Genomic DNA, 100,976 nt, shown 5'->3' with positions numbered 1-100,976 from the left:
ACAAACTAAAATTAGAGGCAAATTTTGGTGGAGAACACATTTGGTTGGGAGGAGAAAAAAAATTAATGAAAAAAATAAAAAATATATTTTAATTAATACTGTACCACAAAAAAGAGAAGGTAGCTTTTTTTTTTTAATAAAATTTTTATAATTTATGCATAAGAAAAATCTATATGAGAATAGTCAGCAACTTTGCATATTTGGAGTTTCCTCTCAAGCTTTTGTTGCATTGGAGAGCTTCAAAGTTGAGTTTGAGCCTTAAAGTGGAAGGATTCATAGAAGCTCTTAATAGAAATCAGCATACCTCATACTTTGAACATCCATAGAAGTGTCGTTTGGGGTTTGCCACCGTACACAATGTCCTGAGAGAAGACTTTCTTCCACAATGGTAGAACCGGACCAAAGAGAAGAGTGGGAGATGCGGCTTGAAGGGGAATCCAAGCTTGAATCGCACGCTACTAAAGAGAAGAAGCGTATTGCCAAATAAATAACACCATTAGGGAGTGCCGCCAATATAAGAGTTACTTAATCGTAAAGGTCTCACTTGATCATCATATGACGAAATCCCATGAGCTTAGACGAACATAATGGTTGGAAGGATCACTTTGAACAGCATACCAAATTTCGAAGACGGCTTCAAAACTTTTAAAGCAAGAGTTATAGGGTGAAACTGGCCCTGGTAATTTTTCTTTTTATTAAAAATAAGGTGTTTAAACCAAGTTTACCCTGTTTAAGTGTATTTATCCCGGTTTGTGTAAAAGATGAGAAGTTGACCGGCTTGGGTCTAAACTAACCCACCCACGCACCCAGTCAAATAAGATTAAGGCTCGATGGCGATGGGGAGATCGACCGAATAAGATTCCGCTCCCCAGTTCCAGCTCTTCCTACTGTTCCTCCTCTCCACGCTGCGAGCGGCCGCCTGGCGGACGGCGGACGCTCCGACACTCGACAACAGCGTCCAGGTCTCAAAAATTGCCGTTAGAATGGAATCGAGTAAGGGCACGGAAGGGTTAGCAGGGGAGATTGAGGTGGAGGCCTACCGGCGTCTCTTCCCCCTCCCCTTCTACGAGCGCCATCTTCTCGAGTCGGTGCGCCCGGATGCCCGGCCTCTCAACCGCGCTAGAGATACCACCGTCGCCCTTGGTACTCTTCTTGTCTTTGTTGTCTCCCGTAATGCCAACTTTTCCTTTCTCTAAAACAAACCCTCTCTTCCTCTCTTTCTCCAGGTCCTGTTGCTTCTGCCGATGGTTCTGCTTTGGTTAAGATCGGTGATACAGTGCGTTTTCTTCGGTTTTAGTTTCTCCTTTTGTAACTTGGAAATGCTTTTCTGAACATGTGCCTCGACTGCTTGATGAAATGCTTCTGATGCACAGACCATGCTTGCCGCTATCAAGCTTGAAGTCATGATCCCTTCGGCAGATGCGCCCGATGAGGGATCCCTAGGTCTGCATTCGATTTTATATGATATTTACCGCTTCTTTATTTTTGCCAGAAATGCTTATTTTTTTGGGGACTGCCATCTGGGTTCTGTTATTTTCTGCAGCAATCGAATTCCACATGCCACCAATTTGTTCTCCAAGCGTTAGGTCTGGAAGGCCCGCTGAGGTGGCACCTGTCATCTCACAGCGGTTGTCAGATGTTATAACGAGGTATGCTCTGATTTGTGTGGGTTCCTCTTTATAGCTTCTGCCCATCTTAGTGTCACAATCCACGACCTCATCCAAAAAGTCTAGCTGGAAGGTATTTTTTTTGGGTTTCTTAGTTCTGTATAAGTACCAAGATCTTTTCAGTGAATCACCGATGTAAGACACAGATCCTCACATACTCCCCATTTAAGCCCTAACGTTCTTATTAGACTAAGGGTCCAAATCCATTCAAATCTAATCACAAGCACTACTATCGGCCTATCGTCAGTCTTAAAGAGCTTGTGTTGCAGCGTCTTCAAGTCTATTTGGGCAGGGTCTGCTTTGATATTATTTATCACAACCTAGGACCTTACCCAAAAAGACTAGCTGGAAGGTATTTTTTTGGGTTTCTTAGTCTTGTATAAGTACTCAAGATCTTTCCAGCGAATAACGGACGTGGGACTTTCCTTGCACCCACATAGGTCTTTACAGGATCACTAATTGTCACGCGTCGAACCTATTGTATAGGTCGATCATGTGATACGACCGTATGAACCCTAGAGTGATGCCTTGGATATCATGCAAGGCGTGCCTTTTTCATACACATATCATTCTAACTCAGGTAGTGGTGGAGTTAAATAAACTAAAGCATTTATTCCGAAGAAATAGTCCACAATCACTAACAATAAGAATACATCAAATTATTCCAAGAGACATTGATCAAATATTTTCTAAATCCTAAGTTCCTCATTGCTTGATCCCAAACCTCGTCTACTCGACTGTATTTGTAAAAAAAATAAAAGAGAGATAATAAGCTTCACAACCCAATAAGTTACCAAAACCTCTAGTAAGATCAAGTGTATTGTGCAAGAAACATGAAATTTCAGTTTGCATGAGTTTTCACGAATAATAACATCCTGAAAATACATGAAACATATCATATCTATCAACATAGATTTCAAAATATGTAATGCACTTGGCCAAAAATAAATTTTCCACAACCAGGGATGGACCATCCATTCTCACTTTCCAAGTCCTCGCAATTATGGCTACGATCAACTCGTAACAAGCTTCGAAAGAGATTAGATCTTGACTACAATATGCCGTTGCTAGTTATGAGCCAATGATTGCCCTACTGGAGGCCCGAAAGGAAACTAGCTTCGAAATCATATAGAGATATATGTTTTCATTAGCATGTGTCAACGATCAACCTCAATTGGCTAGGCTTGAAAGAAAACTAGCTCCTGACTACAACATGCTGTCAGCCGGCATGCGCCAGTGATCACCCCATTGGAGGCTTGGAAGGGGACTAGATCCTAAGCCTGTGTGATCATAGTTGGATTGGAGAGTAGCAAAATCAGAACATATACGATATCACAATAAAATACAAATCATGCACAAGTAAAATTAAACATACTCGATTCAATCATTTTCATGCAGCATGCATATGATACTTAATTTCAGCAAAATATAATAGCAATAGATTAACTTTCAAATAATGTAAATTGGATCATAATTAATACTAGGGGTAGAGGTAAGTTACAATTTTTGCTCTAAAATCTCTTGAAATTCATCAATTAGGAAGATCGTCCAAAACCTGAATGCAAAGGAATCGGTCTCGATTATGCCTCCTCACTAGCCGGACTTGGGTTTCCACCTGTTTGGTGAGCTTTACCAGCACCACCACTAGGATAACCAGGCTTTGATATCAATTGTCACAACCCAGGACCTCACCTAAAAAGGCTAGTTGGAAGGTATTTTTTAGGGTTCCTTAGTCCTATATAAGTAGCCAAGATCTTTCCGTCGAATAACCGATGTGGGACTATACACACGCCTCCATGGGTTCTCACAGACCTCCTCTTTGATTGGGAGAAAATGGGGAGGAGGAGAACGTGAGTAGGGAAATTGAGTTTCTCTCATGTGGTTAGGAAAACAAGGGAAGAAGTGGGGAGGAAAGAAGAGAAATGGAAAAAAACCATGTCACCTCAAACCCACAGTTTTTTTTTTCTTTTTGGCACTTAAATTGTAAAGATTTGGAGAGAAACTGTATGCTCAAAATATTATTTTCTATTTCTCTTTTACCCTAGATCCAGACGGTCTAGATAAATTTCCTCTCTCCTGTGCATCCAAACACCTGGAGAAAAATCATCATTTTTCTCATCTTTATCTCCTGTCTCTTCTCTTTTCTCTTCTGTTCTGTTCCTCTATTCCAAACAACCTATCATCTAAATATCATTTGCATTGATTCTAAATATCTTCAAAGAGTTAAAGGATTCCTTTCCCTCCCTCTCTCTCTCTTCCCCGCTCATTCTTTTTACTATTGACAAGAATTTATAGATTTCTGACCTGATTTATAACTCACAGCTGTTAGAAATTATTAGAAGTCTTGCCTTATAATGCATGTGGGGGGAAAGCATGAATGGCCATGATTCTATGAGAAAGTATCAGTACCTATTTGTTTCCCTCTCTGATGAAGACACTCCACTTTTAGCTGGTGCAGTTTGCTTTTCTCTCTTAAAGAACTAAAGTTATCAGGGTATACTTCTGCTAAAGAAGAGAGTGTGTACAAAGCACCTCACAGTCAGAAATTTGGTGGCTGTTAAGCATGAATGGAGATTGAAGGACTTTGGATAAAGGCTCGAAGTTATTTGCATCATAATAGTAGAATTATGATAAACTTTAGTTTATAAGCATATAACCATTACTTGTTAATAACTATTAGTTAGCTTAAATACTTGATTAGTATCAGTTATACAAGTTATATTATTTAATTTGAAAACTTATATAACTTTAACTTACATGATATGTATTATTTAATTTATTGCATATAACTTGTAACATATAACTCTATACTTGTTTGAATTTAGTTTACTTCAGATCCATCAAAATTTTTGGTGAATACGTTATACTTCTTACTAGTTGACCTTCATTCCATTTTGTTGTATTAATAAAGGGGCATATTGCACCCAATTGGTTTGGCTACTCGTATTGTATATTTGTCTTTTGTTGGAAGTGCTATTTCATGCTTTTATGTGAAAAGAAAAGGCCTATTAATGTAATAATGTTGTTTTTGAATATACAGCACATATCATTGTTGTCAAGCAAATTGGGATCAATTTGTGAAACAGAATTGTGAAACGCTTTCTGCAGAAAAGATTGCAGTTTGAAATGGGCAAGAGTGTAAATCGTATTTACCGTTTTCATCTTGTCAAGATGGAGTAGTGGTTACCGCATGCAGAACTATTTGCTTTATTTATTATGTTATTTTTCAAATATCGAAGAGAAAGCAACATGGATGCAAATGCAAAATGAAATTCTGGAAGTAAAGAGCATTGTTAAATGCAAAGTTGGAAGAGCTGGCCTGTAGTGGTCCATACAAAGTGTAATAGATTGGACTGACGGAGAACCAGCTCTTAGGACACTAATGGTACCCTGGTACATAGCAAACCAAGGCATCCTAGTTTGTACAACTTGCACTGAAAGTTGTTTTGCTGCCTTTGCTTTCTCTCTCTTCATTAAAGTTTGAAGTACCACAACATAGTATTGGTCATGTATTAGCTCAAAAAGTAGCATGGTGTTCCCCAGAGTTTGCTTAGGGTTTGTAGATATGGGGGGGCATGGCGTGCAGTACATACCCTTATATGGTCGGTTTGTCAACCTTATTTTTTAGTGTGGTTGAGGTGACTGAACAAAAGAAGAGAGTGAGAAAGGCAGAGAGAACTCTTCTACTCTCTTGATGCTTTGATCCACAACATGAATCCAGCCAAATCCATTAAAAAAAGACCAAAATTCACAAACAAAAATGAATGTTGCCTGATTTTTTCTATTTGGCATGAATTTTGGATATAGTGTAGGCTGGGCATCAACCTGCAATGCCATGTATTAATGTAATAATGTTGTTTTTGAATATACAGCACATATCATTGTTGTCAAGCAAATTGGGATCAATTTGTGAAACAAAATTGTGAAATGCTTTCTGCAGAAAAGACTGCAGTTTGAAATGGGAAAGAGTGTAAATTATATTTACCGTTTTCATCTTGTCAAGATGGAGTAGTGGTTACCGCATGCAGAACTATTTGCTTTATTTATTATGTTATTTTTCAAATATCGAAGAGAAAGCAACATGGATGCACAAAATGAAATTCTGGAAGTAAAGAGCATTGTTAAATGCAAAGTAGGAAGAGCTGGCCTGTAGTGGTCCATACTAAGTGTAATTGATTGGACTGACGGAGAACCAGCTCTTAGGACACTAATGGTACCCTGGTACATAGCAAACCAACGCATCCTAGTTTGTACAACTTGCACTGAAGTTGCTGCCTTTGCTTTCTCTCTCTTCATTAAAGTTTGAAGTACCACAACATAGTATTGGTCATATATTAGCTCAAAAAGTAGCATGGTGTGCCCCAGAGTTTGCTCAGGGTTTGTAGATATGGGGGGGCATGGCGTGCAGTACATACCCTTATATGGTTGGTTTGTCGATCTTATTTTTTAGTGTGGTTGAGGGGATTGAACAAAAGAAGAGAGTGAGGAAGGCAGAGAGAACTCTTCTACTCTCTTGATGCTTTGATCCACAACATGAATCCAGCCAAATCCATGAAAAAAAGACCAAAATTCACAAACAAAAATGAATGTTGCCTGATTTTTTCTATTTGGCGTGAATTTTGGATATAGTGTAGTCTGGGCATCAACCTGCAATGATTTTTTCGATGAATATTCTATTTTTATATGATTTATAGATTGGTATTTGGTATTTGATATGGAGGAAGTTAACCTAGTTCTTTTTTTATTTTGACTGGCTACCACTTTACAATGATGGTCCCACTGAGACCACTGGGCAAAAGACTTTTAGAGCCTAGCATGTTGCTGGGCTCTGTGCCCTTCCCATTATTATAAGTTTATAACTAGTATTCAGTATGTGTAACACACATGAAGGAAAAAATTATAGTCTTCATTCTTGCTTGGATTTGGAGTGTTGGACTTATAATTATTATTTTTTTCTTTCCAAGCTGTTATGTTTCCTAGTTACAGTTCTTGTTAGAAGTATGCCCTAGAAGCCAACGTGGCTGACGCATATTTGTAATCTGGGAACAAATTTGTAATTTGACTCTTATTAATAAATAATATTGGGCAATTTATTTTTCATTCATGTTTGTATGTGTCCATGAATCGTCCAAGAAATTAATAGATGATGACACATATTCTCAAGGAGTTGAGAATTTGAGGCATGTGTCATTAGAGATTAATTTCTAAATGCTCCTGATCGATGGATCCATCACGAGGGACGGTGATCGATCCGCCGAGATTAATACACAAATCACTTAGTCAGATGGACGAGTTTCGAGTCCACGGTGTAGAGACACTGGAGTGATTATGCAAGTACTTGTTAGAGGACAAGGTACTGAGCTTGACCAAAGATAGTGGTCACATGGATGTTTATCCACTCGTCAGTGATTACTTATGCTGTAGTTGTATGACTGGTCTTTTGACCTGCGATGCCTCAGCTATTCACTGTGAGGTTGCTGTAGTTTGACGAGCATGTGAACTTGGGCCATAGCCATTCGGATCCTTGTAGTGCGGATTGGCTGCAGTTGGTTCATTTTGGAATAGGATTGCATCTAGATGGGATCTATCGATCTTGATAGATTAGGAGTGATCCTATGTGATTTATGAGACTGAGTTTGATAAATTTCTGGTCACGTATTTTGGAAAAAGAGTTTCGATATCTCGAATTGGAAGTCGTATAAATTTGACATATGACGGACGATGGGGTTTGATGAGATATCCATAACCTCCGTCACGTCGGGATCCATGATAGAGGGACTGTATCATACGCTAACTGCACCAAGAGGTTCAGATATTCCATTCTGCTGGTTGCCACCACATACTGCTAGGTGTTACTAGTGGATTGTGAGATTCGAAGGCATTTACTTGGTGATCAGTGAACCCTAAGAGTAGAACTGAAATTGTTTCAGTCCACTAAAAGGAGTTTCAGTGATATTGACTTGGAGATCTCAATATGTCTCACTACCAGTCAGAATAGAACCTATGAGGTTACACACATAGAGGATTTAATTAGTCAGCTATCATAATTGTGATTTGGAATCACAATAGAAATCAATCATCAATATGATTGGTGATTGAATTAACCCACTAAGTGTTAGTGAGTTAATGGAAGAAGAATCAAGTGGAATTGATTGCAATTGGATTGCAATTGGGCTGATTTAATGAGCCAAATCAAATTAGGTTCGACCCAAATTGATTTGGGTTCATGATTGGGTCAATTTGATTAAACCAAGGTTTGTGCGGATTTTAAAGACCACATGTCGTCGTAGGATGATATGACTTAAGTCATGTTCACACTATGCGGACTTTAAAGTCCACATGGCGTCGTAGGATGCATGCTCCCAAATCAATTAATTCTCCTAATGAGATTAGAAATCCTAATGTGATTAGAAAATTAATCAATTGATTAAGTGGACACATGTCATGCATCTATGAGCACAAGGATTGGACACTTGGCATTAATCCAAGGGTGGGTTATATTCCCATACTCCTAATAAGATTAGGAGAAGCCCTAAACCCAATCTATAAAAGGGTAGCAAGAGAGACATTATGAATTAATTCTCCTCTTCCTCTCCACGCCTCCTCTTCCTTTCTTCCTCCATCCCACGGCAGCAAGAGGAGCCTTCATCCTCTTCCTGCACGACAGCAAAGGAGTTCCCTTCTTCCTCTTCCAAGGCGTTGGAAGTTTGAGAAGAAAAGAAAGGAAGAAAGACCACACGGCAGCAAGGAAGGAGTTCTTCCTCACGCCACATAACCCTTCTTCTTCCTCCTTCACGGAAGCAAGGGGTCTTCATCCTCCTCTACTTCCACAGTAGCAAGGCAAGGAAGATCCACGTGCAAGCTTCCTCCTTCCTCTTCCTCCATCGCAAGCAAGGTTGAAGAAGAAAGGGTTCTTCTTCAAGGAGGTAAGTTGCAGATTCTTATTCCAACTTATGATAGTCATTAGAGGTCTTTGCAATGAGCTAGCACTCCGATAAGACCTTATCTCAGATGATTAAATCCTCGTGTGGATACCTGTAGAGGCCGGACATGTGTGCGGCTTAACCAGGAACCTAGACAGATCATCAGGCTGCGGTGTTCTACACCTGCAGAAATTTTTGAAGATGAGATCTTCAAATCTAAAACTTTTGATTTTTTGTTTCAGTTTTATAAATCTTTATCAACCCTCCTTAGATCCTAATCTTCCCTCCCTAATGAGTTCAAAGATCTTCTGGATTTGGATCCAGAAAATTTTTTGAATTCTACGATCCAAGGCGCGTTCATACGATGAACGACATCCCGTTCGAATTCCGCTGCGAACGTCGCATCGAACGGGGCATAACTCAGCAGTTCTAACTAGAGAGTTAGGAAATCATTTAACCCCCCCCCCCCCCCCCCCCCCCCCCCCCTCCATTTCTTGTCTTTGTTCTCTTTCTTTGCCTTACATGTGCAGCGATGCAAGATGAGTTGAATGACCATATTTTGGATGGGCTTGAAGATGGCTTCATGAAGCCAGCCTCCAAAGAAACACAAAGAAGCAAAAAGAACATGGTTTCAGTGTTCTTTTTTTCTAAAAAAAAACGATGGGCAAGTTCTTTGTGTTGATTCATATTTTCCAAAAAAAATGTCAGGACCCTCTAGTTCTGTATTTACCTTTATTTCTTGTGCATGTCTAACTGAGGTCCTGAGGGAAAAAACATAGTTCAAAGAAAAATAACATTCATTAAATTTATGGGCATGGATTATTAGTTAACATTTGCACTGTTTACCTGTTTAAGGTAATATTTTATGGAATCACCAAATCTTTGCATGCAGCTGGAAAAACTGTTATTTTTCATGTACAATGGTCTACACATATTTTTTCTGTGTATTATTTTTTAAAAATAGTAAGTATTATAATAATTTTTACATACTTGTAAATAATTCCAGTCCTTTCTCATCTTGGAAAACAACAGAAACTGCAGTGAATTTAATTGTTAAATAGTAGTTTTGGATAATAGATGTTATAATAGGTGATGGCATTATCCAACCTTGGCCTAGAATGGGGGTGTTCATGGAAACACATTTGTCTAGGAGTAGGCTTTTGTTGAGAAACTGTCGAGCAACTTTTGTTGGTGTGGGTATCCAACTAAGCTGGTGAAAGCAATCTTGGCCATCAATTTTTGGTGTGGGTATCCAACTAAGCTGGTGAAAGCAATCTTGGCCATCAATTTTTTGTGAGGTTAATCCATTGGTTCTAGGCCAAAAGGAAAAAATGATTGAAAGTAGAAAAGGTTAAACAATGATCTCTTGGGTTAGTGCTGGTACAAACATGGTGAGCATGGATCTGTGGCTGTGAGGATTTTTCTTTTTCTTTTTCTTTTCTTTTTTTGTAATTTGGTCAGAGCCATAGGTAAGAAATGGATTTGCTTTTCTTTTATTGACCTCACTTGTATGTGATCACATGTGGTTGGTTGAATGAACAGACAATTGGCCATCATGTCCATAGTTTACATTGTATATATAAGAGATATGCAGTGAATGTGGGAATCCAAAGGCAAAATACAGATGCACAAACGGACTGAACTTGAATTTTGTTTCATGATGTGTATATTTTGATCAATTGCATGTATTCATTTCTTATATATATCTTCTCTGCAATTATTTTTCGTAATTCAATGTATAACATCCATTTTGTTGTCACTCACTTGTATACAAGAAATACTTAGTTTTTAAGCACGCTGTAATACTGTAGATCATGATCAACAACATGGTCTCAAAATTTGGATGACTCATCAGGTACTATTTTATAGGAGATTCATCCTTTTTGATATGATTCTTGATCAGCTCTCTCTCTCTCTCTCTCTCTCCCTCCCTCCCTCCCCTCTCTCTGGCTCGCTTGGTTGGTCTCTCCCTCCCTCCCTCGTTCCCATCCTCCTTCTCCCTCTCCCTCCCCCTTCATGTGTGATTTCATGCATTGGTGGTTAGAAACCCTAAACATTGCTGTAGAAAAGGTCTAAAATGCCTCCTCTACTTTAGTTTTAGGTGCCTTGGTCAAGAAATCCTAAACCATCTAGGCTCATTGGGCGCTCGGTTCATTTTCTTTGCTTGTAGGTTCCTCCTAGTTGTTGTTAGGGCTGAGTGAGATGATCAATTTGTTTGCCTATCTATCTGTTTCTCTAAAGGGTGTGGGCATCCCTCTTGGTATACATTTACCTAGTTCCCATCTTGATCTGTTTAGGTTACTATGTACTTTTCTAGCATCTTTTCATATATTGACCTAATTGAGCATAAATTATATAAGATATAGCTACCCAATCTGGTTAGACAATAAAGTAAAATAAGATGTTGACTAATTGGTTTGTCAAAAATTGGTATCTCTTGATTGGCAGAAATTCCTTGCCTAAAACAAATCATGGCTGAAACTTGAAAGTCTGATCTGCAATCCAGATTAGGGCTTAGAAACTTGAAGGACCCCAATTGTGTTTGGATTGGAGCTGGGCTTTATAGATGATTATAAGCCTGATTTTGAACCCCATGACAAAAGAACCTTGTCTAGGGCCCTTTGAAGCCTGATATATGTGGGCTGATTCTGATTCTGGGTCTAATATTGATGTTGGAGGTACTCCAGGGCTGGGCAGCCTAGGCATAAGATCTGCTTGGCTTGTCAACAATGTTAATGTTCAGGAAAGTTGTAAGAAAATTGTGTCTTGAGTCTGGTTGGAGAACATTAAGGTGAATGATAGTAGTGTATTCCAGTTAATAGCCCCTTTGTCTTCTTTAGTACAGAAGCTAACTAGAGAGCATTTTTATTTTGTCCAATATGCTGTTATATTGATGAAAAGCTGAAAAATTTATTATACATTTCTGACATGTTTGGCCATGTGTGAGTGTTCCAGCGCAACAACAGAAGTTATCCCCACACATCCTTCCAGTCTTCCTTAGACATAACATCTTAAACATGATTACTGATTATGGTTTTAATTAAATATAACAACTATATCTCTAGTTCTATTCTTAAGATTTTAGCAAATTCCAACAAGAACAGCATTCCAACTTTTTTTACTTGTTTAGTTTATTGCATAGGTTCCTGCACTGGCCTCCCATTTTCCATTAAGCCTCTTCACAACCAGATAAAGTAACCAATATAATCAATTGTATAATTGGTGGCCTTTATGCTAACATGGTTTAAAGTTAGATGTTGAGTTGCAATTTGGGCTCTCATGGAGGTCCAGAGTATTCTTCCTCAGAAGTGAAAGAGATTCTTTACAAGAACCTTTGGTATTGATCTGGGTTTGACTTTGCTCATATCCTAATTCATAGTGAATGGCTCAAGAGTGGCTCCTTTTGGACTGTTCATCAGAATGAAGGCTTCAGGCAACCTAGTTCCTCAATGGCTTTCCTTACCTAGGCCCTCCTCAATCTCATGCTGGTTTATGCTGCTTGTTCAAAACCTTTGGATGACAATCTATGCTAATGGCATCATTAGTGATGAATTTAGAAGTCTATATTTTATTTCCTGTTGGATTCTGAATGGCAGAGTGGTTGCTATAATCCCATGTGTGGAAACGAGGAGATTCATCAAAACCTGTCTTACTTGGACACCCACATCCAACCTAAAATCTATGTTTGAAATGTATATGAATAATTGATGCATCAGGTTGTTGCTTTTATAAATGGGATGAAAAATATATTCCAACAATGAGTTTGCTCACTACAATAATGTTAAAATCAAGCTTTTTATCTTTTTACAGATTGGTCAAGAATATAGGTGTTACAGTAACATTTTGTAATATCTTTTTTTTTAAAAATCTTAAGCGAATTGAGAAGTTTGAAAGAGAAATGTGCATATTGGAAAACCATAATAAATGATATATCACTGTTTCTTTTATACACTATTTAAATATATCTTCTAGTTATCTTTCTCTATTGATCTTTTCATTTTCTGATGTCAGATACTCGGATATGTGTCTGAATACCATTCTTGTGTTTGCATCCATGTAATACTACTCAAAACTTCTGTATTGCAAAATGATGTGCGGTCCAATTGCAAACTCTTTTCTTTTATAGCTTGAGCAAAATATTTTTCCTTTTAGAACCATTTGATGGCCATTTAAGATCATAAGATATGTTCTTAACATATTTTTTCATTAATGTAATTATTATTTTCTTTTAATTTTGTTTGGAATGCTTCATGACATTTTATGGAAATTACTCTTTGAATTTCTGCAGTTCTGAGATGATAAACTTGAATGAACTGTCCTTAATTAGTGGAAAGGCTGCATGGATGGCCTACTTGGTAAGGCTGCCCTTTTCTCTTAGTTCACTATTCCTGTGCAAAAGTTCGTCCGCCATTTTTCTAAAATTTAGATTGATTTGAATAAAATATAAATACATGCATATGCAAAAATATGTACTAAAATTTATGGGCATGTTGATGTATGAACAGTAGAGCTAGAAAGCATTTAACAGTATTTGGCCCCAAGAGCTTTCCATGTGAAAGAAATGATTGACCTTTTAAAATGGAAACCTATGTTGTTGAGCATAATCTACATTGTTTAAATTGCTTAGGAACAATATTTCATTATCTTGGAGGCATCTTTTGCATCTGGTGTACACATGTACAATGTTCATTGTAGAATGCCAAGCTTTGTTTTGGTTTATGGTTTAGATGCACTGAAATCAGTGGAATTTGTTGTTTTTTATTTGTGTTTTAAGATGTCTAGTGAAGGTCAAGAGCTTGGATTGTGAAATAATATGTCCTGCAGCAATATTTCAGCTCACTAACTATAATTCTATGTCCATTTTATAACTTTTTGATGCATTGGAAAGAGACCTCTGAAACACATGATTTTTTATTCCTAGGAAATTTTAGTCATAGAGAAATCATGATAGATAATATTGTTTTTCATATAGAAGGTTTATTATTGATTCGAATACGAAGAAGCTAAGGCCAAGAACTCTTATAAACATTCCATCCATTATACACATACTAAACATTAATGCATGTTTACGTGCATCTTGTGTGTGCTTTATATATGTTTTTTTTTATTGCATCTGAATCTGTTGAACTTTACTAAATCTAGATCCAAATGTAGAGAGAACTGCCTGATGTTTTGTTCTTTAAACTGCCTGATGTTTTGTTCTTTAACCTGCTATTATCTCCTTTAATAGTGGAAATCCAGATGATCTTTTATTAGAGAATAAGAAAGAACATACAAGAAAAAAAAGGAAAATAAGAATCAAGAAGTGGAGAAAAGATGACTTGTTCAATCACAGATCTGATTAGACACTTTTTTCCTATGTTGTTAAATTAGGGAAACCACTCAAGAGAGGTATATTATGACAAAAATACTGTTGTAGTACACCTGACAACAGAAGTGCAGCAAATAATAGTAGTACATCTAATAACAGAAGCAATTAAGGAAATATTATTTTAGGGCATTTACAATTATATGTGTTTGTGTACTTATGCATGCATGTATGTGCGCGTGTGCTTGTGCATGTAAGTCTATATGTATGTATATTTGTACGTAACTATGTATATATGTATGCATGTATGATGGCCAAACAGATCATTTTCTGTGGAGACCTGTCTTAGCTGGTTTGACCAATTTTGGCTGAGTTTTGGTAGTTTCAGCAGATTTTGACCCAAACTGATATTTTTTTTTATCTTTTTTTTTTTTATCAATAGGTTTTATATGTTCAATACTTTCTAATATTTTTTAAAATTTGTTAATGTTGTTCGATATCACATTTATCTAAAGCTCTAATAATTTATTTATGTTATTTTTGGCTAAGGTTGGTTATTGCCGTGGCTGATGCGATTTTGATGTATATTTACTAATGAGAAAGCAACATGTTGCTGTGGTTCTTTTTCTACTTAAATGAGTTTTCTTTTCTTTTCTTTTGAATGATGGGATACATTAAAATGAAATAATAGAATAAAATGGGTTTTATTTTGGATGGTTCTTTTCTTGTTAGGATGGATTGTTGAATGGAATATGATGAAATATGGTCAAGTGCTTTTTTCATTCTTAGATGAGTTATTATAATGAAATAAAATGAGCAACAATTAGCAGCAAAATTAGTTAAATGTAAAAATTAGAGAAAATATGGGAAATTATATCAAAGAGAATAGTGTAGGAGAGTCTAAAATACAGAGAAAGTGAAGAACAATTATAGAAGCTAGAGAAAATTATGATATATGTAGTACATGAGCTTTGAACAATTTAGTGTCCACCTAAAACTACCTAAACTACACAAATTATGACCCTGAATAACTCTAAACACAATGAAATGATGTGAAATAACTTTTTGCGTTTTTTTTTTATTTTCTAATTTTTTGGATTTTTTCCTAACTTTTTTGACTGAAACTGCAAATCTCATAGTGAAATTGCTGAAACTGAAACTATCAAAACTGAAATTCTAGAGGATTAAAAGCATGTCTGGTTCCGAATTTTAAAACCTTGGTCTGTTCAGAATTGTAGTTATTGAATGATTGACATTCTAGCAACTGAGGGAGCTTGTAGTTTTTGTAGTTGATATTTGACCAAAATGGCTATCGTTTGTGTCTTGAAGGATATTTACTGTCTCAATGCTGATGGATGCCTATTTGATGCTGCTTTACTTTCAGCAGTTGCGGCATTTTCTCATTGTAAGTTCATCCTTGCTCAGCTACAACTTATTACATTCTTTTCCTTTTCTTGTTATGTTGAATTTAAGCCCAACATACTGCAATCATACATTGGGAAATAGGATCATAAGTGATTCCATATTGATGGATTAAGGCTTGTTGTTAGTTTCTGATTATGATGTTTTCCTAGCTTATTCCTATCGTGTAGAATTTAGCAAAACAATCTTTAGAACTATTTGTGGCAAAGAGGTACAAGCCTCCTGCCCCTCCTTACTGCTCAATCAAGATCTAGAGTAAACATAACCATTAGCATTGATGATAAGTAGGATGTATTGGAAGGAAGGCGAGTGTCATCATGAGCCGCTCCAAAGGTGACCACCAAGGAAACTATTGGATATCTTGAAGGAAGTCAATGGGGTGGTGAGATGGTGGATGTAATGGTATCTGAGTCACTCTTGAGACAAAAAGATTGATGGGATGATATAGGCCCCGTTTAGGAGAGCTTTTGGAGGGCCAAAAAGTACTTTCTGCCTTTCTAAAAGCACTTTTAGATGTAATAGGGGTGTTTGGTAAAAATTTCGGAAAGCTGTTTTAGCTTTCTTAAAAAGCTAAAAATAGCTTTTGGGAGAAGCTTCATTTTGGAGCTTTCCGAAAAACCACTTTTAGACTTGGTCGAAAAGCTATTTTTTTGACCAAAATACCCATGATAAAATATAATAATTACACAGAATGTTCCTTTAATAATTGTTTAACTAATTTTATCACTTAGCTAGAAAATGTTATATTATGAGAAATTAATTTACGCCAATAATTATAATATTTTATATCTTTATTATTGTATTATACTATAAATATAATATTATATTACATTATATCATAATACATTGATGTGTTATGTTAAATAATTTAAAATTATATTAAATTATTATGCTACAGTATACAATATTATATTACTATATGATTATAATATTATATTATATTATAGTAATATTATACTATATCATATTTTTATGTGTTAATACATATTATATTTTATTATTCTTTATTGTATAATACTATGCAATATTTTTTATGGTCATTTTGTTATACCAAAAGTACTTTCTCAGTTTGTTTACCAAACATATGTTAAAGTGGCACAATACTTTAGAAATGTAGTTACCAACAACAAGCAACTATTTATGAAAGCTCTACTTCAGAAAGCTCTACTTCCAAAAGCTCTACTGTCAATGGCTCTCCAAAACGGGGCCATATTGATTGCCATCCTAGTTAGTGGTGTGTTCGGCAAGGGCATGAAATATGTAGTGATGTGGTGCACTATGATAGCACTAACTTGATTGCCTCCCTTGCAAATAATCATCTCACTTTTGCTGAGTTAGATTGCAAGTGGATTCCAAACATTTGATGTTGGGAGCATCTAGCGGAATGAAAGAGGAGGGGACCTTCAAAGGGGTAGGTGGGTCACCCCAAAGACCCAAATGTTGGAAAGGTAATCCACTTGTGACTTTCTCAAACACTTAAAGGGCATGTTTGACATTGCTTAAGAAAAGTCCTCGCATGACTCATCTTTAAATACAATAAGCACATTTGTCAAAGGAAGTCTCATTGTTTTGTCATTCATTAGAGGAATTTGGATTGGGCAAAATCTGAACTCTGCCTAATGCCAAGCCAATTTAAGCTTTGAACCAAACTACTAAACATAACCTAAGTTTTATCACTACCTAATTTTGATTAAATAAGCTAATGGCGTAGGTTTGAGATCTAAAACCAACCCAAATTTAGACCAAACTTGATCAAACTAACAATCATAGGGTCAGGCTGGTCCCAAAAAGTCTTCCGTAGAGTTCTTAGGTGAGTGTTTGATGGTTTCTAGCATGGTACGCCGAATCGGCCCGAACCGGAAGGGACGGGGCGTACTATACCGGCCTGAACTGGGCGGTACGGGGTATACTGTACCAGTTCGGTACCGGTACCCGGTACGGATGGCGTACGGACACTCGGTACGTCAAAAAAATTCCGTACTGTACCGTACTGACACTGTGTTAGTATGGCACCGGTACGGGATATAGTACCGAGATAGCGAACTTTGGTTTCTTGGATTGTTGACTAGAGGTTTTGTTATTGTTAAGCCTAACATGCAATATTGACCCATCTTCTCTTGTTTCATAGGCACTTAGGATCTAGTGGTTAGTTTGACATGGTATCCGAGCTAGTTTGTTGAAGGCCATGAGTTCAAATTCCCTCCAAGCCAATTATTTATAAATGTTTACTTGGTTATTATTTTGACTTATCTTATGCTTTTATTCATTTAACTATCCATGTGCATAGTCCAATTTGCACGTAATGGAGGATGGTAAGCTTGCATACATTGTTCACCCATACCCTATAAGCTCTTGCGATATACTGGTTAGTTCAGAGTTACTTGGGTGATGTAAACATGGTTTAAAATTCTAGTATAATTGGTTTCAAAGTCCTCTGTCAAGGCATAATTTATCCTTAAACCTAATGTCACGCATTCGACCTGAAAATACGGGCCAGGTATGCGGTAATCGCTGCATACTCATAGAAATTTTTTTTCATATACATGCAAGACATCTCGTCACAATATCATAAAGCAAGTAGTGGAATCAAATAATTATTTAAATAACTCTAAAATTTAAATAACTAAAATCCAACTTAATGTATCATAAAATTCTAGTAATATCTAATAGTCTTACATCATATTTTTAATAAAATACTAATCAAAAATAAAAAAAAAAGAACTTTGCTTCTAATCACTCTTCCAAAATATGTCCCTATGCCATCTTAACTATCAGTTGTAAAAATAGTAAAATATTGAATAATAAACTAGACAACCCAGTAAGTAATGAACATTTAAACTAAATAAATCAGGTAATAAGATAAACAATAATATACTAAAAATAAGTATATGAAGTACATTAGTTCAAAACTAAATCTAGACGTGCAACATTATCAAAATATTGTGCATGCAAATCCATTTTTTCTCAAAATTCAAATTTCGTTTATAAATCCTAGATCTTTCAAAATTTCATATTCATGTGAACTATGAACTATGACCATACTTATACTTTGTGGCTAGGCCAGATAATGAGCTTAGAAATAGTTGTACTGTCAATACATAACTTCCATTGGTAGGGTATCAAAATGCCAATAGGATATAAGTATCAAAATATATAACTCCCACTGGTAGAGTATCGAAGTGCCAACATATGCCTTCCACTAATAGGGTATCGAAACATAGTCCAACAGCGAGTCCCAATCCATCTCGATTCAATTTTTTTTCTCAAAAAGATGTTTCATGTTCCAAATTGAAGGATACATAAAATATGCAATATCAAAATCAATCTAGCATAATCCATATTGAAATCAACATGTTCAATCATGAATCATATAATATTTTAGAAAAAAAAGCATATCAATAAAACACTATGCGTCAAGTTCATAAATAATGAATAATACGACTTCAAAAATTATGAATATTTTATAAATTGCCGATAAATCTAGAAAAAGGGTTACATTGCTTATATCGCGAGTACAACTAACTAACAGATCCTCTTAGTCTAAAAATCTCTCTCAGAGCTTAATATTCAAAAATTATATTTCTATCAGAAATTTAACCATGATTGTTTTAAAAATAAAAATTCTATATCTTGACACCCCCATAAAGGATCGAGCCTAATAATCGTAAAATATTTTCATGGAAATTAGGTCCCCGAGATGAGGGCTGAGTTCAGGTCGACCTTGATCTTAGGAGAAGGGACCCATTGCGGTCCACTTGTCGTGAGGGAGACAGGAACAATAGAGGAGAAAATAGGGGCTTTAGAGCTTCCTTCCTGACATAAAATAGGGAAGGACAACTGTTGAAGAATTGGGAGGCGGAAGGTCCATCTTCCGACGACAGTGGAACCGATGGCTAAGCGACGCTTGAAAAGGAATAAAAAATAGGGGTGTAAATTGGTGATCAACACAACTTTAGAAGGGCTGAAAACTCCATCTAACCGGCAGCAAAGCCCAGGGTCACTCCTCGACGTAGTGGAAAGAGCTTGGCATGGTCGTGGACTGATGGCTGGAGCCCTTTTTACTTCAGATTTTCCAACGAAGCTTGGAACGGAGGATTCATAATCGAAACAGGGCATCAAAATTCCCGACCAAATCTGGCGACCTCTCCACCAAAAAACATGGTTTAAAGGCTAAGGAGGATGTGGAGGAAAATCAATTTGAGGATTACAAGATTAATACCTTGTTTCGATGATGCTAGCCTATGGCAGTGGCGGACGGTGCTCGAGATGAAGCCGGGAACACCAGCAATATCCACTTGAGGCTAAGACTGCTGGTGGGGGTTGAAGGGATCTGGGATGGTTTAATTAGAGCTGAGATCGAACTCCAGCATCCCTCTCGGCGTCGGATTCCCATCAGGAGTCGAGGAAGAAGATGACTCCATCAGGAGTTTGTCTTCTTCTCTGCATGTGCGGCTGTGCACCTCAAGTAACCACCCCCTCCACCCCCCCGGGGGGATGCCCAAGCACATGCGAGCACATGCTGGGTTTAAGAATTTCAAATGTTTTTCCAAATTCTGTTTTGGGCCAGGTAAATTTTGGGCCAAGCTATTTATGGGTTGATCCAATTTCTGAGTTTGTTTGGGTATTTGGGGATAATCCAAGTCTTCTAAGCTGACCAAGGACCAAGTGGACTAGGCTTAGTTCAAAAGGGGGTCAAGCAAGCAATAACCTATTTAAAAGGTTCTTTGAAGCAAAAACTTAATCCAATTTGTGCTGCCATGACATACAATGTAACCAACACCATTTGAAGTTCAATTTGTTCAGTGTACCTTAAATATTTATCGTTACATTGTAGATCTATGAACTAAGTAGGTTCATAAAAGTTATCCCTGTCAAGTGGAAAAAAACAGGAACCGAGAGTTTTTCCTATTCAGTTTAAGCACTCTATGAATTGGGACGGCCGTATCGGTGCATGACCCAGCTGGGATGGAGGCGGGATGGGGGACGGAAGTGAGTTTAGGAGTCCTGCATCCATCTCGTGTGCCATGATCTCATTGGAACAGGACGGGATGACCGGGACAGTTTTTTTAAGTCATGATTTCTTTATAAGTTTTCATTTTTTTAGCAATTTTTTATAAGCTTGCTGTTTAGAATATGTCAATTATTTCGTGTTGAACACAATGTATTCAAGTGAAGCACATTGTAACATTCTTTTGAATTATTTGAATTGGTTTAGAATAAATGTGCATTAATTCCTTTTTGTTGATTTCCAAATGTGGGTGAATATCACAATGTCAATGACGTAAAGTAAAAGCACCTTGTCACAGTGTCATATATTGATGTCATTGGCACAATTTGTGAAACTGTGACAAGTTAATAATGGTTTTCACTTTAGTTATCCCTGTTAGCTCATATGGCCCTTATGCCATGTGTCACAACTCACAACCATTTCCCCCAAATTTGATATGTAAACCGTCTTATAGGTAGACACATTGTTTCATTTATTATCTCAACTATTTTCTGGGATCGCAGCCCTTTTGCTAATTCATTGGTTCCTTTCCTATCTGCATCATCTTCTTGCTAGTTAGCTGGCCCTTTTTAAGTCCTCGATGTAGCTTTGCTTTTTTCCTTTATAAGATTTACTTACTTTATGTACTTATGCCAGTGAGGTTTCAAGGTTCTTTGAGCTTTTATTTGGCCTCTTCAAGTTTCTTTGAGCTTTCATTTGGCCTCTTCAAGTCCAAGCACTTTGTGGGCATTTGCTGCTGTCTTAGTTTCTTGTTCAACAACTCCAAGTTTGTGTTTGTCTTCTTCCTGGTTGGACCATTGATTTTAGTGCTTTATTGATATCACATAATTTTGGTCAGTATGCAGTTAAAAGGTATAGATCATATCCAACAGCTTGAATCATCAATGTCAGATCCCTATCTTCTGATTTCACCTGACCAAATGTGACTTGAAATCCAGCCAATGGATCCTATTCCACCCCTTCCCCTTTTCTCTCTCTCTCTCTCTCTCTCTATCTGTATATATACATACATACATACAAACACATACACATAAATATACACACATATATTATTCCACCTCTGTGATGGTTGGATGTCCATACTGATGCCCATCTTTGACTGGTAATTTGTTTTTGTTGCAAGGATGACTATTGTTTTATTTACCTTGTTTATCTCATTTAGTTTGTACTTAAATTTAATGACTAAAAATTTTATATTGATCTACAGTGCAGATCCCTCTTGTTTCTGTCAATGATGATGGAAGAGTTGTTGCTGTATCTGGTGAACTCACGGAAGGAAAATCAAAACTAGAATTGGTCAATAAAGAAAAGAGGAAGCTCTCACTTAGGAGCAAGCCATTTTCCTTGACATGCATACTTCATGAAAAATACATCCTTGCAGACCCCAATTCAGAAGAAGAGTCTATCATGGATACCTTTGTGACTGTTGTGTTAGATTCATGGGGCCAGCTTGTGTCAATATACAAACCAGGGGGAGCAGTTCTTGCCAACATGTCAACAATTAAGGTTTGTCACCACGTTCCTCCTATAACTTTACTAGAGTAGAAGTTTGGGGAATTAAAGTTATTAAGATATTTAAAACACTAGCTGTCTCGAATCTTTTATTAACCTCTATGATGTGATTTAGAAGATAATTGAAAAATATGTTGATTTAAATGCACATTTTAAATTTAATAAAAAATTAATTTTTAAATTCATGAAATGCATTTGAACAAATTTTAGAGTATGTAACATCATAGAATTATATATCTTGTTGTTCAATTCTCAACTCAACCAAGCCTTAATCCCACACTAATTAGGGTCAGCTATCTATCTTACTATTCCATGAAAATTTAAATATGCTTCTAGCAACATCTTAAGAAAAACATGAAGTTTGTTTTATGGCCAGTTTTGTGCTTTCTTCATGTGTGCAATATGAATTCTGCATGAGTGTTGGATATCAAGCAGGTAGCTGACATAAATCACTATGATATTCTATAATCCATTAAAACTTATAGACAATAATAAATTGGCTTGTAATATTGGTGACTCACAATTGACCAAAGAATTACATGAAGGCTACTAATGCATTTGATGATTTGTAGGCGTGCATTGCAGTTGCAAAGAGTAGAGTGAAGGAGCTAAACAACATTTTGAACGAATCCCTTTCAGAGATGGAGGTTGACTAGTTTTTGATTAATCTGCTATTTGACATATATATATTTGAATCTGTCAGGTAAAACTGATTTTTAAAATTCTTTAGATCCTTGTTCTTTTGTTCTCACATTTCAGTTCAGTTGGTCACAAAATTCGATGCCTTGGCCCTTTTCCAGTCCAATATAACTGAGTGGATTCCAAATGGAATCAGTTGGTTGGTCTGGTGATATATTTAAATGTTAGCTTGAAACATTAAAAGAGTAGGAAAAATCAAAATTTGTGAAGAATAAGGACTGGATAAGATTTGATCTGCATACTGCTCTTGAGTTAGTTGGAGGTTTGTGGTAAGCGTTGAAGTGGGATAAGAGGGCAAGAAATTGATTGCAAATATGTTTCTAAAATCATTTCATTTCTGCTATAAGTTCATTCAGTAATTTTACAATATTTTTTCAAGTTTCCATTTATGTCTTCTCTGTTTCCCTCATATCCCTCTCATGCCGAGTATTTGGATCATTCTCTTTATCCATCTATATGCCTTTATCTGGAAAAAATTGCCGACACTGGTAAAAAGCTTACCTTTTATAGATTGAGTGGCATTAACTCTGAGGTTGAGTACTAAAATCATGTTCACTATCAATATTTCCTTATACCAGCCCAAGGAGAATATCGGAGTAATGGCACTCTCATGTCTGTAAATTCAGGTCTGCATAATCTGGCAGGGCTGGCCTGAATGAAACACAAACGGAGATTTTGAGCTTCCTTCAATTTAATTTCTAGAAGGGCAAGGAAAGAAAATAACTGATATGGAACTACCAATGGGTTGAAGCTAGTTTTCTGCACGCTGTAATGTGCTTCAACCAAATATGAATTTTTTTTTTCTTTTATATGCTGGAAAACCTAGCTAGCCTCTTAGGATTTTGTTTATCTGATGTGGCTTCCATCTCTTCTGTCTATTTGTGATGCATATACAGCTTCAAACCAAACTGTGGAACGTCAATAAACATACTAGTTGTATCTTGAACATCAGGATGGTTTTGTAGCCATCCAGAAAGTTTTAGCCACCTCAGGCAAGGTTGTCAGCCAATTGGTTGTTTTTTGAAACATAGGGAAATGCTTCATCATCAATTTGAGCTTACCTTTTTGTCGAAAACAAATTTCTACCATTTCACGTTGTTGTGCCAACATGGATAACTGCCTCTTTTAGATGGTCTTTATTGAATATCTTGAAAATAGTGGGGCAGCGCCACCCATCATTTAAAAGAATTGACGGGGAAAAACCTATATCAATCATATGGGGAAATACCATCCAAACTCCTTCAAATATAGTGGTGCGGCCACTGGGCTACAAACCAGTTCATGGTCATTTATGCTCAGCGTTTACGTCCATAAGTCATGCTTTTGTGAGTACCAAAACCTTAAAATCTTGTAGTTTGAGTCATGATGGCAGCTGTGTTTCAGTATTGCACAGATTAAAAGATTTCAATATTGGATCTCATGGCCCTGCTAAAGGGAGTGCAGAAAATTGCAACTATGACCAGATAATATTTAAAGCATCCTGCAATTAAGTTGCAGTTTCATCGTGTCCTTGCATACTGTCTGGAGACTATATATTCTATGTGCCATTAGTCAGATGAGTAGGACATGATCAGAGGCCTGGTCATGCATTTCCATAGTCTATATTGTCTATATGCCATTAATCAGATGAGTTAGATGGATGCCATTGAACTTCCATCCGATCATTACGGAACATCTTTGCGCTTCCATAGCTGGATGTCACTACATTTCCATCCCATCTGGGATAACTGTTGTGTTTCGGACTCTTATTTTGTTCCGTTTGTTGCCATCGCGTTTGTGACAACTAGGCCTGGGCTGCCAGATGGGCCGACCTAGACCCATGTAGGCAGCCCATCTGGAGGCCACCACCTCTTGCTTCGGAGAGGAAGGTGGGCGATCCAGCTGCCAGGCGGACGGGACGACAGATGCCCGACCACAAAGCAGTGCCGCCACCTCCTGCTTCGAAGAGGAAGGTGGGCGGTTCAGCTGCCGAGCGGAAGAGGCCACAGCCGCCAAGCCGCTGGGGGCGATGCCTGGAGGCTTCCACCTCCTACTTCGGGGAGATCTAGCTACCGGGTGGAAGGGGCCACAGCTACCCAGCTAAAGTGGTTACCACCGCTCAAAAATCCTATTTATAGTCATAGCCCTTACAGATCTCCTTCTTCCTTAGGGAATCCTTGAACCAGAGAAGCCGGAGCAAGGGACGTTGCGCCACTCTTCGGAGCAAGGTAGACCCTAATTCCTGTTCCTTTATCTTTTGATAACGAAAGAAAAGAAAAAGGGAGGAAGAAGAAGAGGAAAGGAAGGGAGAAGAGCCTACCTGGTGTTCTCGGCTGCGGATCCGGCACGATGAGCCGTGGCCGCAGCCGTCAATGGCCGGAGGCCCTTCCTCCCCTCCTTTGGGCACGACGAGCCCGACCGCAGCCTTCCCTTGGTCGCAGCGAGTTCGACCGCAACTACGGCCACGGTGGTGGGTTCCTCCCCCACCGCAGTGGGAACGAAGGAGCCGCCGCTCCGACTTTGGGGTCGGCCAGGGATGCCGCAGGCTCGGCCGCGGGCATCGGCGGCCGTGGCTCGGCCCCTCCCGAGTTCACCCTCCTCCCTTCGCCGGAGAAGAAAGGGGGGGGCTGCTCGACCTCTCTCGAGCCTCCTCTTCTTCCTTGAGAGGGGATGGGGAGGAGATTAGAGTGGAAAGAGGGTTCGGGAGAGCCTTCTGGAGGAGGGAATGGGTTAATGGGTTGGGTTCGGATTAACGGGTCGAGTCCGAACCCGAACTAATCCAATCGGATTTAAAGAAATTAAAATAGATTTGGGTTAGCTCGGGTTGGGTCTGATCTAAATCCAACTGGGTTCAATTAGATTGGAATTTAAATTGATTAAGCCGAATAAAGTTTAATTGGGTTGAGTCCAAGTTTAATTGGGCCTGAAACCTAATTAAATTTGGATTGTGCAATGATTGGACTCGAGCTGGCAAATATATGAATTACAAGATTGTTTGGAAAAACATGACCTAGTTTCATAGACACTGTCATCTTTAAGGACATAACCTTATTTTCAGATGTTATTGAAAGATTTTGGTCTCTGTTTCAGTATCTTGAAACTCCACAAATCATGCAACGTGGACAAGCTATTGTGCAATATTGAGCTATACATGACAAATGTATGGTCAAGTCCTTTCCCAGAAATCCTGATATGCTGGGTTTCTTTTATGGTTATCCTGGGACTCAAACCTGTTGTTCATTATTGACAGGTCAACGTTTTATGCAAACACTAGCTTTTAGATAAAGTTTTTTAATTTTATAAGAAGTAAGATTCTTGCAGGAGAGTTTATTTTGGTACTGGTTAAGAACAAGAAGTTAAAATGTATTGGGTTCTATATCAGGCAAAACTGTCATATCGAATCTTGAGATTATGAGTGTATTTATTCAGTGATGTGCAACCTCATCACATGCTTAAACCAATTGTTTCTACTCGTTCAATGTGCCTCGTTATTTTCCTCCATCTTCAAAGTTTTCATCAGATTAGTCCAAGCCAATGGTTCACTTCTTTTTACATTGTAGGTCATTGATTACTACTCCAAGAAGAGTGTTGTGGCGCAGCTTCATGCCGACAAACCCCCAAAAGAAGTCACTTCTGAGGTTCAGAAGTCACTTTCATGAGCGGAACCTCCCCCCTATTATTTGACTTAAATGTAACTTTATCAGAAACTCACCTGGGCATTGGTTAATTAACCTGTGCAATCTGATACATTGTCAGCTGGAGCTTCAATCTCCTGAATTTTTTTCCCTTTCACCAAACCTTTTGCATTTCGGCTTTTTGGCTTGAGAGTTCTTAACAAATGCAGACCAGAATAAAGTTTTTCGCATGCAAGCAAGGGTTCTTGCTGTAAAAGTTGTGATGTGGCATGGAATTGATGAGATCTTTTGTGTGAAAATGTTTCAAAATCTGAAGCTGTGTGTTGTTTTGTTGACTGACGTTTATCTTAGCTTGCAAAGGTCACCCCCCTGTGATTGGACTTTGAGATCCCTATTATAGTTGGTCAAGGATTTTAGATATCTGATGTGTCAACATGCTTGTATTAACACAGGTTCATGGCACAAAGTTATGGAAATCATGCTGTTATGATCCGAATTATGGTGTCAATAGCCATGTTGCATCCAGGTCTGACAAATGGAAGCTGAAGGATCCTGAAGTAATGTTTAATGGTTGTGTTAATAACTAATGTTATTTGCTTCTTCATGCTATGAATGGCGCATCTCCTCACCTTCCTCCTGTTCTTGTGTTTGGTTTCCCCTTCAATCGTGGTTATTTTTTTATTTTTTTTTGGTTAGAAATTGCGGTTCTCACCAATGCTGATGCCACTCTTAAAAAACTTTATGTTTCCATTACTAATCAATTACTTCCAAACAACAGAAAATTATGGGTCTCCATCTTTTTGCTGGTTTGAGTATGTATTTTTTACTGAGAAAATAAATGTGGAGAAATGAGGCAAATACATGGGAATGAATAGAGAACTCATTTATTAGTCTTTAAACAATTTTATTAACATACCTTTTTTGCTTTCTTCTCTTTAATAAACCATACCATCACATTTGCTCACCTTTTCTTCTCAAGTGGACGCCTGCGACAATTAATTGTGGAAGGTTGGAAAATTTGACGACCGCGACAAGTAGTTAGTGGAATATAGGGATCTTTATAAAACCCTAAGGTTTGGCTCCTTGTTGATGAGGATTCTACCTTGGATTTGAAAAATTAGTATCTATCCAAGAGTGGCACTTTTTGCTTTGGTAAGTGGCATGGGATTGTCTCTATTATCACAAAGTGCTGCATCATTTCCTACTTGTGATTACTGCCCGGAGATTGTAAGTGTTTGTTAGCCTCGTTCTCCTTCAATGTTAGAGAGCACATTGGGTGTGGTGTCTGGCTATCAACCCGGGACAATCCTTTATCACTGGATAAGTTAATGAGTCATTTGAAGGGTGAAGTGTATAGAGGTTACGAGATCAATAAGGTCGTTACTATCTGTTATGTTATTTATCATATTTGGTTGGCAAGGAATAGTTAGTTAATATCTGTTATGTCATTTATCATATTTGGTTGGCAAGAAATAATTAAAAAATGTAGATTAGAGCAGCTAGGTTACATTCATGAAAGCTTCATTGCAATCTTCAGAGTTTATCCACACAATTGTCCATCGTTGGTACTTGATAACCAAGGAAAATTAGAAGTCTCCCTCTATAGTTTCTCTGCATTCTAAGGGGATTTATATCGCATGTCAGCCTTGATTCTTTAGCTTTTTCAAGATCAATTTCGGTGGTGGTAAGCTCGGGTGCTGGATGCTTAGAGCTAATGGTGGGGCTGGATTTGTTATATCTCTCCTGGTAGCTGCACCCACTTCTACTGGACCTCTGGAGTATTGTCTCATCATTGATGTCATGGAACATACTCGGACCAGGAATATCTAGCACTGCTGCCTTACTACAAAGGAACAAGTAGAAGGCAAGATAAACTCTTTCTAGTACCAGATCTTGGTGCATCTGCTTGCCCATTGCTCACCACCTTACTTCATTAGCATGGACTTAGGTAGTATGCTATCTGGTATCATTTTGAAGAAATTGAAAACAACTATTGGTGAAGTAATTTTACGCATCGACAAGTGTTCAAAATTTATTTTTTTATATAGCACTAAAAAAAGTCAGGAATGATACTCTAAGGCCAGCAAAATGTGACCTAACCTGTCAACTTATTCTATGTTCGACCTACCATAATCAAATTTAGCTTTGGGCTAAATGGGATTGGGTCATAAATAGATCGATTCATTTAACCTATTTAACATTCAGGTCGGATTCGGATTTTAGATATCTAACCTATTTAACCCATTTAATATTTATGTATGGGGTGGATCAAGTAATCCATGTAACTCATTTGACCCATTTAATCCATTTAAGATCTATTCAACTCATTTGACCCATTTAATTTGTTTAATTCATTTAATCTAACTTGATTTATTTAATAGATAAATTATGTGGTTGCATCAAATTACTTGTTGAACAAAAAAAAATCAATTTTTAATTTAAATTTTTGATCATTTGTAATAAAATAGTTCGGATTTGGATTGAAGAAACTTTTAATTTGATTGCATCCAATCCGAAGAACAGATCCATGATTGCCAACCCTATCCTAAACCCATGGGCAATAGTCAAGTTTGAATTGGGTTTTTACAAAGGAAGACCTCAAGCCAACTCATTTGAAAGAAAGAAGAAAATGGGTTATAACATAGATTACTCCATTTATAAATAAAAAAAATATGGATGATTATCCTGAACAAAGCCTCCGGAAGGGAGCCTCAAAACTCGTGACACGGCGAGCCCTTTTTCAATGCGTCGGCCACGTGTCCAACAAGTGACTCACGTCAAGCTGAGGTAAAATCATACTGAAATAAACAAATAAATAGGTTGCCAAACAAAGCCTCAAATAGGATATAGTTAACACCTTTCTCCAACACGTGCCTCGTGTCAACCTGAGCTAACAGCACGGTGGAGTAAACGAATAAATAAATTGCCAAAGTCCGGAGGATAGAGTTTAAGACCTTTCTCCGTCAATCATCCTCGCTGGAATAGATTTAATATTTCTTGCTCAATATTATTTTCCACTTTCTTCTTTTTTTTCTTTCCATTCCTTTTAATAACATTTAACTACATGGTGCTCTGCAATCATTTATTACAGGCGTCCCCCCTGGTCATCCTCCCAAGCCGACCGTTGCGATCTTCAATTACCAAAATGTCCGCTGCCAACTCAGCAAATAACAAAAACACCCCAGCTCAGCCTCCGATGAACCAAAAATAGAAAAGCTTAGGCATCTGGGACAAACTTTTGTAACCAAAACTAAAATTAGGGGCAAATTTTGGTGGAGAACACATTTGGTTGGGAGGAAAAAAAAAATTAATGAAAAAATAAAAAATATATTTTAATTAAAACTTTACCACAAAAAAAGAGAAGGTAGCTTTTTTTAAAATAAAATTTTTATAATTTATTTATTGTCTTTCTTGTTCCACTAGCAAGGCAAGGACAAAATTCTCACATGTCCGTTTCGTTATTACAACCTTCTTTTTTTATGTCAAAGACAAAAAGCTACGCGCAAATTCTAATTGGATCTCGGTTGTTCTTAACAGCGATGGCTATTCATTTAAGTCTTCGGGTAGCACCACCAGATCTTCAACAAGGTGGAAATTCTCGTATTCCGTATGTACTGAGCTGAGACCGTCCGTGCATCGTTGATCTTCGTGGGCGATGGAATCGTGACCGGTAAGGCAGGCCCACCCTGTACGGTCCCGTTTGCTTTAAATGCATTCATCCCAGCGTCAATGCAGTCAAGCCAGTGAGTAGGGAGGTCCAGCTTTGCATAAAAAAATCTATATGAGAATAGAACAGTATCTTTCTAACCGGTATTTTATATATTTTTTTAAAAAGAATACGCAACCAAATATGAGCTACTTTAGAATATGTTATTTTTTTATGTTTAACTAAATATGCAAAAAAAATCATCTTTCCAAACATCATATTTCTAGATAATAGTTTTTTTAAAAAATATTTCAATGAGAAAATTTTTTTCCACAAATCAAATAAATTCGAAGAGACCAAAATACTTTCTCTCCAACTCATCATTACATTTTTTTTTTTTGTGTTAAAATGCCGGGTATTGCTACATACTTCCTTTTCCAAACTTAGCAATAAAATAGAAAGACTAATTAATCTCTTTCTATGCTTTCCTACTTTATTTCTAAAGATAAAATCAAAATTGAATTCTCGATTTATTATTATTATTATCATTTTGGCAAGAGATGGTATCTATCATTTTAAATGAGGGGGTGGCAGAAGGGCAATCCAGTAATTTACTCTCTTGTCCTCCGTGTCCCGTTGTTTTCCCTGCCCCTTTCGCTGGCTTCCGTCGTAAGCCATCAGTTTCCCACCCTCTTCTCTTCATATCTCGATAGAGCTCTTCTTCGCGTCTTCTCGCTTCTTCTGCCGCCTGAAAAATACTCGCTCGGAGAGCTGGAGAAAGAGGGAGAGACGTCGGAAGGGAAGAAGAAGAAGCCATGTTTTATTCGCAGTCCCTTCTATCAAGGAAGGGGCCTTTGGGCAACATATGGATTGCTGCGTTTTGCTTCAAGAAGCTGAAGAAAGACCAGATTGCCGACACCGATATCTCCTCTTCTGTTGGTACTCTCTCTCTCTCTCACTCACTCAATCTCTGTAAACATGTTTTTTTCTTTAGGTATGTCTTGTCCACAGAGTGACTGGTGACTTCTCAGTATTTCTTGTTGAATTTTATTGCTTTAGTCTCTATAAATCGAAGTATTTGTGCTCCGAGGAAACCACCCATTCATTGCGGTTTTTTTTTTTGCTTTTTCCTTTTATTTTTTCCCTCCTTATAGACCTTGTTTTCTTTATTGATGCATATGTCTCTCGGATTTTGTGGGTGTTTTTGGAAGAGGCGAGTTGATTTGGTTTTCAGAAGTTGCTTTTTTTTTTTTATTGTTCTTAGTGCATTGAAGCTGTAAATGATGCATGGTCGTCAAAGCTGATGTTGCGTTCCTAAAATTGTCAAAACCTAGACGAGGTATTTAGAGAGCTTGTTCATGAATCTTTATGCCTGAGTGCTGGATTTGCTTGTTTTATTTTGTTATCAGAAACAGAGGGTCAGATGAGGGCAGGCCTTGGTGCAACGGTAATGTTTGTGACCTGGGTGTCACGGGTTTGAAACATGGAAATAGCCTCTCCGTACATACATCTGACCCTCTCGACCCTGCAGTGGGTGGAGCGTCATGCACTTAGGATGCTTTTTTTAATATCAGAAACCAGTTGCAAGATTGAGGGCGGGTACACGTTTATACACCCCCCCGCCCCTTCCCTAGCCTCACCCTTTTTTCTTATGAGATATACAGGGATAGTAGAACTGATGAGCAGAAGATTCAGCACTATTTATGTTGAACTAATTGTTTAGTTTGCTATGGTTCTTAGCTTAGAGTTGAGTGTCAAACTCTTCTTTATGGTGTTGTATGCTAGTAGCAACAGTTCGATTCGCGCTCTTTGCAAATGTGGGGCATTTTATCACTGATTGTACATATGACCTATGTGTTTGAGTTTAGTTTGGGGGTATAATTAGTGTATTAGTAATGGATGCAATTTTGAGGCTTTCCCCTTCATATAGACACTTTCAAATTCATAGGGAATCTTGGCAGGTTGCTTCCTGGTCGCATGAGAAGAAACTATGTGATCAAGAAAATTAGTCTGCGAAGTTGGTACAAATACCAGTTTTTCATTTAAAATTTTATGCTGGGCCCCTTTCCTGCCAGATGCCTTAGCAAGAATCTGCAATCAGTGCAGAGGGGTGACATCAAGTTGAAAGAGAGGTGTAACACATTTGTAAACATCAAGTTGAAAGAGAGGTGTAACACATTTGTAAACTTCTACAGGTTGTATATTGATCCTTTCAGGCTGCCCATATAGGGAGGTTAACCCGTGTCTGTTTTAGTCTAATATATTGTGTGTCTAGAAGCTGAATTTTACCTGATCATGTAAAGAAAGGTATATAAGCAAGATAAAATTTATCTTGTAGCTCATGTTCATTCTCGATGCTTTTTTACATTGTGAGGCTAATATAAGCAAGATAGAATTTATCTCATATCTCTTGTTCATTCTCGATGCTTTTTCACATTGTCAAGCTAATTTTTACTTTGGTGTAGCATAAGCATCCATGGAAGCAATCTTATTCATTGCCCTGAGAATTGCCAGCTCGAAAAAGAAACGTATTAAAAGCTTCAATAGCATAAGAATCAATTTTTATTCTTGGACCATCCAAATGTAGATTATTGGTGGTCTGTTTTTGAAATCCCAATGATGGAAGTGGTCCATTGAAAGATTCTGTCTTGTGGGAGTTTTGCCATGGGCTGTCTAAATGGATCACTATCTTAGCCAATGCATGGTAGAGAGAAGGCTTCATAAGTTATCACGCCCTAAACCTAGAGTGTAGCCTCGAACCCAAAGCGTAACAGACGCCGCATATCTGCATGGCGGACTATACAAGTATGCAAGGCTACAAATCATATCAGAATCTCAAAGCAATAATAATTCTTTGATTCTTTGTAAATTAATTTAATCATGATCTAAAGCAAATTATCAAAGTTACTCCAAAGTGACATAAGTCGAAATATTCAAATCAAATAAGATGTTCCAACTAAACTAATATAAATAGAACTCCAATAATTGTGAAAATGTTCAGAAGATCTAGCGAACTTCCTTAAGTCCCGAGCAATCATGATTCAAGATCTGAAATAAAAAATAGAAAAAGAAAGAATAATGAGCTACACTAGCCCATTAAGCAACATAACACCAAAAAGTGTAGTCTAAGAATGCTAAATGAATAAATAATTAAAGAGCATGATACTGATAGGGAATAAATCCATTTTCGAATAATGCATTTATCTCTTTTGAAATTTATTATTATTTTTATAAACTGATACTAGAGGTCCAACATCAGGCTATAGCCACGTAACCTAGTGGCACGGGTCAGATATATAATGCACAAAGTGTCAAATACCACTATTCTAATCACCGATGGTTCGGCATCGAAACTAGTTTCTCAGATTACAAGTCGATAGGGCCAACGAATAATTTCTATTGGTGGGGCCAGATTATAGCAGTGCTAAGAATACATACATATGAAACAAATTTCATAATTTATCCAGTCATATTTTTTAAATTTTATAACATAACGCAACATATTTAAAAGATTTACTATTGTAACAATAGCATGCCCGACCCATTTGACCAAGTATAAAACATATATCATATTTAATAAGCTAATTATTATTTTATCAAAATTCGGAAAACACACTTTGAAGCATTAAGTTATTTCCTTCTTCTCGCTTCAAAACCCTACTTCAGATAGGCGGGTTAGGTTCACCTGTTTTAATACCATTAAAATACAATTAATTTTATCGTCATCTTAGAAGTTAAGCAAAGTCAAAAATTAAAATACTATTGCGGATACAACTTCATGCCACTAAGTCAAATTGGGAAGGTGGCAATGTTCGATTGCCTAGGGCAGTCCGAGCAAGGAGAACTCAACTGGTCAAGCAAAAATCAATAATGGCCAAATTTTAAAAGATCTAGCTAGGGTTGAGGTAATGGGCCGGTCTACTGCCTGGGTACCGAGGCGGTTTAAGGCCTCCATACTAGGGTCAACTTGGATCCGAGCAACAAGAAAAGTAGTTCAGGGCCTCCCTGAGACTATCTAAAGAAAAAGAGGAAGAAGAGAGAGAATCTCAGTCCGGGTTCAATCAAGGGTCGGGGTTTGGTTGTTAATGGCACGGGCCAACCTAGATTAATCATCATGTCTGTCCCACAAGTTAGGAGAAAGAAAAGAGGATTTGAAAAACTAATCCATAGATAAATAAATAAATAAATAAAATGAAAAGAAGTAAAGAATTAGAAGAGGAAGAAGAAGATAGAACGGAGGGAAGAGAAGAGAAGAGGTAGGGGGTGGGTGCTGGGGATCCGACAACGAAGCCTGGAGGAACCGACGGCAGAGGTGGCCTTGGCGGCGGCCTGCAGCGCGGTGGTGCAGTCGGTGGTGGAAAGATGCAGGGGTTCGGACGTGCACAAGAGGAAACAGAGGAAGGGAAAGGGAAGCATCCCAAGCTGCCCAAGGTGGTAGTAGTTCGGCCTAAAGAAGCAATGGGAGGATGCAGACTCACCGGCGAGCTGCAACGACGGTGGACTTCGCGGCGGCGGTGGCTGCTTCCGAAGAAGAGAAGTCTGGGATCTAGAGAGAAATGGTGAGAATTTTGGGGTGGCAGAGCTCGGATTTGGCGACACGATGGATGCTGGAGGTGAGGAAGAAGGAAAAGATGCTTAGTGATGGACCAGGTGGAGGGGAAAGAGGGAATTTATAGAGCTTCAGATGGGGGGATAGGCTTGAGTTCGTTGCACCCGCCCGCGATCCTTGTGGCGGTTGAGTGCGACCCAAACGCCTCGCGGGGTCCACAGCAGCCACAGTTGTTGTAGCTTATCCGCTTAACCGAAGAGGAGAAGAAGAAGTAGAGGATTGTGATTGCGATCCTCTGTTTTAATCCCTTCTTCTCACTGAAATCGGCCCAACCGACTTCAGCCCAAGACGACCCATTCTAGGCCGGATCTCACATAAGTAATATGTGTTGAACTGTTAGCAGAATCAATTTCTTTAAAATTTTCAATTTAGACACCTCTCTAGTCTGACTTTAAGTGTTACTCTTCTACAACATGCATTAGTTATTGATTTTAAAGTGGACCCTGCTGACTTTGGCATTCTCATTTACTTTACTTGGGATACTTTTACTTATTGCCTACATGGCAAAAATAAATAGTACTCTTGCACATTGGAAAATGCCTAGAATCATTGAGCATTATAGCTTGAGTTACTGCCAACTTAAACACGAGTTAAGCACAGGAACGAGAATAAGAACAGGCCATAGGATCCTTATTTTAGCATATTCAGAGTGAATCAATGAATATGTTTGCTGGATATACATTATTTTATCTAAATCTGCTGGATATACATCATTTTATATAAATCCATATTCAGTCTATTCCCTATCTTGCTGTCTAAATAAAATAAAAAGAAAACAGAAATTAGACTGCAATAGTGCCATTTAACAATTGGTGCTTATTTACCAAAAGTTTTGTTACCAGTTCCTTGTTCTTATAGCTGTTTAGTCTAGTTCCCTGGATACATAGCAATGAATAAGACATACAATTGTGCATAGAAAACTGGTTGTAGAACAAAACAGTTGTGTGTAAAATACACATCAGGAACTAAAGATTAAATGAAACATGATTAGATTCTAATTGCTCAATAGCGGTCAAACTAAGGAGCAGGAATTATTTTCCCTTTTCTATATTATTCTTGGGTGTTTTCTTTAATCTAAATCAAATCTCTGTTGGCCATCTGGATATGTTTCCACTTCATCTAATCATCTGATTATCTAGCCATAGATTGCTTGTTTTGATCATATTAAAGTGTTGCCATCCATGGTTTCTTTATGGAAGGAGATAATTGAGAAACACGGCCTGGATGCCACCAATATGGTTTGAACCCTGGACATCTCCCAAGTGGAGAGGGGTGCCAACTAGCTGAGCGAAGCTGCTAAATCAAAGGAGAAACTTCAGCTGATTCATTCATATTCATGGCCGTCACACTTTAATAACTTAATTTTTAAGCATAAAAATGTTTGGTAGGTATATGTTTCTATGAGATTGTGTTTTTATGGTATGTCAAAATGTCAACAAAAGGTTAATGCTCCAAAACTCCATATTCGTTAGCTCAATGGCAGATTCATTTTATTGACTTACGATGACTTGTTTCTTCTGTTATGACTGTTGCAGATAAGATCATGCCTGAGGTTCATATTTCATATAGAATATTGGCTCAGCTACTTCTGGGTATTGTCAGGATATTTTCAAAGAAAGTTGACTATCTTTACCATGACTGCAATGAGGCTTTGACTAATATAAGAAAATCATTTATGCCTAGTCAACGGATTGTACAAAATGAAGCAATTGCCAAACCACGGCATAATGTTATGCAAACAAAAAAAGTGATACATGTACCAGATCAGAGAGTTAATATTGCAAAAGAAGCAACGTCCACAGCACCAATTGAAGCCATGCGTGCATCATATAATCATGTTACTATCACTGTACCAGAAAGATTTGAACTTGATTCCTTTGATCTGGATATCTCAGATGAATGGTAAGAACTAAATAAGCTTATGAAAGCATATAATTCTACCTTTCTTGCATTATTTATTCGGATTAACCAATCATAATTCTGGCTCCTCCAGTGAAACTGCCAAATCCCATGAACAGACCATTGCTCAAGGTATCAATTTTGCACTTGCCCTTGTTTTTTTCAATATACATGAAAATATTTTAGACTTTAGATAATATATGTTAGGCACCGGTCTCCTTTGTGTTCTTCCACTCTCCTAGACTGTAAGAAGTCTTCGTTTAGTAAAAAAACTCCAGAATTTACTAACTTTCTTAATATTTTTTGCTCTATACTAGATGACTGGACAGATGAAAGGGATCAGACCTTTTTTCTAAATGAGGTATCTTCACATTTTTTTGGTTCTACATCTATTGGATTTCTTGGAATCTTTAAGTTGTCAATTAATTTGCATGGGTTTCTTTCATAATAATGTGTGATCTAATTTTAGTTGTATTCATGTGACTGCAGCAATATCACAGGGAAACAGTAATTCATGCTGAGTTCGATTCTGCTTGTTTTACTCCAGTGGATGAGTATGGGAAAGGGTCATTAAATTATTCTAATACAGTTGATTATCCATTAATTTTGTGATACTGATGAATTTTTTTTAACAGTGTTCTTCCATCTCACATGATGGATATTGATTTCACAATTAGTCAAATTTACAACTTGAACAGCATGGGAGTTAGAGGGGGAAAAACTCGGGGACATTCTCAGCATATAGAAGAAAGTGGGAGTTTTGCAGGTTTAGCTGCCATGGAGTCACTAGGCCCTAATGTACACAATGTGGAATCAGATCATCAAGTACATCCTTTAAAGCTGCAAGAGATGACACCATCAGATCCTGACAAAAACATACATGCTAAGGAATTACAGAAACCAGTAGAGCCAATTATGTTGCATCAGATATTATCATCAAATCATGAAAAAACTCAAATCCTTGTTGGGGGAGATTCAAAAGCTACAAGTCCATCCAAAACTCATGATAGAACATACTTACCATGTGATTTAGGTTGGTTGTTATGAGAATGGATTCTGCTATGATTCTAATACTTATTGGAGAAGTCATCATGGACCTTTTTTTCTGTTGTTTTATGCACAAACTTGTGCTATTAGATACTGATAACCTTCTCTTTTTTCTTCTTATTTTAGGGCTTGCTTCACCTAAATTTACAGTCAGAACTCCAGCTAAGAGGGAACGTCCTCCGATGCTGAGAAAAAGAAAAAAACTCTTTGATGAAACAATTGTGTTGTCCAATGAGTAAGTATTGGTATAAATTGTAAAAAATGTTCCCCTTAAATTACTCTATCAAAGTGAATTTCATTTGAACCATATATTTGTGTTTTACATATTTCTTGTGTCAACCGGAAACCGTTTTGTGATTAAACATTAGAAACCAAGTAAGAAACTAGACCCTGTACAACTATGAAGTTTTGATCACATATTCTGGTTGTTTTGAATAAATCTAGAGATGAATATTTAAATAAAATATTACATGTTTGAAAAGTAAGGCACAATCAAAAGCTCTATGCACAAATGATTTTTATTTCCAGCATTAGCTATTTTTACTTGGATAAATTGCATTGTGGACAGAGATGTGTGTTGGAAGTAGGTGGTCGTGGTTAAGATTATGTAAATGAATCTAATTAGTTGTTTCATGTCAACTAGACTTTGAGGTTTATGATGAAATGTCACTATGTTACAAGGAATGTTGATGAATTCCTTTAGGAGGCTATTGAAGCAAGAAAAGGAAGCACTGATTCTTTCATCTGGAAAAATAGGGCATCCGCTTTCGATCAAGTGGCCATCAAAGCTCAGGTAAAAGAAGGGTTACCCGATGACAGAGGTTGCTCCATGATAGACAGCTTTATTGCTTGATAAGGAACATTATAAACTTTGAGAGTTGAGAGCAAATAAAGAGAGGATTGTGATCTAGTTAGTGACAAATGGGAGCTAATGCAATGTCCTGTCATTGAGTACTATGTTATGTGTTGATGCCTTGTGGATGGAACACGTTCATAAACTATCTTTCTAGCATTGACTTGCAAGATGTGTGCAACTCTCTTGACCCCTTCGCCCACAATAATGTAGACCTAGAACAAGAGCTAGAAGCAGATATTGAAGTTGCCTCGTCTTGGTTGAGCTTATTGTCAAAATTATGGGAATTAGAGCTGTATTCTATCATTGATGGCAGTGAGAGCTACGAAGGCATGGTATTCTTTTAGTTTTTGGAACTTCTATGAGTCTTAAATCTCATAATTGTGACTGACACAACTCACAAGTATACCTAACACTGGGACTGCATTAAGCATTTTGGCTGAGTTCTTGACACATTTAATGTTGTAATCCAAACCAAAAAAAAATATGATCTGGAACAAACTAAGAGTATACTAAAATGTACAATTAAGATCAAGAGATGCAGGCATAGTTGTCATCATTGGCATTCCTGAGAGACATTATATTTATTTTTTTCCTGGACACTTTAGCTGTCAGAATACTGAGTTAGTTTCACTTCATACTGCTATACTGCTCATTTTTCATTATTAAATTTGCATCAACCATCACACTTTACTGGTTTGCACAATAACTATAAGTGCTTATGTCATATATTTGGAATTAGCAAATTGATACAAATTATGATGTCTCCTTGGAAAAGATATACTAGTAATTTGTGGAACTGACACCAGAGAACACATCAGTAATTCAGTATTGTCCTAAGTCCATTATATTTGTCTAATCTGTCATGAAATTTGTCTCTCCAACGCAGTGGTCTCTTCTTTTTGTCTAAATGTATGTGGATATTGAAGAGCATTTTCTTTTCCTTTTTAAAATAGTTTGACATGGCTGCACCTATCCTAAACTCTCCCAGGGCCTTGAGGCAGGGAATACATGATGCTAGTAGTTTAATATTTAAGCGGAGGAAAGCACCTCACACGTATCTGGATGCCTGGAAAGCTGACATAATTGCCAATTTGCAGCAAACTTTTATGGATCCTCTGGTGCCCTGTAAGTTAACTTATATGTCCTTATTGATGAATGCACATACAACATTCAAGTTACTTTAATTATCTGTTGTGCTTATTGTTTCATCTCCTCTCAGGTACTTCTTCAGAGCTCAAAGCTCTCTTCCAGAACAAATCATCCGATTATTTGTCCTCACAGAAGACACTTGCAGAGTATCACACTGAAGCAGGAAATGCACAGAATGGAATACCCAACAAATCTGCTGACAATGAAGAAACATGCCAGGAAAGAATAATTGAAACTCCAGCAACAGAAGTGTTTGCTGATGAACCCAGAACTAGTAAATCATCTGAAATGGAAACCAACAAGCCATCTTCTTTGGAAACATCAGACACTGAACTGGATTTGATGGATAAGGTAAGTGAATTGTTTAGTATTATTCTTGGTTGCACCCCTCATGGTTGGAGATCACTGCTTCATCTTTGCTGTTTCAGATCGTACCAATGTTACTGAAGCTTTTGTTATTTTATATGTTCAGGAGCTTGGCTCTCATGAAGAAAGCAGTATAGGTCAAGGTATTGCTATATGGGTAGTAAAAGCAATTCGGTTTAGCCTTTTGGTTTGCCACATATCCTTTTGCTTCTATTTAGCAAAAGGGAATACTAGCTTGAATTTGCTCTACTTCATTCTCACGCTTTGCTTCTATTTAGCAAAAGGGAATAGTAGCTTGAATTTGCTCTACATCATTCTCACGCTTTCTATGTTTGTCGCAGATAACAGATGGTCAGTCCGCACTAGGTAAGATGGAAGTTTTCTTTTTCTTCTTTCCAGTTTGGACCCTATATTTTTGCCTCCATGCTGAAGTGTCTTTGTACCGGTGACTTCTCATTGTTCAGGGCAGCGGCACAGTATCTTTGTAGTAAGTTGCTAGATATTAAAAATCGAGAACAAAAAGGATTCTTAAGTTTGGCTCGAATCCTAGAAGGGAAGACTAGAAGAAAATGTGCTAGATTTTTTTATGAAACTCTGGTATGTTTCTTATCCCTATTATTATCATAGTATCAGTATCATCTGAATTATTAAAGAAATGTCCAATTACTCTCTTTTTTCCTCGACTGTATGATTTTATAAAATACTATCCTAAATATATTATATCAGGAAAACTGTATAGTCGAACCTAATGATGCTATATGGTTGCTCATACGGCTATTTTTGCTATTGTTTAGAGTTCTTGCCTCACATGCTTGTTTTCACATGAATATATTGACAAATATTTCATTAATTTTAGATTCTGTAATTTTATTTTAATTATCTGAATATCTGATTCTTTTGACTTTCAGAAATCTTCATCATCTTTTGTCAAATTCTGAATCTTTGCTTGTAGCTGAGTTGCTCCCAAATGGAAAACTTGTGAGTTTGGTTATTATTTTTTTGTAGAAGTGGCAAAATTTTATCCAACCTAACCGACCAACTGGTCTGCATTGTAGGTACTTCGTCCCAAAACCATGTCCAAAAAAAATTGGCCGTTCTAGAACTGTTTGTCTAGGTCTATAAATTCAGAAAATCTGGGATAGCAAAAATCAGGGATGGTTCAGTTCCGGGTTGAGCAATAGCCTAAAGTTACAGGTTTCTATGAGACCTGGATCCAGATTCAGATATTATATATTAAAAAACTTGATTTGAATTGATTAAAAACCAGTTTGACCATATTTCAACCTGATTGCTCTATAGAATACAAAGTAATGACACCCTTATAATTCAGTCAACCTGGATGCCATCCAGTTTGACCCTATGTAGCCCTAATATATGCAGTACAGCAAAACAATGTTTCATCTGATTACTTCATAACATTCCACAATTAGTGAATATTTTATTAATATCTAAACTTTTAGCACTACAAATCATCAGAGTAAAACTCGAAACTTGCAATATTTCATTTAAGCAGTTGATAACATGTGACCTGAATACTTGATACTGAACATGTAGCATTAAAGTTTGTTAAACTAAGGCTTCAAAACATGCAGCATTTCACTGAATACTTGATAGTTTGATAATAAAGGATCTGAAAAAATTGTTACCATAGTATGTTCACTTAAACCATTCAACAAATCATTTTCCAAATTCCATCAATAATCACACTCAGGTTTCATCTTGCTATTCCCATCAAAATATCACTCAAATTTTATTTATATTAATCACATCCATATCACATACATGTTATAGGAACACAAAACAAAGTTTAGATATTGAATGTTGCAAACCCCCAAGGACTAAAGAAATCTAAGTGCAAAAGCCAAGGATGCCTCTGGGCCGGAAAAAAGGGGGACATTCTTCTGATTTCCAACCAAAAATCCCTCCAATCATCAAAGTCAAAACACACGGAAAGCACACCTATCATGTGCTAGAACAAAAGATAAAAGAACAAATGTTTTTGCCCCAAATTATAAATATATGCTAATAAATAAAAACTAACTAGTATGACAACCAGAGTCCAGAGTATTTTCCGTCATAGTACCTCTTGTTCATTCAATTTCCATTTCAATCAATCTCTACTTCCTTGGAGGCATGAGAAGAATTCCAGCAGAAATATCCAAATAGAAGAACTTCTTAAGACCGTCATCTTTGTCCTCCATTTATTTATTTTTTTGGTTGTAAATGTGGTCATTCTAACATATCAACTATAGAATTTTATGCAACTTTAATAGAACCAAAGTTGATTAAGTTTAAATCCAAATAACTGATTACAAGTGTGTATCAAAGCCTCAACAAAATCCATTGTAAGACAACTGTAATATGCTTAAACCCCCTACCCCCACAACTAAAAGCTGGGACAAGCTGCCGCAGCTAAAAGCTCTAGAAATATGAATAATCAAAATGTCAGAATAATAAGTTATGGGTGCATATCTCAGTCATAAGATAGCTGCAAGATTCTTGAGTGCCCCATGTCCAAAAATAAAGGCTACAATGAAAATAGGAACAGTCAGAATGCCACAGAACGTCCTAGAAACTTGAAGATATTGAGGGTGGATAGATTTATATGACACCAAAACATCATGTCTTTATTTTTTTAATCTAATGTTGGTTCTTGCTGATGAAAGTCCAACTCAGGCTTTTGTTCTTGGATATAGGAGGGATGGCTTCTAAATGTATTATAAAGCTGCACCAAATAAGAAATGCAACAATTAATTTACAAAAAGTAGCCAAAATATTTAGTCATAAACTTATATTATAGTTGCAAATTTAAATACAAATATTATAACAAACTACCAACTAACTGTAGCATATGGATCATTTATATTGTCATTCACGTCCTCATTTGTCAACCTTCTGAGCTGGCTTATTAGTGAATACCTGAGAATTGAAGCATATAACCTTTGAAACGGGTTAGAAAACTTCCCATAAACATTCATAGCCTTCAGAAAACCTTCATTCCCATAAATCCTCATGTAAGTGAATTCCACAACTTCCTCTTAGGATTGTCGGTCCCTCATCACACACCAATACTTCTTAAATTTAAATTTATGATCCTCATGTCATTAAGTTTGCCTTTTAACCAAAAAAGATTGAATTTTCTGAACTCTATGACAAAATGAATTTGCAGGAAGAAAATTTTGTTAACTAAAAAATGTCAAATCATATAAAATCTTTAAGAACTTATTGGAGGATGGAGGGTTTCATATTGATGATCCAAGTTGTTAGATGTATGATCTACTACCACTAAATTGGTTGCACACCAATAACCATGTGATTTGGAGGCCCTCAACCCTTGCATCAAGTAGTCAAAAAATTGAACAATTTAAATCACACAAAACAATGCATATTTTTTGAGCATTTGATGCATGAATTAGGAGTCTCTGAGTCATATGATTTTTGGTGTGTAAGTAGTTTAAAGGGGTGCATTTCTCAGAGTGTCGAGTGGCCATTGTTGTAGATAGGGATATAGATGAACCGAGCAGCTCGCAAGCTGCTCGAGCTCGACTCGATTGTTATTAAGCTTGAGTAGCTCGAATAGTTTTTCAAGTCGCGCTCAAGTAGCAAAAGCTCGCGAGCATAGTCAAATATATATTTAATAAATTATATTTTATTTATAATATTTTCTATTAATTTAATATTTTAAAATATAATATTATGTTATATTTTGTTTTAACCATTTTTTTTAATTATGGCCAAGTTTTGAACTCGAATTCAAGTATAGCTCGGTTGATATTCAAGTCAAGTCGAGTAGATCTTGAGTATTGTTTTTTTTTTTTTTGATCAGGTTGAGCATGAGCTTGGATATTAAGGCTTGATCGATCTCGAGTCAAGTTTCTAGCCTAAGTATTTTGAATCACATTGAGCTCGAGTCCCTAGCTACTCGACTCGACTTGCACCCCTAGCTGTAGAACCTCTCACTTTCAAGTATTAAAAGATAACTTAGAAGGGAGAGAGATAAATGGACACCAAGCAGACTACACAAATATAATGTTTTATTTGTATTCTCTCTCTTTAACTACAAGAGTGCACACCTGTGTATATTTATATTGATTAACATGGAAGAGGTTATAATGACTGGACTGAACCGGACTCTTTTCCCAGCCCAATTGTAACTCTTAGAGCACTTATCCAGAAGTCAATCAATCCATTTTTCATCACATAATCTTTGACCTCAACTAGCTTCGCGAGAAGACTTAATCTCACTGAGATATCCTGACTTCTAAGACTTTTTGAGAGTTCGTGTGCAATTCTCTCTTCAAATTCTAGACTAATGCCTTGTGCCATTATAGCTCATCTTAATCCACCCACTGGGGCATATTTCATCTAATCATAACAACTCAAAAAGCTTTCTAAATTTGGAGATGCTCACAACAACTGGTCAAGTTAGGTGGGTTTTAAACCTGGATCCAACATGAAGCTTTCTAAGTTAGGTGACTTTTTAGTCCATTCGACCCTTGTGTATATATCAAGACGAATTTTGTCAAGGGAGAATAACACAAGCACTTACAAGGAGAGCAATTCTCCAATGTGATTTTAATGAGACACGAGTGCAAGGTGATAAAAGAATAGCCGTGACACATGTAGTAGTCATACAAACTTGTTAAGAATTGGTGACACTCAACCGGTGCTTAGTTTGCCAAATGCCTATCTTCCGATGGATTGAGTTGGGTAAATGGATTTGGTCAAGAATATTGTCTTATATACTTATTGAGACATTCCCCTGTGACCTAGGTTTAAACTAACCTCTTGAGCAATAAGCTGATGGTCACCTGCGACAACTCTAGCAATAGGCTTCCTGGCAAGTCTTAAACAGCACGGATGGATGGAGAGGAAGGCACAGATCAATTGGATGTGGCAAGATCACAACATAGATGATGGCACCAGATGCAATGTGGTTCTTTATCTGCTGAGTTCCCAGGTTAAATATCCAGGCTCTTGTTCTGGCAAGTGTTACTGTAATGAAAGTAGCGCTTCACTAGCAAGACTTCACCTTTTATATGGTAGATGACGAGTGGTTTAACGCTAGTTTCAATCTCATGCCTTGAAATATCTGGATCCCCTGATCCATGATCTGCGCTCCAGGTGGGGCTTGATTGGTGTCAAAGTTTGATACCGGCTTTCTTTTGCTGTATCCCTACAATATGATATGTAATTTAAATGTAGTACAATTCGGCTTTACCCATGCACTCGAAATAGCAAAACAAAAGAAGAATCTGGGCGTTTCCAGAAAAATACAAGCAAGGAGCATCAGTTCTCTGAAAATTGAACATCATACTGAACTAAGATAGCTTTTGTTTTTGCAGATTCTAAAGGGCCGTGGGCTCATAGATGTTAAGCAGGACTGTGCTTATGGTGACATTATCATATCAGCGGGTCCTCAACTTGAAGCAGAGTTTAACAATCCATAGCGCAGGAACAGGACGACAGATGTCTGTTTTGGCTTCTTTGTAAATTTGTTAGCCTCCCAATGTAGAAACAGATCTGTATATATTATGATTTTGCTTAAAAATCAAACAGTTTCCAACAGGAAAATTTCCTTTGTTTCAGAAAGATTCAGTTCATATGTTCAGAATCTCTCTTTCATACAGGCGATAAAACATCTTGGACTCCACTTCATATTTTGTGTCAAATCTAGATGTTTTTAAGCTGCTAATTTTTGGGATCGAGAATAGATGGAAATATACAAAGCATTCGATTATATAACTTTAATCCAGAAAGCTATGTGGTCATATTTAGATCGTGTTTGGTACCTCCTTCAAACAATCAAACTTTTTTGGTGCAACTTGAGTTTGCAAGCGAAAACTTTATGCCGGAAGAATTTCATCCCAAGCAATACATATTCAGGTAACTGTGGAGAAGCGGTCTAGCAGTAACAGGTGCATAACCAAATTAAAGAAGCCGATATGGAGATTTCTATTCAATCCAGTGAGATAATGGCAATCATGCCTTAAATATTACAAGAGTTCAGTCCTTTCAAAGCAAAACTATATCTTGTAAACATCTGCAGCACCCTGGAAGGTCACGAGGTATTAGATGTCCACTGTTATTTTTGCATCCAGCTGGGTGAATTCATCAAAATATGCCTTGAAATGTTCAAAGGAATGTTTGGCATCATCAACGGCACACATTTCCCTTATGCTGTGCATTGATAATTGTGGGGCACCAACATCAACTGTTCGGATTCCAACACCACTTGCAAGTATGGGACCAATGGTTGAACCACAGGGCATGTCATTACGTACCACAAAATCCTGCAAGATTAAACAATACATGTTCAAAGAAAGGGAAAAACTAATCTACTGGCATTACAAGGCCAAGTATAACAGGCAAATTGATTCGAAGTGTAAAACATTGTTTATGTCATGGCAAATAGCCTTCCTCAAAAAGCCAGCAGATGAGTGCATGATAATGCAAGTGATTTACTCAGTCTGCAAGCTAAGGTATGGAAATCCAAATTCGATAATTCAGGAAAAAAGAATATGAGTTCGAATTGGAATCCCTACACTTTGAAAGCAGGCATGAGGCAACGCTCTGTTTGAGGTGGATATGCAGCCTGAACATTGTGTCTAAAAGCTGTTCTTGAGTTTTAGTAGAATTATCTTCTTGCTTATGTTAGTAGAACTATCCTATTATTGCTAAGCTCATTCACATCACATTGTCCAAGCATACAGTGTCGCATGGCACAAGGCCGCAGCAAAAAGAGGACTCCAATTAAACATGAGGAGCAATAAATGTACCAACTTTTTTCATCATTTTTCAATCAGTCTTTCACATATATATGGATAGAATTCACCGAGAATCTGATGAATGGAATGTTGATGTGCTGCTGACACTAAAACAGAAATACCAAAAGATAGCAAGAAAGGTGATATTGCTGTATGGATCAGAATACTAGGCAATATACCTGACTTGTCTAACAAATGGAAACCGATGTCAACCAAGACCATGAAGAGAAGGGCATATAAGTTTATGAATAGCAGAACAGTTTAAATCAATGAAAAAGAATCAGAAGCCATAATGTCATGTTAGACAAAATCATGTGAGGCTGAATAAGTTCTCAGCTTTGTGTGGAAGGTTTAGAAGTATAGTTACAGCCTTGGAAGTTCGATATTCTGGAAAATTTGGCTAGCTTTAAAGATCTGAAATCTGAGAGGAAAATATGCTGAGAACCCCCAAAAGTTTGAAAAGAGGGTGAAAAAAAAAGGTCGTAGTACCCGTGCATATCGTCCCATATGGGCAAACTATACCGTATCGGTATCAAACCGATACTTTGTATGGGGGGCGCACCAATTATCTGTAAACTGAATCTATTCCCTTACCGGGCATACCAATACAAACATTAAATCAGTATAAATTTAGTATCGAAATTTCAAACCTCGAAGGTGAGCATATCTAATAATCTCTAATAACTGATTTTCCAGAGTAATGCCATTGTTTGTTCCTAGCTAAGGCACATGCATAAGCAGTTGAAATTTTATTTTAATGTAAAACCCACCATAAAGATTACAGAAAAATTGTGAGATTTATCTCCCCCCCCCCCCTCCTTCCCAACCCACCCCAACCAAAATAGTAAGGATGGTGCTTTAAAGGAAGACAAATACCGTTTCACAGCGTGCTTATCACTGCCAGCTAATAGATAGAGAGGCTAAGGATATTAGGAAAAACAATGAAGAGGCACACATTCGTGGACTCCATGTGTCAAGTGAGCCAGACGAATTTGCATTTGGTTTTAGTTGAAGAAAAAAAAATTAATGAGCATAATTTGATATTATATCTATATCTTTAGCACCATCTCAATCCAATTTAATAAGTCAAGATGAAGTTACTATCTACTATATAGATACTATCCGATGCATCAGAAATCAAGAACATATGATACTCCATTTTGTCAAAGATATTCCATGATGTTTAACACATTAACCTGAGTTTGAGAGTGAACTGACCTGAATAGGTATGTTATGCCTTTCTGCAATCTCCCGAAATATAAACGAACTGATGGCATTTGTGGCATAACGCTGATTGGCATTATGCTTAATAACAAGACCACCATGCAATTTAGGTTGGTGGTTTTCCTCGTGTTTGTCCTAAGAAACCAAGCAAACAAAATAATAGAGGGGGAAACGATGTCTTGTTCTCATGCAGAACAATAAAGCATGCCCTAGGCTTGTCTGGAAGCCATTGAAACTGGAAAACAGTAAACAGCATGAAAGAACTCAAGATTTTGAACATACCATATAGTTAGGGTGTAAGGCATGAGCCATGTCTGCCGATACAAGGAAACTCCTCTGAATTGCCTTCTCAAGCAACTGAAAAGCAGTTGGACCAGTTTTAGCAGCTGTCTGATAAACTCAAGACAAAAATGTTAAGATGACATCCATGCAAACAAAAAGCAAGAACTTAGATGTCTGTACACACACATATATGCACAAGTTGGGCCAGGTATCTTGTTTGATCTCTGATGGTTGAAGATGTGCATCTAGATAGGTACCTATGTAAATTCATAGATAGCTGACAGCAATTTATTGACAAATGTCCCAATGCTTTACAAGGGAACAACCTTGTAAGCACCTCCTGATGATGCACATTGCCAGCCAGGAAAACTACTCCACAACCAAATATCTAATGAGGAGAGTTCAGTACAACTTTCAACAATTGATCAAATATAAATTTTGTTTTACAGTCAGAGAATTATTAATGTCTCTAAGACATTTGAATTTTATCTAGAAGTAGTTTGGATAATGTAGATGTCATATGGTGTAGGTGATCAAGTTAGACATCCCATAAATGACGTTTGACTGTAGGCTAATTAAGTTGATTATGTTCTATGAACTCCAAAGCCTTTGACCACATGATGCATACACACAGAAACACACTAGTAAACAAACAGCCAAGCACCCATGCATGCACGTGCAGCAATTATTAAGCATCATATTCTTTCAAATATGCATAAGTTGACAAATACCTAAGGCACAGCTATACAACTCAAAAGTCAGGTTCCTCCCGTTTCCATCAGAGTGGAAATGTGAGGCCAACAATGCAACAAAAACAAATAATACAAACAGTGACAATACATATAGTAATAAAGAGCTCATGGAAACAATCTGTTTGCACTGAAATGATCAAATGTAAAGAGACATGCAAATAAATACTACCTTGGACTCTGAAGAGTCAAAGGACTTTGTTATTCTTGACAGAGCATCCAACATGGCAGGAGAACCAGCTCCTTGAGCTGAGTTAGATCCAACCTCCTCATGATCAAACAATGCCACCATCCTCACACCAGATTCATCATCGAGAGAACTTTCTGCAGATGTTGATTCTATTAATGCCTGAAATTCAGATAGAGAATTAGAATTTTAATTGATCATTAAGTAATATATCTGAAAATTAAAATATAATATAAATATGAAAAAAAAGTAAAGAAAGCCAAAATGCAGAGCAAACGACAACGATCATATTATTTGTAACATATACAACATAAGCTATCCCATTCTTGCCCATGCTTAACTAAGTAATTTATTAACCTATTGTTGGATCAAATATAAAATTATTCTATTCCAAATCTAGTAAACAAAGAAAATTCCATAACAAAATCCAAAACTCCTTAGAGTTAATGAACCAAAAGATTCTTCAATCACACCGAACACTTGATTTTGTCAAGATCTCTTAAGGGTAAAACAAACTCATGCGTGGCTAATGTAGCCAATGATCAATTTTTCCCAATTAAAGCTTTAAATGCTTTTTACTATACAAGAGATATGTATTGAGTACTTCAGGCCAAGCCAAATGGCACACTGAATTCATACCAAGGTCCCAGACAGAAAGAAAGAAAGAAAGAATGGGGAGGAAAAGAAAAGAAAATCCTTTATGCCATTTGATGGTAAGGTACATCACAAACTATAAAAAACAAGATGGTTTTATCTAGGAAGCATATCATGTTAAGTAGCAAAATTTAAAATTTAGAAATGTTCTTCATCCAACTACATTTGCCATTTCACTTTGCTGCTCCCTACTGCACATCTCAGTTTGTCAAATATCATGAACTCTCAAATATGTACGTGCAAGCAAGCATCCACTACATACTTCAGGCAGCCAATTAAAAGTTATGAGCACCAGACAGCAGAATATAACATGGAGAATAATCAATAGGTGAGATGCATTAATTGGCTGGTGGAATGTTTGTGCGGGCATGCGTTTGTGTTTGTGAGACAGAGAGAGAGAGATGTGGAGGGGGGAGTTAGATGGAGACTTCTAAAATTTTGACAAATAACCACTCCCTTCCACAATTAGTTAAAGATCAGACTCAAAATTAGTCTAATTTGTCAAACGAAATATGTGGGCACATATACCCTATTCAGAGAGCTGCTTCTACTTTTTAACAGATCAATCATAACCTTATAAGATGTCAAGCTGTCACCAGTGCTGTTTGATCCCTATGAGTCATCTGCTTGTCACAATAACATCAGCAAGCCCCTGCAGTGTATTTAACTCTTAATTTACACAATTTTTTTACTAAGCTCTCTATTCATAGGAAATTTCAATTAAGATCAAACAGAACTATTGTTTCAGGCTCCTGTTTTAGAGAATAAAAGTTAATGAGAAATTATTATTGAGGGTTTTGCATTATCACTTGGTCATCAATCTTATAATAACATCTGTTTGAAGTAATTTTCTGACCATTTCCAACAGATTTATTACCATTATCCTATATAGAGTTAATTGAAGTTCCTAATTCCACTAACCAGCATAATATTTTTTGCCCCTAACATACACCAGGTGGTCAGTCCTATTAAGGCTATTTGTTATATTACAAGTGTTTGGACGCAAAGAAATGTAGTAGAAAGAAAACCCACTTCCAACTCAACATTTATAGGAAAATGTGCATTTCTATTGAAGTTTATCCAATTTCGAGAAATTGAAATCTCATTAAAAAAACTAGGAGAATATGGTAATTGGTAAATGTGTTAGAAACGTATACAAGCTGAAGAATTAATAAAAACACAAGTTTCTAGGACTTAACATATATTATACATTCTTGCATATACTAAGATGATTCAATTTAAGGCATTATAGAAGGCTTGATTGACGAATATGGAAGAAGATTACAGATAGTTTTAGGGGCCAAAAAAAAAAGATAAACATTAAAAGCTCCATCACAATCAAGGTTTGCCACATCAATCCATACCATCGTATACTAACCCATACTATCCTATACTGACTATATCGTACCATGCTGGTAAGGTACTGATACCATATCGAGGTTTAGTTTAGTACATGAGCTAAACCTATACATACTAACTGAACAAGCAACCCGTCAGGTACCACCTTGTACTGTTAGATTTTGGGCAGTAGCATGGCTGGGAATGAGAAAAAGTGTTGGAAGCTATCTCAAAATGGTGCATGTACCATATCGTACCGAATGGATAACATACCACTATGGTTCTTGGTACCAATTCTACGGACCTTGGTCACAATATTTTGCATCAGTGCATTAAGTATTCTTCCTCAGTAGAGCGTAAAGGCGTAGAGGTGCACAGCAAAGTATTACTCTCGATAAGACAATGTTTAAGCCTCAAGGCATAGGGCATAAGCCAAAGAGTTTTCTTTAAGACTGGAAAATCAAATAAAAACTGAGGAAAAAGATAATGAATGCAAACATTGTTCTTGGTCTTGATTAAGAAATGTAGCATCACAAATTTCATACTCCAAATACACATATCTTAATTGCCACTTTATAACAACCAAGGTTTGTCGGACTGGTACCAGAGGTTGTACCAGCCGGTGACCAGTTTGATACGGTATGGTAAATCGTATTGATCCCATGTATACTGAACCAAGGAGAGGAAGATGGGAAGGGGGAGAGAGGGGCCCACAAAGAGGGGGAGAGGGAGGAAGAGAGAGAGAGGGAGGAGGAGAGAGAGAACGGGCTTGCACATAGGGGAGAGAGAGGAGAGGGAAGAAGAGAGAGGGAGGGAGGGCGAGGGAGAGCTTATGGAGAGAAGGAGAGGGAGAAAAGGGGGCCTTACCTCAACGGCAGCAACTAGACCCTTGAATAGTGTCGGTCGACATCAAAAAGGGGAGAGAGAGCGCCAGCTAGGGCAGAGAGCAAGGGAAAGAACCAATCTAAGACAAGGATGGGGAGGGGGGAGTTCTATAACCTGAATCAACCCGCATTGCCGAACCATCCCAATATTGTGTCGATTCGATTCAGGTTGAACTATTTGGTTCGGGTCGATACGACGATCGACATATCGTAGTATATCGGCTTAGGAAAACTGAGTCTACAAGCAACAATAACATGCAAATTTTCTAAGAAAATTCATCCTTTCCCATTCATTGGTTTTGGTTTGATCAAATCCAAATTTAATTTTCACCCACATGTTGTGCTCTTCACATGATCCTTAAGTTTTTTTCTTTTTAATTTTCTGTGCGACTATATACACTCCAAAATCCTAGCAGTATACATTTTATAAATGAATGATTCACACTTCCATTCTAAGAAACGGATGAAAAAGCAAATGCCAATGCAGTCACACATTAACTAGAATCTCTACAGCTATCTACAAAAAGTTGTCCTGTTTGTAGTTGATTGACATGCGAGTCTATCAACAATTGATGGATATACCCACTTAAAATACGTTTCTTTCTTTGCACATTCTTAATTATCTAAATTATCACCTTATAAACAATTTATTTACACATGTTACTATAGGTGTTATATCTTCCCTTTCTTTTGACAAACATATTTCAGAATGTTAGTATAATCTTTACACAGCTGCTTACTTCAATAAATAGGCACTAAGCAATTAAGCCTACTTATTATTTTTATTCCTGCATAGAAAATTTACACAACATGAGCATTTAGGACGGATTAAAACTCAGATTAGCTCCCTCAGCACAATCTGTTCTCAAATAACAAGACATATCACACTTTATAGTACCTATCCAAGCATCAAAAAGTGTTAACATTTTAGGATTATTATAATATGAGAGTATCTAGCCAACAAGGTGGTAAACAACTAGGCCATTTTTTGGAAGAAAACATTAAAGGAGAAAAAATGTGAGTGCTATCAATTTCTTTATGGACATTCTATGGAGAGAATGAGTTCTTTGGAACTAGAAAATCTGTTTGCATATTCTAATCATGTCATGAAATTTTGTGAGATGCAACTTTTAATTTAACCTAATTGAAAGCAAATGATTTATCAGACACTCAAAGGTACAAGAATCCTTCTCTACAAGATACACCGTCTCGGTACCAGGCCTCATACCGGTGCCATGCTATCTCTGTGTTGGTACGGTACAATATGAGGCTGGTTCAGCGTACCAATTGTCGGTATGCCGCTCGTACCATGTACTGGAACCAAACTGGTAAATGAGGTACGCATCATACCACCTAGTTCAATATGGTACGGCATACCATGCTTCTCTATTATACAAGAATACCAAAAGAACACATACCTTTAATGAGCAAAATGACATGCAAAGGTTGTCAAGCCTTCCCGAAAATATGAACTCTTTCATTGCACCACCTACAAGACTCGATTGAGTATCACAAACTTGCAGCTCAAAGTCACATATTCCATCTGGTTCACAGCAAGCCTGATTAGCGATCAGCTGCAACGAATTGAAATGCACATGTTAAGCAACAAGGTGATCCAAAAAAAAAAAGATATTACATTCTGGTCAGGTAAATCACAAGTGACCTAAAAGACCTACACAAACTGACAAGCAGACCCCATAAATAGAAGATAACACAACTTTAAAATCTTTATACCTGAAGTAATACTGGGTGATGTTTTTTGTTATCAATATTCCTTTTCTCATTGGATTCAGCAGGACCATTTTCTCCTGCCATTTTCTGAATTTCACCCTACAGGCAAGGTCAATAAAGATAATTGTTAGCTGCTCTGTATATGAAAAATAAAATAAATTGTCCCCCAATCTCTGGCACATGTATATTTTCCTTTTCTAGCTATGTACATTTTCCAAACGATTATTAACTAAAGCTACAATATTGCAAATGATTATCAACTAAGGCTACAAAATTGCCACTTTGCCAGGAATACTTAGAGATGCATTTCAAAAACAACTATCAAAGTACAAACTATTAACCTGGTACTGGATTTGATATGCATTACAATGGAAAAATACAGAGGGGCAGAATAGTTTATTGTACTTTCCTAAATTCTAGTTTTCTCAGAATATCAAATACCTGCATTGCCTCATGCCACAAGTTTGGAAAACTAGGCAAGTTAATTCTTCAAATAAAGGATCATTACCAAAGTTAGCCATAGCAAAGAAAAGGTATTGAGTATTAAAAGGCTCAGCATGCAGCACAATAACACGGTGTTATACTTCTCATAGTGTATGAAAGTTTCTGTAAAAGGTTAAATGTGCACTTGTTCATGTTCTATGAATCCACGAACTTGCAAGTTTCTATATAGTACAAGTTACTTTCATGATGCATCCTGACTGGATTGTACTAAGAATCGGAGTGATGTAGCAAGGCTTATGATAAAATAAGGTGATATACATAAATGATAGCAAGTCCAATAAATGAAAGTTTAGTCATAGGCTCATAGCACTAGGGGCACGTGTAGTAAACCAGAAATGTGGACCACTGGAAAAGCAGGAGACTACAACAATGACTAAGTAGAGAATTAAGATAATGACGTGACGGTAAGAATAAAGACAAAAAGGATTCATGAAAACAAAAAATAAGAATCTGCACCAAGGTCCACAATCTCAATATTGGATACCGTACCAATATATTACCAGTCCGGCATGGTACTGATCGGTACGATAAGGTACAAATTTTCTCAAATCATTTTTCTCACTTTTTATCTTAGTATGCCTCAGTACGAGTTGGTACACACCTCGATACGCCTCGGTATAGGGCAGTACAATCCAAATATGAGTGTCACATCGGTTCCAACCCAGTAAGGTATCATACATCCCGAACCGGGTGGTTTGGGGCAATATGTAGTCCACAATTTGCAAAATATAAGCTCGAAGCCTAGAATTGCCTAATTGAAGAAAACGCATTGGACCACCTTTGTTGAACTATTCCATCGTTAAGTATTGAAACAAACACAAAACATGTATACTAACAAACACTAAACTAAAAGGCACCACCATCATGACAGACATCATTCAACATATTTCATAATTCATGAATTTGGTTACAGAGGGTATAAAATGTCAACAAGAATAACATCAAAACAAACTTCATAAAGATCTTTCCTTGGTTGTACGCTACTTCACTATTCACCTTAGATCTCAAAACATTGTTAGTTTACATAGATTAAAAAGGAAAGATGGTTAGTTTCACTTTAATAGTGAAACTAATACATGTGCACTCTTGCATCACAAATGCATGCATGCTTGCAACCACACAATTAAACAACGTAATCAAGGACATGTTGTATTAAGCGCACTTATTTTTTCCTTGGATGATATGCTTATGGTGCTGCTTAGGCCCTTAGACTCTTGGAACTACAAAAATAGGAACTATGGATCTAAACATGTTTGAAAGCATGTAGAACCATAAGCTTTATATTATTGCACAGAAAACAAAATGCCCTTGCCCTTCTAATATAAGCACTATATCAAAGAACAAAAAAAAAAAGTTTTACACACGTCACGAGAAACATTAACACAAACTATGCCGATGCAATTATACAATTGAACCACAAAAGGAACATGACTCATAAATTATCATTACAGATTGCATGGACCCTATGCAAGGATATCTATGCCTATGTTTGGAATGTTTCTCAAGTACATTAACATTTATTAAATATAACGTGGTGCCTCGATGATGAGAGGTAGAAAAGCATGTCTCATAGATGCTATTGGTTCATTACAGATCATATGGACCCTTAGCAACAATTTCTTGTCTCATGATAATGTTCCAAGTATTCCTTGAGCATGTCAGCTTTTCTTAAATATGTTTTAGTATCTAGTGATGAGAGGCAGTAAAAGAATAAGAGAAAGCATCAGATTTTTGAGATCTAGTTCGTACTATTCTTGTTTTCTTTCGATAACTAGGATTTTTTGTTTAGCTGAATCAATAAGAATCCTACAAGTTATGGAGAATATAAGTGTTGAAACATGTATGACATCCATAAGTCAAGAAGGTAGAAGAAGATAAAAAAACCAGAGGATTAGGGAAACAAAGGTTGAAATAACTATTCACAACCGAATCCCTTTTTTGGGAAATCCTAGATGCATTTATTCGCAATTTAGTATGATTAGATCTAATGAATGCTAAACCATCCCGAACAGCCCAATTCGAAACGTACTGACCAATATCGGTCGATTACCGGTTGTTTCGAGTGGTCAGCTCAATACAGGCTTCCAACCAGCCTAACTGATGTAGAGAAAGCCTTCCGTGCCTTCTCTGCCTTGTTCTTTTCCTTCTTTTTTTTAATTAATTTTCAGGGAGAAGCAGGTTCCCAGAGCTTCATGAGAGGGTAGCTATAGTAAGCAAAAATAACATGAATCCAAGTATTTTTGGACATTGACTACAATTGATCTAATCAAGGAATGCCGTACCGGTCCGTACCGGCCGGTACGGGCCGGTACGTACCGGTCCGGTCCCTGACCGGTACCGGACACAGATGAAAACCGGTATTTCCGGTTTTCTTCTGTGAACCGGCCGGTACGGAGACCGTACCGGCCGGTACCGGCCGGTACCGCTTGGTACCGGCCTCGTACCGGTGCGAACCGGTGTTTTTTTTGGGGGGGGGGAACCACAGCGCCTCGCTGTGGTTTTTTTTTTTTTTTTTTTGATGGGAAAGAAAGTGGTCCGGACCGGTACGGTACCGGTCCGGACCGGTACCGTACCGGTCCGGCCGGCCACCGGTACGCCGATCCGGACCGGTACGGCGGACCTTGGATCTAATTATGATAAATAGTGCCTGATGTGCAATTTACATGATTGCATTTGTAGTTGAATGGTAATTCTACTTCGAAAAACCTAAGGAGGTTAGTGATATGGATTCTCTTGTAGACGGTCTCCTCTAGTGGTTGTGAGCACAACTGGTCAACCTTTGGCCTAATTTACCGCAGAGCAACCTGTTGACATAGAAGCGATTGAACAACTTGATATATATCGACTATAATCTAAGGCTCAGATTGAAGTACATCCAAGAGGAGGTAGAGCTAAAGTACGACAATCCACCACAATATTTTGGCATATAATGAGGAAGATCTGATGATTGGTTGGCTCGAGGACCACAACAACAACCAAATCTTAATGAGTCAAGATCGCCTCAATAGTTTTATAACAAGAGAGGCTAGGGTGGATGCAAACTATGGGCATGAGACACATACCATGCTCACAATCAGCCGAGTAACTAAGAGGTCAAGAGGAGCCGATCATCATCACAAGGATCTATGTTCGAGATATCCTTTTAGAGATTTAACAGCAAGATGCCAAGAGGTCACCAATGATACCCAATCTTATCACGGAGTTAGGGCCAGTTAGGGTGGTGGGCCTAATCGAGCCATCCAGCAGAGCTACGCAAGTAGGGGCATCCAAGAAAAGAAAACAGTTTCTTAGAGTAGCAAGAAAGAGAAAGAAAAGAGAATTGTTGATCCGTGGGAGAGAGTGGATGAAGAGCCTATTCATTCAAATTTTGAGACCAATGAGCCCTCAGATGATCGGTTGTCTAGCTCATCTCGTGATACGAGCAATGATGATAATAGTAGTTTGAGCAATGATACATCTGGTGGCTAGAAAGGTAGCAGTGGATATGGCGCAGGTGCGTACAACTCAACTCTATAATTTTGGTCATTGTTGAGTCGCAGTTCACTAATGCAATATAGCATACGGACCAAGGTGCACGATCTAGAACTCGAGAAGATATGATTGTATATAAAACACAGGCCCCTTAAGGTGGTTCCATACATGGTACTACTGTTTCGGATGATGCAGCACATAGAGTATGATCCTTGAATCATATACCGAATCGGAATCATATACCGAATCCTATGCCATACATTCGCAATATAACCCCTATGGATATCCCATATTTGAGATATCGTATTCGAACGGCTACTATCCTACACAATCTCGACCATATTACAAATTAAATTTCACTATCTAAATCTTCCTTCAAATGGGATGGCCAGACCAGTATCAAATATCGGATCAATATTAGGGTGGCTATTTAAGAGGATCAAATTACGGAGCTGGTTAGATGAAGTGGAGAGGTGCCTCTAGAGTTACTTAATTGATGCATATCTTGGAGACTTAAGAATAAATATTATATAAGGCATGCAATGTTGTATGACCTGAAATGTTGGGATAAAGTGATAGAAAATCTATGGAAATAGCATGAGCATGCACAACAAAGATTTGAGGGAGATTCAATGAGGATAGGTACTTTAATTTGTGTTGAAGCCTTGAGGGACCCAAGAAATGAAGGAGAAAACACAAGGTAACATGCATGGAAGTTGTGAGTAACGATATGGAAAAGTTTGAAGAAAAAAAACATAAAGATGGCCCTAGATAGGAAACCTTAGTAAATGAGGATCCATAAAGCAAACCCCAAATAGTTGGGATAAGACTGTGTAGCATGGTTATGGCATATATACAACACATATATGACTTAAACAATACAGTAAGCTTTCAATCTTTGATAGAAGATTTAACATTTGCAAAACTATGATGAACCATACAAATTATAGTTTTACATTGTTAGTCATCATCTACAGTAAAAATAGTAAATGACAAGAAGCAAAAGATTTAATGATTCAGAATCAATTATTAACCATGCAAATTACAGTTCTATTCCATGATCTACACCACTAAAAATGTCTAGAAACTAAAAAATATATATACCTTTTGGTGATCACCTGCCTATACATCAAGGAGGGCAAATTAAGATGGCACCAATTAAAGTTGCACACTACAGTATATTACAGAGCAAATAAATTGAAAAATCACACAATTGATCATGACCTACACATCAAAAGAACATATCTACTAGGAATCAAAAGGTTTTGATGTTCGAATCATGTCAAATATCAAGTCATGCTATTATAGCCAACTATTTTTGTATACTTTTGCATAGGTTAGAAAGCTCCAACACATAGAATTGGTTTCTACACATTTTTTAGTGGTGCAACATGATCAACTATATGAGATCTAAAATTTAATGGCTCCTTATTGATTTTTAAATCATTAAAATTTTTCCTAGATATTTAATGTGTAGTATGCAATCCAACTCTATATGTGTGCATGTCTCACTATCCATATGTAATTTTTTAGGTCATACTATCACTGAGAGATGTCCATATGATTAGTGGGAATACCACCAATTAGAATCATTTGGGTGAAACACATGGGAAACAACACTTGAAATCTCCAAACGTGAACCTCCTAACATATGAAGGTTGCACTCACTAGGATATAGACCAGTTTGCAAAAAGGATGGATTGTATTTGATTAATACACATAATCATCAGAAAACCAAAATAAGATTAAAAAATTAGCCCAAAATAAAGAGGTTTTAGAGTCGCAATCAGTCCATTGAAATATAGATCCATATTAAGTCAAGGCTATCTATTTAAGCTATATCCAAAATGCTCATAAATTATTTTTTCTTTTTTTTCTTCTTAAAGATGTTTAACTAGAGGATGGGTCTAGGTGCAACGGAAAGGGTGCTCCATTGTGACCTAGTTGTTGCATGTTTAAAACATGAAAACAGCCTCTTGAGATGCAGGGGTAAGGCTACATGCATCTGATACTTCATGAGCCTTGCAGTGGTGGGAGCCTCATGCATTGGGATGCTCCTTAAAGATGTTTAACAATTTTTTTTAAGAAAAAATAAAAGAATAAAGGAAAACATTAGATTCTTCGAGTATAGTTTGTGCTTCTAAATATCTAGGATTCTCTTTCACAATGCATTATGTTTCACTCTTATTGGTGCTCATATGGGTGCCATAAAATGTGCAACGTGTAAAGCCTCTGCATTATAGAAGAACATGGATAGTATAGGGCAGACCACAAAAGCGAAACAATAATAGGTACACCATATAAGCAGAATAAGCATTCCTTTTTTGAGCAATATAGTGGTAATGCGACACCACCAGGGTGGGGGCTTGAACCTCAGACCTCCCCAACGGGGCAAGCCCATAGAAAAGGGCTACCAATCAGCTAAGCTAACAACTATTGGCAGAAAAATACAAAATTGTGTCATCAAAATATATGTGACTTCATATAGCTATTGAATAGCAAGGCAGCACCTTGGTTGCCAAAATTAGGAGTCGGTATGGCTGCAGGAGCGAGTATTGGTGCAGTTGCAAGGAAATGGACATTTAAAGACTCGTGAAGCAAGGAAGCACTTAGGAAGTGGGTATAGGTACAAGCTTCTGAGGAGTTTCCAAAGCAAGAACATTACCCTAGATAGAATTTTCCAGATACCAAGAGAAGCACCATATTAATGTTATCCAATAGAAAGCATAGTCTGTTGTCAACAAAATCAGAAACTTAGATGAAACATTGGAATTTTTACAGGCATGCTGATAGATATTCATGTATACTATTCGAAAATAATCTGCATAAAATGATGAAGAAAATTAAAATCACCTTAATTGATGTTGCCAGCACAGGGACAAGATGACTATGTGTGTTAACTTTGAAGCCTTCTGAAACACCCCTGCAGCCAGGCATATAGAAAAACAACAGCTAAATCACTATCCTGAAGAAATGATAGGTTTAAACATTTTTTCCTCTCAAAATGCTTGTGTGAACTGTAGGGAAAAAGTCATTTCTAAAAGTTACATTGTACATTTCCTCGGCTTAAACAGTCACAAAAACATCATATGTGCAATGTTAGATCGCCAAAAAAAATTACACCCAAAAGTCCAAAACTGGCAGGTGTTTTGAACACATAGTAGAAATGTTGATTCATAGACACCCATGTCATAGTTCAGAATACCCATGTAAAGCATTTAGTCACGTACACAAAGCAGAAGCTAATGCCCAAAATGAAAGTCATAAATGCCAAGATAACTGTTAAAATCCAGTACAAAATTCAAATAATAAGACCAACCTATCTAGATGGATAGCCAGGGTAGGAATACGCATGATGGGCTCCTCAATCCTGACAAGTTTATGCGAGTAGGAGACTGAACCATCCTTTACTTCCTTTATCATCACCCTCCCAGCCAGGGTTAAGTCACGATCAAACCAAGTGTGCCACAATCCACCTCCATATGTCTGGACACCAACCTCGAGGTACCCTCCTTTTGTTACCTGGAAAAAACATGAAAGTATACTTATTTAACAATTTAATTACATTTTTGTAGACATCCCCTTGTCCTTTTCTCCTTTATGTATGTAAAGCCATCCCTTTCCTGTCCTCTTTACTGTAGATATTGCTATTCAAGAGAAAAGATCAATTATTGGCTCAATATTTAGTTTAACATATTTCAACAATTAACGTTATCTGATTCAAATTAATGATTAACAGAAGAAAATTTTGACGTAAACGAAACACAGGCATCAAAAAATGTAAAATTTTATACAAAAATAAAATGAAATAATGAACAATAAAAAAAATTAGAAATATAAATCGCGGAATCAGATACCTTTGAGATAGGCTTGACTTTGAGGCAAGGGCTGTCAGTGTGGGCTCCTACGATGTGGAATCCATTCCCAGCAACATATCTGGAATTACAAAAAACTTCCTTTCTTACAATCCAAACAAATCATCATAAAATCGCAATCAAATCCTTTTCTGCGATTTAAATCCTCTAACAAGAGCTATAATTAATTAAAAAAAAACTTTTTTTCACATAATGCAAACAAAATCAACATAACTTCACCAAAAATCGCAATCAATTTTTTTCCGCCTTAAATCCTCCTCATAAAGAAATAACAAGAGCCAGAATTACAAAAAAAAAAAAAAAAAACTTTCTTTCTTGTACTCCAAACAACATCATCATAACTTTACGAAACATCGCGATCGAAATCCTTTTTTGCGCTTTAAATCCTCCTCAGAGAAAAATAGCAATAGCTGGAAGTACAAAAACCTTCCTTTCTTATAATCCAAACAAAACCACGACAACTTTTAACAAAAATTGCGCTCAAAATCTTTTCTTGCTCTAAATCCTCCTCATAAAGAACATAACAAGAGCGATAGAGTGAACTCACTTCTTTCCAATAGCAAAGGCGATAATGGTGGAGTAGTTCCTCGTAAAGAAATACTTCTTCCCCGAGTCCAGCACCCAATCCTCCCTCTCTGATATCTGCTTGAATCCAGCTTGCTTCAGACGCCTTTTCGCCTCATCTACAAAGTTATTCACATCCAAAATAAACGCCCACATTATCAAACCTTCGCATAAACCCTAAAGATCGAATTTTTGAGAACGCAGTTGGAAGTGGAGGGGATGAGAGATCAATACCGACGGCGTGGAAAGCAGTGGGCGAAGCATTGAGGAAGTCGACGAGGTCGGAGGCTACGGGATCCGCGGTCGCCATGCCTCAGCGATCGATGGTCAGCGATTTCTCTTTCGCTTGCTTGCTCCGGAATGAGATTCTACAAAGAGGAATCTTTGGAAAAGAACAAAAGAGGAGATTAAAAAAAAAAATCGGATGCTTCCAGTTTTCAATGTAACCTTATTTTATCAGGAAGTTTTTCTACGGAACTGAAGATGGAGAACGGACGGAAAAATGGGAAATAAGGGCTCGTTTGGTTCGCGGGAAGTATTTTCCCTTCTAGGAATATGATTCCCGGGAATCAGATTTCTAGGAAGAGAATACCTAAGAAAGTACTTTTGGCATGTTTGGTTAACCATGGGAAAGTGACAAATTTCCAAAGTGCTTATGTTTGGTTGACCATCCACTTTCCTAGGAAAGTTATGTATAATTCCTATTATGCCCTTAATAAAAATTAGGTCTTTAATGCCTCTTTAATGCTTCTTTAATGCTGAAGGGTCTTTTTGGGAAAAAATAAAAAAGGAGTGATTCCCACCTCATGGGAAAGTAACTTTCCCATGTTTCTCATGGGAAAGACTTTCCCATGAAATGTGGGAATCATATTCCCATGGGAATACAACTTTCCCATCTCTCTCCTTTGAAAACTCCAACCAAACAAGAGGCATTTCATTACTTTCCCGTTGACCACACTTTCCCCCCTCCTTTTCCTGCGAACCAAACGAGCCCTAAAAGGGTACCATGTCTTGCGGCCCTTGCCATAGTTACAAAATGGCACGTGCCATGATGCACATGTTATTTTATTTTTAATTAAAAATTATATAAATAAATAATAAATAAATGTTTTTTGTAGAATAATAAATAAATGTTAAAAGAAGGATAACAACTTTTTGATCCTTTATTTTATTTTTAATACAAAATTCGTATAAGTAAATAATAAATAAGTGCTAACCTTTAATCCTGTGATTAAAATGTAAAATAGAAGAAGGGAAAGAAAAAGTGTGAAGAAAGAAAATGTTGTGAGTAATAATAGAATATGATATATAATGCAATATTACTCTTACCATATTTTATGATGTTAACATCATTAATATCATAATATTACATTTAATATAATATTAATAGCTAAAATGATTTATATAATATTATGTCAATAACATAATAAAGATAATGAAAATAGAATTAATTTGAAATAGTATTGTTGGGGGAAAAACCCCAAGTCATCGCCACGGAGGCGCTCGGCTAGGGAGCGCCGACCGGAAAGGCGCTCGGCCAAAGAGCGCCGACCAGAGAAAGCACCAAGAGGCGCCCAACCGAAATAACCAAGTAGGGATGCTCGGCTAGAAAGAGCCGACCAGCGGGCGCCGACCAAAGAAGCGCTCAAGTAGAAAGCGTTGACCAGAGACAGCGCCAAGTAAAGGCGCTCGGCTAGGAGGTGCTCGCCCAGAAGGCGCCGACCAGGAGTACTCAAGCAACCCCGCCACAGGGTGCCCCATTGGGCGACCAGCTCGGCTCGGCACCCTTGCCGAGCCGATGCCTTTACCAAATAATTCAACTCTCGCTTGACCCTCTAAGGGACCTGACAACTCCACTATAACCTGCCGCTATCTTCAAGCCATCAAGGCATAAGATCTCCGCAGGTATTCAGCACGACCTGCCATTAATGCACGAGGCTCCCTCAAGTCTCCGATGCACTCAGTCATTTAATGAACACGGCCCAAGACGATCTCCGGATCACTGAACCATCAGAGCGTATGGCTCTCCCTGACCGCCGGTTCATTCGGTAATAAATGCACTTACCATCCACGGACCCCAGGCCCACCACGGCCGGCGGTTCAACCACTTCAACAGGTCCGATCGACCGTGACAACTCCCTGATTCCGGTCTGATCCGGTCCCGTTCTCCATCACGCCATTAATGGGCCAAATCGTGCCCAATTATTACAGAACGGGACAAACCTACTGTCACCTCCCAGGTAACCGAATCCTCCTATAAAAGGGAACCTGGGGGGAAGAGGAAAGGGGGACCAAAACGGGAGGAAAAATCCGAAGCCGGAGAGAACCCTCCTAGACCGGGTGGAAAGAAGTAAACAACACAGACAATTGAGGAAACTGATCCTCTTGATTTTATCCAAATATTCTCTCTGTCTTCTCCACATACTCTCTTCCCCGCTCTCTCCACATATTCGCCCCCTCTGACTTAGGCATCGGAGGGCCGGCGCCGGGGAGCCCGGCCACCGGTTCTTCCTGCAGGACTCGCACCCCACAGTGGAGGACTCCAACAGCCGGCGCACCGTCGACCACCCTCCCGGCGGCGGAGCTCTGCCCCTCCAGGAGGACGCCACCAGCCGGCGCACCGTCGACCACCCTCCCAGCGGCGGAGCTCAGCCCCTCCAGGAGGACGCCACCAGTCGGCACGCCGTCGATCGACCGCCCCTGCGGCGGAAGCCTCTCCTTCCCCTGGCTTCGCGGCGGCCCCCGGGTCCAATTTCCAGCAACAGTTGGCGCTAGAGGAAGGGCCCGAGTTCGCTGCCATGAAGCTAAGAAGCAAAGGGGCTTCCAATGCCTCTCGACGTCCTCCACCTAGCCCGGAGCGTTCCGTCCGAAACCCATCACCTCCGACCGAGTCAGTTCATCAAGTTCGGCCGGAGCAGTTCGATGCCCTGGTACAACAGGTGCAGGCCCTGGCTACCGCTGTCAAAAGCCTGCAGCCCAGGGGCATCCCAACGGCACCGCCTCCTCCGGCTCCAGTTCAACCGGAGCCTCCCACAAGCGGGCTTCACCTTCGAGGTCAGGACTCCCAAGTCCAGGCCTCCCTTTGGAGAGAGCACCCAGCCGGAGGCCACGGAGGCCGGCCACAGCCTTCAGAAGCTGAATCGGTTCCAGGGCAACCTGCGCTCGAACGAACCGCTGCAGCGATCCTCCAGAACGATAAACTCGACCGGAAGGTCGAGAGGCTGGAACGTCAAATCCAGGCACTCCACGGGAGGAAGTCAGGACATAACGGCGACTTCGAGTTCAATACGAAGTCGCCCTTCTTCCAGGAAATTGAAGATGAACCGGTCCCGTTACGGTTCAAGATGCCCCAGGTGGAGCCCTACAACGGCAAGGCTGATCCCTTGGACCACCTGGAAAGCTACCGGGTCTTAATGGCCCTACAAGGAGCCTCGGAGGCCATGATGTGCAAAGCTTTCCCGGCGACACTCCGAGGACCAGCCCGGCTGTGGTTTACCGGGCTAAAACCGAGTACTGTCTCCTCCTTTGAGCAGCTCGGCAGACAGTTTGCTGGCAATTTCGCCGCCAGCCAGCCCCAGCGGCGGACATCCGACTCCCTCCTTGATATCAAACAAAAGGAGGGAGAATCCCTCAAGGAGTATTTGGACCGGTTCACCGCCGCAACATGGGAGGTCCGGGAGCTTGACCAGTCAATCGCCATGTCGGCGCTGAAGACTGGAGCCCAGTCCTACAGATTTCTCTTCTCAATTGAGAAGAATTTTCCCGCGGACCTCACCGAGATGTTCGCTCGGGCGCGGAAGTACGCCAAGGCCGAAGAAGCCGTGGCCGTCAGGCGGGGCGGGACTGAGCAGAACCTCAAGAAAAGACGCCGCGAGGAGCGTGGCCAGCCCAGAGGCCCGTCTCCGCGACGAGCCAAGAATCCGCCCCGCCCGAAGAGTCCACCCCGGCTGAGGGGACCGCCACAGCAGAGGTCACGACTCCGCCCGAGGTTCCCACTGCAAGCCCCTGCACCCGAAGGGAGGTATGAAAGATATACTCCCCTCAACGCTCCTCGGGCTGAAATCCTCATGGAGATCGAGAGTCGGGATCGCATCCGGCTCCCACCTCCGAAACCAGACACCCGAACCCGGCGTGACAACCGGAAGTATTGCCGTTTCCATCGGGATAAAGGCCATGATACCGAGGAGTGTTACCAGCTCCGAAATGAGATCGAAGCACTCATCCGCCGAGGGGTGCTCGATCGGTTTGTGCAAGGCCGGCGTGAAGAAAAGCAGCCAGCCGAAAGAGCCGCGCAGCCTGAAGGTTCAAATGCCAACAGGCCCATCGCTGGCATCATCAACACCATCCGAGGCGGGGCCTCGGCAGGAGGAGCTTCAGGGGAAGAAACCTCCCCGAAACGCCTGCGCGCCTCCGAGGCTATCTCCTTTTCAGACGATGATCTAGAGGGGGTCGAAACCCCCCATGATGATGCCGTGGTCATCTCCATGATCATAAATAGATTTGATGTAAAACGCATCTTAGTTGATAATGGAAGCTCGGCGAATGTTTTGTACTTTGATGCATATTGTAAAATGGGGATGACCAAAGAACAGCTGCGGAGGATGAATGCTCCGTTGGTTGGGTTCACTGGGGATTCAGTCCCAGTAGAGGGCGAGATCGACCTTTTGGTCACAGCCGGGCTCGCCCCCCGTGAAAGTACCGTGGGGATGAACTTCCTCGTGATACGCCTTCCCTCGGTCTATAATGCCATCCTCGGAAGGCCAGGCCTCAACGCCCTCCGAGCGGTGGTCTCCACTCATCACCTGCTCATGCGATTCCCCACCAGCCAGGGGGTCGGCGAAGTCCGAGGGGACCAAATGGTGGCAAGGAGATGCTACCTGGCGACCCACGAGGCAAAGCGACCCGCCGAGGTGCCTGCCCCAGCGACTGACCAGCCCTCAATTGAGGTCATGGAGGCACGGGTCGACCCTCAGAAAGAGCGGGTACAGCCTGGTGAGTTACTAATCCAAGTTCCCTTACGAGAGAGCTTTCCTGAGCTAACCGTGCAGGTCGGCTCTGGCCTCGATGAGCACGAGAGGAGTCGTCTCGTCAATTTCCTGCGAGATAACATGGATGTCTTCGCATGGTCGCCTGCAGACATGCCGGGGATAGATCCAGAGGTCATGGTCCACCGGCTCCAAGTAAAGCCAACCAGCAAGCCTATGCGGCAGAAGAAGCGAGGCGCCGTGTTGGCGACCCGGGGGTTGCGGTCTCGATCCCCGGCCCAAGCGACTAAGGTTGATGTTTGATGTTGGCGGTTTGCCTTGGGACCGACTTGCTGTGGGTATCTTCCTCCTTCTTGTTGCCGTGGAATCCACGCCGTATGCTTGCCTTCGGGCTGCCGGCGTTGGGAAGAAATCAAGGTGGGGCTCAATGTTGGAAGAAAGGTGATTTCATTCCACTAAACAACGGATTACAAAAAGGACTTGGCAAAGGTCGGGAAGGGACCTTGCACTACCTAAGAACAATCTAGGGGGGCTGATGTTCCCCACCCTAGTCCCAAGCCTTTCGGCCGACAAAAGAAAGGGATACAACCCTTGACACAATGGTGGAAAAACAATGTTCTAAGAGATGCATGCCTAAGGGCCCTAATGGCTCCTTTTAATGGCCGACGGCCTTGGCTTATTTTGGACTAAAACCCTAATGAAAGGACTCCTAATTCGGCCGCAATGGCCTGGTCAATCTTGGCCCTTGGTTCGGCCATGTGCTGCAGGTGGTTGGGCGCTCGGGATTTGCTGTTGGCGTGGCTTCTGTGCGTGGCACTTGCTGTGGCTGCCATCTGCCCGTGCGCAGCCAGATTTGGTTGCTGCGCCGGGCGGCTGGGCTGGGTTTCCTGCTGTGCCGAGCTTGCTTCCTGGTTTGCCATGCCTTGCTGCCTTTGGCTCGAGCTTCCTTTGGATTGCTGGCGTGTCCTCTTGACGCGCGCTCATCTGGCGGCCTGATGCATCCTGGCCGCCCGTGTCAGCCTTGGTCGTTTGGCCATGGAAGAGCCTAGAAGCTCCTCCACGGATTCTTTGCGTGCGGTTTCCTGGTTTGCCTCGGCGCTGATGCTTGGCAGCCTGCCAAGTGTTTCTGGCGGTTGGCCTTGGCTGGGCGCAAACTGCTGATGGCTTTCCTTGTTTGCGCTTGGGTGTTGATGGCTGCCACTTGGCCTTTGGTGCGCGCGATGCGGGGCTGACCGTTTCCTTCCTTCCTTGGCCGGGCGCCTGGCCGGCTGATGGCTGCCATGTGTCCTTGGCCGCGCGCGGGCTCGGGCTGACCGTGGCTTTCCTCTTTAGGCTGGGCGCTTGGTCGGCCGATGCTTGCCATGTGTCTGTTGGTGCGCGCGGGGTCGGGCTGGCTGCTGCCTTCCTTCTTTGGCTGGGCGCATGGTCGGCGGATGGCTGCCAAGTGTCTTCTGGTGTGCGCGGTTCCTGGTTGACCGTGGCTTTCCATCCTTGGCACTCGGGCGCTCGTGCGCTGGCTGGTCCGGACCCAATGCTGGCGGGCTCGGCTGCTTGGCTGTGTCTTTGGTCGAGCTGAACCCGTGCGCTGCCCTTGGGCTGATTTGGCTGTGGTGCGCTCGGCCGAATGTCGGTCTGGCCGTGCCTTGGGCTGGTTGCTTCTCCTGATGCGTGCGCGCCCATGGCCGCACGCACGGGCTGGTGCCCTTGGCTGCCGCTCGTGATCATGCCCATGTCTGGCGTGCGCGCAACCCACTGTTGCGCGGGCGCCAGCTGCTGGCGAGAGGCGGGGAGGCGGCCTTGCTGAGTACTGGCCGTCTCCTGGTCTGGCGAGGTTCGGGCGCGCCAGATGGGCGCGGGTGCAGGCTGCTGGGCGCGCCGGGCGGGCGTGGGCGCGGGACACTGGGCGCGCCGGGCGGGCGCGGGCGCAGGGCGCGGGGCCAGGTGCGCGGCCTGGGGGCCGTGCGCAGTCTGGTGCACGGGCGGGCGCGCAGGGGCGCGCGCGGGCTGGCGGCCGTGTGCAGGTGGCCGACTGGACGTGCGCGCGGGTGTGCGCGCTGGCTGGCGCTGGTGCTGCTGGCTGCGCCTGGGCGCGCGGTTGGCCGTGCGTGGCTGAGGCCGGCTGGGCGTGCGGTGGGCCGCGCGCTGCTGCTGGGGGCGCAGAACCTCGCGCGGGCGCTGGGAATGGCCTGCGCGGGGCTGCGCCGAAGGCTGAAGGTGCTGTCCACTGCTTGGGCAGACTTCCAAGCAGTGGATTTGGCCCGGGCGAAGCTCTTGGCCGAGGTTGGCCTCGGACAAACTTGCAGAAATTTGGCTTGGCGGGCTGAGGTGGCTAACATTCCCCCCCCCCCTTGGAGAGTACCCTTGTCCTCAAGGGTGTCTTCGAGCATTGGACTTCCATCCTTTCGTGAGAGAGCGTCGGCCACCTTGTTTTCCTTCCCTGGTTGATAGATTATATCATATTCAAAGCCAAGTAACTTTACCAGGAACTTTTGTTGATCCGGGGTCACGATTTTCTGTTGAAGGAGATGTCGGAGAGCTTGTTGGTCGGTGATGATGGTGAAGCGCCGCCCGAGTAGGTAAGGCCTCCAAACCTTGACCGCATGTACCACTGCGAGAAGCTCCCGTGCATAAGTGCTCCAAGCTTTCTTTTGTGGCCCGAGTTCTTTGGAGATGAAGGCTATGGGCCGCTTGTTTTGAGCTAACACCGCTCCGATTCCTTCATTGCTCGCGTCGGTGAAGACTTGGAATGGTGTGTTGAAGTCCGGTAATGCAAGCACTGGTGTCTGTGTCATGGCTCTTTTGAGGTCTTCGAATGCTTGGCGTGCGGCTGGTGTCCATGCAAATCCATCCTTCTTCAACATGGCCGTGAGGGGTTTGGCGATGAGGCCATATCCTTTGACGAAGCGCCGGTAGTAGCCTGTGAGCCCTAAGAATCCCCTCAAGGCTGAAATGTCCTTGGGCAATGGCCAATCTGTCATGGCCTCCACTTTTCGGGTGTCAACCCGTACACCGTCCCCGGATACCACGTGCCCAAGGTAATCTAGCTCAGTTTGTACAAAGGCACATTTGGAGGGTTTGATAAAGAAATGATGTTCCTCCAAAGTGTGCAAAACTAAGTCTAGATGCCGCATATGCTCTTCTAGGGTTTTGGAGTAGATCAAAATGTCATCGAAGAAGACAATTATAAATTTTCTGAGATGCGGCTTGAATACCTGGTTCATGGCTGCTTGGAATGTTGATGGAGCATTGCAAAGTCCGAAGGGCATGACCAAGTACTCGTAGTGTCCGGAATGAGTGCGGAATGCGGTCTTGTGGACATCCTCGTCGCGCATCCGAATTTGATGGTAGCCGGACCGAAGATCAAGTTTGGTGAAGTACTTCGCACCGTGGAGCTCATCAAGCATCTCGTCCACGGTTGGAATGGGGAATCTATCTTTGATGGTGGCCTCGTTCAAGGCCCTGTAATCGGTGCAGAACCTCCAAGACCCATCTTTCTTTTTCACTAGCAAAACCGGCGAGGAGAATGGGCTGGTGCTCGGTTGGATGATTCCCTGTTTCAACATCTCTTCAACCTGCCTTTCAATCTCTCCCTTTTGGAAGTGCGCGTACCTATAAGGAGGTACGTTGATTGGCTTGCCTTCTTCCTTGAGCCGGATGGAATGGTCGAAGGCGCGCTTGGGAGGGAGTGCGGTCGGCATGGCTAGGACCCCCTGATGTGCTGCAAGCAACTCTTGTACTTGCGGTGGGAGGCCCTTGAGTTCATCCTTTGGCTGCGGTTGAGGTCCCTCCGCAGCCACTCCATGGTTGGTCATCACAACAGCGAAGCAAAGTGCACCTCCCCGGCATAGGCGCTCGATCATGTTGGCTTCGCATGGTAGGGCTTCTTTGTGGTTAAGTGCTGTCCACATCTTCTTCCTTCCATTGATCCGGAACTCCATAGTCATGGTATTGTAGTCGGTGACTACTTTACCAATGCCTCGGAGCCATGCGTTGCCAAGGACGACGTCCAAACCTACAAGTTGTAGTACATGTAAGTCTGCAGAAATCCTTACCCCTTGGATGTTGAGTCGCACGTCCTTGACAATTTGCTGACATTTGAGCCGCTCGCCGCTTGCTACCTTGACCTCGAACGGCTCGGTTGCTGCTCCCTTGAGTCCCACTCGCTGCAAGGCTCCCGGGTTGATGAAATTGTGGGACGAACTGTTGTCAACGAGCAAAGAGACTTCATGCTTGCCGATCCATGCCGTCATCCTCATGGTTGATGGTCTTTGAATGCCGGTGAGTGCATGGAGGGAGAGCTCAGCATCTTTTGGCAAGGGGCTGGTGGGCTGATCCTCGGTGGAGTCCTCCTCATCCGAAGTGCTGTAGGTTGAGGCATCATCAACTTCCTCCTCGCTGCCGCTGTCGATTTTCAGCACATAGGACTGTCCCGGGTTGCAGCGATGGCCCTTCTCCCACTTGGCGCCGCACTTGAAGCACAAGCCCTTCTTGATGTACTCTTGAACCTCCTCTCGGCTGAGCTTCTTCACATGGGATGGTTGCTGTTTGGAGGTTGATGCAGCGGCTGAATGGGGCTTGGAAGAGCTTGCTGCCGGCTGCACTTTGGTTGGCTGCAAGTTGCGGTTGGTACTATCCTTGGTCCGCCGGTCTAGGATGTTGGCTTGGTCAAGGATCTCCGCCATCCGCATCGCCTCTTGAAGATGGGTAGGTTGCTTCAATTTGATCTCCTTGGATAACCAAGGTTTGAGCCCGTCCACGAAAGTGCCAAGTAGTGCCTCTTCCGACCATCCTTCAACCATAGTTTGAAGTTGTCGGAACTCGTCGATGTAGACTTGGACTTTGCCCTCTTGCTTGAGTTTGGCCAATTGGCCATGGTGATTGATGGTAGGTGAAGGCCCCCATTGGTTCATGAATTCTTGCACGAAGGCCGTCCACCCCAAATAATTTCCCTCCTTCTCATATATGTTCCTTAGCCACCGCCACCATCTATTGGCCCTTCCTTCAAGATGATAGCTTGCCAAGGTCACCTTCTCTTCTCTAGGGGTCTCGTAGACATGGAAGTATTGCTCGACTTTGTCGAGCCATTCATAAGGGTCCCCTCCACCGAAGGTTGGAAATTCTATCTTGGGCTTTCTAATCCCTCTTTCATGTGGTCCGAACCCCCTTTCAAACCCTTCATGGTTCACCCGTTCATCCCTTCTCCTTCCTTCATGCACATGTTGGCCATAAGGCCTACAAGAATGGGGACTACCTAAGGGTTCACTCATGGGTCTTTCCATGCTCCTTGGCCGATCCTCCATGTGGATGCCACCGGCCCATCTATCATCTAGGGATTCTCCACATGCATCCCTATTTCCTCTTCTTCTTTCCTCTCGGTTTTTTCTTTCTCTTTCATCCTCTTGATTTTTTTCTGCAAACCTCCTCTCAAGCCTCTCTATGTTTGCATTACTCTCTCTTCTTATGGTGGCTAAGGAGGTCACTAGATGTTCTAACACCCGACTCATCTCGGTGTTGTGGTTCTCTATGGTCTCAAAGAGCCTTTGGGGGCTAAAGGACTCCCTATCTGACTCCATGAAACAACCCCTCACAATCAGATTTTTTAATGCTATTACAAGGTATTTAAAATCTGATTTTCAGATCTCAAGATGTAAACAAGAAGGTATGTAGATCTGAAAAGTTAGAAGATACCCTTGAGATCGTCCTTCCGTGGATTTGGACTGAAGCCGATTACCCGACGATCTCCGATGTAGAACTTCTCAATGAAAGCACCAGTGTTGGCGACCCGGGGGTTGCGGTCCCGATCCCCGGCCCAAGCGACTAAGGTTGATGTTTGATGTTGGCAGTTTGCCTTGGGACCGACTTGCTGTGGGTATCTTCCTCCTTCTTGTTGCCGTGGAATCCACGCCGTATGCTTGCCTTCGGGCTGCCGGCGTTGGGAAGAAATCAAGGTGGGGCTCAATGTTGGAAGAAAGGTGATTTCATTCCACTAAACAACGGATTACAAAAAGGACTTGGCAAAGGTCGGGAAGGGACCTTGCACTACCTAAGAACAATCTACGGGGGCTGATGTTCCCCACCCTAGTCCCAAGCCTTTCGGCCGACAAAAGAAAGGGATACAACCCTTGACACAATGGTGGAAAAACAATGTTCTAAGAGATGCATGCCTAAGGGCCCTAATGGCTCCTTTTAATGGCCGACGGCCTTGGCTTATTTTGGACTAAAACCCTAATGAAAGGACTCTTAATTCGGCCGCAATGGCCTGGTCAATCTTGGCCCTTGGTTCGGCCATGTGCTGCAGGTGGTTGGGCGCTCGGGATTTGCTGTTGGCGTGGCTTCTGTGCGTGGCACTTGCTGTGGCTGCCATCTGCCCGTGCGCAGCCAGATTTGGTTGCTGCGCCGGGCGGCTGGGCTGGGTTTCCTGCTGTGCCGAGCTTGCTTCCTGGTTTGCCATGCCTTGCTGCCTTTGGCTCGAGCTTCCTTTGGATTGCTGGCGTGTCCTCTTGACGCGCACTCATCTGGCGGCCTGATGCATCCTGGCCGCCCGTGTCAGCCTTGGTCGTTTGGCCATGGAAGAGCCTAGAAGCTCCTCCACGGATTCTTTGCGTGCGGTTTCCTGGTTTGCCTCGGCGCTGATGCTTGGCAGCCTGCCAAGTGTTTCTGGCGGTTGGCCTTGGCTGCGCAAACTGCTGATGGCTTTCCTTGTTTGCGCTTGGGTGTTGATGGCTGCCACTTGGCCTTTGGTGCGCGCGATGCGGGGCTGACCGTTTCCTTCCTTCCTTGGCCGGGCGCCTGGCCGGCTGATGGCTGCCATGTGTCCTTGGCCGCGCGCGGGCTCGGGCTGACCGTGGCTTTCCTCTTTTGGCTGGGCGCTTGGTCGGCCGATGCTTGCCATGTGTCTGTTGGTGCGCGCGGGGTCGGGCTGGCTGCTGCCTTCCTTCTTTGGCTGGGCGCATGGTCGGCGGATGGCTGCCAAGTGTCTTCTGGTGTGCGCGGTTCCTGGTTGACCGTGCGCGGTGCCTTGCTGAGTACTGGCCGTCTCCTGGTCTGGCGAGGTTCGGGCGCGCCAGATGGGCGCGGGTGCAGGCTGCTGGGCGCGCCGGGCGGGCGCGGGCGCGGGACACTGGGCGCGCCGGGCGGGCGCGGGCGCAGGGCGCGGGGCCGGGTGCGCGGCCTGGGGGCCGTGCGCAGTCTGGTGCGCGGGCGGGCGCGCAGGGGCGCGCGCGGGCTGGCGGCCGTGTGCAGGTGGCCGGCTGGACGTGCGCGCGGGTGTGCGCGCTGGCTGGCGCTGGTGCTGCTGGCTGCGCCTGGGCGCGCGGTTGGCCGTGCGTGGCTGAGGCCGGCTGGGCGTGCGGTGGGCCGCGCGCTGCTGCTAGGGGCGCAGAACCTCGCGCGGGCGCTGGGAATGGCCTGCGCCGAAGGCTGAAGGTGCTGTCCACTGCTTGGGCAGACTTCCAAGCAGTGGATTTGGCCCGGGCGTTGCTCTTGGCCGAGGTTGGCCTCGGCCAAACTTGCAGAAATTTGGCTTGGCGGGCTGAGGTGGCTAACACGCCGCCCCTGAGCGCCAGCGAGCAGCAGCCGAGGAGGTCAGTAAGCTCCTTGGAGCTGGCTTCATCCGGGAGATAGCCTACCCGGAGTGGCTCGCCAATGTGGTCCTCGTCAAGAAGGCCAACGGGAAGTGGCGTATGTGTGTGGACTACACCGACCTGAATAAAGCCTGCCCAAAGGACAGCTTTCCACTCCCCAGCATCGATCAGCTCGTAGACTCCACCTCGGGTCACGAGCTGCTGGCATTCATGGACGCCTTCTCCGGATACAACCAGATCCGCATGGCGCCGGAAGACGAGGAAAAGACCGCCTTCATCACCGACGGAGGAACTTACTGCTACAAGGTGATGCCATTCGGCTTGAAAAATGCCGGGGCAACTTATCAAAGGCTGGTCAGCCGGATCTTCAAAGACCAGATAGGCCGGAATATGGAGGTCTATGTGGACGATATGCTGGTAAAAAGCAAGGTGGCACAAGATCATGTAGCCGACCTCAATGAAGCATTCTCCACGCTCCGAAAATACCAGATGAAGCTCAATCCAGCCAAATGTGCATTCGGGGTCACCTCCGGCAAATTCCTCGGCTTCATCATTACACAACGAGGAATTGAGGCCAATCCAGAGAAGATCCGGGCTCTCCAAGAGATGACGCCTTCCAGGACGGTCAAGGAGGTACAACAGCTCACAGGCCGAGTTGCAGCTCTCGGGAGATTCATCTCCCGCTCGGCTGAGCGCTGCCTTCCATTCTTCGCAGCCCTCAAGAAGCTGAAGAATTTTTTGTGGTCGGACAAGTGCCAGCAATCTTTTGAAGAGCTCAAGCACCTCCTGGCTTCCCCTCCCCTGCTCACAAAGCCTCACCAGGGCGAGCTTCTCTACCTGTATCTGGCCGTCTCCCCTGTGGCAGTAAGCTCGGTCCTGGTCCGAGAGGAGGGCAAACTTCAGAAGCCAGTATACTACACCAGCCGGGTCTTGAGGGACGCCGAGACCCGATACACCAAGCTTGAGAAGACTGCCTATGCCCTGGTCATCTCAGCTCGGAGGCTCCGACCCTACTTCCAAGCCCACACAGTGGCTGTGCTGACCAACCAGCCGGTCAAGCAGATCCTGCAGAAATCAGATCGTGCGGGACGGATCGCCAAATGGGCCATCGAGCTCGAGAAATTCGACATCGAGTACCGACCCAGACCGACATGGACTCTGCATGTCGATGGCTCTTCAAACTCGGGGGGTAGCGGAGCAGGGCTCATCCTCACCAGCCCGGAAGGGGTGGTCGCCGAGCAAGCCTTGCGCCTCGAGTTTCCTGCTTCCAATAATATGGCGGAGTACGAAGCGCTCGTCGCCGGGCTCAAGCTAGCCAAAGAGCTAGGAGTGAAGGACTTGAAGGCCTTCAGTGATTCTCAGCTCGTCGTCAACCAAATTGTGGGCGACTTCGAAGCCAGAGACCCAACCATGCAGAAGTATCTTCAGAAGGTACGGGATCTCGCCTCGACCCTGGACTCTTTTCACATTCAACATGTTGCCAGGTCGGAGAACCTCAGGGCCGACCAGCTATCAAAGCTGGCGTCCTCTCGCATGAGCGAGCTTCCCAAGGAGGCAGTACTGGAGTATCTCCAAAGGCCTAGTACAGATGAGCCCGAGCAGACCCTCTGCACTGAGTTCGAGCCAAGCTGGATGGACGAACTCATCGGCTACCTGCAAGACGAAGTCCTCCCCACCGACGAACAAGAGGCTCGCCGGATCAAACGCCTCGCTACCCGGTACATATTGTACGAGGGAAAGCTCTATCGGAGATCCTTCACCTCTCCCCTCCTCAGATGCCTCCGCCCAACGGAGGCTGATTATGCCCTACGCGAAGTCCACGAAGGGATTTGCGGGAACCATTTGGGAGGGCGAGCATTGGCCCATAAAATTCTGCGCCAAGGATATTATTGGCCAACACTCCAGAAGGATGCTATGGACTTCGTCCAAAGATGTGACCGGTGCCAAAGGAACGCCAATGTTCAGCGCCGGCCTTCGGCTCCTTTGACTTCTATCAGCTCCCCTTGGCCCTTTGCCCAGTGGGGAATTGACATCCTAGGGCCATTTTCACTGGCCACCGGGCAAAGAAAATTTCTGGTCGTCTCCATCGACTACTTCACCAAGTGGGTGGAAGCCGAGCCCCTTGCCCGGATCACCGAGCAGAAGATGCGGGATTTTGTTTGGAAGTCCATTATCTGCAGATTCGGGCTTCCCCGCATCCTCATCTCTGACAACGGTCGCCAATTCGACAACATTCACTTCAGAGAGTTCTGCTCCGAGCTTGGCATTGACCACCGCTTCACCTCGGTCGCGCATCCTCAAACGAATGGAGAAACCGAGGTAACAAATCGTACTATTTTGCAGGGTCTCAAAGCCAGGCTCGACAAATCCAAAGGACAATGGGTCGAAGACCTATATAATGTCCTGTGGGCTTACCGGACCACGTTCCGTGTCCCCACCGGTGAGACTCCCTTCAACCTAACATATGGAACGGAGGCCGTCATCCCACTGGAAGTTGGGCTTCCCTCTCCAAGAGTCGAGCATCATGATGCCGGCTCCAACTCTTCGCAGCTCAGAAGCAACCTCGACTTGATCGAGGAAACAAGGGAGGCCGCCCGAGTTCGTATGGCGAGGTACCAGCAAAAGACAGCTCAGTACTACAACGCCAGGGTCAAAATCAAATCTTTCAGACCAGAAGACCTTGTCCTCAGGAGAGCTGAAGTCTCCCGACCAACTGAGCAAGGGAAGCTGGCCCCAAACTGGGAAGGACCATACCGAGTCACGCGCATCCGCCGACTCGGGACTTATCAGCTAGAGTCTCTAGATGGGACTCTCATTCCGCGGAGCTGGAGTTCTGAAAATCTCCGCGTGTACCATCAGTAGAACCCTAAGGGGTTCCCCATTATTCAATTATTGAATTTTATTTTATGAATTCCATTTCATAACAAACTTATGATCGCATACTCATTTTGAGCTCACCGATTCTCCTGATTATCTCATGGTGTCAGGTTTATTTCTCCTATCCTGACCACGGTCGGGATGCCCTGCCACAACGGGATGCCCTGCCACAACGGGATGCCCCGATTCATCGGGATGGCCCAAGACGTCGGGATATGAGTTAGCGGTCCTCTCTGACCGGACGAGCTCGGCTCGTGCTCCATCGGCTATGAGTTAGCGGTCCTCTCTGACCGGACGAGCTCGGCTCGTGCTCCATCGGCTATGAGTTAGCGGTCCTCTCTGACCGGACGAGCTCGGCTCGTGCTCCATCGGCTATGAGTTAGCGGTCCTCTCTGACCAGACGAGCTCGGCTCGTGCTCCTACCCTGAGACGTCAGGATGCCCCAATATATTGGGATGCCCTGCCACAACGGGATGCCCCGATCCGTCGGGATGGCCCGAGACGTCGGGATATGAGTTAGCGGTCCTCTCTGACCGGACGAGCTCGGCTCGTGCTCCATCGGCTATGAGTTAGCGTCCTCTCTGACCGGACGAGCTCGGCTTGTGCTCCATCGGCTATGAGTTAGCGGTCCTCTCTGACCGGACGAGCTCGGCTCGTGCTCCTACCCTGACCACGGTCAGGATGCCCCGAGACGTCGGGATGCCCCGATCCGTCGGGATGCCCGGAGACGTCGGGATGCCCTAGCTATAGGGACGCCCGAGACGTCGGGATATGAGTTAGCGGTCCTCTCTGACCGGACGAGCTCGGCTCGTGCTCCATCGGCTATGAGTTAGCGGTCCTCTCTGACCGGACGAGCTCGGCTCGTGCTCCTACCCTGACCACGGTCAGGATGCCCCGAGACGTCGGGATGCCCCGGCTATAGGGATGCTCGAGACATCGAGATGAGTAGCGGTCCTCTCTGACCGGACGAGCTCGGCTCGTGCTCCATCGTCTTCAGCCAACGAGCTCAGCCCGCTCTTCTATTTTTGGATTTCTCTGCCGACGTCCCCAAAGAACGGAGTCCGAGCAGAGAAGCGTCTTCAGTCGCCTCGGCGCAAGGACGCACACGGTACAAGGTACCCATTTATTTATTGTTTCTACATTATCTATTCTGTTCTCGGATTTCTCCCTGCCGATGTCCTCCAAGAATGGACACCGAGCAGAAGAGCGCCTTCGATCGCCTCGGCGAAGAAGTGCTCATGACACCAGCACAATATTATGCTAAGTCCGGCGAATCCCCGTCACGAGCTGACGGGCATTCGACCCATTCGTTGGAAACGAATCTGGTCCGCCCCGGCAACGCGAGGATCGAAACTCGCTAACTTCGCTGAAGTTCAAGTCCTGATGACCGCCTTAGGGCTCGGTCGAGTCCTGGACTAGGCTCGGAAAAACTCTCCGAGCCCAAATCCTTGGTATAAGCACAAGCGTTGCTATACCACTGATTGAAGGACCGAGCAATGGAGCTCGGCAAGCTAAACTCAAACTCAAACCCTGTGGCGGAAAAAGCTGAGGCCCTAGAGCCCATATCCTCGGAACCTAAAGCGGATCCGAGTAGGAAAACTAGGACTACGACAGACGAGTTTCCAAAAAAGAAATGTATATTCATTTCAAAAAGGCCCGTAGGCTAAGTACAAAATTCGGGTTTGGCCCTTACAAGTAAGGGAGGCCATCCCGACTTTACAAAACGAAACAAAAATTACACTAAGGCCCGCTCCCGACCACTTCGGCTTCGGCAGTGTCGGGAGCGGCGGGCTCAGCAGTCGGGACCTCCTCGGCCTCGGCAGCAATGGGAGTAGCCTCGGGGGCGGCTTCGGTCGCCTCGGCCTCCGGAGTCTCTGCCTCCGCATCCGGCCTTTCGACCCCTGCTCCCGGTTGGAGCAGGTTCACATCAAAATCCGGGAGAAGCCGCCGCAACTGGTTACGGAAGTCCCGGAAGCCTTGGATTAGCCCGTTCACGCCCTCCTCTTCTAGGAGGTCGCGGAACTCCGCCGATTCGCGAAAGAGCGCCACCGCGCTCTGAGCTTGCTCCCGAGCCTCGAGCTCCCGAGCCTCGTGGTAGGTGGCCTTCTTCTCGAGGGTTTTTATTCCCCGCTCAAGCTCTGAATGTCGGAGGCAGGCATTCTCCACCTCCTGCTCGCGGGAGGCCAGCGCTTGCTCGACTTCGGCCAATCGAGCCTCAGCGGCGCGCAGCTCGGACCTCGCCAACGCATGCGCGCCCTTTTCCTCATCGAGCTCGGCGGTAAGAGCTCGAATCCTTCCCTCAGATGCTCCGACCTTTTCTTGGAGCACCTGTCGTTCGGCCTCAGAGGCCTGGTACTTCGCTTCGGAGGCCTGGTACTTCGCCTCGGCGGCCGTGTACCTCGTCTGGGCCTCGTCGTACCCGTGCTGGCACCTCCGGGCCTTCTCCCGGTATTCTTGAACAAGGTGCATCAGCATCTCCGTCTCGTGCAAATGCTGTAAAAGAGACGAAAAGGAAAACATAAGACACCATAAATAAAAAATCTATACAGATTACACAGGTGGAAAATTTTACTTACCCGGACGGCGTTGCAGCGGGTATAGTTCATGAAAGCATTATAGCTCATGGACTGCATCATTGCCCGGTCGGTTGGGAGCAGCGCGACCCGGAATATCTCCAGCGCTACTCGAGGGTTTTCGAGGGCTGAATCACCCTCGAACACCGACCAGGTGGGTGCAAGGGGCACCCGTCCCCCCGAGCCCGATGGGCCTGGAAGGCCAGCATCGGCTGGCCTAGGTAGAGCCGACCCCGAGGCTCCCTGACTGCTCCCCGGCTCGGAGCTAGGGGGCTGGGGTCGGACGAACGGACGATCAGACCGCCGCACAACTATAGCTGGGCGTGCAAGCACGGGACCCGCTGAACTCCTCCCCTGGTCGGCAACTGGAGCGTCCTGCCGACCAGGAATCTGCGCCAAGGGCGCCGGACATAGGGGCGCCATCGAGGCTCCTCTGGAGCCCGAGCCCCCGGAATCCGCGCCCTCCCTCCGACCAGCTTCGGGGCGCGCGGGCTGAGAAGGACCCGCCTCGGAGCGAGCGGGGCAAGAAGGACCCGCCTCGGAGTGAGCGGGCCGAGAAGGACCCTCCTCGGTCACTGCTGTCGCTGGGGCCTTGGAGGTCGCCGAGACCTTTTGCTTTTTTCTCGGCTCGGTCGGCTCGCCCGAGAGCTCGGCTGCCCTCTTTTGGAAGCGGGCATAGAGGACTTCACTTTTCGTCACCATCTTTGCGATATCTGCAAAGGCAAAAAGGATTAGAACATTAGAACACTAAGGAAATAAATACACCTTGAAATTATCCTTACCATGGGGACGCGCCGAGCTCAAGCCCACGTTTACCAAAGCGTCCTCACATATGAGGCCGTTCAGTAAGATGCCGTTCCCGAGGCTGCGGACGGCGTCGAAGATCCCCTGCTCACGCTGAGAAAGTCTGGGGGGTTTGTTGATGGCCTTGAGCTGAGCCGGTCCCCACCTAGGGTCAAACCCCCAGGACTGTGCAGAACCAAGGAAGAAGAATTTCTCCTTCCAGCCATGAATGGATGAGGGGGCGCCATGAAAAAGTGGCCGACCCACCCGAAGGGCGATGTACAGCCACTCTCCGTCTCCCGGATTCGACTTAAAGATAAAAAGTCGCCGGAAGACGTTGACAGAGGTCGGAATCCCCTGCAGTAAACACAGGGACAGAAAACCGACCACCGTCCTCCAGGCGTTCGGAGTAAGCTGCGCCGGGACCAACTGGCACGTCGTTAGCAGCTCATTCACAAAGCCGTGAAGAGGAAATCGGAGGCCGGCCCAGAGCGACTCCAGATGCACTCCGATCCGGCCTATCGGAGGATCGGTTATCCGATCCCTCCGCCTGGCGGGCTCCAAACGGAACCCGTGAAGAGGGAAGAACCACTCTTCGGTCATCTCGACCTCCAGGACACTCATGGTGGACTCAACTTCGCTAGGGACAGAACCCATTGCAAGAGAAAAAGAAATCAAAAGAGGAGGGGAACCTGGGGAAGACGCCGGAGAAAAGGGACTTCGGTCTGAGGAAAACTGGAAGAATAAAAAGCTGGAAGCAGAAGGCAATAGAAAGAGGATAGAGGGCCAGGGGAGAGTTTAAATAGACCTCCCCAACGGCCCGGATCAGCGAGAAAAATGCTGCATCCGGTTTAGATGGCGACGCGTGTCGGTCCAAAAGACAAAGCGACGCATCTAATTAGGGCTAGCGCTTCGGACGCCGAAACGCCCCATCGGATCGTGCGGCCCTATCATGAGCCCACGACGCGAGTGATGAGAGCACAAAAGTGCAATCATCGTACCACCTTAATTAGTATTATAGTTAATTTTTAATGATAAAATTAATGAATTAACATTGTATTTGTGTTTGCGTGCAAGGAGTCCAAGAGACCCAATAACATTGGGTTTGAGCCCAAATGCCCGGCAGCTCGAGCTCAACAAATTCCCCAGCTGCCATGCAAGCATGAAATCCTGCGCCATCCATCAGATCAACATCCCAAATAAATCCACTCCATCCGCATCGTCAAGGAGTCCTCCTAGCATTCCACGGATCACACCGTCATCACAGCCGTCCATCTCGTGATCGGATCAAGCTCCCATGCATGTGAAGCATCCGCGGCGACTTCCCAGGGATCTCCCAACGCCCATCAAGCCGTGATCTCCTTCTTCACGCCATCAAAATCCCAGCAGCCAGCCCGTCCGCGTCTCAAGCCATTCCGGATTCCCAGCATCCACCGCATCCCCAGCTCCTTCCAATCCGGTGATCCCGCGTCACTCCCAGCACCTCCTCCGTCGATCACCCTTCCGTGAAGCCAACCATCATCCCGCGGCAGCCTCCAAATGATCCGCAGTTCCCCAGCTCATCCCACAACATCTCAGCAGCACCGTGATCCAGCATCATCCCACGGCAACCCCCCCACGGATCCCGCACCGTTCCAGCCATTCTTCCGCGCTCCTCCCTTCCGATTTCAGTTTCTTCCTCCCATCGATCACGCTCCCGGCTCCTCCAGTGATCCCAGCTCCTTCCCAAATCAGCAAGCCGCAGCTCCATTCCGGATTCAAGACCCCCACCTCCGCCATTTCTTCCGCCCAGTGATCCATCCCAGCACTGCGTCCGAGCCGCATCAAAAGCTCCAAGCCGTGATCTAGCCATCTCCCACGGATTGATGCCCTCCGCCCCATCGGTCTGCAATTTGCCATTCCGCATCACGCCAAGGATCACGCGGCCAGTCGGGATGCCCCATTTCCCGTCCGTGATCACCGTGCTTCCCAGCGTCTTCAACGTGTCTCCAAGGGGCTATAAGAAGAGGGGGGGAGAGGAGAGCTTGGAGGAGGTGCGGGGTGGAGGCCAAGAAACAGAGCATTGCTCTGTTCTTGGGAAGAAGAAAGAAATAAAAAAAATATATATTTTATGTTGAAGGCCCACCGTGGGAGAGAGAGGGAAAGAAAATGCAATTTTCTTGTTTTTCTTTTATTTGTAGAAGGAGGAAGCATTAAGCTTCCAATCTTCATTTTATTTTTGTAATTTTCCTTTTATGCAATCCATACATTTATCTTTTATGCAATCTATGTTTTAAGCTTCAATTTAATTTCTGCAATTCATGTTATGCATTTTGGAATTCTTAGTTTTAAGATAATTTTGAAATTTTTCTTCGATATTCGGTCTGCAGTTTTCATTTATATTATGTCTTCAGGAATCGACCCCTACTCTACATTAGAATTCAATTGCAAGTTTTCTTTCTTCCCTTTAGTTAGTTTCAATTAGAAAATCATATCAACATCCTCAAAATAATGTTTTTTTTCTTTTATAATTCAAAAATCGATTTCAAATCCGAGTGAACGTTCTAATTTTTATGCAACTCCAATCGCCTCCCTGTGGATCGACCTCTTACAACCACTATTCTTCGAGTAGGAAAGATAAGAGTATAATTAAATTTAACTTTTGTTCGTCGGTTCTAACAACGATATGTCTAGCATATTTTTAGGTAGACAGAAAAAGGACGAACAAAATTTTGGCGCCGTTGCCGGGGAGGCAAATCGAGAAGCAAGAACGATCATGAAGATCAAATTGGATTTTGGATGCCCGGAGTGAACGCACTCCGGTAGTAAGTTTTTATTTTTATTATTTTGATTATTTTCAGTTAATAATTTCGTAGTTATTAAATTCTGAAATTTGAAATTCGAAAAAAAAAATTCAAAAAAAAAATATAAAAAATATTTCAAGATTCAAAAATTCAAAAATTTAAATTCAAAATTTGAATTCTGAAATTCGAAATTTGAAATTTAAATTTAAATTTAAAAAAAATTATTAAAAATAAAATTCAAAAAAAAAATTATTAAAAAAAATTATTAAAAAAATTATTAAAAAAAATTTCAAAAAAAAAATCTATATTATTTTTGCTAGTAATTGATAAGGCGCAATTTTCCGAGGTTATCATACCTCTATTGGGACTCCTGACGGAGTAATCTCCAGAGCTTATTCCACGGGCATTCGGAGATTGAGTGACGCATAAGGATTAGTTTTAGTTTACATTCAAGTTATTGCTAAAAAAAAAATAAAAAAAAATTAAAAAAAATAAAAATAATAAAAATAAAAAAAAAGTAAAAGTAAAAAAAAATATATTTTGCTTGCTCATTTAATCAATACAACCTAATGACATTGCATAAACTTTAAAAAAAAATTATTGATTATTTGTTGCATCAAGCATTGCATAAAATAATTTAAGGGCAAAACCCACTAAAAAGATAAGGTCAGGAAGTCATTACCTGTCCTTAGCCCAAAAATCACTACATTGCATACTTATCCTAAGCCAAATTAAATTAAAATCAAATTAGACGTTGGCCTTAGGGTTTTCGAGCTCAATTAGGCTCTTGGAAAGAAGCGGCTGAAAGCCACTCCAGTGAGAATTTAGTAATTGGTGATGTCTAGGAAAGTTTTACAACAGTGAGAACTGTTACGGGTATTGTGGTATCGGTGTATCCCTTCTGGCACCACCACATACCCCGGGACTTTCCTGGTCACTGATTACTGGATTGCTTAACTGGTAAGCTCAAGCTTAATCTGAAAGGGAGATTAGGAGCTGTCTAATCTAGGAGAGAATTTCAGGAACTTTTTAACCTGATACATCTCTGTGCAACTAGATTTAAGAAGCTACTAAACCTCACTTAGTTCTAAGACTAATAGGGTCAAATTGTTGTGTGGTGTTGGTTGTGGTCATCTGTGTCTAGCCCTTCTCTTCTTTTAGGATTTCGTTCATTGTAGGAGTCGAATCTAATTAAGTTGTGGAAAATGTATGCATGGTAGAAGGTCATTAAGGGATAAGTTAACCCCATTTGATCCTGAGATTGAAAGAACTATCACAACCTGTGAACTGTAAACCAACCGTCGATCTCTACAATGGGTGAACACATTAGAACCCTAAATGAATTGTTTGCACCCGCATCCGCTAGTCCCCCTACTTGCATAGTATTACCAATTAATAATGCAGCCCAATTCGAGATTCGGGCTGCAACAATAAACATGTTACCCAAGTTTCATGGGTTCGAGAGTGAACAACCCTACATTCATCTAAACAAATTTTTGACAATCTGTCAAACGTTTAGAAATCAAAATTTAGATGAAGAGGGTATTAAATTAAGGTTATTTCCCATGACTTTAGAGGATCGTGCTGCTGCATGGCTGTATTCCCTTGCTTCAAATTCCATCACATCATGGGAACAGTTGTCTAGGAAGTTCATGGCTAAGTTCTATCCCATGGTAAAAACTGAAAAAATTAAGGATGCCATCAGAACTTTTAGAGGAAAATCTGAGGAGGAATTTTCCCAACTTTGGGAAAGATTCCATGATCTGTTAGTCAAGTGCCCGCACCATGGGCTTGACAAGGCTGATCTAGTACATTTCTTTTATAAAGGACTAACTCCGGCACATAGAAACATGATTGAGTCCATGCACAAGGGTAGGTTTATGAACCAAACCCCGGATCAAGCCTATGAATTTCTTGTTGACTTAGCCGAGAACGCCCAAAATTGGAGTAGCTATGGTGAGGAAGTAAATAGAGATGAGTTTGGGTCTAGAAAACCAGGTAATTATGAAATGAAAGCAGACCCAGAACTCAAAAATGTCATGTCCAATCTGGTGACTGGAATGAACAACTTAAGCAAAAAGTTTGATGCTTTCACTGTTTCCACTAACTCAAGTTCATATAAAGAGTTAAATCCCATCATGAAAGTGGATCATGAGTTACAAAGTTTATGTATCTTGTGTAATAGTTCTGAGCATCTAGTGGAGTGTTGTCCTAGTTTACCCACCATAAAGGCCGAGCAAGCAAATGCTCTAAATTCATATAGTGCCTTTAAGAAGCCCACTCCCAACTCGTTCAGCCCAGTTTACCACCCTGATAATAGGTTCCACCCAAATTTCTCATACAAGCAAAATGAACCTATTCAGCATCAAGGTGGTCCACCAGGTTTTCAGAACAACTTCCCCAGGATAGGTCCACCACAAATGAACCAACCTTTGGTTCCATCTGTACCGCCTTATAATGCCCCTATCCCACAGCAACCTTCACAATTAGAAACCATGATGGCTAATATGATGAAACAACAACAAGATTTTATCAAGCAACAACAACAGACCAATACAGCCCAAGCCCAGACTAACCAATTCCATGCGCAAGCAATTGCAAAACTTGAGGTTAGTCTGAGCCAAATAGCTAACTCTCTAGGGGATAGGAAGAAAGGTGAACTACCTAGTCAACCAGTGCCTAACCCTAGTAGACAACAAAATCAAGGTCAGAGAGGTCAGTATCAGATTGATTCTAATGGAAACCAGAACCATGAAGTCCAAGCAATTACTACTTTACGGTCTGGCAAGCAAGTGGACAATAAGGTTCAACTTTCTATACAAGAAAAAGAAGAAAAGCATGAACCGAATCCCACTCAGAAAAAGGCACAAGAACAGAAAACACAAGGAATAGAGGAGAAACCAATAGAGACATACACACCCAAGGCTCCCTTTCCCAGTAGACTTCAGGACTCAAAGAAACAATCTAACTTTGATGAAATAATGAAAGTCTTTAAAACTGTTCAAATAAATATACCTTTTCTCGATGCCATAAGACAAATTCCCTCCTATACAAAATTCTTGAAAGATCTTACCACAGTTAAAAGAAAAACCAGCATTCCTAGGCAAGCTGTTATGGCTGCACAAGCCTCATCTCTCATTCAACAACAGATTGCTTCGAAATTTAAAGATCCTGGTTGCCCCACCATTGAAATAAAAATAGGAGAGACGATCATCCAGAGAGCCCTATTAGATTTAGGAGCCAGTGTGAACCTACTTCCCTACTATGTGTACCAAAAGTTAGGTTTGGAAAAATTAAAGCCCACAAATATTACCCTTTCCTTAGCAGATAGAACGGTGAAGTACCCCAAAGGGATTGTAGAGGATGTAATAGTGAAGGTAAACGAGTTTTACTATCCTGTGGACTTCGTTATCCTTGAGACCGAACCTGTAATACATCCAGACAATCACACACCTATAATTTTAGGTAGACCCTTCTTAGCCACAGCGAATGCTGTGATCAATTGTCGGAATGGGATGCTGAAGTTATCTTTTGGCAATATGAAAGTCGAACTTAATGTCTTTAATATAAGTAAACAACCACCAGACGACAAAGAAATCAATGAAGTTGACATGATTGAAAGTCTGGTTCAGGAGACTTTCTTACAAACTTATAATAAGGACCCTTTAGAAGCTTACCTTGCCCATTCCGAGGAAGGGGTCGAGCATGCGCTCCCTAATTCTGTTCCCCTCATGAGCATAGATCGTCATCAGCCAACTGTTCTTCCTCGGACTCTTCCAAAACCATTCTTAGATAATGGTTGAAAAAAAATGGGAATTTACATTTTGTCTGGCTGAAGACATAAAACTTAGCGCTCTTGGGAGGCAACCCAACATGTAAATATTCTCAAAAAAAAAAAAGAATGCAGGTTTGGGGGTATTTTGCCCCAATTTATCCGCCCATATCAAGTACCTTCTCCTCTGTCCTCTTACTGCTTTAAATTTTCTTTAACATTGAGGACAATGTTAGATTTAGGTATGGGGGTGAGAATATTTTTGATTTTTATGCAACTAAAAAAAATTAAAAAAAAAAAGGGATTTCAAATTTTTAACTCAAACTCTAATCTTTTTGGCTGTACAAACTAGGAATTGCTTTGACAATAGCTTTGAGTTAAGAAATATGATAGCAGTTCTAGCTTGAGTTTTCGTCCCACCTATCTTCTGCTAACATGATACAAGATGATTTAGCACCTACACGTAAGCACATGAATAGTGGGGTATGTAAACTTACAACTAATATGAATACTTATAATCTTTGAGATAATTTAAAGTTATATGTGTGATGAACACCCTAATCAAAAAAGAAAAAAAAAAGAAAAAAAAAGAAAGATAAAATAAATTAAAATAATGAGTTTATTTTAAGTCTTCTCACTGAGTAACCGGGCCTCTTGCCTGGCAAGCAGCGAGTGTTCGCGTAAAAAGGTGAGGATGATTGAAATTAAACTCTGAGTGGCTAATTTGGCCTTGAAGCCTAGTTAACTTGAGTTATTAAGCCTGTTAGGGTGTCTTTACACCTAGTGCCCTGAGCCATCTGGATCGGGAGTCATTGGCCTAACACTCGCTACATGGGTTAGCTAGAAAGCTTAATAAGGCTAGATATTGCACAAGTCATTCTTCTTAGCATTCAATCTAAAAAAATATAATATATAAATTAAAAAAAAAAAGAATCTGGGGTGTTCATTACCATTTAACTCTAGAAAGTCTTGAAAATTGGAGTGATTATGTTGGAAGTAAGTGAAAGCCACTCATTTATATGATACTATCTTGCACCTCACTACATTCTTGACTTGTTAGCAGATAGATAGGATGTAATGAAACTTGAGTTAGAGTCTGTTTAAATATGATAGCAACAAGTCTCTATTGTCCTTACAATTCTAGTTTCATACAGTAATACCTGTTCAAATTTCGAGTTAAAAATTGGAAATCCCTGACTGATGAAGTTTGTGGGTAACTTCACTGCAAACCCTCACGAGACAACACTCGTCCACTAGGGTAACCTAGGGGTTTAACGGCTTGTTGCACATGCTAAGTGCAATCGTAATGCTCTACGAAAGTGAGTATTTATCTTAGTATATTTATATAATAAATAACACTTTTGCCCTCTTATCATTTTCGCACTAAATTGCTAGAGACTAGCAATAAGCTAGTTGGGGGGTGTGATGAGAGCACAAAAGTGCAATCATCGTACCACCTTAATTAGTATTATAGTTAATTTTTAATGATAAAATTAATGAATTAACATTGTATTTGTGTTTGCGTGCAAGGAGTCCAAGAGACCCAATAACATTGGGTTTGAGCCCAAATGCCCGGCAGCTCGAGCTCAACAAATTCCCCAGCTGCCATGCAAGCATGAAATCCTGCGCCATCCATCAGATCAACATCCCAAATAAATCCACTCCATCCGCATCGTCAAGGAGTCCTCCTAGCATTCCACGGATCACACCGTCATCACAGCCGTCCATCTCGTGATCGGATCAAGCTCCCATGCATGTGAAGCATCCGCGGCGACTTCCCAGGGATCTCCCAACGCCCATCAAGCCGTGATCTCCTTCCTCACGCCATCAAAATCCCAGCAGCCAGCCCGTCCGCGTCTCAAGCCATTCCGGATTCCCAGCATCCACCGCATCCCCAGCTCCTTCCAATCCGGTGATCCCGCGTCACTCCCAGCACCTCCTCCGTCGATCACCCTTCCGTGAAGCCAACCATCATCCCGCGGCAGCCTCCAAATGATCCGCAGTGCCCCAGCTCATCCCACAACATCTCAGCAGCACCGTGATCCAGCATCATCCCACGGCAACCCCCCCACGGATCCCGCACCGTTCCAGCCATTCTTCCGCGCTCCTCCCTTCCGATTTCAGTTTCTTCCTCCCATCGATCACGCTCCCGGCTCCTCCAGTGATCCCAGCTCCTTCCCAAATCAGCAAGCCGCAGCTCCATTCCGGATTCAAGACCCCCACCTCCGCCATTTCTTCCGCCCAGTGATCCATCCCAGCACTGCGTCCGAGCCGCATCAAAAGCTCCAAGCCGTGATCTAGCCATCTCCCACGGATTGATGCCCTCCGCCCCATCGGTCTGCAATTTGCCATTCCGCATCACGCCAAGGATCACGCGGCCAGTCGGGATGCCCCATTTCCCGTCCGCGATCACCGTGCTTCCCAGCGTCTTCAACGTGTCTCCAAGGGGCTATAAGAAGAGGGGGGGAGAGGAGAGCTTGGAGGAGGTGCGGGGTGGAGGCCAAGAAACAGAGCATTGCTCTGTTCTTGGGAAGAAGAAAGAAATAAAAAAAATATATATTTTATGTTGAAGGCCCACCGTGGGAGAGAGAGGGAAAGAAAATGCAATTTTCTTGTTTTTCTTTTATTTGTAGAAGGAGGAAGCATTAAGCTTCCAATCTTCATTTTATTTTTGTAATTTTCCTTTTATGCAATCCATACATTTATCTTTTATGCAATCTATGTTTTAAGCTTCAATTTAATTTCTGCAATTCATGTTATGCATTTTGGAATTCTTAGTTTTAAGATAATTTTGAAATTTTTCTTCGATATTCGGTCTGCAGTTTTCATTTATATTATGTCTTCAGGAATCGACCCCTACTCTACATTAGAATTCAATTGCAAGTTTTCTTTCTTCCCTTTAGTTAGTTTCAATTAGAAAATCATATCAACATCCTCAAAATAATGTTTTTTTTCTTTTATAATTCAAAAATCGATTTCAAATTCGAGTGAACGTTCTAATTTTTATGCAACTCCAATCGCCTCCCTGTGGATCGACCTCTTACAACCACTATTCTTCGAGTAGGAAAGATAAGAGTATAATTAAATTTAACTTTTGTTCGTCGGTTCTAACAACGATATGTCTAGCATATTTTTAGGTAGACAGGAAAAGGACGAACAGCGAGGACGCTTCGCAAGAAGTGTCCCAATAATGAGACTCCTCGGGTAAGGAGAGACGCCGCCTATTAAAGGCATCTCGAAGCGCTCGATAATTCAAAACGCGCGACAAATTAAAATTTTCGGAATCCGTAATGCCCCAACTAAAGCTACTTCCCGCGCTCCAGCTGGTAGCCAACTGGAACTCGGAAGTCGGGGGTAGTGTTGGGGGAAAAACCCCAAGTCATCGCCACGGAGGCGCTCGGCTAGGGAGCGCCGACCGGAAAGGCGCTCGGCCAAAGAGCGCCGACCAGAGAAAGCACCAAGAGGCGCCCAACCGAAATAACCAAGTAGGGATGCTCGGCTAGAAAGAGCCGACCAGCGGGCGCCGACCAAAGAAGCGCTCAAGTAGAAAGCGCTGACCAGAGACAGCGCCAAGTAGAGGCGCTCGGCTAGGAGGTGCTCGCCCAGAAGGCGCCGACCAGGAGTACTCAAGCAACCCCGCCACAGGGTGCCCCATTGGGCGACCAGCTCGGCTCGGCACCCTTGCCGAGCCGATGCCTTTACCAAATAATTCAACTCTCGCTTGACCCTCTAAGGGACCTGACAACTCCACTATAACCTGCCGCTATCTTCAAGCCATCAAGGCATAAGATCTCCGCAGGTATTCAGCACGACCTGCCATTAATGCACGAGGCTCCCTCAAGTCTCCGATGCACTCAGTCATTTAATGAACACGGCCCAAGACGATCTCCGGATCACTGAACCATCAGAGCGTATGGCTCTCCCTGACCGCCGGTTCATTCGGTAATAAATGCACTTACCATCCACGGACCCCAGGCCCACCACGGCCGGCGGTTCAACCACTTCAACAGGTCCGATCGACCGTGACAACTCCCTGATTCCGGTCTGATCCGGTCCCGTTCTCCATCACGCCATTAATGGGCCAAATCGTGCCCAATTATTACAGAACAGGACAAACCTACTGTCACCTCCCAGGTAACCGAATCCTCCTATAAAAGGGAACCTGGGGGGAAGAGGAAAGGGGGACCAAAACGGGAGGAAGAACCCGAAGCCGGAGAGAACCCTCCTAGACCGGGTGGAAAGAAGTAAACAACACAGACAATTGAGGAAACTGATCCTCTTGATTTTATCCAAATATTCTCTCTGTCTTCTCCACATACTCTCTTCCCCGCTCTCTCCACATATTCGCCCTCTCTGACTTAGGCATCGGAGGGCCGGCGCCGGGGAGCCTGGCCACCGGTTCTTCCTGCAGGACTCGCACCCCACAGTGGAGGACTCCAACAGCCGGCGCACCGTCGACCACCCTCCCGGCAGCGGAGCTCTGCCCCTCCAGGAGGACGCCACCAGCCGGCGCACCGTCGACCACCCTCCCAGCGGCGGAGCTCAGTCCCTCCAGGAGGACGCCACCAGTCGGCACGCCGTCGATCGACCGCCCCTGCGGCGGAAGCCCCTCCTTCCCCTGGCTTCGCGGCGGCCCCCGGGTCCAATTTCCAGCAACAAGTATGATACTTGAGATTAATAATGTAATAGTTATATTATTGTAAAATGTAATTGAATAATGCAACACATTATGTATTATTATTAATATATAGAAATATAATATATTATTGATATAAAAAAATATTAGTAGCAATAAAAATAATAATTATATAATATAAAAATATAAATTATAAATATAATTTGTTTGTACTTATTGTGGGATCCTAGACCTCAGATATAGTTTAGAATATTTTGCCATTCATTTGAACTAACTAAATAATTCTACATCTATCTTGAGTTCAAGTCCACCTTTGCACAAATTTTGAGTTAATTGCAGAATCCCAAATGCCACATTTAATTCAAGCTATTGCGTAATATTTTGAAGTAATTTCAGGAACCAAAATCTCATCATTAGTCCGAACTTCTTTTTTCAAACTCTTAAACTAATTGTAAGATCCCAAATCTTGTATGTTAGTTCGACAGCTCCTCATATATTTATAGATGTTTAGGCCATGTTTGGTTGTAAGGAATGGTTTTCCCATCATTAAGAAATCCACTCATGGAAACTATTAGGAATGATTAGGTCAATTCCTATTTTTGGATAAATCCAATTAAATTTCTTGAAAATAAAACAAAACTAGTAGCATATAATACAATAGATAATTATCAATATATAATCATATGATAATATTATATTATTAATAAAAAAATATTATTTTGCATTGCTATCATTTAATATCATGATAACAATTATGTAAATAATATAATGTGCATCATATATAATATTTATAAATATATGAACTACAAAAGTATAACATATTATATTATTTTGTAATTTTAATATCATTGAAATTGTAGTGTCAATATCAATATTATAATGACATTTTAATATTCTATCATAATTTTATTTTCGATATTAATATAATATTACATTCTAATATTAGCAAACAAGAATGTGGATGTTATAAAAATGATAATAAAATAAATAATCTAATATTTAGGACAATAATGTAAAAATAACATTATTATTCTAATGATATGTCTGGTTTAAAAAATAATGTCATAATTGATAATATTTTGTCAAATATAATCCATTATAACTAATGTATGATAATATCATGAATACTATAATATTACTATTAATACTATAATGATAGAAAATTATAAAAACAACCCTCGAGTGTAAGTTATTTTTATTTATGCCTCTCTTGTTTCAAAACAAGGTGATTGCCGGAAAAGGGGATTGATATAAGGTTTGCAAAGGTTGATAATTGCCCATTAGCAAGCTTATTTCTTGACAGGTTGAATTCAGTGATGGTCACATATGTTGGGCCTAATTCTGGTGCGATTTCACCTGTAAAATCATTATTAGCTAGAGGTAGGAGATCCAAATTGACTTAGGGGGACCATCCGAGCATGATGGAGATGGTCTACTTCATGGAATCCTTGGTAAGGGTTGAGATACCCTTCTTGATGATGGTGGTGTCAAGGGGGCTTTATCTACCAGAGTGCATTAAATAGGGCCGAGAACTCATGATAGCTAGACCGCCATGTGGAGATGAAGCCGTCGACAATGTTACTGCCGTCGAATCCAGCAATAAAGTAGCCAATGGTGGGAGGAAGGGTGATGATGGAGAGAAAGTGGAATTCATAAGCCTAAGGGCCCGTTTGGTTCGCGGGAAGTATTTTCCCTCCTAGGAATATGATTCCTGGGAATCAGATTCCTAGGAAGAGGATACCTAAGAAAGTACTTTTGGCATGTTTGGTTAATCATGGAAAAGTGACAACTTTCCAAAGTGCTTATGTTTAGTTGACCATCCACTTTCCTAGGAAAGTTATGTATAATTCCTATTATGCCCTTAATAAAAATTAGATCTTTAATGCCTCTTTAATGCTTCTTTAATGCTGAAGGATCTTTTTGGAAAAAAATAAAAAAGGAGTGATTCCACCTCATGGGAAAGTAACTTTCCTATGTTTCTCATGGAAAAGACTTTCCCATGAAATGTGGGAATCATATTCCCATGGGAATACAACTTTCCCATCTCTCTCCTTTGAAAACTCCAACCAAACAAGAGGCATTTCATTACTTTTCCGTTGACCATACTTTCCCCTCTCCTTTTCCTGCGAACCAAACGAGCCCTAAAGAAGATGGAGGAGGTGGCGGGAAGAGAGGAGAAAGGGTTTTGGATTTGGTAAGAGGAGGAGGCTATGGAGAGGTGGTGAAGCCCAGGTGGGTGGTAGGGGCAATAGTGCATCCACTATCAAAGAAAGCCTCGAGAGCAAACTAAAGATTGAACTGAAGCTAGTCAACTTTGGTTCAGTGATTTGGTTGTTGGTTGATATGATGTCTGCTTATATCTACCAAAGCTCTAAGAATTCAAAATAAAGAAAGATTATTTTGTCATTTTAGATGGTTTCTTAATGGCATCAATGACAAGTGGGGCTCGGGAAAACCACATTCGGCAGTTAATGAACTTGAGAGATCTAATTGAAATGTTTTAAACAAGAGAGAGAAAGTGAAAATTGCCTAAACTTGAGGGGTTGTTTCTATAAGCTAATATGATTAATATAAAAGTAATATGATATTATGTCAATAACATAATAGTAGTTACAAGACTAGTAGTATTGTAGATAAAAATAATGAAAATATAACTGATGTAACAAATAAGATGATATGTAAGGTATTATAAATATTATAATTATATTATTATAAAAATATAATTGAATAAATATTATAAGTATATTATTAGTAATATAAAAAATATGATATATTATTGATACATATGGTCGTGCACAATCTACCTTATAGAAAGAGAACACTAGAGTGTATCTAGAAAAAGATAATTTTTATTAAATTTTTAAACCTAAAAACTTATTACAAGATGGAACACATATAGGCTCTTGTATCCCTTACAAGGTAAGGGATATATATGTACCATCAAATAGTTATAGAAAAATAAGAAATATAACTTGAGACTAACTAAACTAAGATATATCGCTGCTCTCAATCTTCTAGAAGAAATCTACTTCTGAAGTCGATCTATTTGTCATTAGAATACTTCCAACACCATTTACAACGTCATTTGTTAAATCGATGGTGACTAGATCCGTCATTGGTTGTGTTAGACTTGAAGCCCATCTCAAAGTAAGGACTAAAGATGTTGGATGGTAAGCAGATGCTATTTAGATGCCCTTTGAAAGTAGCTAGTGCATCGCCAATTAGGTTATGTTGGCGTTATTCACCATTAACAAGGTTTTCGATCCTAATGCTTTGTTTTTGGGCCTAGCTTGGTTTTGGCCTCATTTAGGAGCTTGTTTCTTAGGAAAGGAAATGGCTACCTTAGTCTTTCATTGCCTTGTAAGCTAAAAAAATGTTTGAAAATCAAAGAAGCAAGGTAGTCTTGGGATTAAGAACTTAGAAGAGTTCAAAATAGTCATACTTTCGAAATGGATCTAGAGGTTCTTTGAAGAAAATCGGTCACTATGGAAGGCATTGATTAAGATGGCTTACTATTAAAGGAAGGATTTTGCTACAATACAAGATCTAGGTTGATTGATATGGAATTAGCTTGAGTACTCATATGACCTAAGGGGTGTTTGGTAACCCAAATGGGATCACCAAGGTAATTTAAGATCACTAGTGATCCTCATCCTAGGATAATCTAAGGTCCAGTGATCTAAGATCACCATGTTTAGTATATCATCACCCAAACATTGACGATTTCTGAGCATCAACAAGTAACCTATTTGGCATGCAATGGGAATCCAAGATTACTTGCCATATAATACCAAAAATACTCCTAATATATGCTAGAAGGATTTTTTATATATTGTTAGTTCTCATGAATTAAGAATATAAGCAAATATACTGATTTTTATAGAACCCCTGTTATTTTATCACAGACTCTACTTTTAGTGGATGCTACCTCTAGAAAATTAAACTATATTCCAGTTTTGGATATTATGGATCTCAAATATAATAAAGTGCAAGTGACAACATCTCTCTTGACCCAAATATTATGTATTTTAGCACTCCACTGATCGATAAGAAGGAAAACCTAGCTCAACCCACCTGGGGTGAGTCGGTAGATCAAAAGTACTTTCCTTGGCGTCAAGTTTAGATAAATTGAATCATATTTAAATCTACACAGCATCAACCATTTGCATCATGTTTTTATTATTCAATTATTTCTTTCTGCATATAAATTTAGAGCTATCACGGCAACTAACTTCAAAATCTTTGTTGCAATTTTGGTCCTTTCGCCAATTGTTCTATCCACTTGAGGGCTCACCATTTAGGAACATGGCTCTTCGTTTTTAATGCACTCATGATTTTCAAGAAAATGTATTACAATAACAAGCATATACATACATACATACATACATATGTGTGTGTGTCTATATATATATATATATATATATATATATATATATATATATATATATATATATATATATATATATATATATATATATATGCATGTATGTATGCATATATTTGATGATAAGAGAGGCAAGATACCACCTAGCTTTTATTATTGAATGAAGCTTATATATAAATGAATATGTACATAAGGCAGTAAGGATGTATTGACCTGCTGTCCAAAGGAAAGGAGACATGATATGTGCGCAGATTCAACTACACACACACACATATACATATATCCATGTATGCATGCATATATTTGTTGATAAGGGAGGCAAGATGCCACCAAGCTTTTATTATTGAATGAAGCTTATATACAAGTGAATATGTGTATAAGGCAATAGGGATGTTTTGACCTACTGTCCAAAGAAAAGGAGACATGATATGTGCGCAGATTCAACTATGGTATCATTGCTCTTCCTTTCCCTTGAAGCTATTTTTTTGTCATATAATGCTCCACACAAACATCCAGTGCGCGAATACAACTCCAAGAAATTTGTGCTCAGAGAACTCTGATCAAATGTCTTAGAAAATGGACATATCTATAGGACAAATCTATAGGAGATAAATTTATGCATCCTAGATCCTATACAAAATAAAATCTATGCATCTTAGGCATATAAATAGATCTATAAGATGAAAAAACGTGATTTTCTACATGGATATCCATGTTCAGAAAAACAAGATGGGATCAATCAAACATAAGAAATCAAAAGATCGAAACATCATAAAATTAAGAAATAAAGATATCAATACTTCACGGAATCCAGAAATTACTGTGGCAAAAAAAAAAGGGAGAGGAAGGACACAAGATGGGAATCCAAATCCATCGCGGATGATGCTTCCTCATGGATGCTCTTTCCCAGACAATTCTTTTTTGGATGATCCTTTTCTTAAAGTATTGAAATACCTTTTCTACTATGTAGGAGTCCATAGAGCACCATGACTTTTGTGTGCAGAATATAAAGTGGTAATAGAATAAACGACAAAATCCAGCAATTAGGTGAGCATGGCACAATTCTCCTGCACCAGCCTTTCAAAAAAAATTCCTAGGTGCAACTATAAAGTGTACATGAAAAATTTAACTAGCCCACAATACTAACTTGGCAACTCCATACGGGCAATAAATCCATGAGGCCCACCATTATTTCTGCCATCTGGCAAGAGGATTGTTACCGTGCACCTCATGGGGCCACATAGCAATGCTCTTCTTTGAGCGTTATATATATATATATATATATATATATATATATATATATATATATATATATATATATATATATATATATAATCTAAACAAATACTGTTATTTGACTATTATTTTGTTACAGTGAGGCATGCTAGTATGCCCATTTCCTGATTTGAATTATCATTTTACTATTTTTGTTGAATTGATTGTTTGAAAGCAATCACCCGTTCAATATACACATACATAGAGAGAGATGGACTACCCCTCTCTCGAGAGAAGAGAATACCTACTCCTCTCATTTTGCAAATCAATAATCAATCATCCAAATCAAGATCCACACTATTGATTATGGTCTATATTGTTAAAAATGATTAAAAAATGAAATTACAAGTTTGGTAACCTCTAACCTATATATTAAGTGGGTGCAAAAATATATATTTATAATGATATGAGACCATATTTTTTTATGATCTAAATATTAAAATCTATTAATTCTCAATCTATAAATATTTTAACATATATATATCATGGTCAATAAGGTGGATTCTCAATTTAAGTAATTTTTATATATTTTAGCGCACGAGCATAATGAAACCTTCCACTTTACATCTGTTTGATGTATAGCTTGGAGACCATAAACAAGTAATTTTTGACTTTTAGGTACTTCTATATTGATATAGATTATGTGGACCTTCAATTTGGATATTTGATTATTGATTTTAGGCCTCAGAGGAACATTTACTTCTCTTCTCTCAAAAAGAGTATAGACTATCCTATATACAAAGATACAAAGGAAAAGTAGAATTAATATGTAGTCTCCCACATAATAATCCTAATAAAATTGTTCTTGACTGGAAGATCAGAAAACAGACGTTTTTTGAAATTTTTTAAACTATATCTATTTTGACTAATAGATCGATGCATAGGCTAGAGATTTCTAAATTCTATTATTTTTTGACACCGAACGATCTTGGGATGGTAGATCAAATTTAAAGAATTGGGCCCTGATCGTTTGGTGAGAACTAACCATAATGGAGTTGTTGTATGGATGGCCACATTTTTTCAATTAAGCACCTATCATTTTAAAATAAATTTAAAATTATATGCATTGTGACGTGGGGTTGATTGAAATTTCCCACACACTTGTTTGTACGTTTGCGGGATCTTTGTGTTAGCGAAGCGCCCACCCGTGAAGGACGTAACAAAGACTTTTCCTCTGACAAGCACACCAAAGATATATATTCTTGCAAAGCCATATTCTAACAAATCAACCAAATTTTAGACATAATGCAATGAAGCTTATTTTATTTTCCGCTTCTCCCATGCATGAAACTTGTTCCTTTAGATAAAGAAATCGTGCTGATCATGCTAATTACAAATATCACCCCAGCCAGCCTTGCGACTGTGGCTTCGTGTTCAGGAAAGAGCCTGGGAAAAATAGTTAGAGATGAGGTATAAGGTGAATCCTCAGGCCAAAAATCTTCTATGCGTGGGAAGGTAGTCTAGTCCTGCGGAGAGACCCACTGGTTAATTTTCCTTAGCTTCAACGGGCACCTCCTGACTCCATAGCTGCTGTAGTGGGTGCAGGTTGATGGCCCGGACGGCGTCGTTCTTCCCCTTGGCAGAGCTTCGGCAAGATGCAGCTGCAGCCATGATCGAAGTGACGAGGCAGACCGATCGGAGACTGACACAAGAAATCTGGGTGGCCAAGCTCCGGTGGATGAAATGAATAGAGGAGCCATCAGCATCAGTAGAAGGAACCACCCTTGAAGAGCAGACATGGTTATTAGGAAGAGAGAGAGAGCAGTTGGTGAAGGAAGAAGCTATAGAAAAGCCATGGATGTTTGCTACATAATGAGGTTGGAGATATATATGGAGTGGAGAGGGTGGGGGTTCAGTTAGTCCATTGTTCTTCGTATGCAAGGGTGGATCTTTTGAACGGAAATGATGTTTGAATGCGCGCGGTCATTTGGTTGAAAATAGATGCCGTTGGGGTAATTGGTGGGCGGTCCGGTGTTGGACCGGAACCTAAGGAAAAGTCCCTATTGACCGGTGGTTTAACTCCCGGTCCTTTACGATTTTAGATTTATATTTGGAGACGAAATTACCTTTTACTCCTCCTCGCAATAAAAGAAGTCAATCAATTCCCCCATTTTTTTCGTGGGTGCTCTCTCTTCTTCCGGAGCCACTTTTCTCTCTCCGTCGCCGGCCACAATCCGCCTCTTCCCTCTCCCAAGCCGAGATCTTTCGTGGAGGAAAGGAAAAACCCCGTCGCCGACCGGCCACGACCAATGCGGAAAGGAGATCCACCGTGTCGCCGTCGACCGCGCCCCGATCCGACAGAGAGCTATCTTCCCCGAGCACGACCCGCCTCCCGAGCGGAGAAGAGATCTGTGGCAGAATCCAGAGGAGGAGGAGGCCTCCGCTAGCGGCCGCCGCGGCTCGCCAACCGCACCGGGTCGGCCGACCCCCTCCCACGGCCGCCGCGGCCTGCCCTCCTTCCGGCACCACCGACCTCGCGGGAGGAGAAAAACGGAGGACAAGAAGCAAAGAAAAAAGAAAAGAAGAAAAAAAGAAGAAAAAGGAAAGAAAAAGAAGAAAAGAAAAAATGAGAGAGAAAAGAAGAAAAAATAAATAAATAAATAAATACATAAATAAATATATTTATGAATGAACGAATAAAAAAAATAATTAAGATAATAACTAAATATATCTCAATGAAATAAAATAATAAATAAATAAATAAGAAGGGAGGAGAGGAAGAGAAGAAAAAAGAAAAGAAAAAAAGAAGAAAAAGGAAAGAAAAAAAAGAAAAGAAAAGGAAAGAAAAGAAAAAAAAAGAAATAAAGAAATAAATAAATAAATAATTATATCTATGAATGAATGAATAAATAAATAAATAAATAAGATAATAACTAAATATATTTCAATGAAATAAAATAAAAATAAATACATAAGAAGGAAGGAGAAGAATAGAAGAAAAAAGAAAGAAAAAAAAAGAAAGAAAAGGAAAGAAAAGGAAGAAAAGGAAAGAAAAAGAAGAAAAGAAAAAAAAAAGAAGAAAAAGGAAAGAAAAAGAAGAGAAGGAAAAGAAAAAGAAGAAAAGAAAAGAAAAAGGAAGAAAAAAAAAATGATTCGTAAGTGGCAGTTAGGTTAGTAAGCTTGGTACACATGTAATATAATATGGCACATATTTAAATAAGCTTGGCACACAGTTAGTCAATGTTTGAACACTTAATCCAGCCTAGCACACAGTTAAATCTTACTTAACTGTGTGCTGAGAAGATTTAACTATGTGTCAGGCTGGATTAAGTGTTCAAACATTGATTAATTGTGTGTCAAGCTTACTTAAATGTGTGCCATGGTATATTACTTATGTGCCAAGCTTCTCTGCACACACTTAAATCTTCTC

At 41.2% G+C, this 100,976-nt stretch overlaps 4 protein-coding genes across 17 annotated transcripts; 2 read left to right on the top strand and 2 right to left on the bottom strand.

Moving 5' to 3' along the window:
• Positions 1–817: 817 nt before the first annotated feature.
• Positions 818–26,468, top strand: LOC103702935 (3'-5'-exoribonuclease family protein). Of its 6 annotated transcripts, none has more exons than XR_015977245.2 (10): positions 822–1,143; positions 1,227–1,276; positions 1,374–1,443; positions 1,544–1,649; positions 12,879–12,945; positions 15,228–15,303; positions 21,536–21,834; positions 22,413–22,543; positions 24,689–24,746; positions 26,079–26,468. XR_015977245.2 is itself a non-coding variant. In XM_088720088.2 (10 exons), exons 1-10 carry the CDS (start codon positions 984–986, stop codon positions 26,084–26,086), a joined length of 969 nt encoding a protein of 322 aa, XP_088576214.1. In that variant the 5' UTR covers positions 822–983; the 3' UTR covers positions 26,087–26,468. The 6 variants fall into 6 exon arrangements, 5 of the variants coding, with proteins under 5 accessions (XP_008807566.1, XP_088576214.1, XP_008807564.3 ...); XM_088720088.2 differs by having other exon boundaries at positions 22,413–22,487; XM_008809344.6 differs by lacking the exon at positions 24,689–24,746 and having other exon boundaries at positions 818–1,143.
• A 4,000-nt stretch (positions 26,469–30,468) lies between these two features.
• On the top strand, positions 30,469–45,383 carry LOC103719876 (sister chromatid cohesion 1 protein 2). Of its 8 annotated transcripts, none has more exons than XM_008809341.6 (14): positions 30,469–30,738; positions 35,944–36,310; positions 36,402–36,439; positions 36,625–36,668; positions 36,797–36,861; positions 36,943–37,340; positions 37,481–37,589; positions 39,199–39,335; positions 39,430–39,710; positions 39,832–39,868; positions 40,067–40,091; positions 40,190–40,322; positions 40,634–40,703; positions 45,071–45,383. In XM_008809341.6, the coding sequence occupies exons 1-13, from the start codon at positions 30,615–30,617 to the stop codon at positions 40,661–40,663; spliced, it is 1,788 nt and encodes a 595-aa protein (XP_008807563.4). In that variant the 5' UTR covers positions 30,469–30,614; the 3' UTR covers positions 40,664–40,703; positions 45,071–45,383. The 8 variants fall into 8 exon arrangements, with proteins under 8 accessions (XP_008807563.4, XP_008807562.4, XP_008807560.4 ...); XM_026809539.4 differs by lacking the exon at positions 45,071–45,383 and adding an exon at positions 40,781–40,919 and having other exon boundaries at positions 30,475–30,738; XM_008809340.5 differs by lacking the exon at positions 40,634–40,703.
• A 172-nt stretch (positions 45,384–45,555) lies between these two features.
• LOC103719874 (Zn-dependent exopeptidases superfamily protein) lies at positions 45,556–62,474 on the bottom strand. Of its 2 annotated transcripts, none has more exons than XM_039133755.3 (11): positions 62,190–62,474; positions 61,939–62,074; positions 61,374–61,452; positions 60,836–61,038; positions 60,370–60,439; positions 53,545–53,640; positions 53,229–53,384; positions 48,920–49,096; positions 47,999–48,073; positions 47,711–47,851; positions 45,556–46,018 (listed from the first exon to the last, which is right to left on the bottom strand). In XM_039133755.3, exons 1-11 carry the CDS (start codon positions 62,263–62,265, stop codon positions 45,797–45,799), a joined length of 1,431 nt encoding a protein of 476 aa, XP_038989683.3. In that variant the 5' UTR covers positions 62,266–62,474; the 3' UTR covers positions 45,556–45,796. The 2 variants fall into 2 exon arrangements, with proteins under 2 accessions (XP_038989683.3, XP_038989682.3); XM_039133754.3 differs by having other exon boundaries at positions 47,999–48,106; positions 62,190–62,392.
• A 700-nt stretch (positions 62,475–63,174) lies between these two features.
• Positions 63,175–80,036, bottom strand: LOC120113137 (uncharacterized). Its single transcript, XM_089930394.1, has 4 exons — positions 79,977–80,036; positions 79,362–79,839; positions 69,547–72,503; positions 63,175–63,180 (listed from the first exon to the last, which is right to left on the bottom strand). The coding sequence occupies exons 1-4, from the start codon at positions 80,034–80,036 to the stop codon at positions 63,175–63,177; spliced, it is 3,501 nt and encodes a 1,166-aa protein (XP_089786520.1).
• Between the last annotated feature and the right edge of the window lie 20,940 nt (positions 80,037–100,976).

Source organism: Phoenix dactylifera, chromosome 4 (genome assembly GCF_051530095.1).
Source record: "Phoenix dactylifera cultivar Ajwa chromosome 4, Ajwa_hap1_PhDact_Kaust_v1.1, whole genome shotgun sequence".
Classification (NCBI taxonomy): domain Eukaryota; kingdom Viridiplantae; phylum Streptophyta; class Magnoliopsida; order Arecales; family Arecaceae; genus Phoenix; species Phoenix dactylifera.
This window is presented reverse-complemented; position numbering and strand designations above follow the sequence as displayed.

Bases quoted from the DNA above. Each gene is read 5' to 3' on its own strand.
- LOC120113137 (XM_089930394.1), bottom strand. From the start codon at position 80,036: ATGATGCAGTCCATGAGCTATAATGCTTTCATGAACTATACCCGCTGC. The intron at 79,840-79,976 runs GTAAGTAAAATT...TACCGGGAGAAG, and splicing joins CCCGCTGCAACGCCGTCCGG to GCCCGGAGGTGCCAGCACGG. The intron at 72,504-79,361 runs GTAACCAGTTGC...TCATGGAGTCAG, and splicing joins CCAAGGCTTCCGGGACTTCC to ATAGGGAGTCCTTTAGCCCC.
- LOC103702935 (XM_008809342.6), top strand. From the start codon at position 984: ATGGAATCGAGTAAGGGCACGGAAGGGTTAGCAGGGGAGATTGAGGTG. The intron at 1,444-1,543 runs GTCTGCATTCGA...TATTTTCTGCAG, and splicing joins GCCCGATGAGGGATCCCTAG to CAATCGAATTCCACATGCCA. The intron at 12,946-15,227 runs GTAAGGCTGCCC...TGTGTCTTGAAG, and splicing joins CTGCATGGATGGCCTACTTG to GATATTTACTGTCTCAATGC.
- LOC103719874 (XM_039133754.3), bottom strand. From the start codon at position 62,265: ATGGCGACCGCGGATCCCGTAGCCTCCGACCTCGTCGACTTCCTCAAT. The intron at 49,097-53,228 runs GTATGTGTTCTT...TCTGAATTTCAG, and splicing joins TGTCATTTTGCTCATTAAAG to GCATTAATAGAATCAACATC. The intron at 47,852-47,998 runs GTATGTTCAAAA...TTGGTTTCTTAG, and splicing joins CCTTACACCCTAACTATATG to GACAAACACGAGGAAAACCA.
- LOC103719876 (XM_008809337.5), top strand. From the start codon at position 30,615: ATGTTTTATTCGCAGTCCCTTCTATCAAGGAAGGGGCCTTTGGGCAAC. The intron at 36,862-36,942 runs GTATGGGAAAGG...TTTTTTTAACAG, and splicing joins TGTTTTACTCCAGTGGATGA to TGTTCTTCCATCTCACATGA. The intron at 37,590-39,198 runs GTAAGTATTGGT...AAACTCTCCCAG, and splicing joins ACAATTGTGTTGTCCAATGA to GGCCTTGAGGCAGGGAATAC.